Here is a 136,635-nt window from a genome sequence, read left to right as displayed (position 1 = left end):
TGTCTGCAGGAGGGGCCCATACTCTGTATTTGTCTGATTATTTCCTGGTGGTCTCATTTAACTTGTCCTTTAATCCTCGGTAATTCCTACAAACTGTAGGTTAGGTTAATTAAATTCAGCTTAAACATCTTTGTTATGTCTTAGATAATGTTATTGCATCACCCAGGAGAAACACAACATCAGGTTGTCCCATGGAGACTGAGGCCATGACTGGTTCCCTGGGAGAAGGTGACCACTTCTTAATGACCTCATTAATATTATTTCATCTGGGTAGATATTTGAGGACAGAAGAATCACCAAGTGTGATTGGCCTCAGATACTGTACTTCCCAGAGAGAGAGAGAGAGAGAGAGAGAAAGCAAATCTTGGGGCAAAAAATGAAATCCTTGTCCAGGCTTCCTGTAAACCCTCCTGATGAGGGAGATATGATACCATGTGTTTGTGCTGGATTCCAGGTAATAGGACAAGTTCAAAGCTGAGATTTTCCTAGGCCCGAGTCTCTAATGCTTTCAAAACCCAAATAACTCATGGGCCCAGCCCTCATTGAATTCTGTTTCTCTTTTCAGGTCCAAATTCAGAGGCCCCAGGTGGTAATGACAGCCTTGTAAAGCCAAGCAGTTTTGTGTGGCGCCATGGGATCTGGGAGTGAGGGGACCCCAGTTCGGCTAAGCTTGGTGGAACATTTCCCCATGGAGAGCGCGCCCCAGGAGTTGTTGGGAAACAGCCACTGCACATACCAAAGAGGAAGAGGAGAGAGAAACAACAAACTCAGCTTCTGCTTGTAAAGTCGTGTAGAAGCACCGGGGAGGCTCCAGAGGGCTTGTGGTGATGCCAGGCGAGGCCTTCTTGCCCATTTCCTGGGAGGTTCTTCTGAGCGCGCCCACGTTCAGCACCAAGGACAGCGCCCGGCCTACAGGCTTGCTGCTGGGACCGCTTCCACCCGGGGACTGCGCTTTGGAACCTACAAAACGCTCATCTAAGGACCCCTGCATCCCATCTTCGTAAAAGGCGTCTATTTTTAAATAATGTAAATATTTACAGGATAAATACATAGTATATATCTTTGGGTTTCTAAGATTATGAATAAAGTTCTTATTTTTATGGGTTGGGATTTTTCGGGAATAAATATTAATAACATATATTTATAATAACTCAAAACAACAAAAGCAATTTTGTTAGAATTTTTCATGGTTCCCAGACCTTTCTCCGGTTGCCAGCAGTCTTCTACAGTGTCACCCGCCAGGCCCTTTTTCTTCCTCCTTCCATAATGTAGGTTTGATGAGATGGGGAGTCTAGAGGTGGCGAGGGGGTAGCTCTGCACTCCGTAAAGATACCATCCCAAGTCTTCTCCAGCGTCACCTCTGGTCCCAGAGAATGCCATGAGCAAGACCACACCCACCCACCTCACAAGAGACAGGGACTCACTCCCCCTGGGGAGAACCATTCTCCTGGAACAGTCACATTTCTTTCCATAGCTCTAGAGCGAAGGAGTCCTGGGTTCTATTTCCAGTTTTCTCATCCAGCCCCTGGGTTAAACTGGGGGACCAAAAGCAGGATCATGTGAATACTTGGATTCAGTCTGGTCTTCCACTGAATAAGGACTAGGTCATTTCTAAAGTCTGCCTCTTCACTGTCACTTAACATTTTGGAGAGGCTTTGTGAAGATTCCCCGTATGCAGCTCAGGATACATTTTGTACTGGACACCTCTCCCCCAGGGCCACTGCACAGCCCCATCTAAGACAGAGCCTAGACTCTGCTGCCCCCTCGTGGATGCCTCCAGAATCTGCAGGCACCATTCAGTTTTTCAGTCATTTCCTCCTGGGCTTCAGCCATGAGAAAATTTTAACCTACCCTTGGTTTGTTCCCATATTTGCTATCCAAATCTTCAGCTCCTCAAACGTGTATGGAGGCAGAATTCTTCACTTTAAGACCTGCATCCTGCCTCTACGGGTCTGGGCATCCGTGGTCATGGGAGGGGATATTTATTAGGGCTGCAGACCCCTGCTCCCATCTGGAAGGACATTATCCGCCTTCACACCTTCCTGTTCTCTCCTCCCATCTACTCAGTGGAGAAGCAGAAGAGACGAGCCAAACTCAGAGGCTGCCCAGGTCCGATTCTTGGCAAGCCATTCACTACCTGGGTGAGTGTGAGAAAGTAACTTCTTCTCTCTGGACCCCTGTTGTCTCATCTGCAAAAAGTCAGGGACCAGTTACCAAGTGCCAAGCACTGTTCACCATCCTCCGTGTGCAAATGGAGGGCAACGGAGGCAAAGAGATACCCAGTAACTTGCCCGGGATCATGCCGTCAGTGGATGGGAAGCTGCGATTACAAATCAACAAGGCCAGCGGTCAAGTCCATGTCCTTGACCATCAGTCACGTGTCGTGGGACATGGGATTAACTGGACAAATACCTGTAAGGTGCCTGGTATGTAATAGTTCTAAAAAGAGAAAGAGGGAGAGAGAGACAGGTAGGGAAAGAAGGAAGGAAGGAGTGAATGGGAGAGAGAGACAGCATGGAGGGAGAGAACAACAGGAGAGAGGGATGGAGAAGAAAAGAAGAAAGGAAACGTCAGCTTCCTCCTTCATTATTCTCTCTCCAGCATCCCTCCTCTCTTCTTGAGCTTCCTCCTGCAACCACAGAAAAGTGATGGATTGGGTTGGGGCAAGATGGCAGGAAGACCTTGTGGCTTTGCAGAAACATGGAAATGCAAATGCACGGAGATGTGCAAAACCTCTGGAGGCAGACACACCAAGGCACACAGAGGAGGTTCTGGTGGGGGCCTGAGGGCAGGGGAAGTGGGGCTCACCTGCGCCCCTTGGCTATGTGCACAGCCTGCCTGCCCTTTGGTGCATTAGCTCAGACCCAGCTGGTAGCATCCAACAGCCTCACAGCTGCCCTCCCCCATCCCCATAGCCTGACCTATTGCAGGTTCGTCTCTCTGACAGCAGCCCATGGTTCCTTCCAATGAGGCCACTCACCTGCCCAAAGCACAGAAGCCTCACTCTCTTATTAAAGCAAATTTCACATTCCTCAGCATGGTTTTCAAGGTCCCTGGAACTGGGGCTCCAACTTTCCCTCCACCCCACATCCCCCAGTCACACAGACTACTGGAATGCTACCCTGTCCCTTCAGCAGATTCTCCACCCACAGCTTCCTCTCTAGAAACTGCAACTCCCGTTCTGCTTCCTCCAGGAAGCCCTCTTGGATAGGATCCCTCTCAATTAACCTCTCCCGTCTGCGTCTCCATGACATTGCTATGTACACTCGGAGCATCCCACTCTCCACCCTGTTCGAGGGTGAGGACGGGGTTTTGTTCCCCTCTGGACTCCAAGAGCCTAACAGTGCCTTGTGCATAGAAGAGGCTATTAATGCTCATTAAAGTTAATTGAGTCAAAACTCATCTCTGCCAGATTTTCGGCTTCCCTCCCACAGCCAAGCCTCCCCCTGTCTGGAAGGGATCAAGGCTAAAGGAAAAGCCTGCGTAGCTTTTTCTCTCCCTCCCAGGGGGCCCTGGTCTGAGAATAAACAGCATCCTGATCCTTCCTCTCCTTCTCAGGTTGATTCAGGTCACCCTTAGTCACCCAGAGACCTTGGGGAGTGGGACAAGTAGGAAATGGGGCTGGAAGTTCAAGGACCACCTCCTGACAAATCTCTGACCCCAATGCCACTTGCCTACCCTCAAAATGTGTGGAGGAGGAAAAATCATTTCCCAAAAGCATCTTGTCTGATCCAGACCTCCTGCGTCAGATTATATTGTGGTGTTTTAGAGAACAGGAGGGTCTTGGCATTTAGACCTCGGAGGACCTGATGGATCGTGCGATGTGACTCTGTAGATGGCGTTTAAATGACACCCCCACGTCGGGCGGGCCTGATTCACCGTGATGATACAGCAGGTGGGGGTGCTGGCGGCTTCCTAGGCTGGGCTGCCTGACAAGAGGCAGAGCTCACCGGGGAGCCAAGCAGCTAAGGAAATTTACTGTTGGAGCCAGGGAAAGTGGAATTGAACTTGGGCGATAATCAGCCTGATTAGCTTTGTGCCTCCTGGAGGGAGCTGAGGGCGGCGGGAGGCAGAGCTGGGGTGGGGGGGTGCGGGGGAGCCGGGTCAGCCAGCATCAAGGTGGAAGAGGCTCAGGAGCTGGGGTTTGCTGAGGTCAGGAATCACTGGGCCTCAGGAGAGCGTAGGAAGGGGCAAATCCAGAGGAGACCCACGGTGCTGGGAGCCAGGGTGGGTCCAGAGCAGCGACCAGGATAGAGTCTGGTGACAGGTAAATGCAGGTATAAACAGCGGGGCAGCCAGGAGCCAGGAGATTGACGAAGGGCAGAGTTCGGGGTCCATGCCGCCTCTTCTGGTGCCGGCCTCATGAAAATCTCAAGATCTGCTGCCAGCATCCCTGTCTTCAGGTCCCTCAGGGACTTGGCCTCTGCCAGGTGACACTGGGTAGGAGGCAGGAGTCCCCAGCCTTCATTCTGGGATAGGCCACTCTTCTCAGAGGGTGGCCACAGGAGCCCCTGACCTGAGATGCAGCCATAGCCCCTGGTTGTGTAAGGCACCGGCACCTGTTTATGTAAGATGAAATGGAGTCTGTGGGCAAAGAGGATCCACAGTGCCCCGTGAGGACCGAGAAACAGGCCACCCACAGGCCCCTTCAGGGTGGCATCTCCAGGCTTCCAAACTGTCCTAATTGCAGCAAGAGCCTTCCACTCATGAACCCACTGTGGATGCCAGGCCTGTGCCAAGCCATGCGCCTCTGTCAACCCCTAGCTCCCCACCCCAGGCACCCAACCTGCTGTGCAAAGGAAGGAAGGGAAGGAACCCCCCAGCCCTCAGGGCCCCCAGCAAGGCTGGTCGACAACTGTCACACTGCCCTGGGGTAACTCCTGGCCTCTGGCCTTTCTACTACCGTGACATTTCACATGTGCCTTGTGTTAGGAAGGGTGGAGACCTCAGCATCACTCCATTTGATCGACCCCATTGCTCTGGACCCACGGTGAGGCAGCCCACCAGCCCCTTTGCACCAGTGAGCACCCAGGAAGGAGGGAAGCAGCCTGCTGGGTAGAGCTTCACCAGGCGAGGACATACCAAGGCCTGTGGTGGGGACAGACTCGGGCAAGCACACAGCTTTCTCCCGTCCCAGGCTGGGCCCCAGGGCATCCATGGTTGGCAGAGCCAGCTTTCTCCTAACACATACAGGAGCAGGGAGGTTCTCTCCCCAGGATACAGAGGAGCCCTCTTTCAACAGCCTTGGAAGGATCTCTTTCTGCGCCACCAGGGTAGACCAGATGGTCGGAGGGGGGACCACTCGCCTACTCTTCCTGTGTCCCAGGCTGAGCTAAAAACCTTCCTGGGAGGCTGGTTTTCTCCACACCTTCCTCTTTTCCAGAATGGACTGTGCTTTGCAGAGACCTAGGTTGACTCTCTCCGGACCCAGGATGTGGTCTGATAAGTCAGGGATGCCCAGGAGTGTCACTGCCCTGATGCGCCCTGCAAGTCCCAGGGGTTTCCCTGCTTGAACCTCAAGGCAGGCTGATCCTGGGTGAGGCAGCCCACCATAGGGAAGGGCCCAGGGGAGGAGAGCTGCTCAGCTCTTGGTTGGGTCAGGAAGCACAGAGACAATGAAGGGAAGGGGACACAGCCTTTCAGGGCATGCCCAGTGACCCCCCTCCTCCAGCCACATCCCACCGGCCTGTGGTTACCACCCAGTCAGACCATTCAAACTGGATGGACTGATGAGGTCACAGCTCTCGTAATCCAACGATCTCGCTTCTGAGTGTTCCTGCGTTGACAGGTGCTTTTGGGGAGCACCTCATATAAATGACAACCCCCAGCTCACTTCTTCTAGAACAGTGACTCTCAAGATGGTGAGGATGGAACCACCTGAGCACTCACAGAGGACCCCAGGGCCCAAGCTTGTGCACACAGGGGATCGGGAGACCACCTGAGTGTTGGGACGACTCTCTAAGGGACTGTTGAAGGGAACTCGGGCTCTTAAAACATAGGCAGTCTCTGTTTCTTACCAGAAAAATACTCTCTACTAATTGTCCTTCGTCCATGTTCACCCATAGTTTTGTAGAGATTCCACTTCCTGATGATGCTGGAGAGAAAGGTGTCCCCCACATTATTGGTATTTGTAATGGAGCCCAGGGCTGCTCTACCACCAAGTTATGTCCCCAGGGTCTTGCTAAGTTGCCAAGACTGGCCTCAAGTTTGTAATCCTCTGCCTCTGCCGCCCGAAGAGCTGGGATTACAGGTGTGTGCCACCATATCCAGTCAAAAAAAACTTTTTGTCCTTATAAGTATACCTAGCTTTGGGTATTTTGTTATAGTAACACAAAATAGACTAATACATCATCCTATTAAAGAAAAATACAACATAATTGAAAGCCGCAGAACTGGATGAGATCACCCAGGGAGGAAGGATGGATAGACAGGAAGTCTGACCTCACTCTTATGTTTAGGGTCAGAATGTTAGGAGAACCCAGAAACAGAGAAGACAGGCAGGCAGGAAGAGGATCAAGAGAGACAGGAGGACAAGACGTTAAGAGAAAGGAATTCAAGATCTCTGTAAAACCCTAGAATCAAATGAGAGGAGCACAGAGAAGGGAGAGGTTGTTGTTGACCTTGGTCAGAGCGGCTTCCTTGGAATGCTGACAGAGGAGAGGGTGAGAGGTCAAGCAGGGGACCGGCTTTCTAGAGGAAGGATCCCAGGGGCAGAGGCAAGGGGATGTTGCAAGAGAGAGAGAAAAATACAGAAGAGAGGTCTTTCCGTGAGTGGCAGGGGGTGAAGCCCAGCTGTGCCCAGCCAGCCATGTTGAAGCCTGGGGCTAGAGGAAGAATCACTAATGGCCATCCTATCCTTACTTACAACTGAGAAATCATGTTAGTTATGGATTTGGGGCAGTCATTTAGATTTTTTAAATAGCACATTAAAGGCTTTTATTATTAAGCATATCCATTAACATTTATGTTAATGACTGATATTTTTGATGCTTCTATAGATTTTACATCCGAGGCCCTGGTGGGAAGAGCCTTAAAGGAGGAAATAGGATCTTTGAGGGAGATTTCCTAATGTAAAAGGGAGGTGGGGGCGGGGCCCTGGGTCTGGCATTACCGGAAAGGCCTCTGGTGATTGACAGGAGCAACCCACAGGCCAAAAGGACCCTCCGGGGCTCTGGCCTCCGGTCCTCTCCTAGGCTCTCTTGTGCTGCTGACATGCAGGGGCACGGGGTTGCCTTGAAATCTTTGAAGAGTCGCCATGGGCTCTACTGGAGAGAGTGACCATACAGAAGCCCCATACAGGAGAGTAATTCTAGAATTAGCCAATTCCAGAATGGACTAAGGAGGAAAAGGCAATGAAAGCGGCAGTTGTTATGGCAACGTTAGGGTTTGCTAGATGAAAGGCTGTAAATCCGGAGGAGGGGCAGAAATGAGGGCCGGTTGGAGATGAGGCAGAGGTAGGTTTTCTGCACGACGGGGTAATTCGCCGTTTCCCACTTGGCGGTCAGGTTTAGCAGGGAACCGAGCGCCCTCTGGTGGTCGTGGGTGGCAAAGACAGCTTGGAGAGGAGGAGTCCTGTGAGCAGGAGGAGAAGCTGCAGAGGGGAATGGTTAGAGGAGGAGGAAAGCGACGGCCTGGAGAGGAGCGAGGTTTGAGAAGGAAGTAATCAGAGTATCAACTGTCAAAGAGGCCCAGGGGTGTAAAAGCGGTCCACTGTCAGCTGGCCTGCAACTAGATTTGGGGGCCCTGGCACTGGGCCATGACAGCTGGCCACCGGTTATCCAGTGGATTTTTGAGGCCTCCAAAATCAGAGTGACTCAGAGAAACTGGTTACTCTAAGATGACGGAATTCCAGCTTCACACTAACGAGAATACTGAGACAGAGTCTGGCAGCCTCTTCACCCAAGGCTGAGCAAGGAGGGGGACCTGCTCCGGTCCATCTGGACAGCGGGAGGCGGGTCGGTTTCTGTGGAGCAAGAGATGAGGCAGAGTCCCATCAGAGCCATGGCCCCGACTGCTTCTCAACATAAGGGGCCACCTCTGGCCTGGAGCAAGTCCTGAGGAGGGCCACAGGCTGCGTCTAGGACTCTCATGTGCTTCTCTAAAGTTCAATTTATTTGAACTGATGCATAAAAACATTAAATTGTCCTATGAGTGGGGAGCCCTATGATGTTTCCAAGCACATACATGCTGAATAATGTTGCAATCGGGGTCAACGGACCTATCTCCTTTAAATCTTATCACTCCTTCGTGGTGAAAACGTTGAGACTCTCTTCCAACTTTTTGAAACATGCAGTTTTCATTGTCTATAGTCGCCCTACTGCACGACAGAACTCCACAGCTTCTTCCTACCCAGCTAAACTTAGAACCCATCCATCCATCTTTCCCCCTCCCCCGCCCTCCTGCATTTTCCCCAAAGGCCCCATGTGTGGAAGGTCTGGTCCCCAGCCTATGGGGTCCTCATGGGAGGAAGTGAGGTCACCTGGGGCCTGCCTTTGAAGGGATATTGGGACCACAGCCTCAGTGCCTCCATCTCTGTCTGTCTGTCTGGCCATCAGGAGGTGAGCAGCCTCCTCTGCCATGAGCTCCTGCCATGATGTCATAATATGCTCCCTCACTGTAGGCCCAAGAGCAATGCCCCAACTGACCATGATCTTGAATATTCAAAACTGTGAACCAAAGTAAACCTTTTCTTTTTTGGTAAGTTGTTTATCTCAGCTATTTTGTTACAATGATGAAAATCTGACCAATACACCCCCTACTCTCAATTGTACTTTTTTTTAATATTGGATATTGAACTGAGGGGAGCTTTACCACTGAGCTGCACCCCCAGCTCTTTTTTATTTATTTTTCAGACAGGGTTTAGGTAAGTTGCTGAGGTTAGCCTCAAACCTGAGGTCCTCCTGCCTCAGCCTCCAACTCACTGGGATTACAGGTGTACACCACTTCACCCTGTTCAATTGTACTCTACATAAACAAACATTATAAACTATTTTGTAGCATTGCTACCTTCAGAAAGTAATGATTCTTTTTTAACAATACTTGCCTGGAGTGCAAATATTGCTAAGTGTCCTATTATACCTATATGTGCAAAGAGACCCTAGGGCAACCAGGAGGAGAAGGGGGAGGAGAAGGAAGCAAGAGAGGAGAAATTCTATAGTTGGAGAATGCAATAACTGAATTGAAGAATTCATTGGAAGGGCTCAACAGCCAATTTAAGGTGGCAAAAGAATCAGTGAACTCAGACAGGTTAATACAAATTATACAATCCAAAAAACATGGAGGAAAATGATTGAAGAAAATGAACAGAGTGTCATAGACCTGTGGGTCAATGTTCAGTGCAAAGTATGTATAAAGGAGAATCCAGAGAATGAAGGAGTAGGGTGGGGAAGAGATGGGGCAGAAGAAATATCCTTCAAAAATAAAAATGACTTTGCTCACTCGTGTATGTACCCTTGGGGGGAGGAGTGATTCTGGAGCCTTTTTTGGTGACAGCAGCTAATGAGACTGTAGCACTTGCTATGATGAAAAATGCAAGGAAGGAGTCCTGATGAAGAATAATTATGTGAATTAGATGGTGGTGGGGCAGGATGGCTCTACAGTGCAATTTAAGATGAAGAGGCCTTTGAACTCATAGAAACAGAGGGTGGAATGGTGATTATCAATGTTAATTCATTTGATTTAGTCATTCCATATTGTACACACATATCCAACCCATCATGCTGTGTCCCATAAATATATGCAATCATTATTTGTCATTTAAAAATCGATAAAGCATAAAGTAAAAAAAAAAAAAAAAGATTAAGAGGCAAATACCTCATAGCAAACTAATGAAAGCCTGTTTTGGAAAGACAAGATTTGTCCATGAGGAAGGTCAGGTTCTGCTCTTGCTGGGCGGTCCATCGATGACACAGGCACACCTGTACAGGTAGAAGCAAAGGGCAAAGATGCAGCTGACATGTTCCTGTGGCCCACAGGAAGTGCCTACTAAACAGAGAAACTGCTGTTTTATCCCAGGACTTCATTTGCACAAACCAAGAATGACATTCTGAAGGAGAAAACTGTAATCTGGTTCCCCTTCCACCTTCCCATTCCTTTACTGTACCTGAACACACCGGTATCTACACCTGAGTTCCTTGCATTTTGGTTTTTTTTTAATGGTCAATGATATATTTTCCCCAACATCAAATGGAGATAGGAGCTGGGGATGTGGCTCAAGTGGTAGCGCGCTCACCTAGTATTCGTGAGGCACTGGGTTCAATTCCCAGCACCACATAAAAACAAAATAAAGATAGTGTGTCTACCTAAAACTAAAAAATAAATATTTAAATAAATGGAAATAGGGTAGGGAAAAATATTATTTTTACTAAAAAACAAAATAAAAACCTCTTTTTCCATTGGGAACATTCCTATTGAACTCTTATTTCAATAGTCCAATAAGTTGTTTATGTTAGCTGTTAACAAAAAGAACAATAAGAAGACTCCTATATACCGTGTCTACATAACTTCCATTTTTTTTCATTGTTTATGGTGAAGTCAAGGACAATTTCTGTAATTTTTTCTTTTTATGTAGCTGTTGCACGTAGAGCCATCTTGTCTTTAGTGATAAATCGCTTTAAAAAAAGAAGAAATGTATCCTAGGTAATGTTCTCTTCCTGTCAGGCATCCTGTGTAAGAAAATTTCTCATTTAAATTTTTTAACTAAAGGCAAAAATAAGGACATTCCGAGAAAAATACAAACCGAGGGAACTTGAGGCTGGAAAACCCATCCAACAAGAAGTGCCACAGGAAGTCCTCAGATTGCAAACAAAGGGTACCAGATGGCAGCTCCAAGTCTCAGGAAGGAATGAGCAGCAGGAGGAACGGTAAACATGTGGCAAGAGACAAAAGATGGCCCTAGATGTTGTCTTCCCTTCATTTGCTTTTTAAAATGGAATTATTTAAGTAATTATTATAATGCTGCATCATTGGTGTTACATTGGTATTATGTGTATTAAGTATATATTCCCATTTGCAAACGTAAAACAAAATAACAAAGGGAGAAAATAATGCTATGTGGGTATATTGAATGTAAGTCAGTATTTACCTGAAATCTGTGTTGATCAATTAAAGATACATGCTATAAAATTTAGGGAAACCTGAGAAATCATTTTTAAAATATAGCAATGGTGGAATTAAATGAATACACTGGGCTGAGGTTGTTGTTGCTCAGTGGTAGAGCACTTGCCTGGCATGTGTGAGGCACTAGGTTCAATTCTCAGCACCACATATAAATAAATTAATAAGATAAAGGTCTAACAACAACAAAATACTTTAAAAATAAATAAATCAAAGAATACACTAATAGCATTTTGAACACCAAGTAGGGCAATTTTTTTAAAGTAACACAGAAATCAAATATCAAAATGATAGACATTGGTTGGGGGTGTAGTTCAGTGGTAGATTGTATGTTTAGCATTTGAAAAGCCCTGGGTTCAATCCCCAGCATCAAAATAAAACAAACAAAAGCAGTTCAATCTTGTCAATAATTACATCAAATTTAAGTGGATTCAACACTCAAAAAGCAGAGATTATCTAACTGAATACAAAACCTAATATCCAACTATATCTGTCTATAAGAAGCACATTTTAGAGTCAAAGACACAAATAGGTTAATAGTAAAATTGTGGAAAAATATATACCATGCAAACAGTAATAAGAAAACTGGAGCCAGCTGTAGTGGCTCATGCCTGAAATCCAGCAATTTGGGAGGCTGAGACAGGAGGATTGCAAGTTTGAGACCAGCCTCGGCAATTTAGCAAGGTCCTAAGCAAGACCTTGTCTCAAAATAAAAAGTGAAAAAGGACTGAGGATGTGGCTCAATGGTAGAAGGCCCTGGGGTTCAAGTTCAATCCCTAGTATGGATACACACACACACACATACACACACATATGTATACACACACACACACACACACACACATATATGACAATATTTAAGATATTATTAGAGACAAAGTGGGACATTTCACAATGAAAAAGGAAGATATAAACATTATAAATGTGTAAGCATCTAACAACAGAGCCCCCAAATCCATGAAGTAAAAATAGGCAAAAATGAAATAACAGATGAACAGTTCAACCATTCATTATTATAGAATCATCAGTGCTGAATAGAACAGTTAGATAATCAATTAGAATATAGAATACTGGAACAACCGTAACCACTTGACCTAGCAGACATACAACACCGCTTAAAAACAGCAGGAGAAAAACAAGTACAGTGACTCATGCCTGCAAACCCAGCAGCTCAGGAGGGGGGACAGGAGGATCATGAGTTCAAGGGCAGCCTCAGCAATGGTGAGGCACTAAGCAGCTCAGTGAGACCCTGTCACTAAATAAAATACAAAATAGGGCTGGGGGTGTGGCTCAGGGGTGGAGGGCCCCTGAGTTCAATCCTCGGTGCAAACAACAACAACAAAAACGAGAAACAGCAAGCTACATTTTTTAAGCACACACAGAATATTGTCCAGGAGAGAGCATATGGTAGGACATAATGTGATGCTCAATAAATTAAAAATGTTTGAATCATTTGAAATGATTTCAAAATTAAATGACTACAAAATTAAATTATTAATCCGCAACAGAAAAAATATTTCCCAAATATTGGAAACTAAACAACACAGTTCTAAATAATTCATGAGTTAAAGAAGAAATCACAAAAGAAATTAGAAAATATCTCAACTTTAATGAAAATAAAAATACAAATATCAAGATTGATGGACTGAGTGTGGTGGTGCAGGCCTGTCATCCCAGAGGCTTGGGAAGCTGAGGCAGGAGGATCGAGAGTTCAAAGCCAGCCTCAGCAACTTAGTGAGGCCCTAAGCAATTTAATGAGACCCTGTCTCTAAAATATATATATATATTTAGAGAGAGAGAGAGAGAGAGACAGGCCTGTTGCAAGCATGAGCCACTGGGCCTGTTTTCTCCTGTCTTTATTCATAGGTGACATGACCTTGTGTGCAGAAAATCCTAAGGAACCTACAAAAAATAACATGTAAATAAAATAAAAACTACTAGAACAAATAAGTGTTTTTAGCAAGGTCATTGGCTACTAGATCAATATATAGAACTTTGTTGTATTTTCATATATTAGCAAGTAACAATCACAAAATGAGATTGAAAAAACTTCATTCACAATAAAGTAAAAATAAAAACAGTACAAAACAAATTTGGGGCTGGGGATGTGGCTCAAGCGGTGCGGCCCAGGTTCGATCCTCAGCACCACATACAAACAAAAGATGTTGTATCTGCCGAAAACTAAAAATAAATAAATAAACAAATATTAAAATTCTCAAAAAAAAAATTTAGCCAACGAAGTGCTAAAACTGGCACACTGAAAACTATAAAATATTGCTGATTTAAAGACTCAAAGCAATGAAAAGCTTTGCTGTGTTCATGAATTAGAAGGCTCAATAGTATTAAGATGGGCAATTCTTTTCAAATTGATCTGTAGATTCAATTAAATTCCAGGAAGTTTTTGTAAGTAATTAACAAGGTGATCCTAAAACATATGGAAATGCAAAGGACCTAGAATAGCCAAAGTCGTTTAGATATGGAAGAACAAGCTTTGAGGGCTGGATCCATCTGATTTCAAAGTTTACCAAGAGGCCACAGTAACCACAACAGTGTGGTATTGGCATCGGAAGAGCCACATAGACTGATAGAGTAGAATAAGACGTTCAGAAATAAACAAAGAAAGCCTGTTTTGGAAAGAATAATGGTCAGTTAATTTTTGACCAAGGTACTAAGAAAATCCAAAGTGGGAAGAATGGTTTTTTTCGATATGTAGCACTAAAATATTCATGTCCAATCAATAAAACCAAAGCCCCAGTCACAAAGTATATGCAAAACTAACTCAAAGTGGATTAGAGCCCATGTGTAAGTGCTAAAACTATGAATCTTCTAACCGAAACACACGAAAACATTATTGTGACCTTGAGTCATGCAAAGATTTGTTAGACATGACACCAAAAAATGAACTATAAAATTAAAAAAAATTGATAAAATGGACAGCATAAAATTAAAAACTCCATCCTATAAAGAGCATTGTTAACAGGATGGAAATAAAAGTTATAGGCTGGGAGAAAATACTTGAAAATCACCAACAAATTACTTGTATCCAAAATATGTGATTTTTTTTTTCAAAATCAACATTAACTTTTAAAATCCAATTGAATATTGGCAGAAAGAATAGCAGACACTTCACCAAAGAAGATATATGGCTGGGGAAGGGGGTAATATATGGATAAAAAATTTAAATAAATTAAAAATACTGACAATATTAAATTCTGGCAATGATGTGGAGAATCCAGATAGTATACGTTAGTGAGGGAATGGAAGAGAAGTTAGCAATTTCTGGGGTTGGGGATGTGGCTCAGCGGGAGAGCGCTCGCCTAACATGTGCAAGGCCCTGGGTTGGATCCTCAGCACCACATATAAATAAAGGTATTGGGTGCAGCTACAACTAAAAAATAATTATTAAAAAAAAGAAGTTAGCAATTTCTTATAAAACTAAAACACACAACTCAATAATCATGCTCTTGTATATTTATCCCAGGGAAATAAAAGCTTAGGCTCACACAAAAACCTGTGTATGAATATTCGTAGTAACTGTATTTGTAATAATCAAAAGCTGGAATCAATCCAAGCATCTTCCTACAGGTCAGTGGATAAACAAACTGCAGTACATCCAAATAATGGAATACCACTCAGCAAGTAAAAAGAAGGAACCCCTAACGTACATATAAAAACTTGGATGGATGCTACACTGAGTGACAAAAGCCAGTCTCCAAAGGTTTCATATTTTATAATTCCATTTATAAAAATTATTTTTAAGGTCTTTAATGTCATCTTTTATACCTCTACTTTATTTACTTATTTGTTTTAATGTGGTGCCAAGGATCGAACCCAGTGCCTCACACATTTTAGGCAAGTGCTCTACCAATGAGCACCCTGGTCCCATTTTTCTAAATTCTTTTTGTGGAGGGCGGTTTACCGGGGATTAAACTCAGGGACACTCGACCACTGAGCCACATCCCCAGCCCTATTTTATATTTTATTTAGAGACAGGGTCTCCCTGAGTTGCTTAGTGCCTCACAGTTGCTGAGGCTGGCTCTGAATTCAGGATCCTCCCGTCTCAGCCTCCTGAGCCACTGGGATTACAGACATGCGACATCATGCCCAGCCATTTATATAAATTCTTGAAATGACAAAACTAAAGAAATGGAGAGGGACTGGGGATGTGGCTCAAGCGGTAGCGGGCTCGCCTGGCATGCGAGTGGCCTGGGTTCGATCCTCAGCACCACATACAAACAAAGATGTTGTGTCCTCTGAAAACTAAAAAATAAAACATTAAAAAACTCTCTCTCTCTCTCTCTCTCTTTAAAAAAAAAATAAATAAAAGAAAGAAAGAAATGGAGAACTGTCAGGGCCTAGGGATGGGGGAAGGGGAGGTGTTATAAGGTATTGTTTAGGGAATCATGACAAGAAAAATATCTGCTTATGTTTAAGACAGAGACAATTTTTTTTTCTGAATACTTTCCACCAAAGATTGGTTGATTCCATGGACTCAACACCTGAGAATGTGGAATCCCAGGACACAGAAGATGGTGAGCTTGGCTTCCGGTTACCTTAAGGCGTGATAGCTTTCTCAACTGGGAACTTTAACGTTTGTTCTGGAAGCCCTCTCCCTTCTCCTACCACCTCCCCGCACCTATCCAATCCATCAGACCTGTGGTCCCTCTGCTGAAAAACATCCCCTGGGTCACCCCCAGGAACCCCAGAATCCAGCAACAACCTCTCCCCACCCCCACTTCCCAGCAGCACCACCCTCCCCTCCTCCCCTGGGCTTCTAGTGCTATCTCTGTGTATCCATGGTAACGCTTATCACCAGGCTGTAGGTGAGGACTTAGAATTCCCGTCTCTAGGGGAAACTGTCTCCCTGGGGCCTGACACCCACTGTAGGCGCTTTAAGCAATTGTTGGTGGGTGGCAGGGGGTGGGGGGCCATCCTGATGTTGCCCCTTCCACAAAGCCTTCCGGAATCCCATACCTGGCCCTATGTGGGAGAGGTCACTCCCTCTTCCGAGTTCCCCTAGCGTTTGTATGACTTTGGGGAACTTCCTTAGGTCTCCTCATCTGTTACTTGAGGCAATTATCATCCCAGATCTCACCAGGTCGTGGGGAGGATTCAGTTGGGTTGTGTTTACCACACCCCACACCAAGCGTCATCGGAAAACCTCCATCAAAGCATCGTGAAGACTATTTCGGAACAGAGAAGACAGTTGTCTTTCCACCTCATTTTGCAGCGTGTCCTTCACAGGACCTATGAGATTGCCACCTCTGACAGCTAGGGAATAGGTCTTATCTTCATGTATTCCACAGGACCCGCCCCACACTCTCGACCACAGGCAGCCTTCAACAAATCCTTCCTGAGTGTGCACAGACTAGCCCACAGGGAGGCCAGTGGCGTGTGCAAGTAGGTGTGTGCCTAGAATTATTGTTACCGCTGTTGACCGGTGACGAGTCCTTACTTCCCCGATGTTGAAGAATAACACCAAAGAAGCACGCCGAGGCAAGGTCAGAGTAGAAATTAGAAGTTTATTAAAGAACAGCAGAAAAGACTTCTCCCGGAGGAAGAAGGGGACCCAAGAGGTGGAATCCGTGGAAGTGCGGTTGTTTCCCCTTTTTATAGTTTTGGTGATGGAATGTAGGTTGGAAGGCCCCAGGGGTGGGACACAGGTGGGCTTAATTATCACCCTTTGGGATGGGATCATCACTTCTCTGGGATGGGCTATCTCCAAATCTGTTGGGGCTGTTTCCTGGGCTCCATTAACATTCCTTTGGGATGGACTTTGGCCTAGGGTCTTTTCAGGACTTCATTAACGTTCCATGAGTTGTCCTGCGTTTTCCCTGAGTCATTCCCAGCGTGGCCTCCATTTTAGATTTCACTCGATATTAGACCCGATTTACCTAACTACACTGACTACCTGACTTTAAATCTGGCTTCATTATGGACACACAAGCACCAACACAGATGTTCCTCCATTTACGATGGGGAATTATAATCCAGATAAGCCCATCATGAGTTTGTTATGTTCGAATTTGGGACCCCAAAAGACCACCAGAGACCAAGATCGATGTAAACAGCAAGGAGGTGTTTATTGCGAGCTAGCTTGGTCCTCCGAGCGCACACAGCAACTGGTGACGCTGAGAGGCCCCGAGCCCAGGGTTTGCAGCAGTTTTATACATTCTTTGGAGAAGGCAGGGACCCCCACATATGTCATAGCATCTCTTAGCAAATCATCACACACCGTGGAAAAATCAAATAACAACTCTAAAACATGATTAGCACATTCACTGGCGGGGAACAGGTTGGGTAGGGGTGATTGGTTACTACAAGAGGGGTATTCATTTGAACTGATTGGTTCAAGCCAAGAGGGGTATACGTGCTGAACTACATGGTTTCCCAACACGTTATCAACCACCATAAACTACTGGGAGGGTCATCTGGCATCCCAGGTATTTCCCTGTCTCATGCTGATCGGTGGCTGCTGGGGGATGCTATGGGTCCCCACCTAGCCTGACTGAGTCAGGAACACCTGGCGCAGCAGATCTCATTCATAGATAAACAACTTAGCAGGGTGGGAATGTGCCTAGGAATGCTCTGTGGGTCTTTCTAAGGACAAAGGTAATGTCCCTTCCTTGGACAGGCTTTGCTCTGAGGTAGAGGCTGGTTTTTCAAGTTGAAACTGTTATAAGTAAAAAATGCACTGCACACACCCAACCCACCCAAAGGTTCTAGCCTAGCACACTAGGGAATGCTGGTTATTGGTCCCTGTGGTCCCAGCATCTCAAGAGAATATCACACCACCAGCTGCTAGCCTAGGGCAAGATGGTAGGTACCAGAAAGGGCATGGATCACATTTCTGCCCATCATCAAGGGTCATGGCCAACACCCCAGCTTCCAGAAGACAGCTTAACAAGAGAAAAATATAACAAATGTATTTGACCATAGTCTTACATGGCACTTCAGACTGAAGACCCAAAGCTCCAGGGTACACTGCCCATCTTTCCACTTAGGTTCGATGAAGCATGGACAACCCTGTAGGACATCATGGAGCAAAAACATACGATCTAATGCAAAAAGATGGCCTGGGGAAGCCCAGCAGGGCCTGGCTGCTCAGATTCTCCTTGGCCTCTGGGCAGCATTCTTTAGTTCTAGGTATGGAGCAGGGCCCCTCCAGAATGAGGGTCTTATGGTTGGGGGTCAGAGAAGGCATGGCAAAGAATTTCTTTATGGCCAGATCCAAGATAAAAATGAGGAGGGAAGATTACATAAAGTAGGCTTTATGGCTAAGTTGGAGAAAAGGAATTCTAATTTCTGTGCTCTCCTTGGGGAAGAGGAATTTCCAGTTTCCGTAGCTTGCCTGGGGGGCGGGGAAGGAGAACAGGACACAGAGGGCAGGGAGGATTGGTGTTTCTGCTGACATCACTTCTCAGCCCTTCGCTTTAGGATACTGTTTTCTGATCTTCAACAAGATCACGATTCAGAATACAAAGTTTGGCTTCTCTTGAAGGTGTGTTGCTGACCTGCCTTTATCAAGCAGGGAAGTGGAACCGTCCTAAGTTGGGGGCCACCTGTGTTCTTCAGACCTCATCCTGTTTGACTGTCTGGTCTGTGGCATCCAATGCGCAGGCTACCTCCTCCTTCCTGCTTTCCCACATGGCTGCTGTGACCCTCACTCCTGGGTTTCTACTTCCCGCTCTGGCTACTATATCTCACAGCCCCCACCCCACCCCACTATTCACCTCCCTCAATCTTTTGTTATTGATAGAGTGCGTTCTCATTAGTCCAGTTTCTTACTTAAATTCTGCCATTGGGGCACAGGGAGGGGTGCTAACATGGACGAATCCATGAGGACCCAGCTGTCAACTGACAATTATAGAGTCACGTGTAGTGGGTCTGTGAGTGTTCACTGTGGGTCTGTGAGTGTTTGATGCCCCCTCCTTCCAACCTCTTTGTGCTGCAAATTTTTCTTAAGATGTTGGGGAAACTATCCTTCAATGATTCTTTTGGCTTTTTCTATACAACATGGTGAACTGGAGGCCTCTTGATCCGACTGCTTCCTCCCTCTATTCTGCCATCCACCATGGCTCACGTATCCCCTTCCCACAAACCATCCTAAATGACCTGGAGCCTCTCAGGAGTGTGGGATATTTCATTCACCATAGCTTCCAATTCCCAGAATGCTCATTGATTGACTCCCTGAACCCCAAACCTGTGTGTCCTCCATAAATGCACCTCTGCTGATGCCTCCTCTAGGAAGCTTTGGCTGGCCCCTAGGAGAGGTCCTCCTCTGGTCTGCGCTGCTCTCCTGTCCCTGGGCAAAGGTCTATGTGGTCAAGGGTCTAGGCGGGGGAGGCTGGGGCGTCCACAACGCTGTGGATCTGGCCCGGGGAACTGGCTTCTAGCTGCCCCGTCTCTGCATCACCGATGATCTCTCATTTATTTCCACAAATAAACCTTCTGACCCTGTGCACCAGCACTCCGGAGAGCAGGTCCCCAGGCAATGCCTTGTTTACGACACACACGCTCAGCTGGCAGCGCGAGGCTGGGACTGACAGGCGGACGGAGCCCGGGGCCTGCAGCCGGAGGGGCGGCCCTGCTGGGCCGGGGGCCTGGAGAGCGAGGTCCGGGCCGGGGAGGGGAGGAGGGCGGGGCCTGCGCCCGTGCGAGCCGGTGTCCCGGGCCGGGGACGGAAGTTGCACCACAAGTCCAATTAGTTTCAGTTTTGTTTCTCTTTCAGGCCCCAGAAACAGCGCTGTGCGGGCCTCGGCCCCCTGCCATTCCTGGAGCCTGAGGTCCCCTCTGGCTGGGTAAGGAGGGGTGCAGGGGCTGAGCCAGCAGGGTGGGGGGCAGCGGTGGGGGACAGAGGGAGGGAGAGAGAGAAGGCTCCAGAGGGAGAGGAAGGGAGGGGAGAGAGGGAAAGAGGGACCCGGAAGGCCGCAGGAGGGGGTAGCTGGGAGGCAGCACTGTCCCCACACCCCCTCTCCATGGCCAGAGGGCTCAGGATCCCCAAGAAAGACCCCCTCCCACTCTCTGAGCTCCCTTCCCACCCACCAGTAGGCAAGGGGGAAAGGCCACCAAGTCCCAGCATGAAGGGCCTCTCTGTCACTGTGCTGGGAGCTCACCAGTCCCACCCTTCAGAGGTTTCTAGAATGCAGGACCCTAGGAGAGGAGGTCAAGACTGGGGAGATCCCAAGGTCCAGCAGGCGGAGATCTGTCCCAGAATGGATTTCAGGAAAAAGGGCAGGAAGTGGGACCTCTTTCCCTGGGGGATGGTCCTGGGGGCAGTTGGGGCCCTTGTCCCACTGCAAGTCCCTACCCCAGCTGCCAGCACCCAGGTGCCTGTGCTCACCCGACTCTCCTGTGTCCTCACTGCCTGCCCCTCCCGCCCAGCACCCAGTCCAGGCAGACCCCTGACTGAGTCACCGGAGAGGGCTTGGACCACACCTGCCCCAGGCCTGGAGCCTGGAACACTGATGATTCGATTTTTGCTCTGAGAGGCCTCTCCTGGCTTGTCACCACCCCCAGTACTGACTTGTTTACATTTGCTGAATGTATCTAGGGAGGAAGAGGAGGAGGAAAGGGAAGAGGAAGAGGGAGGCTCCCAAGCTCCACCACTGGCCAAGGCCCCAGGAAGCCAGAAGAAAATTGCTGACCATCAGGTGAGACCCCCAGGCCAGGGAATTTTTGTGGGGCTGGAGGGTGGGAAGAAAGGGGGGACTGGGCTGGAGGCCCTGTTGAGAGGCCACTCATCCCTGACCCTGCCCCTGCCTGCAGCATGTTTTCCCAGGGCTCCTCGCCCTCCCTGCTGGAGGCCCTGAGCAGCGACTTCCTGGCCTGCAAAATCTGCCTGGAGCAGCTGCACACACCCAAGACGCTGCCCTGCCTGCACACCTACTGCCAGGACTGTCTGGCCCAGCTGGCCGACGGCGGCCACGTCCGCTGCCCCGAGTGTCGCGAGACAGTGCCCGTGCCACCCGCCGGGGTGGCTGCCTTCAAGACCAACTTCTTCGTCAATGGGCTCCTGGACCTGGTGAAGGCCCGGGCCTGCGGAGACCTGCGTGCAGGGAAGCCGGCCTGTGCCCTGTGTCCCCTGGTAGGGGGCACCAGTGCTGGGGGACCGGCCACAGCCCGGTGCCTGGACTGTGCCGACGACTTGTGTCAGGCCTGTGCCGACGGGCACCGCTGCACCCGCCAGACCCACAGCCATCGCGTGGTGGACCTGGTGGGCTACAGGGCCGGGTGGTACGACGAGGAGGCCCGGGAGCGCCAAGCAGCCCAGTGTCCCCAGCACCCAGGGGAGGCCCTGCGCTTCCTGTGCCAGCCCTGCTCCCAGCTGCTGTGCCGAGAGTGCCGCCTGGACCCCCACCTGGACCACCCCTGCCTGCCCCTGGCTGAGGCAGTGCGGGCCCGGAGGCCGGGCCTCGAGGAGCTTCTGGCCGGCGTGGACAGCAGCCTGGTTGAGCTGGAAGCCACTCGGGTGGCCGAAAAGGAAGCGCTGACCCGGCTGCGGGAGCAGGCTGCCAGGGTGGGGACTCAGGTGGAGGAGGCAGCCGAGGGCGTCCTCAGGGCCCTCCTGGCCCAGAAGCAGGAGGTGCTGGGGCAGCTTCGGGCCCACGTGGAGGCTGCCGAAGAGGCTGCCCGGGAGAGGCTGGCCAAGCTAGAAGGCCGGGAGCAGGTGGCCAGGGCGGCAGCTGCTTTTGCTCGGCGGGTGCTCAGCCTGGGTCGGGAGGCTGAGATCCTTTCCCTGGAGGGGGCCATTGCCCAGAGGCTCCGACAGCTGCAGAGCAGCCCCTGGACCCCGGGGCCAGTGCCCTGCCTGCTGCCCCAGCTGGAACTCTACCCTGGGCTGCTGGACAAAAACTGCCACCTGCTCCAGCTCTCTTTTGAGGAGGAGCAGCCCCCGCAGGAGGATGGGAGAGGTGCAGCAGGACCCCAGGGGGAGGAAGAAACCCAGAGCCAGAGGGAGCATGGAGCCAAGGCCGATCGGCAGGGTGGAGGCCAGCCCCAGAGTAAGGATGGAGCTCCGACCCCCAAAGAGGACAAAGCCAAGACACCCCAAGAAGATGGAGCCCAAGCCCCCAAAGGAGACAGTACCCAGACAGGCCAAGAAGAAGGAGGAGTCCAGGTCGAGAGGGGCTGCAGGTCCAACAAGAAGAGGAAGTTCAAAGGCAGGGGCAAGTCCATGTCCCGGGAGCCCAGCCCCGCCCTGGGGCCAAACCTGGAAGGCTCCGGCCTCCTCCCCAGACCCATCTTTTTCTGCAGCTTCCCCACGCGCATGCCTGGGGACAGGCGGTCTCCCCGCATCACTGGGCTCTGTCCCTTTGGTCCCCGGGAAATCCTGGTGGCAGATGAGCAGAACAGGGCTCTGAAACGCTTCTCGCTCAACGGCGACTATAAGGGTACCGTGCCGGTCCCCGAGGGCTGCTCCCCGTGCAGTGTGGCCGCTCTGCAGAGCACAGTGGCCTTCTCGGCTGGCGCAAGGCTCTATCTCATCAGCCCTGATGGTGAGGTGCAGTGGCGCCGGGCCCTGAGCCTCACTCAGGCCAGCCATGCCGTGGCCGCGCTGCCCAGTGGGGACCGGGTGGCTGTGAGTGTGGCAGGCCACGTGGAGGTGTATAACATGGAAGGCAGCCTGGCCACCCGGTTCATCCCCGGGGGCAAGGCCAGCCGGGGCCAGCGGGCACTGGTGTTCCTGACCACCAGCCCTCAGGGCAATTTTGTGGGGTCGGATTGGCAGCAGAACAGCGTGGTGGTCTGCGATGGGCTGGGCCAGGTGATTGGGGAATACAAGGGGCCGGGCTTGCATGGCTGCCAGCCGGGCTCCCTGTCTGTGGATAAGAAGGGCTACATCTTTCTGACCCTTCGAGAAGTCAACAAGGTGGTGATCCTGGATCCTAAGGGGTCACTTCTTGGTGACTTCCTGACAGCCTACCACGGTCTGGAAAAGCCCCGGGTGACCACCATGGTGGATGGCAGGTACCTGGTGGTGTCCCTCAGTAATGGGACCATCCATGTCTTTCGGGTTCGTTCTCCTGACAATTAAAGGGGCTGAGATGGGGGTGGGGGGCCGTGGGGGGGCAGGTGGGAAGTAGAGCCACGTGGGGTATGGTGGCCAAGGACATTTCCCCAGAGGGCAGTGGTTGGCAGCTTTTCAGCACGAATGCCAAACTGCCAACCCCTCCTCTGATGTGCAGGGACCAAGGGTAGTGGTGCGTGCATAGCTCTCAGAAGCAGTGGGGCGGGGAAGGTTCTAGAAGCCAATAGAACCTCTTCCTTTCATGGGTGACTGCTGCTGCTGTAGCTGCTACCGTGTGGTTGAGGTTTCTGAGATTTGTTAGAGGTGTCCTGATTTGTATTCTTCAAAACCATTCCTGGCGGAGAGGCCGGGGGAGAGTCCTGGGGAGGTGGAGGTCACGTCGTCGCTGTCTGAGTCGAGAAGGAGCCAGACTAGGCCAGACGTGGGCATTATGAAATAGAGTCACGAACGGGCTGCGGTCAGCTGGACACAGGAGGAGCTGGGGTCAGAAGAGGCCTGAGATCTTGAAGTAAATGACAGTGACATGCTTTGCCAGACACAGACAGACATGGGAAGTGAAGGCTGTCTCAGAAGAGTACGGTACGGGCTTCCTGTGGGCCCAGATGCAGACATAAGCAGAGGCCATAGGTGTTAGTCTCGAAGCCTGTAGAGGAAATAGGCTCCCAGGAAAGCGTCCCTGACAGAGTTGTTTGGAAAAAGTGTTTGGGTATCAGAGAAGGGGAGCCCTCCACGCCCCCCACCAGAGCCATTCTGAGGCAAGGCCTTGGTGGGGTTATAAGATCTCCACAAGGCAACGTTTCTGTTAGGTTTTCTTTATATTTCCCGGGGTCTGTTTTTTGGTTTCCCCTCCATTATTCAGCAACATTCCCTTTAGGAGACGTCAGCCTTCGCTAGGCTGCACACACAGGTAAAGGAATTTGTCCTTTTCCATAGGCCAATATGGCGGCCAAGTGTGGTACTGGGGTGGGTGCCAAGCCAGCTTAGGAACCTGAGAATTCAGCAACGGGGATGGGAGGGAGGTGCGAAAACCGAGGGAAGGACCCAGTCAGAGGTGAGCCGTGACCACTGGTCCTTTTTATGTGTGGTGGCAGTGGTAGAGCTGAGGTAGTTGAGTTGGCTGCGAATGTGTTTAGCCAGGGCTGTGGAGAGGTGGACGGAGAAGGGAATTGTCGTGTAGGGATCACAGACAGTAGAATGTGCATGAAAACTAGAGGAATTTGGAACAAATTCAGGTGGAAAGTGGATTGTATTAGTGTCAGGGAAAAGAAAATCCTTTTCCAGAGAGAACAGTTCTTATTGAAACGGTGGGGGGAATCATCAATGTCCAGGTGGACAACTTTGGTGATTAAAATTAAAAATGTGCTCACAGCAAAGAATAACAGAGATTCAAAGAAAACCAATATGATAAGAAAACTATATAGGATTGATTTGATGAGGAGAAGCTCAGTATATGAAATGACTAAGAGAACAATTTGGACAAAGAACCAGATAGACCATGCACCCAGCAAGTAATACAAACCACTTGTATTTGTCAATAATAAATTTCAAAAATACATTCCGGAGAAATATGTAGACTCTTGGCACTATAAATATTACTTCCTGTAGAACAATTTGGCAATATTTGACCCAAGTGAGAAAAAAAAAAAAAAAAAAAAAGCAAAAATGATTGTAAGAATACTTTACCTCACTTTGGGGAATATATTCTGGAAAAAAAATTCGATAGAAAAAAATATTAGCGCCAAGACATTTTTGGCTGCCTTCAGTGTTAGAGTCATTAACTGGAAGCTTCTCGGCTGGAGGGTGACAGCTCAGGAGATTGTGGTCTGTTAAGGGAATGAGCTACTGCCTTCACATATGGCAACTATGAAGACTATGTGGAAGAAATAGTTATGTGATGCAATCACAAGCCAATAAAAAAGAGAGAGAGAGAGAGAGGAGAATTTGGAATTGGGATCACATAGTCATAGCATCAAGGTAAAGATATGTCTGAAAAATGACCGAGTGGAAATAGGGCCAACTTTGTAAATAGTCAGTGATCTGGGAGACCGAGTTCTCTTTGAGTTATTTGTGCTATCATCCGCATATGCACATTTCTACTTCAGTTAACGTCATCCATGACATAACATATGCTTGAACATTTACTTCGAGAAAATAACGCCTTTTTCTGTGATATTCCAAGGTAACTACTGAATTCCAGAATGAATGTGTCAGTTAGAACAAATGAGATTATCCTTAAAGAGAGAAGCCAGGGAGGGGAATCCCAGCTGGCCAGCAGCGAGGAAGGTCCACCAGAGCTGGGCCTGTCTGGGCATGGGGATGGACTAAGGTACCACCCTGGGAAGGTTCGCAGAGTTCAGGCAATCCCCGCGGGTGATGGGATGATTGTGGAATGTCCAGAATGCAGAAGTCTTGTCGGGTTCCCCCACTTACTCAGACCATCTGGGAACCAAGGGACAGATCTACAGACCCCACTGTATGAGATGGGTCTTATGAAGGCCGAGACGGTGTCTGTCCTGGTTGTGGCTCTGTCTGCAGAACTCACCCAGTGATTGCTCATTGCAGGTGCTCAATAACATCTGTGAAATGAATTAATGTTTATAAAGGATTAAGACAGTGGTCTGACTCCAGAGGTCTCCCACCTCAAAATGCTATAGCCCTAGTCAGTCAAGCTGTGCAAACACCGCCACTGGCGGGAAATCTCCAGTAGGGGGCACTGTGGACACAGTCCACCATTTGCTTCCCAAGACTGGATTCTGTGTCAAAAAACAGATAAGATTGGGAGATCTTGCTTCTATGTTTGTAGAATGGGGGGCTAATGTCCTCTCCCCTGATTGGAACAGAAGCTCTCCAGAAATGCAGAGAGACACTGGGCAGACAGTCTGACTGGTGAGATGGCAAATGTCCCCCAGAAAAGTCCCAGAAAAATTCAAGAGATCAAAGTGCCACATGGCTTCCCATGGAAAACGGAGGAAAATCCTGAATTTTCCTCATAAGAGATAGGGTAGGAAGGCACAGAACCCTGGCAAAATATTAAAGATGAATAGGATGGGCAGCATCAAGCTTAATTTGCAAGTCAAATCCTTGGCACCTTAGCTGTGGCCTGGGAAGCCCAGTGAAAGGCATCATCCAGTACTGAGGGGAGCGTTCTTTGGTATCCACAAAAATCCCCACTCCATCCCACTTTGGACTGTGACAATTAGTTTCATCAGTTGTCCTTTTCCCCCAAGAGGGACTGTCCAGGCTGTGCATGGACTGAATGCCATTTGGGTCTGGAGGAGAAGACTAGAAACCTCTTTCACAATGTTTGTGCAGAAAAAAAGGGGGAGAATTGGGCAGCAGATATCTGGATCGAGTGAGTGCTGGTTCTTTTGCTTGATAGATGTGTCAACTTGTTCTGGTTCCCTAACCTCTCGGAACCTCAGTTTGTCCATGGGTAAAATGAGAATTGAATGCCCATCTCCAGGTTGCAGTGAGGATCGGAGTGAGACATGTAGGGAAGTATTTTGTACACCATGAAGCTCAGCTCCGTGATATTGGTTAGAAAGAAGTTCAGCGGACTTGTTCTCCATCGGTGTTAGTGTGAATGGGGGTTTGACGTGCACATATTGACATAAAAGCTCGAGAATTTCTGGGTAGGGCTGCTACCTACAAACTGTCCTCTCCTTTGGAGGAGGCTGTCTTGTTTTGCATTCCAGCTGTTCTGTACAGAAACCACATGAAAGACACAGCGGTGACTGCAGAAGAAGGGACCAATGACCAGCTTGCTAAGATTCCATGCCATTCCCAAAAGCCAGCTAAGAATCAGACTATGCTAATTAAGGACTGATTACCTAGACGTTGAGAGAAAGATAAAAAAATGGCAAGAGTGATAATTTAGAGATAATTTAGATAAAATTTTTGATAATTTAGAGAAAATATAATTTGGGAAGGAATAGCCTTCCTGTAACTGTAGTCTTACTATATCTATAAAGTGATGTCATTTTCTGAATATACAGAGATAAAATTCCAAAGGAGAAGAAGACCAAGAGAGAAGTGTGAGAATCTTTCAGAGGAAATCGATGATGTTGGGGACCTGAGATGGGCAGGGTTTGATCCACAGGTGGCAAGGTCAAGGTGTTTGACCACTCTTCTTGGCAGGAAAGCTGAGAACTTGAGCTGTTCTGTGAAATAAGTGGGTGATGGGAGAGGGGTGCAGACTTCTGTATTGGGGAGCACACAGTCTTGCACCAGCAGAGAGAGCACCCAAGAAGTTGTTCGTAGCAGGAGAGAAACCAAGTTCAGATGCAAGCTTGGGATGATAGGTAATTAAGATCCAAGGGAGCAGAACCAGCCCACCCAGCTGGCTCACAAACAGTTTAATTACATGCGTCATGACAGGAGGAAAAATAGATCATCTGGGGATCACAGACTCCTAGGATTGGAAGGGTGAAGAAAGCACAGAGAGGTCAGGTAAGGCCTCACCTAAGGTGCTGGGTGAGGAATCTTGGGACCAGGTGTGGAAAGGCAGTTTAGGAAGTGGGATTGGGGGGCTGGGGAGAGGCAGCCCAAGGTGTCTCCAGAGAAAGTGTAAGCTGGTTGATTTAGTGACCAAGAAAGGCTGAGTTGAGAACAAGGAAACAGGACCCTAGTCCCCTACATAGTGTCAGCCCAGCCCGTTTCTCTGGGTGGCCGGGGGGATCTAGTGTCTGTGCTGTGAATTCTTTGGGTGGTTTATTTTGTATCTTCCTCTGTTTCTTAATAAAGTTGTTTTGAAAAATTGGAAGCCTTTCTGGGATGGGTTTGTGGGTATGGGGCACCTTCAACACCTAGGCTCCCAAAGCAGAGGGAATCAGATGACTGTCGCCACCTGGTGGCAGCACCCGGGATGGCCAGGCAGATTCCTCGGGTGACATTGCAGAAACTGGCACAGTCACCATCTGTGATCCCATCTTGTCCCAGCTTGCTCCCTTCTGCAGGACAGATGGGTCCTCTAGGGAGAGATGTGTACCTGTACACTACGCCTGGGAGGAAGCCAGCAGGGACCCAGTCCATTCAGGACCACGTGCATGGAACAAGGTCAGAGTCTGACACGTTGGAGGTGGCCCAGGGGGGCCCCGGGGGACCATGGTTGCACCCATACATTGGTCTTTACCTATTTTATGGTTTGGGGGAACCAAGCAAGTACTTCTGGATACTTTGGAGCCAGCACATTCATTTGTGATCCTCCCTGCAGGGTTGAAGGGTATCAGGGTTCTAGGAATATCTGCCCGTCAGCCAAACCCACATCCCTAGCCTAATCTCCAGGATCCCCTCCAGCCTCCTCCTCCCTCTCCCTTCTGAGTTTTCCTGAGCAAGAAGAGGAAAGACCTCGGCTCTCGGCCTCCCTGTCCAACACAGGAGGCCACAGAGCAGTGGCGGGGCTGCCTAGTGCACTTTGCTGCCTGCGCCTCCGAGACCCCTGGATCCCCCAGTGTAGGCATCACTCAGTTGTTCTATAGATAAGGAAACCGGGCTTGCCGAAGCTCGCTCAGGACATAAACTCAGACCAAGGTTCCTCTGATTCCAAAGCTGTCCTTCCCAGTATTCGTCACGGGGTCCCCTGCTTTCCTAAGCATCTCTGTCACTTGAGCCCAGCTGTGTTCCCATCTCCATTACAAAATGAGAGAGTGAAAGAAAGGAGACCAGAGGTCCCTGAGCTGACAGATCAGGCCTGTCCCTGTCACCGGTCTGGAATCTAAGCATGAAAAGGAGCTGCAGTGGCCCCAGGCCCCCCTTGCGGTCTTGATCTCACGGCCAGGGCCCCCAAGCCGGAGAAGGAAGGACAGCCAAGGAGGGAGTGCTCTGAGCGGCTTGGCGAGGGAGCTGGGCCTCGCTGCCGAGCTGACAGGCCTGCCCAAGAATCCCGCAATTCATCCCGGATGACTCAGCCCGCTCTGGACCAGGCGCCCCGGTGAACCCCGGGGAGTGTGACTCAGCTGCCGAGGGGGCTGGTGGCAGGAGACGCTGCTGCCTGCTGCGGCCCATGTGAGCCTAGCGGTGACTGTGGGCAGAACAGCCTGTTCCCAGCCCAAACCCCAAGGCGGAGCGTCTGCCTCTGTGGTCAGACCCACACGGGCCTCATGCTCCCGGCCATGTGGCCGTGCCCCCTCCCTCTGACCTGGTCTGTCTGTCCTCCTGTGCATGCGAGAGGCCCAGGCACCTCTGCTGCTCACAGCCCTGGTGAGCAGCCATAGCTGTAGCCAGAGGCTATGGACGCAGCCCCCTGGTCTCTGCCTGGGCCAGGCAGGCGCCTCTCGGGCTGGGCACACACTGGACAGGTGGATCTATACCAAAAACAGTTCACTTTCCGAAATTGCTGCCCTTAGTGGCCCACCGAGTCACTTCATTCAAGTTGGATCTGACCAGGGAGGAGTGGGCAGCCCCATGCCTGGGGCGAGGCCCTGAGGCCAAAGAGATGGACTCCTTTTCCTTAAAAGAAAATCCTGAATAAGAGTGACACTATCCAAAGTCTGGGAGAAAAGATAAAAATCTTATTCTGAGGAGCTTCCCGCCCCTCCCACCCCCCACGGCACTTTAAGGATCCACTCTGACTATCTCATCTGAAATAAAGAAATGGTTTATTTCTTGCCTCCCGCTGACACTTCTTGCCCCTGAAGATGCAAGGCCCCTGCGTCCAGGGGACTTTGTCTGTTTTGTGCACGGATCCTAACCCTTAGAACCGTGCTAGAGCTACAGTAGACACGAATGAATGAAAGCAGCCCAGTGCTGTGGCTCTAAGCAGCTTAGTGAGACCCCGTCTCAAAACATAAAAAGGGCTGGGAATGTAGCTCAGCGGTTAAGCGCCCCTGGGCTTCATCCCCAGTACCAAAAGAAAGAGAGAGAGAGAGGAAAGAAAGAAAGAAAGAAAGAAGGAAGGAAGGAAGGAAGGAAGGAAGGAAGGAAGGAAGGATAAGCGAAGGGCCCTGCGAGTGCTCACACAGAGTCAGGCCCCGTTCTACCTACTGTGGGTGCTGCCCAAGTTCTTCCTTCTAGTCGTCCCCACCTCTCCAGGAAGCAGGTGTTGCTCTGGTGCCTGCTCCAGAGCTCAGGAAGGTGCGGTTAGAGGGCTTATGTAACACGTGAAAGACGGCCAAGAGCCATGCAGGGAGCAGGGCAGAGGCCAAAGCTTCCCTGGGCCTACCTGCGCCAACTCTTCCTGCCCTGGTGAAGACACTCCCCAGGAATCACTTTAATCCTCACTGACCTTCCCATGACCCCATCCCACCTCCCAAAATAACTCTGTGATGTGCTCTCAACTGGGAGGAAATCAGAGTGGACAGAAGCACAGGTAGGAGGGAGACTGGTGGATGTGATGGAAGAGTGGACCTGAGGCTCCGGGACCTGGCTTTCCTGCCCTCCACCTGAAGAACTGGTCTTGAGAGGAGATGGCATCTTGGAGCACTGGTGTTTCAGGGACTTCCCTGGGCTCAAGCTCAGCCTCAGGCAGCAAGAAACCCACAGGAAAGTGATCTGGACCCAGCCCTGGGAGCTTCCCACACAGTCTGTGGAGGGCAGGGATGAGTGTTAGGGAGTGAGCCGCCGGAACAGTACATCTCGCCCCAGTTTTGCAGATCAAGGACAAAGAAATCATCAGGCCCAGGAGCCAACTTACATATAGGCCCGTACTCCTTCTACCTCACCTACCAGTTCCCCTTTCTGCCCTTGTATTAGTCTGTCTTCTGTTGCTATAACAAAACACCGGAGACTGAGTCATTTACACATAATAGAGGTTGATTGGGCTTACAGTTCTGGAGACCTGGATGTTCAAGAACGTGGTGCCCATATCAGGTGAGGGCCTTCTCGCAATGTCCTAACATGGCAGAAGGTATCGCATGGTGAGACAGAAAGCTTCTGTCAGCTCTGCTGTCTCTTCTTCCAAAGCCACTAGTCCCTTCATGATGGGGGGGACCCTAATTACCACCTCACTTCCAAATGCCATCAGCGTATGAGTTTGGAGGTTGTTTCCCACATATGACATTTGGCGACACATTCAAAGCATCGCAACCCCCATGCCCTCTATCAACTTCTATTTTCCTGCCAGGAAGAAAATCAGACCAGCTAAAAAGTTGCCCTGCAGGGAAGAGAGGTGTTTTAAGTGGTGGGTTGGGGTCACATGGGAAGCTGGTGGGCTTTGGCCTCTCTTGCTCCTACGTGATCCCTGGAAAAAAGAACAGGAAATGCAAGGAGATCAGCAATGGCGGGGCAAGGTGAGGCCTGGAGGGTGCACGCCCTGGCTCAGGGAGGCACAGTGCCACATGCCATTCTAGGGACAGCTGGGTTCTGGGTGCTGGAGAAAGCGGGGCACTGCTTCACGTAGGGGCTCCTTCACGTGGCTGGGGAGGGGCATCCTCATCAGGGTTCAGAGGGGAAAAGGGGTGTACCCCTGGTCCATCAAGGTTCCCAGGAAGGGCACCATGATCTCACCTCTTCAAAGAATCCAGACTGGAAATTCCCAAGGCTCATTTCCTACCATTTAATCCTCACTTGGGGATCACAGTTGCCAAGTCTGGCTATCAAGGGCAAATGCTGGGTGTGGGTGACAAGCACAGCCCTCCATGCCCTGTCCAGTCCTCCATCCAGAAGGTACATCCTCACCACCTTGTGTCCCTCCTCCTTCCTACCCAAGAAGGGTGGTCAGGGCAAGGAGACCTGTGTTGAATTCCAGCTCCACCCCACAGTAGCTGAGGGACCTCTGCGTGGGTTACTAACTTCTCTGAACCTCTGTTCTTCTTATACAAAATGAACACGGTTAAATATCCCATGAGCTCTGGGGATAAATAAATGAGATTAAAAAGGTAAACATAAGCCAGGTGAGTGTCACACACCTATAATCCCAGTGGCTCAGGAGACTGAGGCAGGAGGATCGTGAGTTCAAAGCCAGCCTCAGCAACTTAGCGAGGCCCTAAGCAACTCAGTGAGACCCTATCTCTAAATAAAATATAAAAAAGGGCCGGGGATGTGGCTTATTGGCTAAGCATTCCTGGGTTCAATCCCTGGACCAAAAAAAGAGAGGGAGAGAGGAAGAGGGGGAAGATAAACATACTCAGCCAGTGCCTGGCACATCAAAGATGTGTTATTCGTTCTTCCTCTGCCCCTTGGAACCTTGTGCCCTCCCCTCCCCTTTTGGAGATAAACACATGGTCTGAGCTACTTTCCATCTGCTCATGCACCAGACAGTCCACCATGCTGCAGGATCTATAGGGCCCTGCCTCTAAGGAACCAATGCAAACAGCAAGTGCAGAATTGCGGAGGGAAGACACGGCTAGCCGAGGAAGGTGGGTGGTGGCCCAGATGAGATCACTTGATTGTGGTGACTTTATCATAGTCCAGCAGCTGGTCCTTGGCTGACGTGTGAACTCTGCCATGAACCAAACCCAGGAGCCAGTCAACGTGGACGGACCCACGAAAGAGGGAGCCAGAGGGCCAGTTGTGCCAGTGCAGACAGAGCCCCGATCCCCAGGGGCCCAGACACACGCATCTCTCCGGGGGCCTCAGGAGAGTTACTGAGCCTGGGACTCAAAGGAGGCCAGGATGCTGGATGGTCTCCATGGCTGCTGTCATCAAATGACAGCCTGTGACATCCACACACCTATGCTGTGGCCCGGCCACCAATGTTTGCAAGACCGGGCAACAACTCCCCTGGACAGCCTGGTGATCCAGCACCATATCTGGTCTCTCAGTGTGCAGAACCCGCCTCTGGCCCCAGCGCTACCCTCTGACAGAGGACAGGGATGCCGGCAGCTTCTTGTTGCTGCTCTGAGGTTTCGCCCAGGTCTCCCTAATTGGATTTGGGATGTCCGCAGACAGACTGTCTCCTAGGTAATTTCCAGCAAGGGCTAATGTCCTCTCCTAAACTGTTTCTTCCTGATTGAATTCTCAGAAGGCGCTGTGAGCTTGCAGGTGCATGGCTGCCAGGCCCAAGCACGGCCACATTGCGCAGCACCGAGGGGCACGGGAGGAAGGCTGTCGCCCAATGGTTCCTCCCCCTGGTGGCCTACCATCCAGCAGGAAAATAAGATGAATACATTCGGTGCCATTGAAAACCAGCCAGCGTGCGACCATGTGCACACCTGGTTGTAAGATCCTCCAAGTTCAAAGAGGGACAGACTCGGGGAGGGTGGCCAGGCCTTAAGAGGCACTGTGGACAGCAGGTTTAGGAAAAGCAGAGGAGGCGGAACATCTGGAGGGGCGGGTGTCGGGGGAGGGGCTGAAATGACCCCCAAGTGTAAGAAGTGGCAGGAAGAGGCCAGCGAGCCCTCTGGCCTAAATGTGGGAGATGGATGATGGGGAAATGGAAATCAGATGTGGGGGGAGGGGGAGGGCACAGAGGTGGCAGGTGATGTCCCCTATTCATGAATGCGTGCCTAGCTTCCGGCTTTCACCCACACAGATCCTGCAGACCTTCCCTGGTCAATGCACTGGGTTTGTCAACAAACTCAGAAAGTCCAAGGGAAGCCCCGCAATTATCAGAGCCCCAGCAGATGCCAATCACACACACACACTTCCGTCCATCCAGACGCTGGGACTAGCGGGACACCAGGCAGGAAAGCCCTGTCTGAGAGGGAGGGCAGGGGAACCCCGCCCAGGCCAGGAGGGATGTCCCCACGGCTCTGCACCTGGTGTGAGGCCATTGCCATGGCCCTGAATCAGTCCGGAAAACCAGCCTCGCACTCCAGACACAACACGACCTCTCACCTACAAGCCCCTCGGGATTCTCAGAAATAACAGGAATAACTGGGGCTTTCCATCCGGGCTCAGTCCCTGTCTTCCACCATCACCTCCCTTTCCCTGAGCAAACAAGTTACCACCCAAGGCACACAAGAGCAATATGGAGTCTGTCACGCCATTTCTTAGGGAAAAAAATGAGCCCAGTTCCAGGAGTCTCAATTGAGGGACAGAATAGGCACTTGATAGACCCAAAGTGGAATGGTTTCTATGAGTATGAACCTAAACCAGGGCTCAGGAGGAGAAGTGGGTCCCCTCTGAAGGAGGTAGGCCTTACAAACGTGATGGTTGCCTCTCTGCTTCCTGAGACAGCCTGATCCCTCCATGAAACTGGCCAGTCCAGGGCTTAGGGGCTCTGGAGGAGGGAGAGTTGTCCCCTGCAGGGCCCCAGACTTCTTTTTGTGGGCGGGTAGGGGTCCCAGAGATTGTATCAGGGGCACTCAACCACTGAGCCACACTCCCAGCCCTATTTTTTTAATTTTATTTAGAGACAGGGTCTCACCAAGTTGCTTAGCACCTCACTTTTGCTGAGGCTGGCTTTGAACTCTCCAGCCTCCTGCCTCAGCCTCCCCAGCTGCTGGGACTTCAGACGTGGGCCACCACGCCCAGCGGGGCCCTAGGCTTCCACTGACTACGGTTGTCTGGGTCTGGAGCTAGCCCCAGGGGTGGTGAGCTGGCAGGCTGTGGGGGCTGGGAGGGTGCCCAAGGGAGTCAGCTGTCATTCAGGCTGTGAATAACGGGGGCCTCATCACACCCCAGAGCTGGGGGGAGACAGAGCACCTGGCACAGGTGCTGACTCAGAGAGCAGGTCCAGGCAGGAGGAAGAGCGGGAACAGGGAGGCTCTTCCAGGCCCTTGCACATGAGCAGAGCCTCCCACTGGGGCTCTGCACTTCCAGGCCCTTCTACCAGGATCCCGGCGCTCCACATGAAATTGTCTCAATTGAGACTCCTGGAAATGGTCTCATTTTTTTTTTTTTTTTCTTCAAGAAATGGCGTGACAAACTCCATATTGCTCCTCTTCCCCCACACTCCCTGCTCTCTGCCGTAGGTCCGGTCCCCGGATTCCTGTCTGCCTTCCCCAAGCCCCAGACATCCCCTCGCTGGTTTCCTCACCTGGCCTCCCTCAAGGGGCATCTGGCATGACTCCCTGGAAGCCTCTGGTCTTTATAAATGCCTGCCTTTCTCCCCAGCAGATCCCTCCATCTTTTTATGTTCCAGGGCAGAAGAAAGCAGTGCCCCAGAAATGCTTCTGGGTGACAATTATGGTAGTGACCCTCTCTCTTCAAGGGCTGCCTCACAGGCCATTTCCCACAGGGCCCTTCCCAGGCATTTCACTAGTAGCTCTTTCCAGGCACTTGAGGGACCCACTGGCCTTCCACCCTGAGGGTGAAGGTCCCCCAACCCCCTGGACCAGCTCCTTGTCTTCTCTCTCCCTTCTCTTCTCACCTCAAGGTGAGAAGAGAAGGTCTGGTCTAGAGTCCATAAAACCATCCCACAAACATGAACGGGGCAAAGGACGGGGCTGGGGGGGGACCTGCTCCTTGAGCAAATGGGTCAAAGGACAAGGTGACATGCCCATCGTCCCTGCCCCTTTCATTGGCTGTGGCTCCTTGTTACCCAGCCGCAGGGCCTCTGGAAAGACTGGCCAACCCTCAGCCAGCTGGCAGCTCCTTGCAGGGTAATGAGATGACCCCTACCTCCAACATCTGTCCCGCCACTCCCTCATCTGGGCTAAGGCCACTATCTCTATCCCAGAGACAGCTGGGCAGCTGATAAACAGAAAAAAATAACAACAGAACAGAAACACCCAAACACCAAGATTCCAGGATTCCCAGATTCTAGGATTCAGGTTCCAACCATCAGAGGTGGCCCAGATTCAGGAGATTTGCAAAGCTCCTGGGTGTGTGTGACGTGCTGATGGGGTTGGGAACAAGGCACAGAATGACAATTCAAAAGCGATTGACTCTGGGACACCTGAGTTGCAATCAGTCCTCGGTTCTGTAGCTCTAGGGGTAGGGACGCAGGGAGCCCAGTGACACAGTGTAGGGGGAGGAGTTTCGGGGGACAGACAGGCAAGGGACAGGTAGGGAGCCACCGAGGCACTGAGAACCAGGCTGGGGCTGGGGGAGCTGGAGCCAGCCCCTCTCCTCAGCTTACGTCAGCTGCCCCCTCCTTTGCTTGTTTAGGGCCTGGCTAAGTTGCTGAGGCTGGCTTCAAACTCGCAATCCTCCTGCCTCAGCCCAGCCTCCGGGGCTGACTGGGATTCCAGGCATGCGCTCCACCGGGCTATCGCACACAGTTTTGAGTTTCATGAAAATGAAATAAAATAATGAGCAAGCAAAAAGCCCTGGCAAACAGCAACCGCAACACGTATTTTAGCTGTCATCATTGCTGCATTTTGGGGACAGGAACTTCTAAAACTCGGAAGAAAAGGCAAGCAGAGCTCTGAATCCTAAAAATGAATCAATACGCAGATTGGAAAGTTCCCTAAATAGATGAACAGGGGCAACCACGAATCCAGACTTTGCCAGGCTGGAGTCCTTGGACTTGGCATCAATCCTTCTTCTAGTCTTGGGGGCTTGGGAGGCTGGGTTGGGGACCTAGGGGCACTCTAGCCTGCTGGGGGCGTTTCTTCTATTCCTTAGAGATGTGGGCTTCTCCTCCAGCCTTGAGCTTTGCCTCCTGTCCCTCTGATGTCACTCTGGCTTCCTAACGTTCAGGGGGCTGCTTCTCCCAGGTGTGCAGGGGCCCTGCCCAGCCCTCCTGCCTGGACGCTGGCACTGACACTGGGAAGAGAAGGAGAGCAGAGGCCGCCCAGCCTGGGTTGTTTACCCCGCCGGAGCAGGAAGGGCCTGTCCCGCTCCTTGCCCCCTGATCTCTAGAGGGTGAGTCTCCCCTGTGCATTGTCTGCTTTCCGGTGGAATTTCTGGTCTTGAGGACTCAGTGTTCTCTTCCTTACCTCTTGGTTTCCTCCTGTCCAGACAGGGCTGGCTGCCAGCCAGAAGCTTGACCATTCGTGGAGAACCCAAGGGCCACGAAGAGCAAAGGACTGGAGCAGGAAGAAGCAGGAAGTGGAAGTTCTTCCTTGGTTGGGGCCTCCTCTTCAGTGGTCTGTGGGGTCCCCCATGGATAGCAAGCTGTCCCTTATGCACAGGGCAGTGTAAGCCCAGGGAGAAAGCCCGGGTGGACAGATGAGGAGGTTCCACCCAGATGGAGGACATATTCTCAAATCTGCATGGACTTCATATCCTCAACTCTGGATCTGGATTTGGTACAAGACACTCCTGGTGTAACAGGGGTTCACTTGATGCTCTGACTAATCCCTTGTCACCATGAAACGTGTGTTTTTCTTTTTCCCTAACCTTCTCCTTCCTGATTTTCTCCTCCCTGATCTTCTTTTCCCTGATCTCTCCTCCCTAACCTCATTTTCTCTGAATCACCTCTTTAAAAAGACCGCTATTCCTGCCGGGGGACAGAATCATATCCTTTGGGACATGAGTCCCCTGTGTTTCTCCTTTGTTAGCAAAGCAATAAACCATCTTTTTCCCTTTTTCTCAAAACTGTACCTTCACAGGGCATGATGGCGCACGCCTGTAATTCCAGGCGTGTGGGATTATGTGGGATTACAAGTGTGGGCTTCTTCTCCAGCCTCAAGCTTTGCCTCATGTCCCTCTGCTGTCACCCTGGCTTCCTAATGCCTGGCTGGGTCTGGGCCCTGAAGGATGGAGAAGCTGTCCCCGCTGGACCCTCAGAAGGAAGCCCTTGGCTGGAGGATCTCTAGTTCAAAGCCAGCCTTGGCAATAGAGAGGTGTTAAGCAACTCAGTGAGACCCTGCTGTGGCTCAGTGGTCCAGGGCCCCGAGGCCCCTGAGTTCAATCCCCAGTACCAAAAAAAAAAAAAAAATACCCATGTTCTCATTATTGGATTGGCATTAGGGACGAGGCCAAGCTTTTGGCAACACTGGCTCAAGAGGAAGCCCGTGAACTCGGGGTAAGACAGACCAGCCTCCAAAGACACCACCAAGCAGCGGGTGGGTCTGCCCAACACCTACCAACTCCCCTGCCCATGGCACTTCCTGTGGGATTCTGCAAGGCTGGAGAGAAGTGGGAGAGGCAGGGGAATGGCCCAGGTCTCTCTCCTGGCTTCCTGGGCCTTGCCCGCATGCCGGTTCCAGAAGACAGCCCAAGTCTGACTCCTGTGCTGTTGGAGGCGCCCAGACCAGCCCGCCCTTCCAGCCGTGGAGCAGCAGGCCCTGGGGCCCTTTGTGGGTTTGAGCTGCCTCATATCTGCCACCTCACCTCCTCTACCTGGCAGCCCCCTCCCCTCTCCCACGGCCCCAGGAAGGCCACGCTGCCATCTGAATGACAGATACTGTCTGGGCCATATCAGCCTTACTCATGAGCCCTGCCAGTTCCTGACAGAGGCGGGGGCCAGCAGGGATGCAGCAGAGCCCCGGACAAGGGGCCTCGGAGGAGAGCGTGCCGTTATTCCCAGGTTGGCCTCGAGTCCTAGGAATAAGGGGCGCAGCCGGGATAACAATCTGGAGGGTCTGCTTTGGACCTGTTGGAGCAGAGAAGCCTTTGACGCCCAGCTTGCTCTGGGGTAGAGGATACTGCTCAGGACAGAGGCAAGAGAATCAGCTCCTGTGGACGAGAACGCACTCACCCTGTCTGTGTGGGGGGCCCCAAAGCCCATCTCAGGGAAGATCCTGAGGATCCCGCTGGGCCCCCAAATCAGCTGTGTCGGAGAAAAAGGAAGACAGTCATGCTGGGGTCTCTGTCCTTCCCCTCGCACAGCAGCTGCCATCCCAGCACTTAGAACTGAAAAACTGCACCAGGGGCTCGGGGAAGGGCTCTGGGCCCAGGCTCAAGCCAAGCCAAGCAGCTACAGTCCCGCCACGTTCCGATGACAGGGACAGCTTGAGGGGGTCTAGGGTGACTCAGATGAAGAGACATGCGGGAGTCTTATCTGGCAAGAAAGCCGGGAAGAAAGGACTGGTCAGTGACTCGGTGTGTCCCTGGAGCCCCATGGCAAATTCCATCTGTGCTATATCACCTCAGGAGCCGCTTCGTCCCTGGGAACTCCGCCACCCACAAAGACCCCACTGACCCCATCACTGTCTCCATGGGCATCTGTCCAGCTCAGTGGGAGCTCAGGACAAGACTCATGTTCACAGCCAGGATCCAGACATCCACCTCAACCAGATGGGTAGAAGAGTCCAGAAAGAGACCCACCGCATGAAAGCCCACCAAGAAGACAAGACAGACTGGGGACAGGTTGGCCCCTAGAGAAGAAGACTTGTGGAGGAGGAACGTTCTGTACGTTGTGCCTCCCCAACCCACCCCATCCATATTGGCCTCTCTGCTCTTCTGCTGAGGTCATCTGGGCCTCCCTCCCAGCCCAGCATCAGCCTCACTTCCTCCATGAAGCGTCCCCTCCATATTCCACAGCCTCCACGTCTCCACCCTTAACTCCCCAAGTCTTAACATTTAAAATTCCTTCAGACGGTTTTATGCTCTTTTTCTGATCCTGTCATGCACGTTGGTCTTTGTCTCCCGTGTGTCTATGATGCCCTTTCAGGGAAGGGAGAAGTTCACATTTCTGAGTTTCACACCGTCAAGGAATAGTTGGCCACGTCGGGGAAGCCAAGATTCCTACATAACCAGGGTCTAGTAAAAACAGGATGTGTCCACAGAATGATGTAAAGGGAGACTTAGGCATGCAGGGAATGCGGAACCAGGCTGGTCAGGATGAAGGAGTGAATCAGAGCTGGGTGATCCAGAGATGTGATTAGAGAAGTGGACAAGGGGGACGGAATCTAGCCAGGAAGGCCCCGAGGTGCCCTGCAGTCTATCTTGCTGACATGGGCTGGCTCTGTGGTCACATCTACATGCACCACCCCACCCTTCCCTGTCCATCAGACTTCCTCTTGGTGGCCACACTGGGCCTGAGGAACCTCCTTCTTGCCTGAGGTCCAAGAAGATCCTTTGCTCCCATTGCACATTGACGGTACTAACTGCCCTCAGGAAATTAGGTACCTAAGACACGTGGAGGGCCACGTTGAATTCCAGTGCAGAAATGACTCCCAGACAAGGGAGGGTGCCAAGGGATAAGAGTGAACTAACACGCTGGGGTAGTGTGGTGGCAAAGGATGGCTCCAAAGGCCCAGTCAAACCCAACTCCAGTTTTACCTGTTGGTGAAACAAGGCGCCCTCATCCCTGGAATGTTCAAGAAATCAGAATGTGCCAGGAACGTGAGCAGCATCCGTACAGGATCTTGAAGCCCAGAGAAGAAGTGAAAGCCAGCAAATTGGGCCAGCGTGAGTGACAGGGCTGGAGTGGAAGCAGGCAGATCTGGCCTGAAAGGGATGAGTGGGGCTGGCAGCCACCCTCTTGGCAACCTGCCAATCCCCTGCCCGGGCACTTCATGCCAACACTCTGCCAAACCACTGAGGGAAGCTAAAGAGAAGGCCCAAGCATTCCTCCCTCAGGGAGCTTGCTTTATATCAAAATTAACGGCTCAGGCTGTCTGGGCTCCCGTCCTGGTGCTGCCACCCACCGAGAGTGGCGGACACTTGGTGAGAGCCTAAGAATTCCCAATTTAGGACAGATGCTGTTTCAAGCAAACCTCACAACAACCCCGAAGGATGGGAATCCTGATCTGTTTTACTGAGGTCTGATACAGTGCCTGCCTAGCAGGCCCGAGACCCTGGGTTGAGGCATAGAATAAAGAAACAAAGAGAAAACTGAGGCACGAAAAGCTAAGTTTTGCCTTGAGATACAGAGTCACTGAGGGTCACATCCCTGCCTGTAGGCTGGGTCCAATTCCATGGTCACCATTCTTCCATTTGTGGTATTGTCACTGTGCGGCCTCTCTGAACCCCAGGACTGGGTAAGATGGCTCCTCCTGGGTTAGATGGAACTTTATGAATTGGAGGAAAAGGTGACAAGCAAGGGCTACACAGAGGAACAGCGCGGGTTTGAGTGCTGTAAGAGTTTAAGGAGCTGGGCGCGGTGGCGCATGCCCAGAATCCCAGCAGCTCTGGAGGCTGAGGCAGGAGGATCGCAAGTTCAAAGCCAGCCTCAGCAACTTAGCCAGGCCCTAAACAACTCAGTGAGACCCTGTCTCTAAATAAAATATAAAAAAGGGCTGGGGATGTGGCTCAGTGGTCAAGCACCCCTGGATTCAATCCGGGGTGCCAAAGAAAGGAAAAAAGAAAGAAAGAATTTAGGGAGTGAGGTTGGACAGAGGCTGGAGAGGGCAGAAAGAATGGGTGCTACTGAGACGGGCAAGTCAGGAACTAGTTTGGGGAGGGGGCATGGGACAAGCCAACACTGCTGCATGCTGGGCTCTTCCAGCCAGGATCCTCAATGAACAGAAGTGGAGACTTAGGATGTTAGGCTCGGCTCACTCCTAGAGAGGGACAGAGGGAGCCAAGCCCAAACACAGGCTATTTTGGGAGTTGTGTTGTTTGGAGAGCCACCAGTCCAGAAATAGCGCCATGAGTTAGCAGGACCTTGCCCTTCTCCCACCCCCAGCTCTCCCACTGAAATCAGCAGCCATCAGGGCCCGGGCCCAGCATTCCAGGGAGTCTGTGTAACTGGGGGAGGCAGAGCTCCCTTCCCACAGGAAGGGCTCCTGAGAGCAGAGTTTGCCTGTAAAAGGGATTCTGGAAGGTGGAGGAGAGGGAAAGAGAGATTGAGTCAGAGAGCAGAAAGGAGGAGGTGGGAGCCTGGGAGAGATCACATGCAGGGAGAGGAGAGGAGACAGGGACAAAGGGAAAGTGAGAGAGAGGGAGTGAGTGGGAGGCTGGTGTGAGAGAGCAAGAGAGCAGAAAAGAGGGCAAGAGGGCAGCGGTGAAGGGGTGAAGGGGTGAAGGGGCGCCAGGAGGATGGCGATCTGGGCCCAGAGGAGTCAGGGCCTACGTGAGGGTGGGAGATGGTGGTGGAAAATGTGACACTGGCCTGGTCACAAACCACCTGCTGTGGGTCAGATAGCGCTCTCTTTCCCAATTAGTTCTGGAACTCCCCCAGAAATTCACGGCCCTGTCATTGAGTCTCTTATCTCCAACCCTCCGGAAATCAGAGATCCACTTATTTCAACAGCAGGGACTTTTCTGTCTCTCTCTGTCCATTTGACCCCTTACAAAACAGCCAGAGCTTGAGAGATTGGGTCAGAGTTGTTTGGGGTTCAGGATAAAAAGCAAAAGTGACAACACAGCGAGTCGGGCTAGATTCCCAGAAGGGTGTTGTGGGGAGGCTTTGGGGCAGCAGCCCCCCAGCAGCCTGCAGGAAGCTGTACCCTGCGCACGGAAGGCCAGCTCTTCTACCTCACCAAGGGTTGACAAGGCCATGTGCGTGCAGAGGACAGGCAGGGACCAAGGTCAAGTCTGGGTTCTGGACCATCAGCCCAGCTGACCAGGGTCAAAGGAGAAGTCAGCAAACCAGCATGGCGCCCCGCCCGCCCGGTCTCGCCTTAGTTCCTAACATCCACCTACAGATGCCTACAGATTCCCTCCAGTTTGGGAAAAGTCTCCCTGTGAGTCAATCCTTTTTCCAAAGGACGATGTACACCCCCCACCCCTCCCCAATCAGGACATAGAGCTGCTCCCCGACTCTCTTGTGCCACAGAACAGAGTGTCTTTTCTGGAATGGCATGGGGTCCATGACGGGGGTGGAACTGGCCTCTGCCTGGCCAGGCCCAGGCCATCCACAGATCACAGCAGAGGCCTTCATGGTCGAGCCAGGCAGGTTGTGGCAATGACTCAGGGGAAGGGAAGGAGTCTCCACTAAGGTGATCAAGAGGCTGGACCAGGGCACCTGGAGGGTCCACTTCTAAAAATGACCACATTCACTGTTTTCTGAATCCTTGGGGCTTGGCACTCCCAACCCAGACTCTCGGGATTCCCCTCGGATCCCTAAGGATGGCGGGTAGGAGGTAGGGCTGGAGAGGGGCTTCGGTCTCCTCCCTTGGAGAGGTCAAGGGCACTGCCTCTCCCTCACCACTAACCACCCTCTGAGGTCCTTCAACCCACAACTGAGAAAAGGAAAAAGACATAAACAAGAGACAGATGCACAGGAACAGTTCTCTCTTGTGTCTGTGATCCTAACTTTCCGACGGAGGTTTCCCTCATTCCCTGCCCCCACCCCCACCCGACTCCAAGAACCAACGGAGGAAACAAAAGTGGAGGCAAAGTCAAGATGGGAAAGCCACTCAGCTGCGGTTGCCCTTGGCATCTGTTTACAGAAAAATCCATAACAAATATCCTGATGCTACCACCCACTTAAACTTCCTGTGACTCTGCCATCAGCTGTCTCTATGGAGACCGCCTGTTGAAACCCATCCCCTACAAGGAGCATGACAGCGCATGGACCCTGAAGGAGACAGCTCCATTTTTCTCCCTGCAGGAAGCCTCCGGCCTTCCCCTGTGGCCCCTCCACCCTCAGCATCCAGGCTACATGGCTTAGGGCTCCTGATCCGCCAAACTCCCCCAACGCCCTCCCCTGGTCCTACAGGCTCACACTAGCCAACGCAAACCCTTGAAGAACTAGTGTCACTCTTCCTCCTTTAAGCCCAAGACCCTAAAAGCACACCCCGCAAACCCACCATGAACTGACACTCTGCTTTCTCCTGTCCCTCCTCCTGTGGCTCCAGCCTTCAGTGTCATGGGTGAAGGAGGAGAAGGCGCTGCCCCTTTCAGCCACCAAAGGCAGCTCGAAGAAATGAAAGGTCCATTCTTGTCAAAGCTTGACCCTGGTAACCCCTGGTTACCACCTCTACCCACCTCTACCCCACCCAGCACTCCTCAAACTCCAGTCAGAGTGCTGTTGGCACAAGGAGAGTTCTTGAGGGCACCAAGGGAGTCTGGACACGTGGAGGGACTCAACTGTGCATCATCAGGAGCTGGGCGGGCACATGGTGGGGACGAGACAGGGACCCGCAGTCCTCTGTGGAGGCCCAGTACAGAACAGTCAGAACCCAGACAACCTCCTGGCACACCACATGCCTGCGGCCACTGGGCTGAGACCCCGAGGAGGGAGGAGCTTAGCCAGGAGCTTAGCCAGGGTGCTGGGTAGAGCGCGCTGGCAGAGAGAAGTGCACAAAGTCCATTGGGTTCTTGGATCCTCCACAGCTACCTGTTTCTCCAGCAGGAAGGGAGTACATGGGCTGCTTCTGCCCAAGCTGAGCGCCAGGGAAGGTGATCCTGAACCCTGGTCATCATGGACCATCCAGCACAGCCAGGGGTCAAGCTGACCAAAGAGAGAGGAACACAGGCATCATGGTGGTCAGATCAAGGGAGGCCCTGGGACTCGGGCAATCAGGACTTGCTCAATTGTTCCCAAGCCCTCTCTTACCCACGTACACACACAGTGACACGCACACACGCCTCAGCAAGCCCTGGAGAGGGAGGTGCAAGGGGGGCCCGGCTGGCGGTTCAGACGAACTTCCAGAGCCAGAAAGTGGGTGGGGCTGGAACATGAGTTCATCTATTTCCTGCCGGCATCTGGTATAAAGGGAAGCAGCGGCCCAGGAGGAGCACAGCTGTGGCTGGTTGCAAGGCCAAGAGCACTGTCAAGAAGGAAGGCCACACCCCCTCCTCCAGCAGCCGCTAGACAGCTGCAGCTCCTGCAGGACAAACGGCCAGTCACAAGGCTCCTCTGAGAACTTCAGGTAGGAGAAAAGCAAATTCCCTCACCTCTCACCTGGGGGCTTCCTCCATCCTCGATCCCCACTTTTCCTCTGTATTCTTTCCCCAGACCCCTGTAGCTCTGAGCCAATCCTGCCTTGGCACCTTGGCTTGGCAGCAGGAGAGTGCTGAGGGTAGTCAGGCCCCACCAACAACCCTGTCACCCAGAAACAAGGACCTTACTCTGTCCCTCTCCTGCAAGGTGCTCGCTGCTTCCTTAACTAAGGAGAGGGGGGTTTTCATGCTGCTAACTCGAATGAAGCTGTAGTTGGGGACATGTGATAAGAGAACTGGAAAATGTTGCACAGTTCAAAGATGTCATTGATGTCAAGGGGCTGAAAGGCCCAAGGGGTTGGGAGACCCACTGGGTAATTTGCAAGATTCTTACTGGTAAAAAATGGGATTAAGCCAGGGGCAGTGATGCACGCCTGTAATCCCGGTGGCTTGAGAGGCTGAGGCAGGAGGATCGAGAGTTCAAGTCCAGTCTCAGCATTTTATTAAGGCCCTAAGTAACTCAGCGAGACCCTGTCTCTAAATTTAAAAAATATATAAAGGAATGTGGCTCATTGGTTTAGTGTCAGTTCCCGATATTAAAAAAAAAAAAAAAAAAAAAAATTGCTTAAGTCTCCCTGGGGCTGACCAGTGAAAAGAATCAGATGGAGGCCAAGTTTGACAGGCTCAGCACTGTTTGTGATCCTTTAATGAATCAGAAGCTGTCCTGTTCATCTATCCCCAGGTGGCAGCAAGAAAGAGGAGGCTGGCCCATGGCTGTCCACTCAGCCATGCTCTAGAACATTCCCTCATGTGACCCTCTTCCATTTGCTCTAGGATGCAGCTGTCTCCAGTCTTTGCCTGCCTGGCACTGGGCCTGGGCCTCCTCTTTGTTGAAGGGTCCACCCTGCACCGGCATGAGTACCAGGCCGCCCATCTGGCCACAGACTTCGGAGTGAAGGTGTTTCAGCAGGTGGCCCAGGCCTCCAAGGACCGCAATGTGGTCTTCTCGCCCTACGGGGTGGCCTCAGTGCTGGCCATGCTGCAGGCAACCACTGGAGGAGAGACCCAGAAGCAGATTCAAGCAGCGATGGGATTCAACATTAATGGTGAGAAACAGGACAGAGTGGGAGGCGGGGAGTCAGGTGGGCTTCATAGAGTAGAGGCCAAACCTAGCAGAAGCTGGGGACAGGCTGGCTCCAGCCCAGCCAGGTCCACCCTTGTGCAATAGATGGACTGCCCGGTCTTCTTCCCACATACCTTATACCACTGGGCCCTTGACTTGCCCAGGGTGTACAGACCAGTGGAACTGACCCTTATTAACTGTGGCTCCTTAACTCCTCTAAACCATGAATTCCTCCTCTACAGAATGAGGATACTAAAAAGGCCCACTACACAGGGCTATGTCAATATTAAACAGAATCATCTGAAATATTTAGCATAAACATTATTATAAAAATTAGGGTTTGTAACTTAAGAAAAGAGAAAAATATTCTAAACCAAAGAAAGGAATAGGACCTAAGACTTATAAGAAAAGAAAGGAGATGTCAAGATTATGGTTTGGAATGAAATCTCCCTCCAGAGACCTCGGAGGGGGCAGAAGAACCATGTGCATCCAAGCAGGGTCTGGCCTTCCTAGGGAAGGCTGGCCATCTGGGAGTCCTTGGCCCAACGTGAATGTAACATGCCCTGTCCTTGCCTCGGCACAGAGAAGGGCATGGCCCTGGCCCTCCGTCAGCTGTACAAGGAGCTCATAGGACCATGGAACAAGGATGAGATCAGCAGCACAGACGCCATCTTTGTCCAGCGGGATGTGAAGCTGGTCCAGGGCTTCATGCCCCACTTCTTCAGGCTGTTCCGGAGCATAGTCAAGCAGGTGGACTTCTCAGAGGTGGACAGAGCCAGATTCATCATCAATGACTGGGTGAAGAGACACACGAAAGGTGAGCAGGCAGGGAAAGGGAGCCATGACACCAGGGGCCTCCCCTCAGCACGCTCTTCCCTGGAGACACAGGTGCTTTAGAACAGAGCGCAGTAGCTAATATTTTCCTTAATTAGACTTTCTCAAGAACCAACAGCAAAGGCATCCCTCTAAAGTATGAGATTTAGTAAGAGCAGCAGTAACATTGGTACACACAATGACCAGATGTTAGTATTGGGGCAATGGACAGGGTCAAGTTTCCAACCCTGATCCTGAACAGGATCCTAGCATCAGGAAAGCGTGGTGAGAAAAGACTTCCTGGGACTCAGGAAGATGGGACAAATTGGAAGCAGTTAGGATGATCCACTCACCCCATTCCACCCCACCCTCTAACTGAATCCCCTCAATGGACATCCCTTTGACAACTGGCTGTCCACAGGTATGATCAGTGACTTACTTGGCAAGGAGGCTGTGGACCAGCTGACACGCCTGGTGCTGGTGAACGCCCTCTACTTCAATGGCCAGTGGAAGACGCCCTTCCCAGAGTTGGCCACCCACCGCCGCCTCTTCCACAAGTCTGACGGCAGCACTGTCTTCGTGCCCATGATGTCTCAGACCAATAAGTTTAACTACAGTAAGTGCAAGACCCCCTTCTCAATCTCACAACGAGGGCCCCTCTTCCCCAAGTCCTCCCAGAGAACATCCAAAATGTTGCCTTCTTGGGGAGAAGGATCATAGGGAGCGTTTCCGTTTAACCTTAGTATTCACCCCAATTTTGACAAATATTCCCACTTGGATAATGAGAGCAGAAGAAAGGAATTTTTTTTCTCATGCCAGATGAAGCCAAAATCTAGAAATTCCCTCAGGCCCCCATCTGATCAACCACCTGACCCCCATCTCTCCACTTCAGGGTGTGTGGCATGATTATATAGGGCGATTATATAGGGCTAGGAGGAGGGCTGCATGGGATTTGGGATTAAAAGGATGAGGATTGGAATGAAATAGTGACTGGGTGTTGGGAGGAGGCCAGAGAAGGTCAAGAAGGTCAAGAAAGTCAAAAAGGAGAGAAACCAGATTACATTGAATTGGCAGAAGAGTAGGGAAATGGAAATCAAACCATTGAATAGGGGCTGGGGCTCTGTACCAAGGGCCCGAGAGTGGTGGCCTAGTGTGCAGGAGGCCCTGGGTTCCCTCCCCAGTGCTGCAAAAACAAGCAAAGGCCACTCAAAACATGGACTGTGGACTGGGATGTAGCTCGGTGGTAGAGCACTCACCAAACCTGTGTGAGGCCCTGGGTTCAATACCCCAGCATCAGGGGCCAGGGGGACAACAAATAAACAAACACTGAATGGGGACAGTGGGAAGGGAAGCCTCAAAAGTGGAAATGGAAGCTGAGCATGGCAGGCCATACCTATAATCCTAGCAATTCAGCCGAGGCAATTTAGTGAGACCCTGTCTTAAAATTTAAAAAAGCAAAAAAGGGCCAGGAATGTGGCTCAGTGGTAGAAAGACTCTAATACCAAACAAACAATCTGGAATGGCGCTTGGCTTCCAGAAAGAGTGGAGAAGACAGGAGAAATAGCTGAAAACCTAGGGCTGGGATATTTTAATAAGGTCTGGAGCCATTTCCAACCCGCCATCTTGGTTATCTTCACAGCTGAGTTTACCACGCCTGATGGCCACTACTATGACATCTTGGAATTGCCCTACCATGGGGAGACCCTCAGCATGTTCATCGCAGCTCCCTATGAGAAAGATGTGCCCCTCTCTGCCCTCACCAATATTCTGGATGCCGAGCTCATCAGCCAGTGGAAAGGCAACATGACCAGGCTGCCCCGCCTCCTGGTTCTGCCCAAGTAAGCTATTCTAGGCTCTCGCCATGCTTGCCAACGTCTTGATCTTCCCTGTCTCCCAGTTCCCTGAAATTACTGCCCCCGTGTTGAGTTTCCCATATCTCTGATGCCTGCCAAGTGGGGGCATGTGTGGGAGGCTGGAGGGAAGTGCTCTGGCCTGGGCTCCATTATGATCCCTTGAATCATCCCTCTGTTTGTCTCCTCTGGAGGGAAATTTCCAGACTATGCCCCCATACTGACCACCCCCAGAAATACCCAGTGACAGCCAGCCAAAGGGAGAGCTGGAAAAACGATGTGGGGGAGGGATGCTGAATGGGTTTACATGCACGAGAGCAGGAAGGACCAGTACTCCCACCCCACCTCCTTGAATCAACATCCTAACAGTGGAACAAAAGGAATCATTTCAAGATGGGACAGCCTGAGCTATGGCTTCTGGCTGGAGTTTCAGGAGAGCAGATTTTCTCCATCCTTCTACAAAGCAAAGGGGGTGGAGACGGCTGAGGCTGGGTAATTCCAGAATTACCGGGACACTCCTACAGCTTATTCCCAACTTCCAGATGCTAAAATGACAGCCTTGGGGAAAGAGGAGAATTTAGCTGGGTAGCTGGTTCTGTTTCTCTCACACAAAAAAATCGAGTTGATTAGTTGTGCCCTGGTGGGAAGCAGAGTGCCCCCAAACCTCACTGCTTGAGTCCTCTTCAGGGTTAGCTCTCTGAAACACAATCTACAGACCAGATTTTTATTCAAACATCCTGGCAGGAGAATTTGCCCTTGGCCCCCTAGTCAGATTGAATAAAATTATGCTTAAAATACTGCCTTATTTGAGGAAAGTAATTAGTCACAGATTCAAGGGGGTGAGAAGATTGAAGAAGAATGTTCATTAATATTAGAAACCTCCAGCAAACAGATTTGAAAAAAAAAAAAAAAAAAAGAAAGAAAAAACAGTCCTCTTCCATGTTCCCATGACTTCCTACCCTGTTGCTCTGCCCCCGGGGACACCTGATAGGGGACAGGGAGGGGCAGATGCTGCCAGTAACAGGAAGCAGGGCTTGAGCTGTCTCCCCTCTCCCTGCCGCCTGCAGGTTCTCCCTGGAAACTGAAGTTGACCTCAGGAAGCCCCTGGAGAACTTGGGGATGACCGACATGTTTAGCCCCGTCCAGGCGGACTTCACGAGTCTTTCAGGTGAGAGGTTTTCCTGCTTCCTTATCCCATATGGGTCATGGGCCCCTGAAGAGGACAAAGGAGCTGCTCTGAGACCAGTGGCTGATCCACCCTGTATTCCTCTCTGTTTCAGTCCAAGAGCTTCTCTACGTATCACAAGCGCTGCAAAAAGTCAAAATTGAGGTGAACGAGAGTGGCACGGTAGCATCCTCCTCCACAGGTGAGTCTGGCAGGAGAGGCTCCATCAGTCTCAGCCCAAGGCTACGAGGAGGGGCACCAGCCAATGCCTCACTCACCCTGCAGAATAACTAGTGACCCCAAATGGACCCCCCTGCCCAATTCTATGTGGGCCTCTCTGCTCAGAGCACACTTCCTGTGCTGGGGACAGTGGCCCTGTCATGACACTCCCCCACACGTTTCTCAACCTGGAAAGGGGCCCACTTTCCCTGGGACTCCTAAGGCCTCTGAATGTGGAAAAGTCCTCCAAATGAAAGCCCAGGTCGGTCTCACAGTGTGACCTAAATGTAAGGAGCTTGCTGATCAGTAAGCCCTAAAAGTGTTTGAAAGAACACTTGAGAGGTGTCAACCCAACCTCTGGAGGAAACCAGTTCTCCAAAGACATCCACCAACCCCCAAGACCCTTATTCAGAGAGGCAAAGCCACCTCCCCGAGCTGCTGTCAGATGGAAGGCTGGTGACACCGGGATCCATCCAGGCACTGGTACAGAGGTCCCTCTGTCCTAAGACATTGTCCCTTCTCTCCTAGCCATCCTGGTCTCAGCTCGAATGGCACCTGAGGAGATTATCATGGACCGACCCTTTCTCTTTGTGGTTCGACACAACCCCACAGGTGAGCACGGAACCCCACAGTGTCCCCTGTCCTCCCAACATCCTTGCCTGGGGTACACCAGCCCATGCAGAGGTAGATGCCCCTCCACCGCCCCCCCCACCAAGGACTCTGGGCAAAGAATATAGAACTTGGTTCCACTCCCCACCTTGGTGGAGATGGTGCTCCGGGGTAGACCACGCAGTCCTAACTCAGTCATCTAAGCACCTGTGACCCCAGACACTCACCCACCTGCTCAGGTCTCAGTTGATCTGTAAATTTCAGGCTTCCTGTTCTCAACTTCCACTTCCTGTTCTTCCCCCTCAGGGGCAGTGCTTTTCATGGGCCAAGTGATGGAGCCCTAACCAGAGGAAAAGAAGCTCTCATCAGGGACCAAAACTGGAGATGTGTCGTGAAGGGAAGAAGCAAACTCTGGAGAAAGGAATTTTTGTTGTGATGACTCTTTCTGGGGAGAGAGAAGGCATTTGTCTCTTTTTCCCCAATGGTAAATTCTTTCCAGTCGACTCTATGACCTCAGCCTCTTTCGGAGGTGGGAGGATCTTGCAGGGTAACTGCCCAGCTAGAGAGCCCAGCCCAGGAGAGACCCCTGAGCACAAAGATCTCCAAGCCAGACCTGAAAACCCGCAGAAGGAATGGCGGGCACAGCTGCCTCTGCCCATCTCCCTGCCCGCTCGGCCTTTGGACCTGCTTCCCACGGAGGCCCTGGCAGAATGGAACCACGGGGCCTGCAGGAGCTTCTGTGTGCTTGCTAGAGACCATTTGTGTTCCAGTCACGCTGCTGTCACTCTTGTGCTGTCTGCCACCCCTGCCGAGGCTGGCGACAGGCCAGAGAAGGCCATGGAAGAAACGCTCTTTCATCTCAAAGTCCACTCTGGCTGCAGATGGGCGGACCCAATGCCCACCCCGTGCCCAGTCTCCCCGCCCCCGCCCGCCCCAGAAGCATCCCACATATATTATTTTGGAGTGTAGGTGACTTGTTTACTTATAGAAGCAGATTTTTGCTTCCCATAAACTTTATTTTTGTAGGAATCCAGGAAGAAAGGTCAGATGTGTGCCTGGCCCCCCCCACCCCAGATCTCCTGGTGGGGAGGGGGAGGCCAGGGGTGTGTTTGAGTATTTATCTCAGTCTTGCCCTGTGTGCGTGTTAGAGAGGGTGAGGGCTGTTAAGGGGAAAGTGTTATTTAAACTTGCTCAGAATGTTCCTTCGTGGGCTGTGTCATGCACCTCAGAGCCTGGCACTCCACCCTCATCCCACCATGGGCTAAGCGAGGTGGTGCGCACACTGCCACCTTGTGGCTGCTTGACCCCACAGCACCTCTCTTTCCACTTGATGGATTTAGGGCCCCTGCCAAGGTGGTCAAATTGCAGCCCTCATTAGACACCAAAAGGATGGGGTGGGTGAGAGAGGCCTGAGGGAGGACAGGATGGTTTCAGATTTTTCCAATATATTTAGGAGCAGAAATGCAAGGGGCTGAATGACCTACCAGGACAGAACTTTCCCCAATTACAGGGTGACTCACAGCCGCAGTGGTGACTCACTTCAATGTGTCATTTCCGGCTGCTGTGTGTGAGCAGTGGACACGTGAGGGGGGGCGGATGGAGGAGACAGCTAGCTGGGACTCAACCACCCCACTTAATTCATCTTTTTGAAAACCGACCAGCTGGGGTACTGCACCAAGACCCGCTTACTGCAGAACTGCGCGTGGATGCAAAACGAGTGTCATCTCATGGAAGCTGAGTCACCCTGACACCCTCTCTCCCGAAATAGCCTCATTCACTGTTTTTTGTTTGTTTGTTTGTTTCTGAATTCATTATGCACTGGACAGTGACAGCCACACATGGTTACCATAGGAGTCCCCAAATGTGGGGCTGAATGTTCTCGAAGTTGTGTTGACTTATATGCTTTTTCACTTTTGATATATAAATGAGAAAAAAAATTATTTAAAAAATAAAATAAGTACAAGAATATGCCAAGACAGTCCCTGCTCTTAGCTTCTATGTTTCGCATGGTGCAAGGAATTGGGACCCTGCTGGCTGGAAGACTTCTCAGGTGGCAGGGATCTCGGTGAGATACATATTACAGGCACAGGCTTGTTGACCTGCCGTGGGTGGGTCTCCAAGATGGGTCACCCAGGTCTGCAGCAAGGCAAGACTCCAAAAGTGTGTGTGTGTGTGTGTGTGTGTGTGTGTGTGAGAGAGAGAGAGAGAGAGAGAGAGAGAGAGAGAGAGAGAGAGAGAAAGAGAAAGAAAGAGAGAGAGAGAGAGAGAGAGAGAGAGAGAGAGAGAGAGAGAGAGATTGATTCTCCCCTGGGAAACATCCTCAAAAAGGAAAGAAGGGACTGGGGCTGTAGTCAGTGACAAGCACATGCTTAGCACGTACAAGGCCCTGAGTTCAATCCCTAGCATATTCACAAAATTGCTAAAAGTCTTGGGCTGGTGGTGTAGCTCAGTGGTAGAGCACTTGCCTAGCACCCTGAAGCCCAGGGTTCAAACCCCGGCATCAAGAGAAAGAAAAGTGAAAGGTTCCCCAGACATTTCCCACCAGCCCAGGCAGGTTCTCAAGTGTATTTCCTTCCACCACCAAAGGCTCCCCAGCCACCTGCCCCTGCTCCTCATCTCTCCAGCCCAGATCAAGTCACCCTTATTTTGCCACACCACCCTGGATCCGACACTCTCTAGACAGCCTTCCTGCTGAGAACCAAAGCTCTACTCCCAGGTGATGATGCTTCCTACTCCCCAGCTGCATCTAGAAATCAGGTTCTTTGAAAACAAAGCTCTTTTGTTAGCATATTCTTAATAACCTCCTTAAAACATCTTCCCAAGAGTCTCTTATTCTTTTCCTCCAGGGTTGTGTGTGTGTGTGTGTGTGTGTGTTTTCCAATGTTGGAGATGGAACCCAGGAACCCAGGGCCTCACTGCATGCTAAGAAGGGGCTCTATCACTGAGCTATGCTCCCAGCCCTCCTGGTAGTTGGAAGCCTCTTGGCAGAGGACACACTTCCTCCAATTAGTTTTTGCTCACATATTCAAAACTATTTTTTTAACTAAAAAAAAAAGGAACAACAAAAAACATTAACTATCAACATTGTGTGACACCCAACTCCAGAACTCTAAAGATAGGATTGATAGGTCCAGCCCTCTGGATGCCCAACTCATTTCTAAATAGGAACTAAGCACCTATGCGTTCTTCGTCAACGCACTGTCTTGTGGTTAAGAGGTAGTGAGTTCTCTGTCCCTGGCAGGATTCAAGGACAGCCAGATGACTGTTTGATGGAGATGTGTCAGTGGTCAAGGTGCAGATTAAGTGATTTTTTTTAAGAGAGAGTGAGAGAGGGGAGAGAGAGAGAGAATTTTTTAATATTTATTTTTTATTTAGTTATCGGCGGATACAACATCTTTGTTTGTACGTGGTGCTGAGAATCGAACCTGGGCCACACGCATGCCAGGCGAGCGCGCTACCACTTGAGCCACATCCCCAGCCCCCAGATTAAGTGACTTTTTCAAATTACAAAAACAAAAACCCAACATGCTTATAGGAAGATATACAAACGGTTTAAAAGATAGAAGTAGAAATGTAAGAGTCCCCCAGTTTGGGGTAGTCTTTTAGAGCTCTGCTAAGCATTTAGAAGCATATTTAAAATTCATTTCTTTCACTCAAATAAAATCATGGTACACACAGATACACGGCTTCATCACCTGATGATCGCTGCTAGAGGCCTCTCCTGGGTTCGCTCTTCCAGCTGCCTATGTAGATGCACCATAGATGTCCTAACTCGCCAAGAGTGGCTGTTGCCTGGTTTTGTCACTGGTGGTGTTGTTACCAACAGTGCTGTGGGAGACACCCTGTCACGTTTACCAGGGACTCGTGTATCTGCAGAGTGACTTCTCATGATGTGACTGTCTCCTTTAGGAAATTTCCATTTCTAAAATTGTGTGATTCTGGTGATATAAACATTCTCAAATGATGCAAAACAATCAAAAGTGGCCATTTTGCCCAATGAGAGTGTTACCTTTTCTGAAGCTTGAATAAGACTTCACAACTCCCACATAAACCTACTGCTGTGAATAAAGAGAGATTTTATTCTGTGAACAAAAAGAACCCTCACGTTATCTTTATTTCCTGTCTCTCTTAAATGCTGTCGGGCTTCCTTGGGGCAAATTCTGATCATGATGTGTTTGAGAGTAAACCTGGCAAGGTACTCAGTCATTGACTCCTCAATCATTTCAACAGCATCAAAGGCCTCTGCCTGGCCCCACCCCTCTGAAGGGCCAGTGGGGGCATTCTTGGGCACCTCCAGCGTGGTGTGCTCAGATGTTCTAAGGCTATCTGGTTGGTGGGCACCCCTTCCTTATGGGTTCCTCCCTTTCAATTCACTTTTTTCTTTTCCCATGAGACTAATGCAGTGAGAGGGTCCCCAAAGTCTAACCAAGCTTGAAAGGAAAGGTCTTCTCCCCTAGAAAGCCAGAGGAAACCAAGGCAAGAGACAAGATGGGTGGCTCATGAAAGTTCTCCCCACTTTAGAGAGAAGGCTGTCATTTATTTATTTATATTTTTTATTTTTATATACATGACACTAGAATGTATTTTGACATATTATACATAGATGGAGTATAACTTATTCTAATTAATTCTTGGGGTTGTACATGATGAACGCACTGGTTGTGTATTCATATATGAACATCGGAAACTGATGGCTGATTCATTCTACTGTCTTTCCTATTCCCATGCCCCTCCCTTTCCTTCATTTTCTTTTGTCTAATCCACTGAATTTCTATTCTTCTTTCCCCTGCCATTTATTGTGTGTTAGAATCCTCAAATCAGAGAGAACATTTAGCCTTTGGTTTTTTGGGGGTTGTCTTATTTCACTTAGCGTGACAGTCGCCAATTTCATCTATTTACTGGCAAAGTCCATAATTTCACTCTTCTTTATGGCTGAGCAATATTCCATTGTGTATATATACCACATTTTTTAATCCATTCATCTGTTAAAGGGCACCTTGGTTGGTTCCATAGCTTAGCAATTGTGAATTGAGCTGCTATAAACATTGATGTGACTGTTTCACTATTGTATGATTATAAGTCCTTTGGGTATATGTCAAGGAGTAGGATAACTGGGTCAACTGAGTGGTTCCATTCCAAATTTTCTGAAGAATCAGAGAGGCTGTCTTTGAATCTCACAAGTCTACATCTTTCCTGTGCTGTCCTCACTGTGCAATTGGCAAGCTTTCTAGGGAAAAAATATAGTTATGGACCAGAGAATCAAAGAGCCGAGAGGCACTGGGCCTACTTTGGGCTAGCTTAACCCAGAGACACAAACACTGGCCCCATCCGATTCACAAGAGAGCTCCACTTGGGATTTCTGACCATAACTTCAGCTGGTAGCAAGTATCCCTCTTCCTGCCTTCCTCTCTTCACAGATCCCACTTTGAGCTCACAGGGGTAGCTAGGGTCCCGAAGGTGACAGTCTAAGAACTCAGGGACACTGAAACCCAGGTATATCCTTTGACCTCTTTATAACCTGAAAATATGACCAATTCCAGGGCTTGGGCTGGGGACCGAAGAGGAACCCATTTGTAACATATTTTCTTAGAATTCTAAGAAAATCTTTTTGCACAAAATGCTTCAAAAACCAGGACAAGTTAGCTCTAATTCTGTAGTATACAGTTCAAAAACCGTCCATACATGCTGAGAAGGTTCAAGAGACAAGAATTCTTCAAAAGGCCCCCTTATCAACAGGGGAAGTTTGCACTGGGAACTGCCCCATTTAACAGCGTGCTCAGCTTCTCTGATACTGGGAGGATAAAGAAGAGCACGCGGTGTCACAGCACGAGGCCTGACACCCTGTTTGACTTTGCCCTGGCCCCCTTCCTTGGCTGTTCAAAGTTTTTCTTCCTTTCTCTATTTCTTTACGGATGAAAAACTAACAAGACCTGCCTCCAGCCACCATTTCTGCAGATTTCTTATCAATCTCACCCAGGGAGATGATGAACCTGACCATGGAGGGCAATGGACATGAATGTCAGAAGTCCCTTGATGTAAAAATATTCTATCAGAATAAAATTGATCCAGGAGATACTACCTGTTTTCCAAACCCTGTTTTGAAATGGCTCCTGAAGTAAGTTTTGTTGTAATAATAGTGGCAAACTTCTGTGTAGAGATGAGGAGACCTAAGACACAGAGAGGTTAAGAAACTTGCTGCTGCTGCTGCTACTACTACTACTACTACTATTACTATTATATTTTTTGAGATAGGCTCTTGCTATGTTGCCTAGGCTGGCCTCCAACTCCTGGGTTCAAGAGATCCTTTTGCCTCAGGTTTCTGAGCAACTGGGACTACAGGTGCCACTGTGCCTAGCTCCTGCCATTACTACCATTATTACTTAACAGCCCCAGGTAGTGAGCATCTCTGTGCTTGTCGTGGCATTGGATTGCTTCTCTCTGTGGCATCTATCAGCAGCAACAAGTCTCCCTGGAAACAAAGAAGGACTCAGAGAGTGCCACAGTGCTGCCCTCGCATGCCAGTCACCAGGACCTTGTGCACTTACACATGCTACCGCATCAGCCACAATACCAGCTTCCTGAACATGGTCTTTTGTCCCCCAGCCACCAGATGTCGCTTTGACTCTAATGGAAAATTCTCCAAAACAGCAGCTGTGGCTTCAACCAAAATCTTGCCAAGTCTGAACTCCACCCAATCGAACAAAAATTTATTTGAAAGCCAAACTTCACATTAGGTACTAAGAAGCATTGAGAAAAAGAATAAGTGATGCTTCTTAACATCAGGTTCCCAAGAAGAGACACCAGAAAGCTGAAAAACAATGCATGCCATTGAAAGATTGATCAAAGGAACATTCTAGATACAATCCCTCTAGTCCAGACTAGAACATAAGTCCATCAGAGGGCAGATGTTTGGTTGAAATCTTAAAGGCTGAATATGATCGATTTGGATCAGGGGAGTAGAACATTCTAGAAGACAGTGTCAGCAAAATCACAAAGGAAAAATCATGGCAAAAAAACAGGTTCCAAGGACACAGGATGAAGTCCCGAGTAGCTGGGTTAGCTCCTGCTGCTCTCTCTCTCCTCTGATAACCCAGTCGGTGTTCCCTGTCTCTGTCATGTGTCCTTTCTTATTACCCTTTGCGTTCCAGGCTTATAACTTTTGAGTGTAGGGTCACTCAGTGACAGTAGTCACATGGGAAATCAAAAGATGGGGTGGCTTCACAGGAAGGCGGAAGGAGGTAGCAACTTGTTTGCAGCAAGGGAAGTTTGAGGTGACAGCAGGTCCTTTACATGGGGATGCGTATCAGTCTAAACAGCAGGTGACTGAGCTGTGTCTGCTCTGTACTGGAACAGCTGGAGAAGGCCATCTATCATGCAGCAGGAACAGCAGATATAAAACGTACAGTGTTAAATAAGAAATTAGAATTTAGACTATTTTGGGTAAGAAGTAAGATTTAAATATTTATATTTGATGACTTAGTCCATTCTCTGTTGCTACCATGAAATACCTAAGACTGGGTAATTTATACAGAATAGAGGTTTATTTGAACTCACAGTTCTGGCAGCTGGGACGTCCAGGAGCATGGCTCTGGCATCTGCGTGGCTTCTGGTGAGGGCCTTGGGCTGCTCTGACTCATGGAGGAAAACCAAAGGGCAGAAGCAAGGAAGCAGGAAGGTGAACTTGGTTTCTGACAAGCCTCTCTAGATAGAATGAGAAAGCCATCGATCCCCTTGAACGACCTGATCACCTCTTCAAGGTGCCACCTCCCAACACAGTGAGGAATTAGGGTGCCAGCACATGAACGTTGGGGGTATCCTCAAACCACAGCAAAAATCTATACAGACCACAGCTGAAGCCAACTAACAAACTGTGCCGGGTGATGGGAAGAAATTAAGGATGTGTATGATACCATCCCACAGGAGCTTGCAGTTGAGCTGAAGAGATGAGGCTACTCACAGAGGAGGTCAGTGGATGACACGGCCTGATAAGGAGGTTTGCCAGTCAGTTCTCAGGTGCAACAGAAACAGGCTCTTTTTTTTTTTTTTTTCTTTTTTTGTTGGTATTAGAGATTGAACCCAGGGACGTTTAACCAGTGAGCCACATTCCCAGCCTTTTTTTTTTTTTTTTTGAGATAGGATCTTGCTAAGTTGCTTAGGGTCTCGCTTATTTGCTGATACTGGCTTTGAACTTGTGATACTCCTACCCCAGCCTCCCAAGTCACTGGGATTACAGGTGTGCACCACCAAGCCCAGCACCACCAAGCCCAGATATAAACCAACTCTTTCTAACTGAAGTTCAAAAGGAGATTAGGGAGCTTAGGGAACTTCCAGGGACCCAAGTCTCCAAGTCTCACACTAGAAACAAACCCCAAATCTCAGCTGAGCCCCCCACAACACACCCATCCCCTCACTAGACCCAGGGCAGTCCTCAACAAGACTGCACTGCCATCCCAGGAACTTTACCCTCTGCCCCTTCACAGAGTCTAACCTACCCTCCATCCCCTCATCCACTCCTAGACCAAAGTCCAGGTAGGTGCACAGTTGGGAAGAGGCCACCAGACACAGCCATGCTGTGCCCACAAAAGAGGTTGCAAAATAGCATATCTGGAAATTTCGAATGCTATAGTGGGATGGTTGGTCTATGTCTCTGGAGACTCAAGATAGGGTAGTACCAAACTGTAAGAAGGGGGTCTAGAGTCTAGGAGACAAAAAAGAATGACAAAACTACCACAGAAAGTATACATATGTTCAGGACTGAGGGTAAGAGCATGTAAGGTTCCGTATGAATTATCACTAAAAAGAGTTTAAAGAAAAACTGCAAATGACATCATCAGAAAATTATGAACTATTGCTGTTATATTTTGCATAGGATTAGGTATCCTTATAAGAGAGCTTGAGGGGCTGGGGATTTGGCTCAAGGTAGAGCACTTGCCTAGCATGCGTGAGGCACTGGGTTAATTCTCAGCACCACATAGAAACAAAATATATTGTGTCCACCTAAAACTAAAAAAATAAATAAATATTAAAAAAAAGAGAGAGAGAGAGAGAGCTTGAGGGATTCCATTCTCTTAATTTTTTATTTATTTATTTTTGTTTTGCAGTATTGGGAGATTGAATCCAGGGGTGGTTTACCACTAAGCTACATCCCCAAACCTTTTTCTTTACGGGCTCATTTCTATTTTGAGACACGCTCTCACTAAGTTGCCCAGGATGGCCTCGAACTTGCCATGCTCCTGCCTCATCCTCCGGAATTGCTAATCACACCACCATCGTGCCCAAGATGGTTTGAATAATGGAGTCAGTCTGCTTTAAAGTTCAAGTTGAGACTTAATCCCCAATGCAACAGTATTAAGCAGGTGGCCTCTGGGAGGTGATTGAGCAATCCTCATTCAGAGGATTAGGTGTCCTTATAAAAGAGCTTGAGGGATTCCATCCTCTTAATTATATTTATTTATTTAGCCTGTTGGGAGCATGCTGTCACTAACATAGACCAAGCATGTCTGTGTCTTTCCACAATGTCAGAATTCAACAAATGACAGTAAATTCACGTGCTTTCCCATTTTCATAAGTGGCAGTTTACTGAATATTCATGGGTTATCTGGTATCAAAAGTTGGGCAAATGCAAGTTCCAATCTTAATTTCTAATAGTGTTACACTCATGTCACACATCACACTCTGTGTGTGTGTGTGTGTGTGTGTGTGTGTCACAGAAAGACTAAAAAAGGGTTAAGACAGCCACAGGGATTCAGTACTGAGAGGGAAGGCAGAGGGCAGATTCTAACACAGGGTCCCTGTAGGTGATCAAATAAGATTAGGAACCAACCAAGAGCTTGTTCAACACGCAAGAACTTATTCTAGGCCAAGGTCCAGACGGATAGCAGTTCCAGAATGTCAGCTTGAGATGTCAGCTTGGAGTGGGCCATACAGGGTCGTCACAGGCAGAAGGAACCATGTTCTGCTGAAGCCCAACGGGACAGGAAATCAGAAGTTCATCACTGTGGCAATTTTCCTGGGCAAAGCTCACAACCAGTGACCAGGTGATGGGGTCAGGATGCCACCATGTCCAGTCTGAGGGTGCCCCTCCTTTTACGGGCCTCAGGTGCATGGGCTGCATCATTCAGTGGTCTGGTTTTTCTGAGATGAATTTGATACACCTGCACTTCCGTGTGCTTCCGATTAATTCCATCAGTCCACAGGTGGTTACTCTTATTAGCATGGTTAATTCATTTGTCAGTTTGTGCCTTATGGTTGTGCCAGGCAGATGGTGTCATTACTTGTACAAACAAGGTGCACAGTCATTCTGCTTGGGCACTGAAAAGGAAGAAGCTTATGGCAAACTACCTTTTGTAAAACGATTGCTTTACAACATGGAGCAATTCAGGTTTAGGCACAGCCTGAAACTGCTTTTCGACACGTCATGAAGTGACTCAGAGCAGAGCACAGTCTGCCCTCCACATAGCCCCTTCGGTTTCCTTCAACATGTGAGGACACAGGAAGAAGCCACCATCTCGGAAAACAGAGAGCAACTCTTATACATCAAACCAGCTGATCTTGGACTTTCCAGCCCCCAGAATTTTGAGAAATAAATTGCTATTCTTTATAAACCACTCAGTTGGAGGCATTTTATTAGAGTAGCACACATTGACTCAGGTAATGACTTAAAGAATGGACCCAAAGTGGGTTCAAAGGGCATCAAAAGAGGGGAAAATGCAGATCCTAGGCTCAAAGGATGCCGGGCTTCTGAAACCAGCTGAGCCATCCTTCCAAACACTGCAGGAACCATTCTACAGCCACATGAGGAACGGCAAGGGGAGCTGTCAGTGTGGTTTGGAGGGTGCAGTACAAACACCCTCCTGAGCTATGAAGGAGAATCTCACCTCTTCCAGGTATTCCAAGGGAGTCACCAAGCCTCCAGGCTCATCCCGGAGTCCTCTCCCTGTTTCCCCACTTGGATGCTGGTGGGCCCATCACAGACATCTCTCTTGATTTGCCCCTCCCCGTTTCATCCTTGCACCTGGGTTCCCAAAATGGCCTCTTCAATGATCTTCTAGCCTTCCATTTTGTCCTTTCAAATTGTCCCACACATTACTATGTGATTAATGTCCTTAACACTGCTTTCACCAAGTGATTCACCAGCTCAGACACCATAATGACTCTGCACCCATCTGCCCACTGCAGCAAGTCAACTCATCTCCACGCACCAGCTCTATTAACTCATAGGTTCACTAACAATGAAGAAACTCAGTCCACCATTTTCTAACTCGTCTCAGCCACTTGAATTTTGTTATTCCACATGAGCAAAATCTTCTAACAGTTCCCTCATTAATTTTATCTTTTCTGTAATTAGGCATATCACACTGAGACGAGGAACTCTAGAAAGTGTCAGCTATCCAAGGAGTATGAGCTGACGTTGCTAGGGTTTCCCAATGTGGGCAGGTGCTGCCTCTTCACCTCACTCCCTATATGTAGCCGCCTTCTCTGTCTCAGGGACACACTTCTGTTCATTTGTTTTGCCTTCTGTCCTTTTCCTTGTTTTAACTCCATCATGATTCACCCTTTCTGATTCTAACAACTTGCTTTATTCATCTTATGCTTTACCTAATAAGTAATGCCAGGATCATTCAGTCAACTTTCTGGGCCATCACCAAGATCTCCTTGGTATACACCACCTGCCTTAGATTAGGCCACTAGCAAGCAATAAGGGATAGACAGAGGAGGAAGGGAAATGAAAAAGAAAGGAATAAAAAATGAAACAAGTTGAGAGGGGGGAATAATAGCTACTATTATCAAGTATTTACAATGTGGCAAATATTTTCTATATCTTATCTTTATCCTCAAAATCACCTTCCAAGATTTCCCACCACTTTCTTAGTTTTCAAAACAAGAAGATAGAGGGTTCAATGACTCCCTTGAGGCCATATGTTTTAGTAGGGGTTAGAGACAAGCTTCCACACCAGATGAACTAGGCCTTCCCTCTAGTCACCAGAACATCTGACCTCTGGTTACTTCTAGTGCACAGATTCTCTATATACATCATTCACCAACAATGTAGTTATGGCCTCAATTATCAGGTAGACTGTGACAGTACTGCCTTGTGTTCAAGTAACCTGTATTTTTTTAATAACTGCTCTAAAGTGCAAAAGTAGCAATTTTATTACAGTATGCTCTTATACCCACTTTATTAGTAACAATTGTTGTTAACAAAGAACAAGAAAAATGAAGACATAAGATTTTACCAAAAAGTGCTTCAAAGGCTATTCAAAAAATAATAACATTGGCCAGGCACGGAGGCACATGCCTATAATCCCAGCAGCTCGAGAGGTAAAGGCAGGCGGATCATGAGTTCAAAGCCAGCCTCAGCAACTTAGCGAGATCCTAAGCAACTCAGCGAGACCCTGTCTCTAAATAAAATATTTAAAAGGGTTGGGGATGTGACTCGGTGGTTAAGCGCCCTTGGGTTCAATCCCCAGTACCAAAAGATAAAAATAAAGTAATAATAATAATAAAACATCATTTGTTGCTAACAAGAAGCTAGAGATAGATATAGTAGTTCCCTTTATCCACAGTTTCTGTGGTTTCAATTTCCTGCAATCAACTATAGTCCAAAATTATTAATATATATTTTCTAGAAATAAGCAATTTATAAATTCTTAAAATTGCACACCATTCAGATGTAATCTAGCTCCATCCCAAATCTATCTCTTTGTCCAGTGTATTCACACTGAACAAGCTACCCACCCATCAGCCACTTAATAGCTGATAGACTGTGGCAGTACTGCAAAGCTTGGGTTCAAGTAACCTATATCTTATTTGAATAACTGCTCCAAAGCATAAGCATAGTGGCAATTTTATTACAGTATATTGTTATAATTGCCCCCCCTTTTTGTATAAGGGGTGCTTTACCACTGAGCTACATCCCCAGTCCTTTTTATTTTTTTGAGACAGAGTCTTGCTAAGTTACTTAGGGTCTCACCAAGTTGCTGAGGCTGACCTCAAATCTGGGATACTCCTGCCTCAGCCTCCAGGATTGCTGGGATTACAGGAGTATGCCACCATACCCAGCTGTTCCCCTTTCTGTTATTATTATTAATCGTTTACTGTGCCTAATTTGTAAACTGAACTTTATCATAGGTAGGTATGTATGTATGTGTAGGAAAAAAACATACTTTATATAAGGTCTGGAATTGTCTAAGGTTTCAGTAATCCACTGGGGTCTTGAAATGCAACCCCCTGAGAATAATGGGGACTATAGTTATTAATTTTTCAACCTAACAAAATATAAGTTTTCTCTTAAATCCATACTCCTTCACTTTACTACACACACACACACACACACACACACACACACACCACTGAAGGCTTACATGACAATTTACATTATCTTCATCTTTACACTTACTTGTTTAGTTTTGACCCATGCTATCCTTTTAAGATTCTTTTTCTCTCCCCCTTTTCCTTACATCCCTTTTATACCAGCCCTTCCCTTTTCTTTTCTCACTCCTCTGGCTTCCTATATATTTATCTTTAATAGACTATTGTTCTAGTAGATTCTCAATACATACTTGAGCTCCATACTTTCCTCATGCCCCTCACTACCCCTTTGTCTTCCTCTTTTCCATATAATTTCTCCTCTCCTCATCTAATTCCCTCTTAACTGCCTGCCTCCCTCCCATTAGCTCTCCCTGCTTCCTCAAAAACCCCAAAGACATCTCTCACCCCTTTTCCCGCCTTTTTCCCCCAAGGCTCCAAAGCTCGAGGACCTCATTGTCCTCTTCCCCCATCCTCCAACCCACCCACAAGATAGCCTTGTTACCATGACGACTGAGCTTCTCAAAGCTGAAGTCAAGGACCTGGTTACCATGGCTTCCGCTTCTCCGCCTCCAGCCCCGCCCGCGCGCCCCGCAGCGTTGGCGCCTGCGCAGTGCGCCGTGAGATGGGTCTCCGCGTTGGGGCGGGACGGGGCGGGGCTTTGGCGGAGAGGGAGGGAGGGAAGGAAGAGAAAGGATAGAAAGGGAGTGGAGCTGGCACCTACGGTGGCCGAAGAGGGACGCGCCGAGCCGGAGGCTGCAGGATGGTAGGCTGTGCGAAGAGGGAGGGGAGGGGGGAACCGAGGGGCGTGGGCTGCACCTGCGGGGGTCCTTGGGGGCCGCCCTCGTTGGGAACCGCTCTTTCCTCCCTCTGGTCCTCCGAGGACCCACTTCTCTGAGCGGGTGGGCGACCCGGCCTGGGGAGGAAGAGCTGGAAATGGCACTCGGGAGAGGGGCGGGGAGGGGGCGCGTTTGTGCGACGAGAGGGGACAATCTAGGGGCGGCGGCACCGTCCCAAGCCGGCAGAAGCTCTCAGGGCTCGGAGTTCGGTCCAGGGAGCCCCGATCCCGGCCGCAGGGAAGCACCCGAAGGCGAGGGGCGAGGGGTCTGTTCGCGGAGGGAGCGAGCGGGGGTCGCGGGTCACCTGAACGCTCTCCCCCTGAGGCCCAGACAGGATGGGACCCGCGGGAAAGCGGGCTGTGGGAGGGCGTTGTTTCCGGGTCCCGGCGTGTACGTCCCGCCTCGGTTCCCGGCCATGCGCGCCCAGGCTGGGCTGGGGTGGGGAGGCGAGTGGGCTGGAGGGTTGGCGCTGGGGACCCAGGTTTGGGGATCCCCGGCTCCAGTGCCTCTGGTTCTCCGCCCCCCATTCTGTTCTCTTTCCGGAACCCAGGCCTTCCGTCTTCCTGCTGGCTCCCCACCCCCTGTTTTGGCTGCACGGGAGCTTCGTGGGGCCCCTCGGTTCTCCCCCTTCCCCATCCCACCCCCCCCCCCCAAAAAAAAAACACAGTTATCCAAATCCTGATTTTTTAACCTACTAAACTAGTACTGTTGTACACACCCGGGGATTCCAGCTCTGCTCATGTCCACGGAGAAGGTAGTTGCTGGGAGCAAATGAGTCCAGGAAGGGACACCTGAAATTGGGAAGCTGGGGTGCACGAGGTATTGAGGGCTCTGCACTCCATCCCACTTCACCCAGCTTGCTCTTTGTTCCACAGACATTCCCTAAGGAAGCCATCCTGTATGACCCTGTCCTAAGCAAGGGACTGAAAGGGAGATTGGTCATCTGATGTCTGGGGAAGTGTGGGTCTTAGTGGGAGACACCCTAAAAGGAAGAGAAGAGCTAGGGATCAGATGATTGGAGGATGGAGTTTGATCATCCTGACACCAAGTCCAGTGTTGGACACATGTATACATCCGGAGAAGGATACCCCTGAGCATACGAGTGTCCATGGAAGACACTTAGGGACATCAACAAGGGCTTATGAACAGGATGGGGTGGAAAACTGAGGTAGCTTGAGACAAGTACCCCACTTCAGCATGGTGGATACAGGAGGATGGAAGGGAACTGATATCTCTTTGCATTAACTATGTACCGCTTGTCACTGTGTTAGGCATTTTACTTCCTTTAGAAAGCAGGGTTAGGAAACGGACTTCAGGGAATAAAAATAATACCTAACATATTATAATGCCTCCTATGAGCTAGGCACTGTTACATATATCAACTCATTTAATCCTTCTAACAGCTCTGAAAGGGAAGTTGTTTGATCATCTTCATCTTACAAACAGGGAAACTGAGATCCAGAGACATAAATCAAGTTACTGAAGGCCATAGACTAGAATCAGAACTTGAACCCAAATGACAGACACACCAAAGCAATAGCTTCTGCCAGAAGGAAAGTCACCTGCTGGTGGGAACACCTAGAGTTGACAACCAGCAGATAGATTTTTTTAAGAAAGTAGCAGGCAGCCGTAATTAGAGAAGCGAGGGGCTGAATTTGGGCCTGTGTGTATGGAGGAAAGAGGTTCAGAACAAAATCTCGGACCCTCCGCTCTGTCCATGTCCTTCAGATGCGATTCATGCTGCTGTTCAGCCGTCAGGGAAAGCTGCGGCTGCAAAAATGGTACCTGGCCACGTCAGATAAGGAACGGAAGAAGATGGTTCGGGAGCTTATGCAGGTTGTTCTGGCTCGAAAACCCAAGATGTGCAGCTTCCTGGAGTGGAGGGACCTCAAAGTTGTCTATAAGAGGTGACTCCCCACCTGCTTTCAGACCCGCCTGCATCCTGCTGGATTGAAGTTTGTCAAAGAATTGAAGTGGCAGAGAAATAGGTGCCTCCTAGGTCAGGGAGAACCACGAGCCCAGGACAGCAATGAACACCAGCCTCCTGTACTTTCCAAACTCCCCGTGAAGAAATTCTTGTTCCCTGCTTAGTGTTGCTCAAGCCTGGCACTTGCCACACACATACTTCTGTCCCTATAGGCTCTATCTTGTCCACTGTACGTGTCCCTTACTGTCTCTCACCATTTGGAGGCCTTGCCCCACTTTTCCCAGCATATAGGTGCGCACACCCCCACACACCCTTTCCAGTTCCTTCTCTGAGCAGGTCAGTTAGTTGGCTTGGGCTTTTGCTGAGTCAAAACTGAGCAGATCAGAGGTCAAGAAAGAAAGAGCACGCATCCTTACTTATTTCTGAGAGGCAGTTACTCCGTGTACCCAAGGGCCACTTGCCTGTGTCCAGCTGGGGCGCAGATCTTGGACTGATGGGAGATTTAAGCTCAGAATACCTGGGTTCCAAAGCCAGTTCCAAGCTGTCTCTTGTGTCCCCTCCACAGATATGCCAGCCTCTATTTCTGCTGCGCCATTGAGGGCCAAGACAATGAGCTCATTACGCTGGAGCTGATCCACCGGTATGTGGAGCTCCTGGACAAATACTTCGGCAGCGTAAGTCTCCCCTCTCACCCCGGTTCTATACTCAGAAATCCCCCTTTCTCCTCAACTCCAAGGTCCATCTAAGTCATCTCTACTCTTCCAGTCTCAGGGGAGAGATGCAGTTGGAGCAATGAGAACAGTAATTAATCTCCCTTTTTAAGCTTTAAGCCTATTAGCTGTGCCCCTTAATAAGCCCAGGGCTAAGGTGGGGTGGGGAAGGGACAGAATCTGGCACTTAATCTCCTCAGCTCAGACTTCTTGTGCTAGGACAGAAACAAGTTCACATTTCCTCAGTGGTTCTGACCTTGGCTTTGTATTGGAATCCTGTAGAGAGTTTTAAAAATAGTAATGCCCAGGGCCCCACCCCCAGAGATCCAAGTCACTTATCTGTGGGGGGAGCCTGAGTCTTGTGCCAGACAATTCTGTATCTCACTCCACAAAGCCCTTTGGGGTTCTCTTGTTCGCTCCTCATTCTATCCTATAAAGAGGTGTCGATATCCCCATTTTCAGATGAGAAAACTGAGGCTGAGACACTCCATGATACATACAGCTAGCTGGGTCTTGACAGAGCCCTGCTTGGGACTCAAGTCTTCTACCCCATGGGCCAGTGTCTCTGTCCACTGTGCCACAGAGGGAGGCTCACACAGCCTCTGGTGGGAACAGTGTCACAGATATTAGAGGCAGTGCAACAGGAACCACGGACAAGGATAGACAAAGGCAGTTCGTATTTCCTGGTTGGAGGGCAAGAGTCAAGAAGAAGGGAAGAAGAAGCAAAACCCAAGTCCTGAGGCTCAGGGTGGAAGAACTGAGACCCAGAGCAAGAACCCACCATGAGGGGAGTGGTCATGGGGAAATAGGGACTGGGTGCACCTTGATGGGCCACTCTGCCTTCTCCTCCCCCTCCCAGGTGTGCGAACTGGACATCATCTTCAACTTTGAGAAGGCCTACTTCATCCTGGATGAGTTTTTGATGGGAGGGGACGTCCAGGACACCTCTAAGAAGAGTGTGCTGAAGGCTATTGAGCAGGCAGACCTGCTGCAGGAGGTACGGGCCAGGGACAGTGAGGAGGAGGAAGAGCATCACAGCAGAAGGGACCCTTCCTTCCCTGGACACCCTGCCCGCCACCAAGGGGGCCCCCTTCCCTGTGGTGTCTGGCCTCCATCACGCCCATCTGTCCAGCTTTCCTTCAAGCCCTGACCCCATGCGGGGGGAGGCGGAAGGGCCCATCACACATCTATGCCAATTGTCCCCTCGTTGCAAGCTCTTTCCCCACCTAGTGCTTCTCTTGCTGTCAAGGGTTTCTCAGAATTGGAGAGGGGCACCCAGAGATCAGTCTTCTCTTCCCTGGTTTTTTGAAACACACACATTCAGAAGCCTTTGCTTCTCAGGAGCAGACGCCCATGGGGATTGGGGCTGGGGTGGAGGGTGCCTGGATGTTGGTTCCCTGCTATCCAGCACCCCCGCCCTCACCCCATTGCTGCCTGCCCCCTCTCTGCTGTGCCACTGCTGAGCTTTGGTGCAGGGAGATGAGTCACCGGAATCTGCAGTGACGAGCAAGCCGACCTGAGCTGGCTCTGAGGAGGGGGAGAAAAGGGGCAGAGGGGGGTTCATCCCTACACAAGGAAAAAGGGTAAAACTGAGCTCACCACGTCATGGTCCAGTGTGTGTCTGTGTGTGTCTGTGTCTCTCTCACACACACACCATACACACAGGCCCTGGTGCACCCCTACCCTGATTACTAGTGCTCTGCTGAGACCCTAGTGACTCATCTCTCTGCAGTCTAGTTTACCTTCCCTCAGGGACTTGGTGACAACCTTTTACTACCTCCCCCAACCCCCCAAAATAGGACCCTACTCTCTATACCCAGCCCCAGGAAAGCACGTTTCCAGCTCTGGTCCCTGGTTCCCTGAAGCCAAGCTTCCTGCTCACCCAGCTCCTGGCTGTGGGTTTTCTGGGTGGTGATGGGCCCAGCCTGGTCCCCTCCATGCCACTGTGGGTGCTGGGGTGGTGCTGGGAGGCTAGTGAGCACCCTGAGTGCTCACAGCCACCCCAGCCTTGGGCTCATGATGGTTTCTCTCCCCCTCCCCGTGTCTCTCTGTGCTCCCCAACTCTGCCACCTTCCTTGTGGTTGCCGGTTGTCTTACCCACCCTGCTCTCCTGGTGTCTGCGTCACCCTGTCTGTCTCTGCCTCAGGAGGATGAGTCGCCACGCAGTGTGCTGGAGGAGATGGGTCTGGCATAGCCCCTGCCGGCCGGGCCCCGTGGAGCTAGGGGAGCTGGTGGAGAGGCAGGGCATGGTGGCTCTTCTCCCGTGTCCCTCAGAGCCCTTCTCTTGGTGGGACCCAGTTGCCCCTCCTCTGCCGCCTCACCTTCTTTGGAGGGAGCCGTGGGCTCCGGCCCTTCAAACATTCCCTTCCTCCACCCTCCCTTTCCCACTGAAGGCTTTCGGAGCTAGGAGGCAGGAAAATGTGACCAAGATGGGGTGCTATTTGGCTGTTATTCCCTGCCTTTGAAGAACCAATGTCACCCAGAAATCCTCCCCCACTTACCACTGTAAATATATAAATATGTCAGGTTAAAGGGAAAAGGTTTTCAGGGCTCTTCTCTCCCCTCTGCCCCAAAACCTACCTCCACCCTCCCCCTAGCCAGCCAGGGCAGCTTCTCTGCCTGGGAGGGGGCCTTTTCCCTCACCTGCCCCCACTTCCTCCTTGGCTTTAGTGGGGCCCCTGTCCAGCCCAGGGCAGGAACTACTTAGTTAATCTTTTTCTAACCTTGCCACTTTGAGGGAAGGAAGGGCTGGGGGAAGGGCAAGCTTTCTGGGACACTGGCCCTGTGCCTCCTCCATTCTGTTCTGGGTGAGGCAAGAGCTAAGGGGGAGGGGTGGGCAAGTGTCCACCTTTATTTCCTTTCTTCTGAAATAAAAGGAAAAAGTGTTTCTGGACTTGGTTTGCCTGTGCTCTGTGAGGAAAGGCAGGGCTGCTGCATTCATTGGAAGACCAAGAGTACACTACCTGTTAGCCTTTTTCAGAATGGGTGTTGCCAGACTTAAGAAAAAATACAGGATACCCAACTAAGTTCTAATGTCAGACAGTCAGCACATATTTAGAAATGTAACCCACGCAGTCATTGGGGACACAGTTGTTCTAAAAACATGCTCATTGTTTATCTGGAATTGAAATTTAGCTAGGAATTCCATGCTTCATCTGACAGCCTTGCGCAAACAGTTTTGGGTGCTCAGCGCCTGACCACTGTCTCCACTCAGGCAGAAGCAACTCCTAGGGACAAATGTCCACTCAGCTACAATTTTCTTATGAAAGATTTCGTTTTCCCGGTTTAGTTTCATTTGGCAAGGAATCAGGAGTTCAAGGATATCTGTGCTTAGGAAGGATTGAGAAACAGCTAACAGCAGGGTGTCTCTGCGCTGCCAACCCTTTTCCCCCACATTTCCTGTGAAGTAAATAGGACCAGGGAATTCATGGGGCAGTTAAGGGAGAGGTGGGGTACCACCCAGGACCACGGAGAGTTTCCCAGGTACCCACAGTGGCTGCTGTGGTGTCTTGGACTGGAAGCTTGTGGCTTCATACTTGATGACTTTAACCTGCCCTATCCCCAAGCTTGAAGCGGGAAACATTTACCCTCCAAATATGATTTCACCTGTTCTCCCACTCGACCCTCGCTTTGATCTAGGGATAGCAGAAAGTGATGGGTTTCGTAGCCGGCGCTTCCCTCACCGCCCCTTGGGAAGGACCTCACAGGCCCAAGGGGACGGGTGAATAATGGAGAACAAAGTCCTAATAAAATAGTCACTTTTATTTCTTAGCAAAACTATTTCCTCCGTGGGGGGTATTTACAACAGTGAGAGGAAAGGAGAGGTAAATTCAGAGCGATTTGGAGAGAGCGGACAGGCTCTAGGGACGCCCAAAGGGCGAGAGACGGACACGTTTTCACACAATTAATTGGAACTGCTTTTTCCGGTTTCGGACGGGGACGTCCCTAGAGAGACTCGTTAGGGACAGGGCCCCGCCGAGGGGAGGGAACTCGCACAAACCACGCGCCCACCTGGGCGGGCCCCGGGTAACCCGAGAGTTTTGGGAGTTCGGGCTTCGGTCCGGAGGAGAGGTCTGGCAGGTCCCGGAACAGCCCGGAGACACGGCGGCCCGCGGGCGGGGGCGGGGCCAGGAGGCGACCGAGGGGCGGGGCCGGGGCGCATGCAAACACCGAGAGGGCAGAGGAGCGACACGGAGGGGGAGTGGCGGCGCGCGCGGCGGGGACGCGCGGGGGCGGGGCCGGGGCGGGTCACGGGCGCCGGAGCAGCACGTGCTCGATGTAATTCTCCAGCTCCTCCTGCTCCTGCAGCCGGCGCTCCTCTGCCTCCGCCGCCTCCTGCGCGCGCTGCGCCTGGGCCTCCTGGTCTGGATAGTGGCGCGAAGGCGGCAGGGCGTGGTGATAGTGGCGGCGGCGCGAGGCCGCAGGCGGCTGCAGTGTCCGCGGCCGAATGTAGTTGGGAAAAGGGTGGTAGGGCCCAGGGGGAAACACCTCGTCCTCCTCCCGATCCCAGGGCGGGAGCACTTCGTTCCAGTCCGGCAGCTCGTCCCGAGCGGGGGCGGGGGCGGGAGGCGGGGGCTGCGGGGAGCGGACGTGGGTGGGGGCGGGGGCGGGGGCGGCCCGGGGGGGCGGCACTGGCTCTGGAGGGGCGTTCTTCTTCCGCTTCCGCTTCTCCTCCACCTCCTCGATGATGCTGACCACATCGTCGGCTGGCAGGTGGAGTTTAGTGGACAGCTCAATGAGGCTATCGATCGTCTGCGGGTCCATCTCCTCGTCGTCGTCCTCCTCCTCCCCGCCCTCCTCTGCCCCCTCAGCCTCCTTCCGCCGGTGGCCTGGTGTCTCCTCCTGGGAACGCTTGTCCTCTGCTCCGGCTTCCCCGTCCTCCTCCTCGGCAAACAGTAGCGCGTTCTGCCGCGCCCTCTCTGCCTCCTCCGCCTCGGCCTCCGCCTCCGCCGCCTCCTCATCCTCTTCCCCCACCCTCTCCTCCCCACCGCGTCTCTCCTGCTCCGCCTCCTCCCTCTCGCTCTCTCGCTGCTCCTGCGTCTCCTGCAGCCCCCGACCCCCCAGGCCGCGCTGCCGTGCCCCGCCCTGCAGCAAATACTGGAGCAGCAGGTCCGAGGCGAGGTCGGCCAGCCGCTCTTCCTGCGCCGCGGCCTGCCTTGTAGCTTCTGCCTGCCGCCGCCCGGCCTCTACCTGCGCCAGCCCTTGCTGTAGTAGGCGCTCCCCCGCCTCGGAGCCGCCCAAGAGTGAGCTCTCCGGCCGGCGCGCCTTGGGGAAGGGGGCGCCCAGGCCTTGGTACGCCTTGGATAAGGGTGCCAAAGCCTCTCCCAGGTGTGTTTTGGGGGAGGACACTCCTTCCCCGAACTGGTGGGCTTCGGGAAGGGGCCCGTTCTCAGGCATACGCGCCTGGAATTGCGAAGGAGCTGGGGGCGGCAGAGGCGCGCGCTCTGGGACGCGGGCCTGGAATTCTCCCCAGGAAGCGCGCCAGACGCGCTCTGGCCCAGGGCTCTCCAGATTGACTCGGGTCAGCGTGTGCGTGCGGGTTTCGGTCTCTGCTGCCGCCGTCTCTTGCTGGCGCTTGGCACTGCTCGGACTGAAATCTCGAAGTTCTTGGAGCAGTGACGCTAGCGCCTCGAGCTCCTCAGAGGGGTCTCCCGCTTCCAGACCGTTCTCCTGCGTCTGAGGGCGAGGCGGGACCGCGGGTGCCTGGCTCTCTGGGGCCGGTAGGCTGTGGGTCTGGCTGCGCACGGTCTCGGTGAGCAGAGCTTCTGCTGTGTCTTCAGCTGGCCCCTGCTGGGAGCCACCCGACGCCGGGGACGACGCCGGGCGGTCCAGTGCCTGCAGCAGCACCGCGGCCAGCGCCCGGGGATCCACGCCCTGGAAAAGCTCTCCCTCGTCCTGCGGCTCAGAATTTCGAGCGGCTCGGACGTCTGGGGCGCTGTCATCCTTTTGCCCGGGCGTTGCGACCCCAGCTACTGGCTCTTTATGGTCAGAGCTGAGGGGAGGAGGCTGCGCCTCGGGGCGCCCCGGGGGCGCTGCTCCTAACCCCTTGATCAGTAGAAGGAAGCAGAAGAGGGCGGAAGCCGGCAACCTGAGGGATTTCATGACCAAGGGGCTGCCGGAGACTGAAAAATAGAAGAAACCAAATAAAGAGGGGATTTCTGTAAGAATTCCCCGCTCTCTAGTTCTACGTTCCCTTCCCCCACCTTTAAGCAGGAAATCCGGGGCTTCCCTCATTCCCCTAACCTTACCCAGAAGAGGGACGTTAAGAAGCAAAGGAGGAAGATGTGCTGATCTCTGAAGTCGTGAAAATGGGAAAAGGATGCCTGCAACCCTCTCTCCCAGTACTCCTCGCCCCCTTCCCTGAGCCATCTCACTGCCAGCGCCCACGTACTAAGCAGCAAGGATAAGGGGGAAAAATCTCTGCTCCCTCCCCACAGGACTCCCCGGATGGTGCGTGGGCGACTTCAGCAGCAAGAGAAAAGCTGCGACTCCCCCATTTACCAGGGACCCTTACCAAGGGCTCCCCGCTGTGTTTTCTACACCCCCATCCGGGAGGAGAGAGAATCCTCCCTCACACCCACGGTTGCTAAGGGTTTGGGGGGCGGACAGCGGAGTATTTACCAGCCGGTGTCACGATGAGGGAGGTGGAGAGGAGGGTCGGGGCAGGGTAGGGACAAGGGAAGATCGGGACCCGTCCGCCTTGGCTTCGAGTGGTGGCTGGGCTTTGAGCGACGGTCGAGGTCTGACGTCCAGTGGGCTGGGCTCAGCAGGATCGGCACAGCTCCGGACTGCTCGCTCTCTAGGGCTTCAGCACGCTGGACAGCGCCCGCGCCTCCGCCGCCTTATAAAGGGGAGCGCGCGGGGTCACGTGGGTGCGCCCCGCCCCATTGACGTCAATGTTCATTCATGGGGAAGCGGGCGGGCGCCTGGTGGAGGGAGGACGCCCAGCGATTGGAGAGTGCGTGACTCTCCCGGCCTGCGCCTGCGCACTGAGGTCCTCAGCTGGAGGGGCGTGCGCTAGCCAAGCTCCGGGAAATGAATGAATGAATGAATGAATGAATGAATGCTGAGAAGGGCGGGGCAAGGGGCTATGAATGAATGAAGGAGGGACGAGGAGAAAAGGATGAATGAATGAATGGGAGAATGAATGGAAGGGTGGATGCAGAGGCGCTAGAAGGCGGGAGGGTGGGTTACAAAACAGCTTGCAGCTGCCAAGCTTGCGTTGCTGAGCTGAATAGGAAGGGGGCACCCCCAGCGTCTGACTGGGCATCAGTAGGAGATTAATACTGGGGAAGGGGAGAATAAGGATTTGAAAGCTACGAAGGGGTCTGGACTCCCTACCCCTCGACCTCACGGTCCTTGGGGAACACGCCCAAGGACGGCGTGAACCTGAGAAGAGGGGCGGATCTGCTCTCCTGCGGGCGCTGTCCACGGATCTGCGGTGCGGGGTGCTGGCTCAGGTCCCCCGCAGATGGGTGGATCTTGCGGTTTTTGTACACATTGGAAAGGGTCCGAGTCGAGTCAGAAGAGAAAAGGGAAAGACTGAGGATGTGTGCCTCTGAGTCGTGTCTGTTCACGACCGGCTCTTGTCTGGAGAAAAAGGTGTGTCTGTCCTTCTGTCCGGCTGACTACTGTGCTTGTCAAGCCCCCCCCGCCTCCCGCTGTGCCTCTTCTCAGTCCACTTCCCACCCTCCTCCAGCTTCTTTCCCTCCCTCGGCTCCCCCTACCCAAGGACGTTTGGAGGGCGAGACCAGACCAGGTGGGGAGGGGGTTGCGCAGGTAGGGGGGTGACTCAACTCCTTCTCTCTCCACCACTTAAAGGGAAGGTTTGAACGCAATGGGGGTGGGGGGCTGCAACGTCAGAGTTAGACCCTCTCTGCCACCAGACCCTTGAACCGTATCTCCTGCCAGAGGGGTTGGGGCTGGGGGCTTGGATAGTTAGAGGTTCCGGGAGTGGGGGGCGATGACGCACGGATTGCGCAGAGAGAATCCATCAGCAAGCTGGGTCCGGTGAAGGGAGACCAGGCGTGGGCGGGGGTGGGGGGAGGACGGAAATGGGGAGGGGATTGGGGAGAGGGAAAGGTGGCCAGGGGAGCAGCCACTGCAGGAATGAAGGAGAGGGAGGGAGACTGGAGGGGGCTGCGGTGCAGGCAGAGAGGAGCAGTGCGGGGGCGTGGGCAGGGAAAGGGGGGAGTGACAATGACACACACCAGACACACAAGAACTGCGGACACAGGGGTGTTCGTGGGCACACGCAAGGCATCCCGAGACTCTGGAAAACAGGATCCGAGCTGTCTGTGGGGGCTCATAGCCTCTTTCGGAGCAGTCCGAGCCCCCCTCCTCATCTGTTCCTAGTACTGACCTTCATTCTATGTCCCCCCAACACACACATTCGCACACTTGCACACTCACGTGCTTTCCCTCTATAGCCAGCAGAGGCTTCTCGCTTCCATCAGTGGCTCGACTTTCCCAGAAGAGAGCCCATCAGCTCTGCGGGGAAAGAGGTGGGGAGGAGTGGAGAGAGAAAAGAGATGGGGGCAGGGAGAGGGAAAGAAGGAAGGAACCTGGAGCAGGTGGAAGAAGCAGGCTGAAGGAGAAGAGGAAAAAAAACAAAAAACAAACTACTGAGAACCAAGGTGACTGGAGAACCCAAAGGAAGGAAGGAAAAGGGATCAAGAGACCCTCTTGGCAGTGCTTCACATACCCCCTCCCACAACTCTCCAGGGCCTCCCCTGGCCCTCTGGATTCCCCTCAGATCCCTTGCCTTCATCTTCTCAGACTGTTGCATTACAGGCAGTAGTGGGATGGGGAAGGGGGTCACGTCACCTTGAATGAATCAGAGAGATGTGTCAGATATCTGGGAGGGGGGGGCAAGAGGGCTGACTGACGGGAATAAGAATTTAAATGCAAGAAGAGGGGAGACAAACACCTAGACACATTCTGTAAACCCCTGGGTTTGTATATGTGTGTACATGGCACCTATGTGTGTGTGTGTGTGTATGTGTATACATATGTGTCAAGGCTCCTGATATGCCTCTCAGCTTCTTTCTGTATATGTGTACAGAAATTAGAAAGACCCATAGTGGGGAAGAAAAAGAAAGAGCATGAGGAAACAAATTGTGTGTTGCATCAGATTGAGAGTGGATGGTCATGGCACTGTTTTCCATTTAAATAGGGGCTCTTCTCTTCCAAGGCATGTGACTGTTTCTGCCTGTTTCCAGGTATGTGCGTAGGTTCTGATTTCTTTGGGATGTCTGTCCACCCGGGCAACTTTGAATCTTTGCACCCAATTCTGGGTACCTGTTGGTGTCTGAAAGGTATGCCTGGCTTGGTGGTGCCCCAGAATGTGTATATATGTATGTGTGTCTTTGTGCATTTATCTGGGTTCTTTCATGCCTACTGGTATATGCTGGTGATTATGTGGACTTCCATGTGCCTTGTTCTTTCTTGCCCCTCTCCCTATTTTTTTCTAGATCTCTATGCCAAAAAGCTTCAGAATCCAAGTTACTTATCTGTTGTCCCCAAGTTGTGGGTCCTTGTCCCTGGTTTTCAGAGCATTCCCCACTCCTCCATTTTACCCAACCCCACACCCCTCCATGCCTCCACTTACTCCCAGGGCTCTCAACAGGAACTCTCTCAGATATCAGTATCCCAGAGTCTCAGCCATCATGGGGTAAGGTATGGAGGAGACAAGGTGGAAACTCAGGGCACCAAAGGCAATAGGCTTGGTGATTCCATTATCTGAATCTTGATGGTTGGGTCTATGGACTGTGGGTCTGCCTCTCTCCCCCAGGTTTCCTACCTGGCTCACCTTATTCACACATCTTCACCTCCCTGGAATGAGCTCCCTCTAGGAGCTTCTGGAAGAGATATGGATTAGGGACAGGTTCCTGGGATCAGGGAGAGGAGAAGATGGCAGGAAAGAAAGAGAAATGGAGAGAAAGCTAGAAAGGGCAGAGCTGAGATGGGGATGGATGTCTGGTGTTTGCTCTGAGTGGTTTGTATGAATCCATCTCTCTTTATCTTTGTTTCTGATTCTGTCATACTCCCCAGGAGGGTAGAAGGAGAAGATAGGGTTCAGCAAAGTAGTGATCCAAAGCTGAAGGTTTGGAAAACCAGGGGGTTGGGGCAGAGCATTGAGTCTTTTCCCTGAAAAATCTGGGAGAGAAAGAAAGGGCAGGGGCTCAGGGCCCCGCAGTTCATCATCCCCTTCTTCCCCTCCCCCTCCCCCAACCGGTGACTCACCTCTGCAGCCTTTCATTGCGTCAGCCATATGGGGGGACAGGCAGAGAGGGGGCATTTATGAGAGGGCAGGGGTCTCCACTTTGAAGTGAAAGGAGGTGCTGAAGACCCCTGATAATGGCCCCATTTAGAATACATACATTATTGCCCTACTCCCTAGTCACTCCAGGGGTGGGAAGTCCAGGGAAGGGGCTGGGGGCCACTGGAGGGTCTGGAATGATGAGCAATGGGAAGGGGATGATTTTTAATCCCAGGGTCTCATTGCCTCAGACCCCCACCCACTTCTGAATGGGGGAGGGGAGACCCTGCAAACCGGGGGAGGCAACGCCGCAGAGATGAGTCACCAAGAAAAGGAAAAAGAGAAAGAGACAGAGATGGGGAGAGACACAAAGAGAGACAACTCCTAGAGAGAATGAGAAAAGGACACACACACACACACACACACACTAACACACATACACAAACATCACCAAGGTGGCATCCACAAACTAACAAGAGAAAAGAAATTGTGCACGTCCATATTCATGATCCAGCCCCCTCCAAAGTCCACCTGTCACACACACAACACACTGTCATATAGAGTTACACTAAAATTCTGAGACACACCCACTTAACAAACACAATGTCACACCTAGCTTAGCACAGTCACTCAGACTTAATGCTGAGGGTTTGTCCAGAGCAATTGAGAGCCCTCATTCCTCTTACAGAGTGGCAAGAAGGGAATCAAAACCCTCAAGAAATGTGACTTCAAAAATCGAAGACGCATTTTCAGGGACTTACAGTCTGCACCGTACACACGCGACAATATACACAAGTCGCCTGCCTCCCCGTCTACACATACATAGTAACATATCAAGCATTGTCTACATCAAGAAGCCACCTGGGGTACCTGTTTCTGGGGGTACACCAGGTATGTTGTTCCGAATGCATCCACCCAGACACCCCCTGACTTGTATACATAGGTACAGAAACGCAGACACACAAAGACGCCCATGGACACACTCACACGGACGGAAACCACCTTGCGATGCCTCGCCCGCGTCCGCACTCGTCCTGGCGCCCCCGTGTGTTACTTTTCGGGATCGCAGTCTCCGCCGCTCTGGAGCTCCGCTCCCTCCCGGGGGAGTGGGGGCGGTACCCAGGCTCCTTCCACCTCCTCCCCCAACCACGCGTTGCCCACCCAGAAATGGGGAAAGCGAGCACGGCTGGAAAACGAGTCGAGGGATGGGAGTTAGGCGCTTGGATCCTGGTGTTGAGAGAGGCCGTTCCTGGATGCCAAGATGAACTTGGGAGACGATCCCACAGAATTTGGGTAGCAGCCGACTTCCAGGTCTAGGGGAAAGCGAAGCCCCGGCTTAGTCCGGGCGCCGCGTCGCAGCCCGCCTGGGTTCTGAGCAACCGCTTCTTTCCTCCGCTTGGTGGAGGTGGGGGCGCACAATGGCCAGCAGCCCTCCCCAGCTCCCCCCACACACACCAGGAAGTCATTAGCCCCATTGCCACGGGGCTTAGAGATCCTCTCTAATACAGGCTGCTGGGGAAGGGGGGAAGATAATATGTTACATCCCTCCCCACTAAGAAGAAGTGAAACACACACAAGGGGTGGGCAAAAGGTCCATTTTATTGCCATATGGCCGTGGTGGAAATGGCAAGGAAGAGGCAGGAGGCAGCCAAGGCAAAGCAGCGTAGCCACAGAGCTGGAGCTGTGAATAGTGACAGTAGCTGTTCCCTTTGCCCACCTTTTCCCACCCACTGGCGCCCTCCTCTGCCCACATCTTGGATTCCATCCCCAGCAAACCCCGAGCTGGTCCACACTTCCCTAGCAACTGTCCACTGTCCAACAAGAAGTCCAAAGCTAATACCAACACACAGAGGTTCTGGGAATGCTGTGGCCTTGGCACACCTGGTTCTAGGTCCAGCTATTGACAAGGACTTCAAAGAAGTCACTTGGATCCTTCTAAGCCTGTTTCCTTCTTTTGACTTTGGTGTGGGATCTAGTATAGGTACAGCACTGTACAAATGCAGTGGTTAATACTTGCATTTATATAGAAGACTCTCAAAGTCTAAATAGCATACATAATCCAGAGGAACAGTGTGCAGAAGTACAGGGAGGTGGGGGTTCCAGTTCTCCTAGAAGGTAGACTGGTTGGAACCTGAAAAACTCTATGCCAGGTTGAGGGACAGCCCCTAGGCCAGGTTTGGTTGCATCCGTTTCTGGCTGGATCCTCTAGTTAGTTGGGGACCTTAGGAAAGAACCCTCGAGAAATAACAACATCATTCCAGTTTGGAGCAAAACCCAGCCAGTGTGGCAAGCTGAGGAAAGCACACCACCAAAAGTAAACAGGATCCCAAGTGGGGGATCATTATAAATATATTTTATTTACAACCTCTCTCTCTGGTAATGGGGAAGGGAACAGAAGAAAAAGTGGGGAGGAGCAGAAAAACTGGTGTTTAGGAGCTAAGTGACAGGAATGTCCAGGGAGGAAGAAAATGGGGGTGAATAAGAAGCAGGAAAAGGACACTAATCTAGAAGACTGAGGGGCCAGTGAGGAAGAGCACCCTGGGCCACTTCTGAAGCTTCAGAAGGGGAAGAGGAAGAGAAAGAACATTGATTGGTTGGCTGTGTCCCCTGCTGGGACCTGGGCATCACACACAATGCTGCCATTTCCATCTGATGGGTACAGAAGGGAGAAGCCAGGAATCATGGGAAGATGGACAGGGCTCTGAAGGGATCCATCATTCTTGGAAGAGAAGGGAGTGAGTAATAGGGAGCAAAGGGGCTCCCCCATCTTCAGAGGTTCAAGTCTGAAGTGGGAAAGGGCATTTGGGGGAACTAGGAGATGGCCCAGTTGAGAAAAGGGAAAGGGGGGGACCTTCACGCCTTAAGGTAGGGGGCCAGAGCCAACTTCTGAGAGGGGCGGAGCTTGGAAATGGTAGGCAAGGGCTGGCTGGGGATTTGAGGAACTAGCAACACTGAGTGCTTCTCTGCTTTTCTCTGGGAAGAGAAGCCTCATGTGTCGGCCTCCAGCTGGTATTGTTCCATATAACTCTGGACCAGCCCACGCCCCAGGCCTGGCAGAAATAAGCCAGCTGTGACCACAGCTGGGGCGTCAGGAAGAGTTGGCACAAGACGTAGAGGCCGGTGAGACAAGGCGCTGCAGGTGCCCCAGCAGCTGGCTCTGCACCTGTGCAATGTGGTTGCCAAATAGCAGATGTTGAGGGAGCGCCACCGGCGGTCGCCACCTTGCGGGGTAGGGAAGGGGCTCGCCACCTTGCGGGGTAGGGAAGGGGCTCGTGCACAGCGTGAGCACGCACGGGCACGGGCGCGCGAGGCTGTCCACGCGCCACTCCAGGCCTTTGGCCGCCAGAAGGCGCAGGTTGCTTCTTTTGGGATGGTAGGGCTGCGGGTCCAGTCCCTCCTGAAGCACGTCGCGTTGCACGGAAGGCGACAGCAGAAGACGTGCCACTTCACCGCCTGCCTCGGACACAGCCTCCGTGGCAGTGGCGACAAGGTGCCAGAGGCCTGCTGAACTGCCAGCCGGGCGCCCAGGCCGACCAGCAGCGCCAATGCGTTGAACCAAAGCAAAAGGATCCCCTGTGGGGTCACGAGTGAGCGCCTGGCGGAGGCGGGGCGGGCCGGAGTCGCTGGAGAGTCAGGCTTCTCTGCATCTTCACTCCACACTCACGCCTACGGGCTCCCAGCTGGGCCCTTTGGGAGGTCCGACTGGGTCCAGGCAGGTAGCAGGGATGGCCAGAGGCAATGGCTCTGAATACCTGGATCCCCAACGAGAGGCGGGATCAGTACGGAGTAGCCCTGAGACCTGGGGTGTGGGTCTTTGGATACCCGAGGGGAGTGAAACCAAGGAAAGCAAATCAATAAGTAAAATGCGAGCGGCCGAGAGGGAGGGAAAGGGCTCGAATTGGGATGTTTGGGCCCGTGAAGGGTGTCAGGATCCACGTAGGGGAGGCCAGCCACGAAAGTCGGGAAGTAAGGACTAACGGTTTGGGGCTGGGAGTGGGAAGTGGACTGGAAACGCACCCCAGCGGAGTCCCTGCGCTCCGTGCTCCTCTCACCTGCTTGGTAATTAGCGGTATTCCTTCAGCTCCTGGGCCCGAGCTGGTAGTTTCGAGTGAGTCGTGCCACCTTGACCCTCCGCTGCTGTAGTTTGACCAGCTATGAGCAGAAGCGCTGCAGAAGCCGGGCCACGCTCTTGCTGCTCTCCCAGGGCGCCAAGCGCAGCCCCTCCACCAGCATCGATCAAGTTCACCGACTCCAGCCGGGTCTGCGGACTAAGGTCATCAGGGGGTACCCCACTCTCGTCTCCGCCAGGCCCCTCGGCTACAGGACTCTCACACTCATTCTTCCTTTATCACCGTCCCAGTACCAGGCCAGACCCGGGAGGCCCTGGGAACTCTCTTGAGCACTTAGGTCTCAGATTCCTGAGGGGGCAGAACAATCGGGGGCTCTTCCACTGCTCAAGACGCTCCAGCTCCGCTTGCAAAACGTCCCAGACGGCTCGCCGCCACTCCCTTTTCTTGGCTCCATCCCCAAGAGCTTGTCACACCCCTTAGCCCTTAGCGCGAATACTGCTTCCCCAACTCAGTTGGTGCTGCCCTGAGCTTCCAGGTAGATCCTTTGGGCCAGATTCTGTCTATTCACAGGTCCTGGTCCCAGTCTAGCTGCTTCCACCTGTAGGCTACTTTCTCTTGTTTACCCCCTTCTTTTTGTGTTCCTGTCCCCAGCAAGTCTCAATGGGATCCTCAAACTCTGAAACTGTTATGGGTCCCTTTGGTTCCTTTGCTGTATGGACTTCTTCCCCCATGGTACCCTCACTGACCTAGCCCCTAGACCCGCATGTCCTAGGCCTTGGTCCCCAAACTGGCTATATTTTCTCAGTAAATGGATGAGGGACGAGGAAAAGCTGGCCTAAGATCCAAATCCCAAAACCTGGCTTCACCTCTTTTCACCCAGGCCCTGCCCCTTTCATCACACCCCCTTTTCCCTTGGCTTGCACCTCCAGGAGAGATAGATCTTGGAGCCAGCTGTGATAGCCATTCAGGAGGTAGTTCAAGCCCCCGGAGATGTACCCCCTTACTCGCCCGGCCTCCCGCCCAGATGGGCGGCACCTCCTCAAACTCCCGTTCTGTAGCTACCTGAAGTCCAACCAGTCAGCCTCTGCCTCAGGTCATGATCTGGTCCTGGGCTCCACCCGCAAGAACTTGGCCTGGGCTTCATGCCCTGGATCAGCCCTTGGAGGCTTGGTCTCAGCCTCAAGCCCTAATCCGGACCTGGAGTTGGCCTGCATCTCCTGTGGCTGGACTTTGGAGATCATCTTCACATCTGAAGCAGAATCTTTTTCTGGGTTAAGGACCTCCAATGTGCCTATGGCCCAGTTGGCTTCCAGCTTCATGGTACTACAGGAGAGAACCCAGCACAGGATCAGAGACCCATGTTTCCCATATCAGATTCCCTACACAATGTCCCAATAACCCCTTCCTACATACATACTCATTTTTTTTTTCTGCTCCCTGCATTGACCCTGGTCATGGAGGACTTTCAAATCCTTCCCTCCTCCCACTAGCTCCCAGTCTCAGTTCTACCTGATCCACTCTTACCAGGATGTCCTTAATAGTCACAAACTCAGGAATCCCTAGTGAGTTCCCCAGAGACTAGCCCCAGATCCCCTCTGTGCCCAGTCAGCTCCTAGGGAGACCTGGGCAAAAGGTCAGGAGGTTGGAGACCCCAGATCTCCTTCACAGTACTGCTCCAGTGAACTACCCTAGTCCCCTGACATACACATGGGAACCTGGCAACCGAAGTGTACAGACCGACAGCTGCTTTAGAATCAATGCCGTTTCTCTCAGGCCAATCAACCCTGCCACCTTTACTTTTTCCTGTTTGAAATTATTCCGCCTTCCCATGGTGTGACTTTGGCTCCAGTCCAGGGCTCAATGGTGATTTTGAAATAGGCAGTATAGGTCCAGCAAACAAAACACTCACCATGATCAGGCCCTCTGCCTATTCACTTCCCCTCCAAAGACAGAAGGGCAGAGCCCCATCCCCCCTTTTTTAAAAATCCCTGGCATCATCTCCCACCCAGGAATTTCTTTGCCCTTTCCATTCCTCAAAGTCCTTCATTTGGGTCAACCCCTTGTGGATCCAACACTCTCTTATATTTTCCCTGCCTGGAGACAGAGCGAAAGAGAAAAACCCCTGCCCATGTCCTGATGACTCTTGATTCCAGATCTGTCTCCTCCAAATCAAGCCAACCAATCAAATCCTCCCTCCTCTCACTTTCAGCCAATTATAACACTCTCTCATATAACCTAAATTAAAGCTCCATTAACCAACCTACCAGGGGACACAGACCAGCTACTCTGTTGGCAATAATGATGGCTTGGCTGGATTTTTTTAAAACAAAGCATAGTCAACCAAGTGTGGTGGCTCATGCATGCTGTAATCCCAGTGAACTGGGAGGCTGAGGCAGAAGGATGGTAAGTTCAAGGCCATCTTCATCTATTTGGCGAGACCCTCAGCAACTTAGGGAGGCTCTGTCTCAAAATTAAAAAATAGAAAGGACTGGGGATATACCTTAATGGCAAAGGGCCCTTGGTTCAATTTTTAGTACTAAAAATAAAACAACAACAACAACAAAAAAAAAAACATGTTTGGGAAACTATGGGGTAATTGGGGGGTGGCTTTAAGCTCCTATGTCATAGATACAGCCTATGTAAACACTTGCTATACACACAGAGCTAAAAAGGGAGATCTGTGTCTTCCTCTTTCTTTTCCAGTTCTTTCTAATCTGATTTCAGTGCTTAAGGCTCTCCCGAAACATCAGGCCAGCAATCAGAGGGAAGGGGAATCCAGATTCAGAGGTTTTAAAGCACCTGCAAGGGCCATTACTGACCAGGAGGCTCAACACTTTCCTTTCCTTAGTAAGCAAACTGAGGCTTGCCCAAGGTGACTTGGCTTGGGTAAAACCACACTAAAAGTTAAAATTTCCAGGCTCCAAAGCCAGCCGAGGAGACCTCCTTTGGTGTAACTGGGTCACAAAAACTATCCAGAGAGTGAGCAAATACCAGGAGTCAGAGGTCCCAAGTGGTCTAAACTGATCTAGAACCAGAGATGGGATTGTGGGGGCAGGGGGCAACACTTGCTGCCCTACCCACTGCCAGCAACTCTATACCAGCACACAGACCTACACACCCAGGAACCACCTAAGTGCCAGGCTCTGGGGACACAGGTCCTGGAGATGCACAGGTTAGTTCCTGGCTCCTATTTGCATCTCCAGACAACCTGAGCTAGTCATTCCTGGGTCCTTGGGAAGTACAAGCTGCTGATTCGATGGTGACTCCAGCAATACTCCACTGTCCACTAGGGGGAAAAGCTTGAGCAACCTGTACCTGCCTAATTCAAGACATTAGGCTCCATTCCCTCCCTTGCTTTCAGAATGGAGAGACTCCAGGGGCGGAAGAGCCTCCTGTAAATGACTGTTCTACATCTCAAATCAGGCGGTTTGGGTGAGGGTGGGAAAGTGAGAAGGGGGGGGCTCCTGAGGTCACAGGGAACAAGGAAGACTTTCCAATTCTTCCGTCTTCTTTCTTTCCAGACCCTCCCTCTACCCTTGTTCCTTTGTGGGGGACATAAACAAAGGTTTCAAGATCCCTAGACCTTGAGGTGAATACTGAGAGCAAGGTAGATCAGGGGTTTCAGGACAAACCAAACTCTGGGCTGGCCCCATAATTCTTTTTTTTTTTTTTTTTTTTTTAACTGGGAATTAAACTCAGGGGCACTTAACCACTGAGTTCAAAATATTTTTTAAAATATTTTCTGTTAATACAGGGTCTGGCTGACTTGCTTAGGGCCTCACTAAATTGCTGAGACTGGCCTTGAACTCACAATCCTCCTGCCTGAGCCTTCTAAGCCATTAGGATTATAGGTGTGCACCACCACACACAGCTGGTCCCATAAATCTTGCTCCCTTCTCTTTCCACCCCCTAGCACAGCACCCCCATAACCTGGCACTCTGAAACTAACTTCCATAAGGTGTCCAGGCAGAGGCAGAGGCAATTCCATGCCCCCAAGGCACTGTGGGAAATGTAGTTCAGGAAAGTCCTGAACCAAACTCCAGGAAAGGGGGCATCCTCCCTCATCCCACCTCCTTGGGGGCATTCTTTTAATCTCAAAAATATAAATGATTGCTCCAAGGAAGTGGGTGATGGGAGTCAGTACTGGGCATGCTGAGAGCTCACCCTCCACTCCACTTTCACTGCCCCCTCCCCACCTGAAATATTGGTGCCCTTGAAGCTGATGGCTTTTCAGAACTATGGGAGGAAGGTGTCCGAGGGAAGGGAGGAAAGATGCAGCAAGGCGGAGACAAAGAAGGCAGCTACACAAAGAGCCCAAAGATGAGAGCAAAGGGACAGGAAGGGAAGCAGATAGGAGACAAAGGGCGCCAGGAGATGCGGGGCTGGAGAGAGGGAGCCCGAGGAGGTTCCCGCCGGGAATCAAACGTGACACCTGATTCCCGGTAAGGAGAAAAGAAAAAACTCTTAGCAGGGCACTGCCTTCCCAGGGAGACCATAAATAGAAATCGTGACACACCCACTTCTTCCCAGGGTGTCTGGTGGGTGGGGAGGGTATGAGTCAAGAGGAGGATAAAGTCAGAAGAGGCTGGGAGAGAACACGCGGAAAACCGAGAAGGGGGGACAGCACGAAGCGGGGAGGGCTGGAAAGTGCCGGGGGCAGAGGCAGGGGACCAGAACGACAGCTCTGCGAGTGGGGGAGGGGTTTGTCCCAGGGGGCGGCAATCGGGAGGAGGGGGCCGGGCTGGAGAGTCTTCTCGGGTGAGGGTCTGGCCTCCTCCCCTTTCTGGGAGGGAGAACTTGAAGTGGAGCAGGCGGGAGGGAGATTCCGAGGGAAGCGGTCTACTTGGCAGGGGTCCCCCTGGCATCGGACCCTAAGGACAGGTGGGAGCGGAAGGGCGACGGAGGACAGTGGGGAGGGATGGGGGAACAGAGCCTTGGGACACCTGAGGCGAAGTCTTCCTCTAGTTATCTAGGTCACCTGACAGGGAGGGGTTGGGCCGCAGGGGCCGCGGTCGCTTTGTCCCCTGGAGGGCGGTGGCCTTCTGCCGGCTCTATTCAGCGGTGGAGGAGCAGGCTAGCCCCCTGGCCCCGGCGCAGTGCTGCCCTACCTGCGGGAGCCCGGGGCGCGGTGCTGAGAAGCGCAGGTGGCCCGCGGCGCGGAGTGGGGGCCACTAGGCGCCCCGAGAGTCAAGGACGGAGGACGCGCCAGGACTGGGCCGCGCCGTCGGATCCCGACTGGGACTTCGAGTGCAGACGCCAGGTCTGGGCCGCAGTTCAGCGCCGGACGGCGGATCAGGGTTCAGGCGTCTCCCGGGGCGACGCTCCGCCGCTGCCGCCGCGGCCCGGCGGCTCCGAGGGGCGGAGATCCCAGCGCCGCGGAGGAAACCCGGGACGGATCTGGAGCGGACTCCAGCCCAGCCGGGGATTCGCGGAGCGGGGAGACCAGGGGCAGTGTGGTCGTGCAGAGTGCCCACCAGACCCCGCCTCAGGTCCGCCTGAGGAACCTGACAGGGGGCGTCGGGTGACTTGGGTTTGCGCGGAGAATTGGTTTCTGACTTAGTGGTCACCCCGCCCCACAGCATCTCTATGTGGGTCCAGGAGTCCCCAAGAGCCCCAAAGTCGCGCTCCTCCAGGGGCCACCCTCTCTACAGAAAGGCTGCAAAGGGATCAGAAAAAGCTGAAAAGTCCTGAAACAAGAGACCTGAAGAGGCAGAAGTTGTGAGGCTGATCACAGCTGAGCAGGGCCAAGACTTCTGGATCCTCTCAGCACTGCCGGTGGCGGTGGGGAGCAGCCCTGTCCCCCTAGGTGCATAGGGCCCTAGCAGACCCTGTCCCCATCTCTCCTCTCCCTAGCTCAGGCCTAGGCCCTCTTAGGGCAGCACCATAAAGACTTCCAGGTGCACCGTGGAAACTAGACCAAGCGCACCCACCAGGCCTCACCCCCAGCGACCTGGGTGGATGGGAAGTAGCGTGGGAGGAAATATGAAGCATGGACCTGTGCGTCCAGGAGCTAGTGCAGCCTGAGCCCCTGACTCATAACCTGGGGACCCGGCTCCTAACTCCTGAGAGGCTCAGTATCTCATCTATAAAGTGAGATTAGCATGTCTGCAGTTCCATCCTAGAAGGAGCCAGGAAAGTGAAGGACAAGACCCTCCTCGGTACAAAGATGTGGGGGACGTGGAAGAATCCCCAGGCCTGCTGAAGGTGGTCCCTCTGCCAGGCCCAGCCCTCAAGCTCCACCCCCTCTCCCCAGGCTCAGCTCTCAAGCTCCACCCCCTCTCCCCAGGCTCAGCTCTCAAGCTCCACCCCCTCTCCCCAGGTCCAGCTCTCAAGCTCCACCCACTCTTCCCAGGCCCAGCTCTCAAGCTCCACCCCCTCTCCCCAGGCTCAGCTCTTAAGCTCCACCCCCTCTCCCCAGGCCCAGCTTCCAAGCTCCACCCCCTCTCCCCAGGCCCAGCTCCCAAGCTCCCCACCCCCCTCTCCCCAGGCCCAGCTTCCAAGCTCCATCCCCTCTCCCCAGGCCCAGCTCTCAAGCTCCACCCCCTCTTCCCACCAAGGTTTATGGCTCACCCACTCATTCCATTTTTGTACTTTACAAGGGATAACTCCATAACCTGGCGACCCGATTCCATTGGCTATGCTCATGTGATAAGGTGGAGGCTTGTGGTCCTAGAGGCACACACAACCCCACCAAGGGCTAAAGGGATGAGGATGGGGTGGAAATGGAGCTTGCATGGGCCACAAAGTAATTGATAAGTCATTCAACATAGAACATCCCCCATTTCTGTTTTCTGTACTGCTACCACTTGGTGTGCCACAAAGGTATGTTAAGATGGCCTTGGGGCTGGGCTTGTGGGTATGTGGTCGAGCGCTTGCCTTCCACTTGTGGGGTATTGGGTTCTATCCTCAGCACCACATAAAAAAATAAATAAAATGAAGGTACGTGTACATCTACAACTTAAATTAAAAAAAAAAAAAAAAAAAAAAGATGGCCTATGCCCCATTACAGAAAACCATTATAATAGTTAAGTTTCCAGGAAAAAGGGCACTAGTGGCAACAGGGGGAGACCAATCACACTCTAATCTCACCCATTTCATTGGGAGCCTCACCCTTGGCCACTTGGATTGGTGTAACACTCACCCATTTCTGGTCTCCACAGATGATCAGAACTGAAAGTTTCCCAAAGTTCCAACTCCTCCTTATGTCCAAACCACGGAGAAGCAAGGTGTCAGCATAAGTCCCACCTCCAGGCTACTCACAAGGCCAGTCGACTGGTTCCAGTCTCCATTCTGAGACTTCCAGGGTAGATTCTGGCATCTAGATCTCCCTGGAGGATGAGGGGGCGTGAAGAGTTAAAAGATGACTTTACTCCTGGATGTCCCTGCCAGGTAGAGAAAACCAGTGGTTTTCAGCATCCTTAAATGTCCAGAGGATGCAGCCAAGTGGCTGCTGCATTTTGTGGATTGGCCACGGTGGAGTGTGGGATGGGAACAGGATCCGGCTGGGGAGATGAGGGTAGGTGTGAGTATTTAGGCACTTTACAGGGGAAAGTAAATTCTGAGAGGTTCCTGGACTTGGGCCAGATCCCTGCCCTATCTGAAATGTCCCCCAAAGGCATTGCTGAAGGTCGTCCCTCTGCCCCGCCCAGCTCTCAAGCTCCACCCCCTCTCCCCAGGCTCAGCTCTCAAGCTCCACCCCCCTCTCCCCAGGCTCAGCTCTCAAGCTCCACCCCCTCTCCCCAGGCCCAGCTCTCAAGCTCCACCCCCTCTCCTCAGGCCCAGCTCTCAAGCTCCACCCCCTCTCCCCAGGCCCAGCTCTCAAGCTCCACCCCCTCTCCCCAGGCTCAGCTCTCAAGCTCCACCCCTTCTCCCCAGGCCCAGCTCCCAAGCTCCACCCCCTTGGTCTCCAGCCTGGGGTGCTACTGGGAGATGGTAGAACCTTTAGAAGGTGGAGCCCATTGAAAAGAAATAATGTCATTAGGGACACACCTTTGAAGGGGGATATGGGGACCCCACTTTCTTCCTCTTTTCCTTTGCTTCCAGTCACCATAGGAGAGCATGTGCTCCTGCCATGTTATATGGTGCTGCCACAGACCCAAAGCAACAGGGCCAAGCAACCATAGAGAGAAAGCTTTGAAACTGTGAGCACAAACAAACCTTTTTTAACCTCTTTTTAAGTTGTTTATCTTGGGTATTTTGTTACAGCCATGGAAATCTGAGGAGCACAATCCTGAAGCTGGTAAGGGGCATGATCAGGTCCTCTGACTGCATATTCAGATCTCACTGCCTTCTCACCCATTAGAGGTCCCATGGGACAAGCGATGGGAAAGTACTTTGAAACCATCAAGTGAGCATTGGTGCTATTAATACTGGAAATGTCCTTTGGCTTCCCTGGGTTTTGTAAATGCTCTTTGCTCTTTACCGTTGGGTCCTGCATGTGGATTTTACCCTTGGTGCTGGTTTATTTCAGTCTTTTATTTGGGAGAGCTAATGGTTTGTCCCCTTTCTTGATCAGATGTGCTTTATCATCAGTAGATGGAACAGTTGATCCCTGTCACCTCCCTGCTCCTCTTCTCTTTCTCTCCACCCCTCCCCAAGACTGAGGGTCAAACCCAGGGCCTCATGCATGCTAGGTGAGTGCTCCCATCACCGAGCTGCACCTCCAGCCCCAGCCCTGTCATTTGAATTTGGCCTGCCCTCTGTACATGCCCTCTTCATCCCCACTTTGACTCCCATTGTCCCCTCCCTCCATTAGACCAAGCCCAGCTCTCAAGCTTGAATTGTCCTCCCTAGTCTCCTGAAGACCCCTGCATCCTGAGATTCTGGGGACCAGGGTTTTCTTACTTTCTTTCTTTCTTTTTTTTTTTTAAAGAGAGAGTGGTGGGGAGAGAGAGGGAGAATTTTTTAATATTTATTTTTTAGTTCTCGGCGGACACAACATCTTTGTTTGTATGTGGTGCTGAGGATCGAACCCCGGCCGCACGCATGCCAGGCAAGCGCGCTACCGCTTGAGCCACATCCCCAGCCTGGGACCAGGGTTTTCTTCTCCAGATATTTGGTTCTCCTTCCACTCTCTGTGACACCTATGCTCTCTTCATCAAGTGATCCCTCTGGGTGGGCTATTCCCCCGCCCCTGAGTCAAATCCTGACCTCCCAGGCTGTCTTCAGCTCTCCACGGCACATGCGCACTTAGAAAAAGTAACAAAATAAAAGACGAGGATGCTTTACAGGAACTGAGCCAGACAGTTCATCTCCTTAAGATCTTCACAAGCATTTGATTTTGCAGCTAACACAGGGGACCAAAGTTCAAAGGGTGAACACAGGGGACCAAAGTTCAAAGGGTGAACACAGGGGACCAAAGTTCAAAGGGTGAACACAGGGGACCAAAGTTCAAAGGGTTAAATAGCTGGCCCCAAGACAGAGCTGGTGGGCGAGTGGCTAGAAGTCTGACTCAGAGTTATAGCATTTAAAGGGATCATCCAGATCATCCCAGAAAGCAGGGTGTCACAGATGCTACACACTGGCCAGTGAGTCACGGGGACACCTTTTCTTTCCTTAGCTGTAAAGAGGACGTGGCACCTAACTTCCAGTAGCGACTGAATAAGATATGTATGTGAAGTGCTTGGTGTAGCGTTTCTGGCACAGAAATTCAGTTAATGGTAGGAATTATCGTCTAGCCAACTGGAGCTGTAATTCTCCAGGGGGATACCTTGCAGCTTGTGCTTTGGAAGAGTAGATGCCTCTCTCTTCTTTATTCTGCAGTCGGGACTCAGGTGTGAGGATCACCTCCACATGGTACCTGGGTTGGTCTGCGTGACTGGCAGCATCAGGCAGATGGGATTCTAGATTGAAAGGCTGCCGTTTCGTGTTGGCCTCTGCCTTGGTTTGCATGTGGCTTGTCTCCTGAAGGTCCCTGTGTGGGAAGCCTGGTCCCCAGTGTGTTCCTCTAGAGCAGCTAGGCTTTTAAGAGGTGGGACCTCATGGAAGGTCATTGGGTCATTGGCTCTTCATGAATGGGCTAATGCTGTCTTAAGGGAGTAGGTTGTTCTCCTGGGTCTGCTTTAGAACCCTGGAGAATGAGGAGTTAAGTATCCCCAACACCTCCCCTGAATTTTCTGCACATGCTCCCACCACCTATTCTCCACATGACCCTCATCAGAGTGGATAAGTTGTTGGCACCATGATCTTAAATCTCCAGAACTATGAGCTAAATAAACTTTTTTTTTCTTTACAAAGTAGCCAGCCTCCTATATTTTGTCATAGCAACACAAAATAAGACAGCATCCCTCTCTGTCTCTGACTGTGTGTCTCTTTCTATCTCTGCCTCTCTGTCTCTGTCTATTTGGCTCTGGCGGGGGGGGGGGGGGGAACCATCTTCTTTGTCTTGAGAAACCGCCTGTGGGGAGGCCCCTCTGTCAAGGAACTGAGGTCTCAGTCCAATTGTAAGAACTCAGCTTGGCAGCAGCTACATCATAAGTGAACTTGGAAGTGGAGCCTTTAGCCCTGGTTGAACTTGGAGATCCTGCAGACCATCACAGCTTTCTGCCATCTCATGACTAGTGTCAGAACTCAGGGTGAAGCCCCTCCCAATTCCTGACCCTCAGAAACTGCAGCAATATATGTTTATTGCTGTGAGCTTTTAGATTGTCAGTTGTTACAAATTAACAGGCAATTGACACAGTTGATATTTATTCTCTCTCTCTCTCTCTCTCTCTCTCTCTCTCTCACACACACACACACACACACACACACACACATATTCTGGGGCATTAAACCCACAGCTAATCATATACTGTACCACTGAGCTCCACCCCCATTCCCTGTCTCTCTTTTTGCAATTTATTTGTTGAAGAAATAAGATTAGTTGTCCTCCTATACAATTTTCCTCCATCTGGATCGATTTTTCTTTTTTCGTAGCGCTGGGGCTACACTAGGTGAGCACTCAGCTACACCCCAGCCCCCCACCAAGGGCGCTGTACTGGCCACAGCCTCAGGGTGTTGCTAGCACATTCCTCTGTCCTGCTTGTCCTGTAGACTGCCCTGTCCATTAAGGTGGCCATTAGCCACACATGACTACTGAGTCTCTGAAATGTGTGGTACAACCAACGGACTGAATCTTTAAGCTAACTTTAGTTAATATACATTTTTTTTAAGTCATTGATTTCAGTTATTGGAAAACTTAGGAATATTCAGGATAACTTCCTCAATTGTGAATCTTTTTTTTTTTTTTAAAGAGAGAGAGAGAGAATTTTAATATTTATTTTTTAGTTATCGGCGGACACAACATCTTTGTTTTTTTGTATGTGGTGCTGAGGATCGAACCCGGGCCACACGCATGCCAGGCAAGCGTGCTACCGCTTGAGCCACATCCCCAGCCCATGAATCTTTTTTTTTTAATTGAGAATTTGACATATTCTGTGTACATATTAAAGTGGTCTGAATGTTTATGCCCTCCCCAGATTCACACAGAAATCCTCACTCTGGAGAGGATGTCGGGAGAGGGCTTTGAGGTGACCCGGTGCTGTGGATGGAGCCCCTCCATGGGATTAGTGCCCTGATTAAAAAGACCCAAGAGACACGCTTGTCCCTCCCACTACTGAAGGTTAAGTGAGAAGGTGTTTGGACCCTCACCAGACACTGAATCTGGTGTCCCTTGATCTTCAACTTCCAGACTCCAGAACCATAAGAAGTCAAGTTCTGTTGTTCATGAACTGTCTATAGTGTGGTATTTTGTTGTAGAAGCCCAAGTAAACTGAGACACGGAAGGATCAAGTGTTTCCAATGGAAGTTTAGCATCCACACAGAAATACATTTGGCAGTGTAAGTAACATACCAGATTTCAAAAGCCTGGTTTAAAAAGAATGTAAAAGATGGATGTAGTGGCACACACCTGTAATTCCAGAAACTGAGGCTGGGGCAAGAGGATCTCAAGTTTGAGGCCAGCCTCAGCAGCTTAGCAAGACCCTGTCTCAAACTAAAAAAATTAAAAGGACAGGGGATAAAAAAAATTTAAAGGAACATAAAATATCTCTATTATTATTTTTATATTTATAACATATTGAAATATATTTTAGATATATTAGGCTAAACAAAACATTTTATTAAAATCAATTCTACCTGTTTTTTTTTTCTTTTTTTTTTATACCAGGGATTGAACTCAGGGGTACTCGGCCACTGAGCCACATTCTGGCCCTATTTTGTATTTTATTTAGAGACAGGGTCTCATTGAGTTGCTCAGTGCCTCCCTGTTACTGAGGCTCACAATCCTCCTGCCTCAGCCTCCAGAGCTACTGAGATTACAGGCATGTGCCACCACACTCTGCCCACCTGTTTGTTTTTGTTCTTTTTAAGTGGTGACTATCGGAAAAGTTTAAATTATACATGGGCTCACGTTACATTGTTTGCTGAGTTGGGCTTCACATTGTGGGGGAAAAAATGTGAGGTGGTATTGCACTTTTTTTTTTTTTTTTTTTTAATCAGGGGCTAATTATCTTGATGGAATCTTATCAGACATGGATTCTCAAGACCTAACTCCAGGGGCTGGGGATGTGGCTCAAGCGGTAGCGCACTCGCCTGGCATGCATACGGGACCAGGTTCGATCCTCAGCACCACATACAAGAAACAAAGATGTTGTGTCCGCCGAAAACTAAAAAAAATATTTAAAAAAAAATCTCTCTCTAAAAAAAAAAAAAGACTTAACTCCAATCATATATATATACATATATATGCTGTATATGTATGTGTAGCATTTTTGGCACAGAAATCTATAAGTATACCACATTATTTATATTAGACTTTTTTCAGTATTAGGGATCAAAAGCAGAGGTACTGTACCACTGAGCTCCATCCCCAGCCCCCCTTTTTTTGGGGGGGGGCAGGAACAGGTACTTACTAAGTTGCTGGAGCTGGCCTTGAACTGTGATCCTCCTGCCTCAGCCTCCAGAGTCCCTAATGCTGAGAGCCATTAGCCAAGTAGGTATGACAATTTCCTTGCCAGCGTACCCCATGTTGCTTAGAGGAAGGACTCGTGGAAATGGACTTGCCCAGGTCATCTGCAGTGACATTGCATGTAAGGTGACTTGCTCAAAGACCAGGGCGGATCGGGGTTTAGGGCGGTTCCAGGTTTAAGGTGTACCCTGCTGGGAATAGGGCGTATCCTGCTGCCTCAGGTGTGCCTTCTCCTGTAGTTCCCGTTGAGTTCTCCCGGGATTCAGAGAGTATTTTGGAATTTTCCCCCAGAACGTATTTGCCTCAGAACATGTTTCTAGAGGGTCGGTGTGAGTTCGGGAATAAAGAATTGCTGTTTGAATCTACAAGGCTGTGAGTGGCTCGTGATTTTGTGCCCAGCCAGACTGCGGGCAGCTAGGATTACAGGTGTGTGCCACCAACCCCAGCCCCAACAATTTATCAGTGCTTGAAAAGTGGTAATATTCTTATTCTATCATTATGCTTTCTTTTATTTATTACTAGCTGTGATATTTCCAGAAAGAAAACTTGTCCTCCTTTTCTATAACTACCTTGAGACATAGTTGAGAAGGAAAAACAAAATAAATACTTAAAGTAAATACCTAAATGCTTCCTTTTGTTAGTTTTCGGAGTCATGTGTATGCTGCTTGGCGCTCCCGGGGAGATCAGTTGTCCTTTTTTTTTTTTTTTTTAATAGTAAACAATTTCTTTTAATATTTATTTATTTTTTTAGTTTTTTCGGTGGACACAACATCTTTGTTTGTATGTGGTGCTGAGGATCGAACCTGGGCCGCATGCACGCCAGGCGAGCGCGCTACCGCTTGAGCCACATCCCCAGCCCAATCAGTTGTTCTTTTTAGCAGCATTCCAAAGTCCTGGATTGAACCGTGTTTAATGCACTGCGATCCACGGCGGGTCCTGTTGTTAAGGCCCAAGTTATCCAACTTTTGGTTAGGGTTTGAAAGCAGCACAGAAGCACCACAAGAGAGCTTTAGGAAGAGCTGTGAAGATGCAGCAGAGGCCTTGACCCACCCGGCATGTTGGCAGGTCAGGGAAGAGGTGTGTGTGGTGGGGGGCAGGGTGGCAGATGAATTGAACCTAGATGCAGAGGGGCAGGAAGAACAGCCTGAGCAATGCCCAGGGCTGAGCAGTAGCCTGCTCCGCAAGAACAAGCAGTGGTGGCTGCCTGCCGGGGCCTGGGGCTGCACCCTGAACCCCTCCTGGGACCGAGTTGCCTTGTGCATAGAGAGCGCCCTCTGGTGGCCACGTGGAGGATGGCAGGAGAGAACAAGCCCTGAGGAAGGGGGAAGAGGGAAGGGGGCGAGTGGGGAGCGGACCAGCCGAGCTCCTAAGGCTTCTTTCCTGGTACTCAAGTTAGACTCTTCGGGATTGCAAGGAGGAATCACAGTCCTGGGAGGTACTGTCCGTCTCCATGGGAGGAGAGCCGTACAGGGAAGCTCCTTAATAGTCCTGAACTGTGGGGCCCAGGCCTTCTCAGTGCCCTTGGGGCAATCTGGACTCCAGCCTGGCCTCCTCTCTGCACCTCCCCAGGGGGGAGAGCCCACAGGGGATGTTTGCCACCACCCAGCGCGGTGTTCATGTTCTTCCCTTTCTTTCTTTTCTTTTTTGGTACCAGGGATTGAACCCCGGGGCAGTTGACCACTGAACCACATCCTCAGCCCTTTAAGAATTTTTTTTTTTTTTTGATTTAGAGACAGGGTCTCACATGGGGCTCAGTGATTGAGTGCCCCTGGATTCAAACCGGCCTGAGTTCCAAGGGCCTCCAGACCAAGAGCACTGAAGCCCCGAGCTGGTTCTCCCCATCCCTCCTAGTTTAGAGGAATAACGGGATTCCCATGTAGGTGGAAGACCAGGGAGAGGGGATGTGGCCCAGGAAGCCCCAGAGCCACCAGAGGGAGCATAAAGGGACACCTTTGAAGAATGTCCCATGCAAGTCCCCAGGAAGGGGCTGGGAGCACGGCTCAGAGATAGAGGGCTTGCCTGGGATGTCTGAGGCCCTGGGTTCAACCCCCAGGACCACACCCAAAAGAGGAGGAAAAAGAAAAGAAAGGACCCACAAAGAAAAGCAATCATCCTTCAAGATCTGGAGGCTTGGAGCAGACCAGCGATCTCGTTGGTGTTTGCTAAGAACTTTCCAGCTAACTTTCTCCATCTCCCCCCACATGCCCACCCCAGCGGGCTGGGTAGCGGCAGTTTGCGAGGGAAGGGAGGAAAGAGGTCAAGAGGTCAGCTCCACCCCTTTCCACTCTACCCTCCCCAGCTGTCCCTCCTGGTAGCCAGCCCTAGTGAGCCAGGGGACAATTCCTGGGGTGAAGATCAGCATGCGGGGCTGGGGGTGTGGCTCAAGCAGTAGGGGGCTCGCCTGGCATGCGTGAGGCCCAGGTTCGTCCTCAGTACCACATACAAAGATGTTGTGTCCTCCGAAAATTACAAAAATAAATATTTAAAAAAATTCTCTCTCTCTCTCTTTAAAAAAAAAAAAAAAAAAAAGATCAGTGTGCGGGTGACCATATCCACTGACCATTTCTTTGCACCAACTTAAAGTCCAAGTAGAACTTGGTATCTGAGGCTGAGCAGATGAGTCATGGAACTGCTAGATCCTCCTCCAGGGACAAGGGGAAGTTCTTCCACGAGTTATGGGACAATGGAAGGCAAGCGAAGGTACAGTTCCAATTACATCCTGACAAGTTTATTCTTGTTCTAGACCTGGCTACAGACACAAAGCCAGTCGGCATATAAGAATGGTACAAGTTGGAGAGTAGCCAGGGTGATGGGCTCACACCTATAATCCCAGCAATGTGGGAGTCTGGAGGCAGGAGGATTGCAAGTTGAGGCCAGTCAAGGCAATTTAGGAAGACCTTCAGCAATTTACTGAGACTCTGTTTCAAAATTAACCACTGAGCTGGGAAGGTGGCTCAGTGGTTAAGCACCCCTACATTAAATCCCTAGTAAAAGGAAAAAAAAAAAAAATAGCAGATGCTGAGGCCACACAGCATCTTAAACCCTGAAGGTTTTTTGTTTGCTTGTTTGTTTTTGTGTCTCTGGGGACTGAACCCAGGGGCACTTTACCACTGAGCTGCATCCCAGGCTGCTTTTTTATTTGGAGTCAGGATTTCACTAAATTGCCCAGGTTGACTTTGAACTTGTGGTCCTCCTGCCCCAGTCTCCGGTGTTGCTGGGGTACAGACGTGACCCACCATGCCTGGCTAGGCCATAAAGTCTTAATGAGGACAGTCAGGAGGAGGAGAACTGGCTCCTCCTGTAGGCCCCTCTCTGCTCCAGGTCCTTAAACCTTAATTGGTATAATCTTCACAGTCCAGAAATTGCTGAGCCCCAGGCTCTGCAGGAAACGGAAGCACCCTGGAAATTAAATCCTGTCTCCACTTGATCCTTGGCCCCCCCAGGAAATCTAAAAGCCGAGGGGGAGGGGCAGAAGCCAGCTTCGTATTTAATTCTATCTCTTCAACCCCGAGGATCATTCCATCCCTCCATCTTCCAAGCGTCCTTGATCACGCTCTGTTTTGCCCAGGGGGTCCCACCACCTACCCTAACTTCTCCCTCTCCCTAAATCCTGCTCACTCTTTGAAGATAGCTCTCCAACTCTGTCCTGATGCCTGGCAGCTCTTAGCTGAGCCATTGTCTTTATTTACAGAGGGACTCAGCAAAGTTGAGAGACCTATCCAAGGTCACAAAGCAGTATCGGGAGGCCGAGGGGTCAACAAAGCTAGATAAGCTTGCTTCTAGAACTGGCATTTATTGGAGGATAGAGCGGCAGGAAGTAGAGGTGTTTGCACCCTGGGCTCAGGGCTCAGCTGGGAGTCCAAGGCCAGGTCTAGAGGAAGGTGAGGCGGGTAGACGCAGGGACACCGTAGCTCTCCTTGTGGTCCTCAAACAGTTGCTCCAGAGCCCTCATGTAGAGCGCGTGGTAGTGGTCAACCTGTTCCTCCGTGGGGCTGAGGCACCGGGGCACAGGGATGGGGTGGCCCACTACAGGAAAAGGGGAGTCTGGTGAGCAAGAGGCCTCCGCTGCCCACACGGCCACAGGTGACTCTCTTCCCAGGACATGGCACTCACCCACCGTGGTGATGGGCATGGCGAATGGCAGCAGACCCCAGGAGTTGGCCGAGAAGAGGCCTCGGCCCCAGAAGATGCAAGGAGAAAAGCCCATGAGCTTCTTGAAGGTGACCTGGCACAGATGCTGCCAGGAGTCCTCGGCAAAGGTCTTCAATTTGAAGATGTCATTCTCCCCAAAGGAATACACGGGGACCAGGGAGGCCCTGGGAAGGTGGGCAAGAGAGGAAAGGTGTCTCCAAGGGCCCATGTGTGGCAGGCTCCATCCCCAGAGTGTGCTATTGAGTGGCAGGGGAGCCTTCAGGAGGTGGGGCCTGGGGGGAAGTCTTGGGTCTTGGGGCAATGGCCTTGAAGGAGATAGACTCTAAACTAACTCTTCCTCTTCCTTCCTCTTTTTCGTGTCTGGCCATAAGGCAAGTGGTTTGTTCCTCCACATATTTCTGCCATGATGTGATACCTTGCCAGTGGCCCCCAGCAATGGAGTCAACCAATACTGGGCTGAAAACCCCAAAACTGTGAGCCAAATTAACCTTTTCTCTTAATAAATTGATTATCTCAGTGATAATTTGTCATAGCAACGGATAGCTGACTGATACAGCGTGGGTGACTGAGCTCCTGGACAGCCGCCACACCAGCACCCTGAGGGGCAGCAAGGCCCTCCCCAGGCCTCTTGATGCCACATTCCAGGGCCTTTCGAAGCACATGAGTTAGAAGAAAGGGCTCGCATTTCTTGGCATGTGGCCGTGTGGCATGTGGCCTTCCCATATTCCTTCTCTCATTTGGTCTTTATATTGACAACCTACAGTAAGAGAATGTCCCTGCTCAGTCCTAGGTCTGACCTTTGAGAGAGGGTCAGGGCTTCTGAGCTGCAGGGCCCTGCCACTTGCACTCTGACCCAGCCTGACTCGCAGCAGGGGGGCTTGGGGGAATCAGGACAGCGCTGGTCAGAGAGAAAGATACTCCAGGGCCGACAGGAGCTTCCAGATGTGGGACACGACTCCCAGCTACAGGGACCCCGATATCAGGGGCTGAGGAAGCACAGGTCCCTCAGCCAGCCACCCGCTCCTGCTCGTCCACTCACCCATGCCTCAGGGCCAGGCGTACGAAGCCTTTGCGTCTTCTGAGTACGACACAGTGCTCCCCTGGGACTGCATACAGGGCCTCCTGGGCACCCCCAATCAGGATGACCACCGCCTGCCCAAGCTGGGGCTGTGAAAGGATGAAGTCCAGGCTCTGGCGGCTCACGGAACACAATCCTGTGGACGTGAGCAGCGGGGGGCAGTCACCACCACCCCCAAGACTCCCCAGCCCCTCAGCCCCACCCTTTAGTACCGGAAGAGTGAGCCCCACATTCCGTTCCTTCAAACCCCCGCCTCCCCCGTCCCCGCACCAGCGTCCCCAACTGGGGCCCACTGTGACCCCATGCCGATGCTCAGGCCGGGTCCCTGTCCTGAGTGGGGTTCCTGGTGTGGGGGGGAGTTCTGGGGCCGGGGAGAGCCCTCTGGCCTCTGTGTGTCTCCTCCCGTTGAGCTTCAAGCTCACCATGGAACAAGATGTATTCTCGGAAGATTGGGAGGCAGAAGAGGCCAGCCAGCGTGGCCAGCTGGGGCCGAAGCCCAGGAAAGAGCTGGGAGAAGTTGTTGCTGTCGGTGCAGAAATTACAGAAGATGCCGTTGGCCATGATCCCATGTGGGTGGGAGCTCAGCACGTAGTTCCGGTCGGGGGGCAGCTCTGCCGTTTTTACTAGCTGCAGGGTATTGGGCAAGATGAGGAGGGGGCACAGCGGGTAAGTCACCAGCTAAGAAGAGGTGTCCTCTGCCCCAACAGGCTTCAGAGGTCAGGGTCCTAGGATGGAGTCAAGGACTCGGAAAGCCCACTCTCTTAGCCACTGCCTGAGCTTTGGCAGCAGGGTACAGGATCCAGGATGGGGAGGGGTGAGGAGGCATGTGGCGGGGGAAGGTGACCCTCCCCCTGGGTGGTGACCCATCACCTTGATTGGAAAATAATCTCTATGGTGTTTCCAAATCGTCCAGTTCCTCATCCACATGCAGCGCCTTCCACCTGCAGGGCAGAGAGAGGGGTGGAAGGGTCCCTGGAAGCACCTGCTTACCTTCTGTTACCACCGGGGACCCTGTCCAGAGCTCACCTCGGTTAGGTGTGTCCCAGTCCAGGTAGAGCCACACCAAGTAGAGGACAGAGAAGGCCCAGAGAGATGTGAAGAGGAGGTAGACCATGAGAAGGGTGAAGAACAGGCCTGGGGGGAGGTGACCCAGAAAACCAGACTGGCTTCTGCAATTCTGTCATTAAGTCCAGCATCTCCCCTCCCCACCCCCCCACCCCCCCCCACAGTCCCAGCTTCCAACACCAAGCCCTGGCCTTCTCCTCTGGCCCTGGCCTTCTCCTCTGGCCCCGGGGCATCCAGGCCTGGCCCTAGCCATCCACCCTCAATGCCCTTGTGCCCTGGTTCCCTGCAGCCATGCCCGACCCTGCCCACTCACCCATGAAGATGACGGTCAGCACAAATTGGTAGGCACCCGCTACTTCTAGCGCCTGCTTCTGCAGGGTTTTCCCCTGGAGGGAGGGTGAGGACTGAAGGACCTGGGAGCCGCCCATCCCAGCAGGACCGATGATGAAGGTTGGGCACTCTGGCTGCTGGCAGGTTCCCCCTCCGGGTGTGGGGAGATCTCTGGACCTGGAGCCTCAGCAGTCTCTAGGCTTTTTGGTCTAATCTTTGAACTTCTTCGGGTCAGTTGGTCTGGGCAGGCCTCTGGGCGGGGCTCGGAATCGGGGAAGTGGGTGTGCAGGGGAGGAGCAGCACCCGGTGCCTGAGGAGGTGAGGTGGGCAGGGGGCAGGTAGGAGCTGGCCAGCGCCCTCACTGGGTCCCAGTGGGGAGCCTGGATCCCAGCTGAGACTTTGATCTCCACTGCAGCCGAGCAGGGGCCTCTGGCAAGACTTGTTTGCAGGTCCCTGGGGAGTCAAGGCTTCCCAGGAGAGCTGGCGCGCGCTGGACCTCCCCACCGGGCACAAACACACAAACGCGCGGGTCTGTTCCGATCTTTAATTCCACTCCCCCACCTGCGGTCACCGAGGGGAAAGGGCAGGGCCAGCAGGGCGCGCCTAAGTGAGGACGAGGTGCCTGTCTGCGGGGACTCCGTAGCGCTCCTTGTGCTCCTCGAACAACTGCGTGAGGCGCTCCACGTAGAGCGCGTGCAGCGCGTCCACCTGCGCCCGGCTGGGCCGCGGGCTTCGCTGCACTGGGATCGCTGCGCCCACTGCGGGAGGAACCCGAGGCGACAGGGCCAGTCACTAGGATGCTCGGCCCGCCGCCCCCGCCTCCCCACCGCTGGCCACAGGGATCGGCCAGGACAGAGTTCAGGCCTCGGGCGATTGCAAAAGGCCGGCCCGGCCCGGAGGACAAGGTCGACGTGCCGGGACACCAGGGGCTAACCAGGGCGCGGCGGCCAGGGAGCAAGGAGCAGGGAGCCGGGAAGCAGGGGAGCCGGGGAGCAGGGAGCAGGCGCCGGGTTACTGGGGAGAAGGGGAGCAGGGAGCAGGAGCTGGGCCGGGAGCGCAGGGGCCGGGCTCACCGACGGTGTGGATGGGCGAGCGGAAGGGCATCAGGAGGCCCAGGCGGCCGTGGAACAGCGGCAGGGCCACGCTCAGCAGTGACTGCAGAGCTTCCTGCGCCCTCCGCACCCACGAGCCCCGGGGGTTCGGGAACTGCCGGAAGAGCTCGTTCTCCCCAAACGAGAAGACAGGCACCAGCGAGGCCCTGGAAGGGCAGGCGCACCGCTGACCCTGGCCGCCGGGCGCGCGGTGCTCCGCCCCGTGGGCAGCCCGGGTGGACCCCCCAGCCACCCGACGCTCCTCACCCGTGTTCCAGGGCCACCTTGACGAATCCCTTCTGATTCCGGATCCGCAAGCTCAAGGCTCCGGGTTTTGCCTCCAGCGCCTCCAGGGGCCCTCCCACGGCCAGGACGGCCACCTGGCCTCCCCCAGGATGGGACAACAGATAGGAAACACTGGCCTTGTCAGAGGAGACCAATCCTGGAGGAGGGCAGAGGTTAGGGGACCCGACGCCTAGGTTTTCAGGGGAAGACACTGGGAAGGCGGAGCTGGGCCTAGGAGCCCGTAGAGGAGGGGAGAAACTGGTAAATGACAGCAGGGGCTTGGGGTCAGGCTCCTGAGCCTGGACTTCCTCCTCCTTACCGCTGGTCATGATGTAGTCCCGGAAGATAGGGATTTGGAACCAGCAGGGCAGCATGAGCAGGTGTGGCCTGAGGCCAGGGAAGAGGCGGGAGAAACCGGTGGCCTCCGTGCAGAAGTTGCCGAAGGCCCCCACCACCAGGACGCCGTGAGGGTGGAAGCCAAAGAGGTAGTTCCGGGAGGGATCCAACTCTGCGGTTTTGACTAGCTGGGGAGCAGAGGGCACCCCATCCAGCAGGTGAGACTGGGCTTTGGGGATGACTGTCCCAAGAGTGTCCTGAAGCCCCATCCCCAGTACACCTTCCCAGGCCTCACCGATATGGGGAAGTAGTCACGGAAATGTCTCCAGATGGCCCAGTTGCGGACCCAGGCAGAGCGCCGGCCGCCAGCCCTGGGTGTGCTTCTGTCTCCATAGAGCCAGATCAGGTAAAGGACAACCAGGACCCAGGCCCGGCCTAGGAGAGCCAGGAGCAGGGCCACCAGGCACACAGAGCCTGGAGAACAAGGGAGCACACTCAGGGCTCAGGTGTTCAAGCCCAGCCTCCCCTCAGCCCTTTCCTAGTTCCGCTGCATTCAGACTCCCCTCAGGAGCCCAAAGAGCCCTACATTGTCTTCCTCTGGAGAAGGGGGAAGCAGAGCCCACGTGCCAGGTTTGCCTGGATCCTCAGGCTCTGGGGACTCACCCAGTCCCAAGAAGGAGAAGACCCACTGCAGGACCGCGAATGCTTGGAGACTCCGGCAAAGGAGGCTGGGAGAGGCCTCCATTCTGCAGAGGGGAGTCACTTAGGGACAATCTACAAACGCTTACGGACCTCCTTTTTGGCTCAATCCACTGACCTTGCCCCTGGCCCTGGTTCCGCCCCAGGTTCCGCCCTTGTTGCTGACCTGCCCCCTGAGCCTCTGGAGCCTGAATGAGAGGGAATATCAGTCCCTGAGCCCACAGGCTATGACCAATAGGACCACACCTAAATGACTGGGGGTGTGGCCAGGAGCCTGGAGAAAGGCCTTGAGTGTTCTGGTGGTCAGAGCCCAGGCCTCTGCAGGAGCCAGGCCGGTAGAGATCCCGGCATGCTGCGAAGGGCAGGGCTCTGGACACCAGGGAGAACAACTTGAAAATCTTATAGTCACCAGACCTGATCCTGGGGGCAGGGCTGTGGAAGGCCTATTCCTTAAGGAGCAGCTCAGGCCTCTGGGGCAGTTGGGGGAGTCACTCCAGAGAGGAGGGCTTTGTGGGAATGGCTAAAGATTGGTGAACCCCTGGAGACAGGGCCTTCTAAACAGTGGGACATGCTCATCACCATGAGAGTATTGCCCTATCCCCAATATTGATCAGAGGCCTGTGGAGATGAGTGAGGGAATGTCACTTTAATTTTTTGGACTGGACTGAGCCTGGCTTTGACCTTGCAATCCTCCTGCCTCAGCCTCCTGAGCTGTTAGTATGAATGTCACTTCTCTTTTCTCTCTCTCTCTCTCTCTTTTTTTTTTTTTTTGGTACTGGGGATTGAACTCAGGGCGCTCGACCAGTGAGTCACATCCCCAGCTCTATTTTGTATGTTATTTAGAGTCAGGGTCTCACTGAATTGCTTAGTGCCTCGCCATTGCTGAGGCTGCCCTTCAACTCACAATCCTCCTGTCTCAGCCCCCAAGCTGCTGGGATGTACCAGGCATCCTGCGGAATGTCATTTCTTTAGGAATGGCTGATCATCCCCACCCCCACAGGTGCCTTTGTTACATGCTCTTTACCATAAAATACTTTCCCATCACTGGGGCAATTCTCTGATTAAGGTCATCTCCTCCAGACTGTTAAGTGAGGAGAGGACAGGACAGCTATCATGCCCATCATGTGACTCACTCAGCACCTAGAGTTCAGGTGTCAATAAATGAATGGAGAAGACCAACACAGCCAGCTTCCGGTGATCAGGCCCTGTCACAAAGCCTGGGTGTACTCCTTCTGTCCCTGTCCCTGCCTGCCTCACTCTCCTGCAGACCTCCCCATCCAGGGACCCTTCCAAGAGTGTTTTCTCCTGTCCCTGCCCAGCCCACTTTCACCCACAGGACACAGCATGAGGGTGGTGGCAGATGAAGTGAGAGGGACTTGGAAGTCTGGCCAGAAAGATGCTCACCCCTGGGGCGTGGTGACCAGCCCCCCTACCAGTAAGGAAGGTGTCAGTAGTGAGGTTTTCAGGGAGGCTGGGCAGGGGGAGGGAGGGGAGGATCCTAGCTTTGGGTGGGGAGAGGTCCAGAGGCAGGAATGTCCCAGAATAGGTAAACAAGCCTGTTGAGTTTGAAAAGGCTTCAAAGGGAGATAAGTCTAGAGGATTTAGAGTTCGGCTGGCTGTGAGGATTAAGGACCCTGCTCTCAGGAGTCTCCCCTCCCCGAGCGTGCTCCAAGTTCCCCTATTCCAGGAAGCTTCCTGGGGCTCCCTCCAGAGGGCTCTCCAGATCTTGTCCCAGTAAAAGCATAGGTCCCAGCTGTTGGCAGGTGGCAGGTAGGGTTCCACCCTGTCCTTCCTTATTGGAGACCAGCTTCCAGAGGGATCTGCTTCCCCAGCATTGTCCCTGGAGCCTGGCTCAGTGCTCGCCACCCCTCCCTCTTCAGGGCTCCCATCTGCGCCTGACCCTGAGTCTGACCCTGTGTCCTCTGGTGCTGCACCCTTCTCAAGCACTCTCCAGCTCAGGCAGCAAAGGGGATAGAGGATGTGGGCCCCCAGGAAGCTGTCAGGCTCCTCCACAGGCCCCTGCACAGGTGGAACACCCGCTTCTCTTCCTCCCTCTGGAGGAAATCAGGATTTCCCCTCTCCTCTGGGTGTCAGGAAGGGGGACGAGGTCAACAGGTAGATGAAAGATGACGCATGGACCCGAGAGTTACAAATCCTCCTTTACTGGGAGGGGGCTGAGAAACCTTAATAATTTATCACATGGGGACCCCAGGAACCCTTTCCCATGAGCCCCGGGGGCTGCAGAGTGGAGTGGGGGCTCCAGGGGCTTCCTGAGAGGGCCTTGGGTGGGGTGAGGTGACACATTCCGTCCCAGGCGCACGGGACATACTCAGGAAGAGAGGAGATGGGCAGAGCCACCTCTCCAAGGATGGGAGGGCAGGTCCCCCAAGGCACGGTGGCAGGGAAGGCTTGGCAGAGTGGCTGAGCATCAGGGGTCGACGAAGGACACCATGATGTAGCGAGTGCCGCGCGTCGTGGGCAGCCCCTCGTGGTAGTGGGTGAGGCGGCCAGGGTGCAGGAGCCCCCAGCCCTTTCTTGGGGATGAGATCACACAGTCATAGCGCAGGAAGCGGCAGCCACCTCCCTGGGGAGGGAAGGGGACAGAGAAGGAGCGGTGAGCAGCCATGGGGGATGGAGGGGTGAGCAGGTCCAAGGGGGCCTGGCAGGCAGGGCTGTGGTGCAGGCCAGAGGGACAGAGGGAGGCGCCCCCGGAAGGGATCCAGGAGACAACACTCACAAAACACCTGGGGAACTGCCCAAAGGCCCAGGCAGGGGCAGGAGGCCCAGGGTGAAGTGCGGGTGTGTGTGGGGCTGGCTGTGGCTCACCTCATAGTCCAGGCCCTTGTGGTTGAGGGCGACATTGAGGGTGAAAGTGGACGAGTCGTGGTGTGGCCGCAGAGAGGGCTGCTCATCTGGCCGGTAGCGGACCACGAAGTTCATTACTGCCCGGGTCTGTGGGGACACGAGGGAGAGGCTGCAGGGAGGGCTGGGGGTCCACGGACTCTTCTGACAGGATGACAACAAGCTCCTGTCCAGGAGGGGCCAGGAAGGGCCCGATGCTGACCAGTATCAAGGCCAGCCCTGGGGTTCGCCTGGCCGCTCCCTGCCCTGGGCTGCCTCTTGTAGCAGCTCCTTGCTGGGACCCAAGTCCATGGGATTCCAGGGGCTACAGGGGCTGAGTGCCCTGCCTGGAGACCCCCAGCTGGGGGAGACGGCGGGGCCCACCTTGGTGTGGTAGCCGGGGAACAGGCTCTCAGTCATGGGTCCCACGTACGTCCTCAGCAGCTGCAGCCACTGGTCCTCGTAGCCCACCTGCTTCATGTGGATGTCCACGGTGGGGACGTTCTCATAGCCCCCAGCCAGCCTTGAATCCTGTGGGTGGTGGGCACTGAGCACTTGGGGCAGCACAGGCCTCCTTCCTTCCCTTGTCCCTAGGCCTTAACACTCATGTCCCCTCCATCTGAACAGTTTTCTCGTCTCTCTCTCAGCTTGACTCGCTGATGTCTGGAGTCTCAGGAAGCTGTGGCCTCTGCAGTGAAGGCCCCAGATTCCTCCCACGGCTGGCCAAGGGCCCCTGCTTGGCTCCGGCCTGTGGGCTTGGCCCCTGCACTGTGCCACTCGGGCCAGCAGCTCACTGAATATGCCTTGAGTGGACGCTGCGGTGCCTCTGGGCCTCCCTCCCAGTTGGGCCCCTCACTGCACCCACTCCTGATTTCACGGTCTCTCTGCCAGACCCAGTGTCCACCTGCAGGAGCCCGGCCTCTCTCCCCTCACCTCGTGCCGGCCTCCCGACCACTGGCCATAGCTCTCCATCTCCTCCACCAGCTCGTCACACATTTGCTCTGATAGCAGCGGGAACCAGTAGACATCTGGGCATGGCTGCAGAGGGGGACAGGGCTGGGAGATGCGCATGGGGGACACGCAGCACACAGGAGAGCAAAGGCAGAGGGGCAGGGAGGGCCACCTGAGCGGGGGCCAGGCCAGAAGAAAGGTCAGCAGAGAGGGAGGAGGAGCAGGGCACAGATGGCAAGAGGGACCAGCCCCCCACCGGCACTGGCACAGTGGTTCCCAGCAGCAGGTCCCCTCCTCTTTCTTTGGTACTGGGGTCATACCCAGGGTACTTCACCACTGAGCTCCCCAGCCTTCACAGGCATGTTTATTTATTAATTTTTTTTTTTTTTGCTTAGTTGTTGATGGATGGACCTTTATTTTTCATACATTTATTTATATGAGGTGCTGAGAATCGAACCCAGGGCTTCACACATGCCAGGCAAGCACTCCACCACTGAGCTACAAGCCCAGCCCTTATTTATAGATTTTTATCTTGAGACAGGGTCTCACTAATTTTCTTAGGACCTCACCAAGTTGCTGAGGCTGGCTTTGAACCCGCAATCCTCCTGCCTCAGCCTTCCGAGTCGCTGGGAGTACAGGCTTGTGCCACTGTGCCCAGCAGTGCAGCCCTCTCTAAAGGTATAATTACACCAACATGGAGGGTCCTCAACTCATGACGAAGGACTTTACAATGGGCTTAAGGGAACGCAGCCCCATCCTAAGTTGAGAAACATCTATGTATTTAAAAGATGAAAGGAGAATCACTGTGATTGACACCCGGATTGAGGCTAGAGCCCCACCTGCTCAGCCTTTGCCTCCCTCCTGCCTGAGCAGAGCACCCCCAGGTCCCTGGGAACTCAGTTTGAGAACTGCCAGTCCTAGTGGAGGACCCAGGAGCAGGGCCTCCAGGTGGGCAGTCCCGAGCAGCTCACCTGTTCCACCAGCCCCTCCCCGTCCAGCGCCCGGCTGTAGTTCTCGTGAATGTACTGCTCCCTCCAGTCCTGGGGGAATGTTGGGGTACCTGAGAGGAGCCTTCCTCCCACCCTCCCTGGGCCACCCCCCCACCCCGGCAACATGGGACCCTCCCGGGAGCCCCCGTGTGTTGGTGATCTCCTTAGCCAAGGGCAGGGAAGGAGCATTCCCCGAGGGAGAGCCACTCACAACGGGGTTGTCGAAAATCTGCCAGAGATCAGGATGCAGGTGGTCTGTGTCGTAGCGGGAGGTGGCCAGGAGCCGGCCGAACTCGTGCTGATTGCTGAGGTGGAGGAAGATGCCCTGGTGCAGGGTGGGTGGGTGTGAGAGGGGCAGAGGTGACGCTAGGTGGCTGCCCCTCGGCCTCCCAGCGCCCAGCCCCAGGCCCTGCACCCCAGGCCCTGCACCCCAGGCCCTGCTTGTTCACCTTGTCTCGCAGGCTCTTACAGAAGGCCATGTCCGGGTCAGTGTCACTGCCCGAAAACACCTCCCTCTGGGGCAGCTCTGTCCTCAGGGTTTCCCCACGGATCACATATGCCTGTGATATGTAGGGCACGTTCCACACGCCCCTGCAGGTGGCGATACCAGGGTCAGCGAGGTGGGAGACCCCCAAATTCTGCCCAGTCCATCCCAGAGGCTCCTTCCTCGGGACACCCTAGCCCTGGAGCCTGCCAAGCACTGCTGGCCTCAGCCACCTGATCTACAGCTGGGACCTACCCCGCAGCCACGACACAGCTGCCTAGTAGCCACAATGGACCTGAGAGTGGGGGTCAGGGCGAGGGTCCGATCTCTGCCCATGGGAGGAGGGACCCCACCCCAGAAGACTCACACGCGCTTCCGCTGCACAAGCTCCACGTAGTCCTCGGAGCGGGCGTAGTACTCATCGGGGCTCAGGGCCCCCCAGAAGTTGGACCACAGCTTGCCATGGCGGGACAGCATGGGGGCGATCACCTTCCTGTGGATGGGTGGGGTGAGGGCTGGGCAGAGGCCTGGGGAGCCTTGAGGGGGAAGGGGTGGGGTGGCTGGGGGTGCCAGGGCATGTGGGGTGCCCAGCCGGGCAGGACCACCTGTTCTGCTCAATGAGGATGTGCAGGGTTTGCATGTTGGTGAGGACAGCATCGGCATCCAGACTGAAGTAGAATTCACACTCAGGGTCCTGCCGACAAGTGTCCCTGGAGGAGACACACCCACACAGATGAGCCCAACAGGGAGCAGAGAGGGGAGGGGAATAGGGGGTGTGTGGGACCCCTCTTTACCCCCAAGGGGAAGAAAAGGGATGGTCCTGCCCCCACCCAGGGTCTCTGCTGTCTGTGGAGGTGGCCATGGAGTGGTCCAAGATGGCAGCCCACACCCTCCCCACCAGGTCTCACTCACATGGCCATGTCCCTGGCCTCGCCTGGGCTCAGGGCCTCTTCTGGCCCCACCAGCTTCACAGCTGAGAAGTGGTCCTGGAGCTGATGCCAGGAGTCTGCGATGTGCGGCTCATGGTATACCTCCTGCAGCGGGCGGAGAGGCGGGCTGAGCGCTTGTCGGGTGGGCGAGGAGGGAAGGGGAGCGGGCTGCAGGCAGGGTAGGGCCCGGGGAGAGGCTGGGGCTCTCACATTGTTGTGCAGAAAGAGGGTGACCCTGTCGGGGGGGTAGTCCAGGAGCAGTAGCCGCTGCAGGAAGCGGGGCAGGAACGGGGTTGGCTGTTCCACGAACACGGCCAGCAGCACCCGGGGGGGAGGCTGGGGGGCGTAAACAGCGGAGCTCAGAGGAGAGCCCAGGCCCCTCTGCCCCTCAGCCCTTGCCGGCCAGTGGGTTCCCAAGAGCTCCCCTGCCTGACACACTTCAGGGTGCTCTGGGACCCCAACCTGGTACCCTTCCTCACCTGCCCCCCCGGGAGTGTCCTCCGGTTCCGGTTGCAGAATCCACAGCCTCCCTGGGGAGTCCAGCCATTGGGGACATAGTTTCCCAGGTAGTTCAGCTGCAGCTGTGAGGGAGAGACGCGGAGCGGCTGGGGTGGAGGAGTGCAGGGGCGATGTGAGGGAGGTCAGCCCAGAGGACGGGGAAGCAGGGTATGGAAGCTCTCCCGGCACTTCTGCTGCTCAGGGACTTGGAGGGGGCTGGGGGTGCCCAGGGCATGGGGCAGACAAGGGCACCTTAGTGGGACCATTTCCATGGACCACGACGGGGAGCGTGTCGTAGGCCACGTTCCGGATGCGCACACGATTCCGATCGAACTTCAGAACCACCTCGTCTGGGGAGGAAGGCCAGGTTTCACACACCTTTTCTCTGGGAGTTGCCAAGCAATGGCTTCTTCTAAATGTGGAGTCCCAATTCTCCAGGGGATGAGGGTGCCTGGGCAGCAAGGCCCCCAGACAGTGGCTCCACTGGGACAGGAACCTCTGCTCTCCCCAGAGGTCTGACCAGGCGCTGCCACCCTGGAACTCCACCTGCTCCCTGTGTGACCTGGGGTGAGCCACTAGCCCTCAGGATCCAGTGTCCACATGGCCAGGGATTGGTACAGGGTGGACAGCCAGGCACCTTCCCCTGTGGGATCTTGGAGGCTGGCACCTCGGCACAAGCCCCACTGCTGCTTCGTTACTGAGGCTGGCCCAGTGCGGTTTACTCAGGGGAGCCACAGGCCACCAGGAGCCCCCCCCAATCAGGACCCTGAGCAGTAGGCCCCTCGCTGCCCACCGTCCAGTGCCTTCCTCCTTACCTAAAGCCCCATTGAGGTTCTGGAAGATCCGGGACTTATGATCCAGATTAAGGCTGAGTTTCTCCTGGATGGGATGAGCAGGGAAATGAATGGGAGGTGGGACGACATCATTTCCCACCCTCTTCTCTTTACACCTCCAAACTCCCTTCCGTCTGCCTCCCCCATGCAGAGGCCTCCCACAGGCACAAGGCTGAGTGCCCCTCTCCGGCCCCACCTACCCTCAGCCCGGGGTCCAGATAGAGTCTCGTGTAGAAGAGCTGATCATCATCATCGTCCTTGTACTTCCACTGGCGGACGATTTGGTGGATGGTGGGGGCGAAGCCAATGAATCCTGGTGGAGGGGGCAGGGGAAGTGGTGATTTCAAAATCCAAAGTCCCTATAGGCCTGGCCCCACTGTCCCTTTAGCCCCCAGGCACCTGGAACACTCTTAGCCCCTCTATCTCAGGCACTCTGCCACTCACCACCAGAGTTGAGGAAGCGCTTGCCAGTGCCCACCTCAGGATACTGCTCTGCCAGCCCCCACTCAGGCCAGCAGAAGCCTTCTGCCGAGAACAGCAATCGGCTGCCACTCTGGATGAACTTCTTTAGCAGCTCTGAGGGGCTGCCAGCCAGAATCACATCATAGCTGAGCAAGGAAGGGGAGGATGAACAGGAGGCCGCTGAGAACCTCAGCATCTTTATCCCTCCTCATGTTCACCCTCTCCTTTCTCCCCGTCCCTGGCTCTTTTACCTGTCTACAAACATGATGACCATGTCTTCCTGGTCTGCATACTTTTCCATTTCTTTCTTTAGCCATCTGACCTTCTGTCCTCCACCAACTGTTCGAGCCACATCACCCCCTCTCCAGTCCTCTCCCAGGCCCAGGGTCTGTGGGAGATCCACATACCAGGGAGGAATCCAATCAACAAGGACTGAGGGCTGCCCAGGCTCACCGTGGGGGGCCGGCACCAGTTCTCAGCCCACTCCTCACCCAGGGTCCCCTCCTCACCCGCACAGTATAGTTGAAGTACTCCGCAGACTGCAAGAAACGCCGGTATCCCTCTGTTTCTGCGGTGGCCACGGTGATCACCAGCAGCTTCTCTAAGGTCAGCCAGGAATGGGTAGTTGAGACTTCCCAGCCACGTGCCTGGCTCTCTGCAGGACCCCATCTATCCCTTTCCCTAACTCCACTTCGGTCCTTTTCCTCTTCTTTCCAGTTCCCTCTAAATTCTTCCCACCCAGGTACATTTTTGACCCCAGTGAGAGCCAGGTGGGAGTGACATCCAGGAATTCGGGGTCAGTTTGCCTGGAGAGGCTGAAAACTCCAGTTCAGGGTGGAGAGTGGGCGAGGGGCCACGTGATACCGCCCCCAGGCGCGTGCGGGGCTGGAGCCCCGACCCTCCCCGGCCAGGTTGGTAGACACTGTCCTTCCAGCGCCCGCTCCGCCCGCTGGCGCTCCGGGGTCCTCACCTGGGTTGACCGGCTTGCTGCCCCGAGGCCGGTCGGAGGCGGAGGCCGCAGGAGGCGGCGGCAGCAGCAGGAGCAGCAGCAGCAGGAGCCGGGGGCCCGGGCCGGTCGAGGCCATGGCGGGGAGCAGGCCGGGGCCGCACGCGGGCCCGCACCAGGCTGGGCTGCGCGTCTGGATCCCAACTTGGGAGAAGGTTCTGGGAACGGGGAACCCGGGCTGCTGAGCCGCCCGCTTCGAGGAGGAGCGGGGCTGGGGCTCCGCCCTGGAAAAAAGGCGTAACCCGAGGCCCCAGAGAACTGGAGATGCAGGCGCCGAGACAAGGCGAGGATTGTCCGGGGCGCGGGGCGCGGGGCGCGGGGCGAGCGGGGCGCGCGCAGGGGGCGGCTGGCCGCGGGGAGGGGGCGAGGCTGCGGCCCGAGCCCGCCGCGCCCTGCGCCAGCCCGACAGCCCGGGGAGCCGAAACCGCGGAGGGGAAGTGACCCGGCGCTGAGGGTCCGGCGGGACGCGGGCGCGGCCGTCGGGCGGAAGACGGGGGCAGCGAGGCGCAGGGGCGGCAAGGAGGGAGAAGGCCGGGGAGCCCGCGGCGGGACTGCGGCCCTGGGAAGCTGGAGGCTGATTTGGGGTAGACGGTCAGCAAGGACCTCTCAGTCGGCGCACTCAAGCCAGGCCGCTTTCCTCCGCAGTCCAGGCCGCCCCATCTACTGACCCGGGGAAATACTTCTGGGGATGTCCTTGGGATGGTAGCATCTTCTAAAGGACCCAAGGACAATAATATTTCTCGAAAGACTCCCATTTCGGGTCTTTCACCAAATTTGCACTAGTACACTGAGACCGGAAGTAGCTTTGCCCCTATAAAACATGGCGGAAAGCTTTCTTGTCTCCAAGGGAACACCACGTAAAGACTACAAGCGGTGGGGGCTGGTTCTGCGCACGCGCACAAACGCACGCTGCCGGAAGTGGTAGGATTTTCTTTTTTAAACCACTGCTGCCTATTTAGTACGCGTGCGCAGTAGGCTCATCCGGCTGCTGTGTTGCGCAAATGGTGGAGAAAAAAACTTCGGGTATGTGAGCCCCCGGCGGTTAGACCCCTTGGCCTCCCAAGTCCAAACCCGACCTGGGACTTTCTCAGTTATTTGTTTCAAATCTCTTCACCGACTCTCAGGTCTTTCGGGCAGCCCCCTAAACCGTTCATTCAGTTTTATTGATGCCTGCCCTAAACCTGGCGCTGAGGATGGAGAGGAGAAAGAGCCCTGGGCCCAGGGACCCGCCCCAGCTCCTAGGAAAGGGAGACCTGGAAGGCTTGGAAGGAAACAGAAACGCTTGAATTGAGCCTTGAAAGGCGGGTTAAGGTTTCACATCGCAGAGGTGCGGGGCACTCCGCGAGCAAAGGCAGAGGAGCAAGAAAAAGCAAGTCGCTTAGGAAGCCTGTTCAAAGTTTGGAGCTTACAAGCAAACAGTGGCCAGAGGAATGGGAAAAGGTGAAGTTTTGAAAAGCATTCCATACACCACCGAGGAAGTTGAACTCCATGGAGAGGCAGTGGAGAGCCATCAAAAGCTTTTAAGGCAGGGGCGTGACCAAGCAGGTTTATCTTTTAGAAAGGCAGTTCTGGCTTCAGCGAGGCAGATGGATTGCAATAGTGTCCAGTAGGACTTTATGTGTTGATGAGAATGTTCTTAATCTGTGCTGTTGAGTGTGGGGTGTTCCACCAAGCTTGGTGGTGGCCTGCCTGTAAGCCCAGGGACTCAGGAGGCTGAGGCAGGAGAATTGCAAGCTCGAGGGCAGCCTCAGCAATTTAGTAAGGCCCTAAGCAACTTACTGAGACTGTCTCAAAATAAAAAGAGCTGGGGATGTAGCTCAGTGGCAAAGTGTCTCTGGAGTTCAATCCACAGTAGGACTTTCACTACATGTGGCTACTGGCCACATGAAATGTGGCTAGTACAACCAAGGAACTGAATTTTAAATTTTTATTTTCTCATAATTAGATTAAATATAAGTAACCACATGTGATCAGTGGTTACCTTATTGTTGAAAGCAGGTCTAGAGACTGGAAGGTCACTTAAAGAGATGCTGAGGAGTCCAGAGGAAAGGAAGTAACCATCAACACTGCTAAATTAACTTGCACCTCCCCACTGGCTTTCCATTGTTCTCACCTGTAAAATCCCCAAATTCAAATTCCTTTAAATATCTAGAGGTAGAACTCTGAGGACCTGGCATGCCTTCATCTCAGCTTCTGCCCCACTTGCTTTACATGCTGGTCTTGCTGAACTTCCCTCGGTTTGTTAAAGGCACCCAGCTTTCTTGGTTCCCCCAACCAGGCTACCAATGACTTGGGCCTCAAGCTCGACTTACCTTCCCTAACCACCCCAGGGCCGCAGTGGGGGCTTCAAAGCCTTTAGTACTTTCCTAACCAAATGTGCTTGTTCTTTAAAATCCTTTGTGCTCCTGCAAGACTGTATGCTCTTGCTCAGGTGCTGCCCGGCATTCGGCATTCGGCACCCCCGGAGGGGAGCAGCATCATGCAGTGATCAAGACCATGTGTTTTTGAACTCAGGGGCACTTGACCACTGAGCCACATCCCCAGCCGTGTGTTTTGTATTTTATTTAGAGACGGAGTCTCACTGAGTTGCTTAGCACCTTGCTTTTGCTGAGGCTGGCTTTGATCTTGTGATCCTCCTGCCTCAGCCTCCGGAGCCACTGGGATTACAGATGTTCATCACCAGGCCCGGCAAGACCATGTTTTTTAAGCCAGGCATGATGACACACACCTGTAATCTCAGCTACTCAGGAGGCTGAAGCAGGAAGATTGCAAATTTCAGGTCAGTCTAGGCAATGTAATGAGACCCTATCTCTAAAATCAAAAGGTGGGGAGGAAGGTGTAGCTCAGTGTGAAGCACCCCTGGGTTTAGGCCTCAATACCACCAAATCCAAAACAAGACAAAAAAAAATGTGTGTTTTGATGTTGCTTGGTTCTGGGATTGAATTCTGACCTGGCCATTTACTAGTTGTGCAAACTCTGGAAATATTTCTTTATATTTTTCTAGTTGTTATAATATATATATATATATATATATATATATATATATATATATATATATATATATATATTTTTTTTTTTTTTCTGCTTTTCAATGGATCTTTATTTTGTCTATTTAAATAATATGCAGTGCTGAGAATCGAACCCAGTGCCTCACACATGCTAGGCAAGTGCTCTACCACTGAGCCACAACCCTAGCCCTGGAAACATTTTAACTTCCAAACATCAGTAAGTTGAGATGAACTGATACCTATCTCAAAGGGTTGTTGTAAGGATTAAATGATTCAGTTTATGCTAATTGTTTAGTAAGTCTATGGGGGATTGGTTCCAGGACACCCCCTCTGTCTGGATACCAAAATCCATAGATGCTAAAGTCTCACATATAAAATGGTGTAATGATTTCACATAACCTGTGTGTATCTTCTCCTTTACTTTGAATCATCTCTATCTACTTTAATACCTTATACAATGTAAATGCTACTGAACTAGTTGTTACACTGTGTTGCTTAGGGAATAAGTCTGTACCTGTTGAGTGCAGGTGCATTTTGAATAAATATTGTCAATCTGGGGGTTGGATGAATCCATGGATGTGGGACTGTGGACAGTTAGGACCAACTGTATGGTGCCTAGCTCAGAGTATGTGCCTGGCAAGTGGTGGCTGCTGGCGCTGCTGCTATTGTCATGGTGAACACACGCTCGGTACTTGTCTGATAAACAAAGATATTTTGTGTAGAATTATCAGACCTGGCGAGTAGCTGATGGGGTGACAAAGAGGATGAGCGGACTGCTAAGGCTCTGTGTGGATGTACGCAGTGCGTCCGTTCACTCTGGCCACAGGGAGAGGCAGACTTGGATGGAAGATGTTCCTTATTGAGGTGCAATAATCAGAGGGTCAGTGCTGATATCCTGGAGCCAATTCTGGAGCTCAGGAGAGGATTCTGGGCCAAGACGATCATGTTTGGAGTTATTTGCATGTGGGTGATAGGCAGAGCCCTGTGCATGGGTTAGAGATGGTGGAAGAGGGTGTAGACTGAGAGGGAGGAGGGGTGGGCAGAGAAGGCTCAGGGGCAGGGATGGCAGCCAAGATGGGAGACTGAGAGTCCAGAGAGGGAGGAGGAGGAAAGCTGGAGCCACGCCAAGGAAATAGGGATTCTTTACCCCCAGGAGGGTGGGCAGCACAGTCACAGGGCAAAGACATGCGAGAGGAAGAACTGAGCTAGATATGCACTCTGGAGTGGCCCCAGGCGGTCACCCATGGCCAGCACTGAAGTCAGGCAGGAGTCAGGTTGCTAGAGGTTGAGGAGTAGGTGGGAGGTAAGGACATCACTCAGACCCTCTCGAAGGGAAAAGATTAGGCCATTGGAGGCGTAGACACGCTGGCAGCAATTTATTCTCCTGAAGGGAAAGTCCAGCTGAGGCCGGTGGAGGGTGCTGAGGTTAGGGATGGACTCAAGCTGGAGGAGAAGGGCTGGGTTCAGTCGCAGGCCCCTGGAGAGTGGAGAGGGTGGGCCCAGCAGGAGTGTTTGTGGGTGGTCTGAAGGGGGAGTGTGTGTTCCTTGCTTCTTTAGGGGTGGGGAGGGACGCTGGTCAAGGGCACATCCCAGTGGAGCTGGGGATCCCTGGTGCTCCGTGCCTCCACATGGGCACAGTTGTGTGGCTTCGGCACAATGAGAGGCTTCACTGGCTGGAAGCAGCGTGAGGAATTAAAGGAGTCTTGCTGGCTGGGGAGGAAGCAGAGCCAGAGGTCTGACACAGTGGGAAACAGGGACACAGGCCTGGGGCCTGGGATGAGATCAGAGGACCGTGGCTACCACCTGTGTCCATCTTCCACCCACTGCCCATAGTTAAGTTACCCCGCAGTGTCTGGGGGGGATTGGTCGTCTTGCCTCCTGTCCACACTCGCTGCCTCCCTGTGTCCCTCTTCTCTGGCCATAACTCTTGCCCTGCCCCATCTAGTTCGCTCCCAGGACCCTGGACAGCGCCGGGTGCTGGACCGGGCCGCCCGGCAGCGCCGCATCAACAGGCAGCTTGAGGCCTTGGAGAATGACAACTTCCAGGACGACCCCCACGCAGGCCTCCCCCAGCTCGGCAAGAGGCTGCCTCAGTTTGACGATGATGCAGACACTGGTAAGGTGGACGAGGAGGAAAGGAGGGACAGGCCCAGGTCAGGACTGTGGAAGGACACTGGGCCGTGAGGCCCCTGGCCTGGGCGTCTGCTGGCCCTCGTGGCCATGAGCCACTGCGTCTCGGTTTCTCTTGTAAACAGAGTAAGGACAGAGTGGATGAGCTGACGTGGGCCTCAGAGTCGGGGTACCTGGAGCTGGTGGGGCCTCACTGGGGGAGTGGGGTAAAGGGCAAAGGCTGGTAGGGCGGGACAGACAGACTGCACCCGTATGGCAAGCCAGAGAGAGCTGCTCCTTCTCTGCAATTGTCAAGTGACTCATCTCTCTGGACTCCTAGGAAAGAAAAAAAAGAAAACTCGAGGTGATCATTTTAAACTTCGCTTCCGAAAAAACTTCCAGGCCTTGCTGGAGGAGCAGGTGAGAGGGGCACTGCCAGGGGACCGTGGGAAGGGGGAGCCCCTGGAGATCCTGCCTGGCAGGTGTTGGCTGCTTGGGGCTCACAGAGCCCGCCCGCCTTGTCTCTGCAGAACCTGAGCGTGGCGGAGGGCCCCAACTACCTGACGGCCTGCGCAGGGCCCCCGTCCCGCCCCCAGCGCCCCTTCTGTGCTGTGTGCGGCTTCCCTTCCCCCTACACCTGCGTCAGCTGCGGAGCACGGTACTGCACGGTGCGCTGTCTGGGCACCCACCAGGAGACCAGGTGAGCTGTGGCCTCCCTGTCCACACTCACTGCCCCTCTGTGGCCCCCTAGACCTCTTCCTTGCCTTCCTGTTTGCCTGCAGGTGTCTGAAGTGGACTGTCTGAGCCTGGGGTCTCCAGAGAGGAAGGACCTCCATGCACCACCAAGGAAGCACCCTGAACTGAGGGAGGAGCCATGCGCTCCCCTAGCACAGCTCTGTTGTCCCTGCAGGGATGGGCCAGTCTTGCTCCTGGGGTCATCCAGCAGGGTGGGCCCAGCCTGCAGAGTGCTGTGGTAATAAAAGGCCTGGTGCCCGGAGCCTCCCTGCTTGATCGTGGGGTGTTTGGGGGTGAGGGTCATGGGCCACCTGTCATTCCTACTTCTCTTTTCCTCTGACCTGCCACTTGCCGCTGCCCTTCTGTTTCTGACCATGGGGAATTTTGTCCCATTCTCCGGCCACTCCGTCATCTTGCCTCTGCCTTTCTTAACTGATCCTTGTATCTTCACAGTCCATAGGAAATCCAGCTACCTTGAAGCAGAAGCCACCATTCTGTGAGAAAGCCCAGGTGACACCGAGGCTGTGAGCAGGTGCCCTCTCTTGCAGACCCAGGGGGCCCAGGCCTTCCTTCTTCAGCATTGATTTAGTTTGGTTTTGCTTTTGATTTCTCTGGTTCCTCTTACTATTTTTGAAGTACATGTAGGTTCCAGGGCTGGGTAACAGAAAGTGGGCGAGGGCTAGAGCCTGGGTACAGGATGCTACTGTGAAGGTGCCAGTCCTGACTTTATCTGGAGCTTAGCCAAGTGGGAATGGCCAGTGAACCTTTATCCCTGCTGCCCCTGTCTGAGGAAGCAGTTGTCTTCTTTTTTTTTTTTTTTTAAAGAGAGCGAGAGAGAGAGGGGGAGAGAGAATTTTAATATTTATTTTTTAGTTATCGGCGGACACAACATCTTTGTTTTGTATGTGGTGCTGAGGATTGAACCCGGGCCGCATGCATGCCAGGCGAGCGCGCCACTGCTTGAGCCACATCCCCAGCCCGGAAGCAGTTGTCTTTAGAAACCCCTGTTGTCTGTGACAACAATTGTGTCAAATTATTGGCAGCCCTGACTCCAGAAGTTCCTGGAAGACGTAGGGATTGCAGCGTAGTGCTTCCTGGCCTGGTGGCACTGTATGCTGGGGTGCCAGGCCTTCTCTGCGCCTCATCTTGAGGATTGCAAACCCTAATCCCATAAGCTCCTTGGAGTCGCATTGTTAAGCCACAGCAAGGCAGGGGCTTTGGGAGTATTTGTTGAGCAAATGACCTTAATAAGATGTTAATGAGATGGCAACCAGGACAATGCCAGGCACTGCCTCAGGCTCTTCACTGCTTTTTGGGACAGTGTTTTCTGGGGACCTGCTTTCCCTTTCTCTGAAAACTTGTGGCAGGCCAGATGGTATTAATGACAGCTTCACAGGAGTTGGTAGTGACCACAGGGTTTGGAGAGAATTCAGGTGTGGTGATCGTAGAAATGAGGTGAGGTTTTTTTTTCCTTGAATCAAAAGGTGGGGTGTTCCCCTAGAATCTAGGCCGGCTAGTGACTCCCCCAACATGATACCCACAGTCCTGCCCTGTGGCTAGGACACTTGCTTTTGGGTCCCCAAGACAGTCCATAGGAAATCTAGCTACCCTGAAGCAGAAGCCACCATTCTGTGAGGAAGCCCAGGTGACACCAAGGCTGTGGGCAGGTGCCCTCACTTGCAGACCCAGGAGGGCCAGGCCTTCAAATCATTCCAGCCCAGCCTCAGTCACAGGTGATTGTGCCCCTGGCATCAGTTCACCTTCAGCTTTCAGTCTCACATCCAGAGAGAGAGAAGCCGCCTCGCTGTGTCGTGCCTGTTCAGATTCCTGAGCTACAGAATCTGTGTGCAGAATAAAATAGTGGAATTATGCTGCTGAGTCTTGAGATGGTTTGTTAGTAGTAGTGACAAGGAGTCTCAGTTTGCTGGCAGCAACTCCTGTCTGGGCCTCTTGTCTCTCCCAGGAAATGAAACTCTGGGGTCCAAAACCTTTCATTCATCTTTCCTCTTCACCAAGAAGTACACAGGCCAGAAAAGGGAAGTAGAAAAGCCCTTTTTGTGTGTGTGTGTGTGTGGTGCTGGGGATTGAACCTAAGGCCTTGTTCATGCAAGACAAGTGCTCTACCATAACCTGAGCTATGTCCCGAGCCCAGAAAAGCCCTTCTTGGTGGAGAAACACTGCGTCAGACTCAATGTGTCAGCGCGGCCTGCTCTTTGGTTCATTACCACCCTCAAGGGCCTTGCTTCATGTTTTGTTATTATAAATGGAGTCTTGTAGGTTCTGCTTGGTGTAAGCTCTCTCCTCCCAGCACCTTCCCAAGTGACCTTGTGAGGGTGGTTCCTAACCCCAGTGGCGTCTTGGTGCTCTGATGCCGATTGGCTCCTCTGGTCATCCAAGAACATTCTCTAAGAAGCGTGGATCCCTATTTTAAACCAGAACTCCCCAAGGAAAGACCTGAACAAGATTTGCCAGTTTTTTGTTTTTTTTTTTTTAAACGGGAAACTTGTTTGCTGACTTGGGAGACCCCTGGTCTTTGGGAAATCAACACTATTCCAACAGTTTTTAGAAGTTAAACCTAGTGTCATGATGGAGTAGCACCACCCTTCCCCTGGGAACACAGGAAGAAGAGGTTGGTGCCACCTTCTGGAAGGCTGGAGACTGGGGACTTATTCCTAAAGAGCTCAGTGAGCACTGCTGCTAGTTGCGTTAGGAGAGCTGAGGATTCCAGGAGGCAGGGCTGTCACCTCAGTCTTGGAGAAATCCCAGCCCCACTGCTTCCTGCTTGTGCAGCTGGGCAGGTGCCTCTGCCTCTGCTTTTGGTGCAGCCACCTCCCAGGTATTGCAAGGACTGGGAGAACTCTTACCCAGTGCCCCCAGCTTGTGAGCACCCAGGATTGACAGCTATTGCTACACTGCCCCAGAACCAGAGTGGTTTGTCGTTCGACATCAGATGGCAGCTTCTGGTTGACATTCCTCTTTGCTCCAAGTTTGAGTTCTTTGGGGGCAAAGTCCATGTTTTGGTGCCCACCCCAGCTTCTAGTGAGAAGAAACTCAGCAAATATAGTGAAAAGGGGAATATGTCCCTAACTCCTTTAATCATGTGACCATGTGATGGCCAGAGAAATGGAAACTTAGCCTAGCACTGGATTAAGGCACATGATACTTAGTGCTCAGTTGTAGAACTTGGTTTGGGCGCATCTCCCTGAAAGGAAGGGGTGCGAAGAGGCCTACAGGAAAGAGCCCGTGCAGGTGAGTGGATAAGGTTGAAGAGAAAGGGAGGGGACTGCTGAGGGGACCCAGGCATCACCAGGTCCTGTGGCAGGGGATACATGTTGGGCTGGGCCCCTATTCTGTGCTGTCACTGGATGCCAGGCTTCTGTCCTATGGCCTCATTTTCCTGTCTTGAATGGGTACCAAGTAGAGCTGGGCCTGTGCCATGCCTGCCCCCAACCTATGCTGAGGGGGACACCGTCTAGCCTTGCACATTCCTGCAGAAACTTCTGGAACCTCCCCCCAGAGAAATGTACAGGCACCACACCCAGCTAACTTGATCCAGAGCTCCAAAGGGGCTGCCCATTCCTGATGTCCCTGCTCAAGCCCAGGTAAGAAACTGCTCCAAATCAACTGTCCTCTTAAGGCAGCTCTGAGAAATCATCAGAAGGAGTGGCTTGTTATCATTGCCAGCTGACCCTGGGAATCTCTGATATTTCCAAGAACCTGGAGGTGGGGCTTCCCATATCTGGTCCAAGATGACTCTTGGTAGTAATTATGTACCACCCTATGGAAATCACTAGCAACGCCTCTGTTTTGCTGGACAAGACAGCCCAGAAGTGGTAGAACGACAGGGGTCTAAGAACTCACTCCCTGGCCCCACCTCTCCCCCTTGCTTGGCCCCCACTTCCTGACACCTTCAACCCTGAACAGTCACAAAACACATTTATTTATGCATGTATTTATATAGAATGCACAAACGGGGCGCGGGGGGGGGGGCGGGGGGCACCTCCGTCCCCTTATGCCCAGCCTCCAAGAAGAGGCGAGGCCTTAGGAGAGTCCAGGATGGGGTGTGGCCTCCAGGCAAGGGGTGTAACCTGGAGTGTGGCCTGCTGCAGACTTTTAAAGGGAAGATGGGTGCCCCAGGGTCCTAAAGATCCCTCTCCACTGGGCAGTGGGAAGGGAGGTGGGTTCCACTGGCCCAAACTCCTACACATAAGCATTTTTGCCGTATTTGCCAAAGCTGCTGTCACCTTCATCTGAGGTGGCAGTGGGCATCACGACTGTGGAAGTCTTGTAGGGAAGCTGGGCCCTGTGGGGAGAAGGGGGCCGTCAGAGGGAGGTGCCACCCTTGCTCCCTACCCTCCACCCTGTCCTTCCCCTCTCTCACCTTGCCGTGGGGTCCTCCTGGGAGGCACAGCAGCAGCTGGAACAGAGGCAGATGCCACCGAGGATGCAGAGCAGGGAGGCGCTCCAGCCCAGGTAGAGGGCGGGGCCTAGCTCATACCTGGACGCAAGGGCGACGCGGGGGTGGGGGCCAGGAGGTGAGCGCGGGCCAGAGGGACAGGGCGAGTTCCACCCGAGCTGTCCCAGAGGGCGTAGTTCCTCACTCACTTGGTTCCAACGTAGAGGGGGTTGAAGAAATCCTGGGTGATGTTGATGGCATACCAGGAGATGGCCACCATCCCGCAGGCCCCTGGGGAGGCAGGAGAACCGCACTAGTGCCCTGGGTCAGCATGGCCCAGGCAGGAGGTTGGTGTGGGGGCTTAAGAAGGGTCAGGCAATGGTCTTCCTGAGTAGGATGGAGGGCATCAAGTCCAAGGGTAACCATTTCATTTCAATTCCTTTCTCCCGCCCCCAGCCTATAAACCTTCCCATCCTGGCAGTCAACTGTAAAGGTCTCAATCCAGCACTTCTGACCTCCCTTCCTGGCATTCTCCATCCAATCCCGGCCCCGCTTGGCCTCAGAGTTGCCTTGTTCATCCCAACCTGAGGGCCCCAGCACTCCTGGCCTCACCCGGAATCTGTTCTACCCAGCCTGCAAAGCCCAGTTGTCCAAGTCTCCCCACCCACTGCCCTGATGGCCCTTTCCTTTGGAATCCCAAATCCCACCAAGCCCTGGGCTGTCACCACTCCACTTGCTGGGGGCCTGTCTTCCAGGAAACCATCTGACCTTTCAGAGCTTTTCACATCTGGAACAGGACAATGCCCACCCTACCTTGCAGACTTATCATGAAATGACAGGTGTGAAAATGTACAAATGAAACACTAGTGGCGAGTCTCGGCATTGTTACTCTACACTGTATGGGTTCGTGTGTTGGTGGAGGACTGAACAGTAGATGGGACTGGAGGTTCAGATGAGTGTGGGATGGCAGGGAGCCAAGGAAGAGCCCAGCAGGTGTCAAGGAAGGAGCTGCATGTGCCAGGAGTGGGGAGCTGAACATGGGGCAGGAAGCCTGTAGTCTGTGGCCAAGGGCTACCCCAAGCTCACCCAACACTTTCCCCCAATTACCAGCCAGCATGTCAAGGGCTCCCGCAATGGCCGCCACCTTGGCTTTCCTGGAGAGCTCCATGCTCCCGATTTTGGTGCAGCGCAGCCCCAGGATGCCTAGAAAGAGGCCGAGGAAGCCCAGGAGGATGGCGGTGATCATGAGCGCACGGCAGCCCTGGACGTACCCTGGGGAGGGACACAGGCATCAGTCTTTCCCCTATCTCTCCCACCTCCATGGCCCACAGCAGCCCCTGTGGCCCTTGCTCAGACACAGGCCTTGCTGTCCCTCGAAGTCCTCCAGCCTCCTTCCCTGTGCATCCACGCCCCTCCCACCCATGCCCTCCTCCTCCCAGCCAGGTGCACTTTGTTGGTACCTTTTCCATGGGTTTCACTACTGACTCTGGGCTGGGGACCTAGTTCCCATGGAATGTCCTATGCATCATGGAGCATTTTGCAGCACCCTGGACCTCTGCCTATAGGATGCTGTAGCAACCCCCACTCCTCCCAAGCTGAGGCAAAGTGCAGACCCAGGCTGGCTGAGACTTGCCACTCCATCAGATCAGGCCCATGTTCTAGTGTGCATTATAGAAACTTCATCTTCCCCATCCCCGCCGGCATCCAAGGGCTCTCCAAGTCCCACCCAGAGCTCAAGCACAATGCCTGACACCTCCAACAGAGTTTCTTCCCAGAGTAACCTGAAGGGGGCAGCAGTGGCCTATGGCAGAGGGTCAAGGGCAGTTTCTGACCTGGAAGGTGGGACACCTGGGCCCAGGATCATCCGAGTTTGTCTAGCTCATATTGATGCCTCAGTTTCCCCTTTTGCAAAAATGAGGGAAGCTGCCAGCCCCTCCTCCCCTCTCTGTCTTCCATAATTGCTAAGTGCTCCTGAGGACCTTGCTCCCCTTTCCTGGGTGGGGCAGCAGCATGGGTACTGAAGGAGAAAGGCTGGGTCCCTGCCAGGAAGAGGTAAGTGGCCTGAAGTTGGGGAGCAGGGAGGAGGGACAAAGTTCTCTGAGAGGACATTCTGACTCCCAGCCACTCCCTCCCCACCCCAACTCTCAATCCTCAGGGAGCTCTGGTGGCCAAGTGGAAGTTGGGGTGCACAGCTGGCGGGTGGCTGAATGAGGGCCAGGATCCCTCTCTGGACCACAATGGGCCATGGAGGAATCAACTGGGCCCTGGGCTCGGGCGCTATAAGTTGGAGTCTCAGCTGCCCTCACCTCCTGTGGCTCTAGGCTGTTACACCCTACAGAATTTCCTCAGCTTTGTGAAATGAGGTCAATGTCCCACCCAGCAGCAGGTGACTACAGACCACTGCAACAGCACAGCTGGACAGGGAAGCACAGGCCGGAGCTCCAAGGCCCTCTGCTCTCCCCTCCAGACGCTCCTGCACATTGTTGCACTGGGAGCTCTTGCAGGCCAAGAGCAGCAGTGCCCCATGGGCCCCTCTCGGGGCTCATTGCACCAGGCATGGATGCAGTAGGCTGGCTGGGTTGCCGGGCCAGTTGCCCCCACTGTCACTTCTGGCCACTCAGCACCCTGGGCTTTTGGTCCAGATTGCACTCAGCTTTTAGGAATCTTTGGGGGATAACTGTCCTGCACATAGGTCCTGGGGAGATGGCTGAAAAGCATGAAGCCCCTACAGCTGCCTCAAGAGTCTGGGAAGAGCGGGCCCAAGAGACCCAGCCAGGCCCAGCTGAGGCTCTCCAGCACTCCTGGGGCAGTCTCACCACCTGTTTCCTGCCCAGTGCTGGCCTCAGTTCCTCTCTGCCCACCCATCACTTGCCATGCAGAGCCAGGAAGGTCAAGAAGACTCCCAAGGACCCAGTGTGTGTGGGGGTGCCCACAGAGGGTTCACTCTCAGTCTCTGGCACAGGGGCAGACTGAGAGGAGGCTCTGTGGGAAGATGGCCAGTCAAGGGTGAGCAGGCAGCAGGAGGAGCTGTGGTCATCGGAAAGAACTGGTTAGGCCTACCTTGGAGCTGCAGGCTTAGCCTTCTAAGAACCTCAGAACACATGGCATGGAGAACCCCAGACACGTGCCCGGGCGTGCCCACCACCTCCATTCAGACTGCCCGGCCGCTCGTCCACTGCAACCTGGCCTTGCTGGGGGCTCTGTACAGCTCAGCACAGTAGGGAGACCAGCGGCCCAGCATGGATGCTTGGTTGTTCACTGAGACCTGCTGCCTATCAACTGCCCAGAGGCCAAGATGGGGCCTCCTCACCCTGCCAACCCAGCAATCCCACCCAGAATAAAATGTACCAAGTGCACATGTGACAACAGGGAGCCAGGGTCTGCAGGTTTTGCTGCATGTGATCCTCACCAGCACCCGAGGGCTGGTGCTGTTATGGTCCCAGCCTGCAGGTGGCCGATACCAAGCCCACTGTCTCTTCACCTGAGGCACAGAGCTAGCCAGGGCAGGAGTTGCACATAGCAGCTTGATGACTCTGCTGCCTGCTCTTACAACAACTGGTGGAGGATTCCACTAGACCAGGGGCCAAATATAACAAGGTCTCACTCCAGAGCCAGGCTGGAGTGCCCAGCGCTCTTGGCTATAGCAGCCCAGGACCCAGAGCTTGACCCGTCTTCCTGCATCCTTATGGCACCCAAGATCAGACCAAAGACAGCCACCCCTTCCCTTGGGGTCTCTCCAAGCCTGCCCCCCTCCCTCTGCTCCCTGAAGTTCTCCTCACCCCGTACCAGAGAGGGCCAGCATGGACGGGAACTCCCAGCAGTTGGAGACTCCCAGGGAATCGGTGGCACAGCTGTACCAGAGGTTCTCGAAGATGGTGTTGGTGGTGATAACGTTCCCGTGCACGGTGGACACTCGCCAGTAGCTGTTTGGCAGGGTCACCCCCAGCATCAGCAGCCCCAGGGCTGCCATGAAGAAGCCAAGGCTCTCCACAGCTATCGACATCCTGGGACACAGGCCCCTGAGGGGCTTGGGCCCCAGAGAGGGGCAGGGGTGGAGCCCCCGGGGAAGTGGAAGGGGCTTGGCTAAGGAGGAGCGTTAAGGCAGGCAGAGGGGAATCCAGCCGTGGCCTCTGCCCGCTTCTCCTCGGGCTCAGGTCCTTCCTTCCGTCTCCAGGTTTCTCACTCCCTCCTTTCTGGGTCTCCTGCTTCCTGACAGGTCAGAGGAATGAGCCAAGCCTGTGTGGCAGCAGCTGTTGACGATGGAGGGAATAAACAGGCCAAAAGTCCACCCCCTCCCCCAGCCTCTAGGCTGGCCTGGACTCCCCGCCCCTCGAGGGTGGGGGGAGAGGACTTAGAAGACTAACGGATCCGGCCAAGGAGGGGCCTGGGAGGACTCAGGAGCCAAGGGGGAAGCGGCTGTCTCTGACTCAGCTTTCATCTGGGGCCAGAGAATGGAATAGAGGGGCAAGGAGAGAAAAGGGGACTGAGATACAGGAGCGTGACAAGAGGTGGAGTGAACCCTGACAGACATGCCTTCCATGGAGGACTGGGGGCAGGGCCATTCCCTCTGCATGGGAAGAACCACACCTCTAGGACCCCCGGGTCTCCAAAGATGACGTGAAGGCAGTGGGAGACACCAGCGCTCTGGGGTCCGGCAACCTTGATTCAAATTAGACTCCATCGGTTACCAAAGTGGCCAGGCTCGTTTATTTAGCTCCACTTTTTTTCTGCTAGCCATGTGGAGCCCTGGTACCAGCTTTGCAGGTCATAAGAACGGGGACCAGAGATCACAGCTCCCCACACACTCCAACTGCTCCATGCTTGGGGACCATCTCAGATCTGAGGGCCGCAGGACTGAGGTGAGGCCAGCAGTAACTTTCCTCCAAACTTCCTGAACTTGAATTTCCCCCTTTGAGCTGACCTTTGACTCTCGGCATCAAGTTTGATCCTGCTGCCAAGGGGCCCCAGGAGCAGATCACAGGTCTGGGACATGAGCCTGTGGCTAATCTCTCCTAGCACTTCAGAGTTACCAGAAGCTGTTACCTACTCAATTAATCATGATGGATCAAAACCTCCGAGTCCCCCCCCAACCTGGGATAAGCACCTGCTCCAAGGCCAAGGTTGGGACAGCTCTAGTTCACTCCTGGGGGTGTCCGCCCTGTTCCCCACCACTGCGCCAGGTCCTCATGCTCCCCCAGGTGCCTCCTCCCACCCTGCTGGCCTGGCGGGGGCTGAAGAACGAGAGGTATGCAGCAAGCGGTGCAGGCCCACGCGGAGCCTGGCACGAGGGGGTGTGGGGCAGACCCGGTGGGGCGGAGCCCATCTCCTCTTCCATAAGCTGGAACCCGGACACTCTCTGCCCCTAGCCTCCCCTCAAACCCCTGCCTCCCCCATACCAAAAGAACTTCCTTCTCCACTGGGGCCCCCCTTTCCCTAAGAAGAAGGATGGGGCAGGAGGAAGGGGAGGCGCAGGAAGACAAAGGGAGGGAAGGGCGGAGGTTGTGGAGGAAGCCCAAGGGCCGCAGTGGAAAAGTCCACGTGCTGCGAAGCAGCTGAGTGGGTCAGAGGAGACGGAGCCGTAAATCCCAGCCTCGCCTTGGATGCCCTTCCCACTGGTGGCTGCTTTCTCCCAGGATTCTGGGCCATGGAAAGGCCATGTCCTGTTCTGTCTGCTGCTGCTCAAGGACATGGTTTTAGGGGAGGGGAGGAAGGAAGGGTGTGGACTGGGCTGCTCCGTGGACAAAGGAGACCCCCACATTGGCCTGGAGGGCAGGAACAAGAGGGCACAGGGCAGGAAAGGGCCAGGGGTGAGCCCACCTATGCACAGTGCCACCCCCCGACACAGGCAAGGAGGTTCCCAAGCCACAGCCCAGCTTTATTTACACTCACACATGGCACATGACTTGGGGCTACACAACAGGTCTGGGGAGACAGAGGTTGAAGGCCGCAGAGGACAATGATGAGGATGTGAGGGAAGAACAGGGAAGGCCCTTGAGGATGGCGGGGTCCTGCTCTGAGTGTCCACCACAGCTCCCGAGTGCCCTGGGCAGAGGAGCAGGCGTGCTCTCCTTCAGGATTTGGACTTGGACACGGCCAGCCCGATGAGTCCAGCCAGTCCTGCCACGCCCAGGGCCATGCCTCCAACGATGGCCATGCCCACTAGTCCATCTAGGGAATGGAGAAGGAGAAGGGAGGCCGTCAGAGCTTGGCAGCCCACAGGGACCCTGGCCAGGACTGCCCTGGCCCCGCTGCTCCACAGAAGACGCGTGCCTCCCGACAGAGTCAAAGGCTACGAGCTCCAGGGCAGGAGACAGGGGCCTTCTCGGGAGTGACTGCTTGGAGGGGCTCCTTTATGGACACTCCATGGGGCCCTGGGAAGGACGAGGACTTAACCCGGGGCAAGGCGTTCACCTTTCTTCATGGCCTTGTCGATGAGCCGCTCCAGCTCCCTGGCCTGGCTGTTCTGGGGCTCTGTCTGCAGCAGCCCGCGCACGTACTTCAGGGCCTTCTCATACTCCTGCACTCAGGGGAAATGCACCGCAAGTCACCTGCACCCTGGGGCTCCGGGACCCCTCCTGCCAGGAAGGGTCTTCCTTTCTCTCACCCCCAGCCCTGCCTGAACCTCCCCCATCCTCCCTCCAGCCCCACCTGATGGAGTAGAGTCCACAAACAACCCCAACTGTGTTGGGGTGATAAGCCAGGGGAGATAACAGCCCAAGCCTGAGGCTACACCCCAATCTTGACGTCACCTTGTCCCCACACCCTTGGCACCCTGATCCTCTCTCACCTTCCCTCTGAAACAGTCCTGGTATCAACTTGCACCAGTGATCTCACACCACCCCCTGCCTACGGCCTTTTTCAGCCTCTCTGAGGCCCAGGGCTCTACCCTGGGGCAGAAAGGCGGCTCACCTTGAGCCGGTAGTTCCCCACAGCCAAGTAGAAGACATAATCCCGTTGCTCCTCTTTGCTCCCTTTGGGCAGTAGTTCTGGGAAAGGGAGAAAAAAGAGGGTGAAAAAACGGCTTCTTTCTTTTCCTAATACCGCATCCCACAGACCCTGCCACACTCCAGATCCCTCTAAGGTCCCAGGAAGGTCTCTGTCCTGGGTCTCCATGTCAGCTGCTGTCACTCTCAGCTTCCCAGTCAGAGCTCTGGGGCACCATGAGCAGAGGCTGCCACAACACCCCAATGACGGACATCCTGGAATCAATATTATAGTCACTATGGTCCACTGGAGTGAACCACAGGAACCTAAGGACAGGAAGTCAAAAGAAAACTCTACTTAGCTCAGGCACCCGTTGTTTTCAATGCCATTACCTGCTGCCCAATTATTGTTAAAAACAAATGTTTGCACAGATGGGTGTGGAGGCAACACCTGTGATCTCAAGGACTCCGAGGCTGAGGGGTGAGGATCACAAATTCAAGGCCAGCCTCAGCAACTTAGCAAGGCCCTAAGCAATTTAGTGAGACCCTGCCTCAAAATAAAAATAAAATAAAGCTGGGTGTGGTGACACACACCTGTAATCCCAGCAATTTAGGAGGCAAAGTCAGCTTCAGCAACTTAGTGAGGCCCTAAGCAACTTAGCCAGATCCCGTCTTAAAATGAAAAATAAAAAGGGCTAGGGATGCAGCTCAGTGGTAAAGTGCTCCTGAATTCAATTCCCCGTGTGTATTCCCTCCTCCTTAACTCACTTCCCTGGAAAAACCCCCTGATTACTTCCCAATTCAGTGACTTCCCAGAGGACCGAGCGTGGCTGTTCTCAAGCATCAGGATCTGTCACTAATTAGTTCTGCAGGTGCTTAAAATTTCAAGTGCCTAATGTCTCCTCAACTACATGAGCAATGGCCAGAGACCACTTCTACCTTTGTGCCCTAGTGTGGGGTGAACCTGAAAAATCTGAATTGCGAAACAGACAATGTAGAATGATGGTATTTGCATTAAAACTCTTAGTTTTACAGATCTACAACAAGCATCCTTTTCTGGTAGAGCTGTCCCTTGTTATTCTTGGCAGATTGGTTCAAGGAGCCCCATCAGATTCCCAAACCCACAGATGCTGAAGTTTCTTAAGTAAATTGTAATATTTGCATAAAACCTACACATCCTCCCGCGTGCTTTAAATGATCTCTAGGTTACTTATGATATTTAATACAATACAAATGCTACATTAGCAATTGGTATACTGTTTTGTTTTGGGAATAACAGCAAGTAAAAAAAAGTCTGTACACTTTAGTAAATATTTTTGTTGTTGTTTTGTTTTATATCAAATGTTTGATCTGAATGAATCCATGATGTGGAACCTGCAGATATGGAGGGCCAACTGTGCAGCCCTTTGCTACAGCGAGTCTGCTGGGAATTACTATGAAGTGACTGTATTGTGAGGTAAGGGTCCCCTGATGGAAAGGATCCCAGTGTTTGGACAAAGGAGGCGAATGAGGCCGATGGCAGCAGATAAGGCTGGCCCCGATGCAGCAGAGAACAGCGACAGCGGCCCAGAGCCTCACCCTCAAGTAGTGCAATGCCTTTCCGGATGTCCTCATTGTACTTGCTCCGCACCAGGCACCAGGCATACTCAAACTGCGTGCTTTTGGACACTGAGCCTGCCGCCTTCTCAGACTGAAATTTCTTTTCAAACTTCTGCAGTAGGAGAGGAGAGGAATCGTTTAAAAACCAAGGGTGCAAGCACACTCTATCTGGACCTGCTGTCCATGTCCCAGTCACACTCCATTCCTGTCTTTGCCCTAGCAGGTCTTGGTACCCAGCACCCCAGCTTCTGCCACCCCCAACCCATGATCCAAGTACTGTGCTCTCTGGGCTGGTGGACGACCTCCTTGGATGAGGGGCCCCTTCCTCCGCCCTCCCCCTACTGGTTTCTAGTGGAAATGCCACCTGGTGGCAGATCCAGGCACCGCTCCAGGAGCAGCTGACCCCAAGTGGCTGAACAGTAAACACACTGTCCCAACTGCTCAACAACAGCCTACGCGGTCTTAGCCCGAGGCTGCTGGCCTCACTGCCCCACCCTGCCGGGTCTGGACCTTATCCTATTTGCAAGACACGGTTAAAACCGGCGCTTATCTCCTAGAGCTACGAAGAGTGAGACCTGGCACGCTGTGAACTTAGCACCATGCGGGATTCAAGGTTAAAAGTTGTATCCTCTGGCAACGGAAGGAGCATCCTGAGCTACAACTCCGCACGAACCCAGAACCCGTCACCCTTTCCATCGTCAAGACTCCAGGCCCTACGTCTGAGGTGAGGAGACCCAAGAACTACCACTCCCATCAGCCTCCGGGACAAAGAGCGCTTTGGGGTAGGAGCCGGGCGCCGCAGAGGCTGCCGGGAGCCGTAGTTCGTTTCCTTCGGCGACGCGGAGGCTGGGGAGAGGGTTTATCCCCTGCCCTATTCTCCTCAGGACCCGCCCTCCGACTTTCCCCTTTGCCATCCTGGGGTCCAGGCCTCACCATTAGATCATCCACAGACACCAGCTCGTTCAGCACGGCCTCCATGGCCACTGCCCCCACAATCCTCACACCGGACTCTACTGTGCCACAGTCTCCATGGTCTAGTCGCAGGGGCGGAGAGGCACTTCCGGCGTCCGGCGGATGCGGCCCCCGACAGGGGGAGGCCCCGCCCCTCCGGCCCCACCTCGCGCAGTCGGGCGGAGGCGGGCCGCCAGAGGCAGGATTGCAAGTACGAGGCCAGCCTCGGCAAATCAGCTAGTACCTCAGAGCGAGACCGTCTCAAATTAAAAAAATAAAAAGGACTGGGGCTGGAACTCAGTGGTAGGGCCCCCGGGTTATATGTACATATGCACATACATGTATACATGTATGTATAACTAAATCTAGGACTCTGGAGGTAGGTGACTTCACCACCCGCAACAGAGTCACAACTAGGACTAGGGTCCTAGGGCCTCTGCTGGTTCTTATAACGCAAGAGGACCGAGACCTGAATCTGCAATCTATGCCCAGCGGCTGGGACCATAGTTACAGCAAACACTACCAATGGGAACTTAAAGAAAAGCTATTGTCCCATTCCTTGCAGGGTCCAACTTTCAAATATTATTTGGGTAAACCATCCTCTGGGTGTGCCTGAGGCGGAAAGCCTGCCACATGGGGTCACAGGCAGTAAGAAGTTTAGCAGAGGAGCAAGACCAAATGCTGCTAAGTCCTCAGGCTGTCGTGTTCTGTACACTGATGGGTAGTTAGAGACTTCCCATTCTTCTCATCTGACCCACAGGGCTCTAGAACACGGTGGAATAATTCCATGAGGGCAGAGACTCTATCTTCTTTCCAGTACCTAGCACAGGCCCACAAGGGAACATGCGATAAATATGTGCTGGATAACTAGAAAATAAAGCAAACAACAGTGAAGAGGCAGTGCAAGCACAGTGGGGTACTGTCCGCATACCTTGCATGTTTGCAAAGTCCCTTTACTATTTTTTCTTTTAATTCTTATGGTAGTCTTTTGAGTCAAGTAGGTAAGAGATGTTCTTCTCTTCTTTCCTACTTAGCTAGGACGCCACAGAGATATCCACGATTTTGACACCATGAGCTCAAATAAACTTAGGGGAAAACCTCAGGTTTGGAAATTGGCTCCCTGAGGACCACTAGCATAATACTTGAGAAAAATTCAGCACCTGACCTTGGCTGGGCATTGGGGCAAGTGGAGAGGACACCAAGATACACTTGAGATGGAGCAGAAGAGCCAAAACAGGACTGAAGACAGGAGGCCACCACTGACAAGGCAGGGCTGGAAAGGCCCGGGAGCTGTTTCCTTTACTCATCTCTGTATTTGCTGCACCCTTGGCATAGGGGGAAAAAGAATGCCTTAGTTGGTTGGTTCAATTTGTGCCCCTGAAGAGATCCGAAGTGAGTTTGCGTCGTTTCAGTGTAGTTAGCGGAGCTAGCTACTTTTGATCATGGGGAGAGGAAGCAGTCCCAGTTTGTTTTACATCCAATTATGTCTCTCCATCTTCTTCAACCAGCTCCCTGGATGACTCCCTCTTCTGCCTGGATGACTCCAACAACTACCTCACTGGCCCCCTCCTGTCATCTGCCCATTGCCATCAATTCACCACCCACTAATCAGAGGATCATAACAGTTCTCAATCTACATGAAACCTTTTAATGGCTTCTCTTTGCCCTTAGAAGAAAGGCCAAAATTTTGTAACACCCTACAAGACCCTTTTGGCTGGTCACCATCTTCTGCCTCATCCATCATGACCACTCCCTGGCTATACTCTGCCCCACAGGCCTTCTTTCAGTTCTGAAACTCCCAATGGCTGCAGGCCTTCCACACGAAGAGCCTGCTATCAAAAATGTCTGTCCCCTTCCTTCCTTATATGGCTCACTTATTAATCAACACTGAGCCCCCTCCTATGTGCCACACACAGTTTAATTATATAGAGCAGTACCGATAAAATTCCTGTTTGATCTCATATTTTTGTGGGGAAAACAGAAAAGTTAAAGAGTAAATAAATAGAACACTGTGACAAAATGAGAAAAAAAAAATATATACACACACACACATACACACACACACACACTTGGTCTCTGCCCCAATTCTTGAGGCAGCTCCAAGTCCCTGTGATTTCCTGTGTTCTCCTGAGGTAATAAGAGCATCTCACCCAGAGCTCCTAAGTGCCATGGAGCTTCCTGAGTAACTGGAACATCTTTTGTTCTAAGGAGATGATTCCTGGATTAGTCCTGGGTAGCTCTAGTGAGGGGGCTGGTCACTGAAAGAGCAAGGCAGGATTAAAAGTTTGGAACAATCCGTCCCACAAACCTCTAGGGGAGGAGGGCGCCTGGAGACTGAGTTAATAATTCATCACACCTACAAGATGACACCTCCACAAAAATCCCTCCACTCCAGGGTTCAGAGAGTCTCTGGGCTGGGGATGACATGGACATGCTAGAGGCACGGTGGCCTCACACACCACACTGTACCCCAACCTCTGACTCTGTGCGTCTCTCCCATTTAGCTGCTAACTAAACTATGTCTTTTATAATAATCTGGAAATAGTAAGTAAAGTGTGTCCCTGAGTTTTGAGAGCCATTATAGCAAATTATCAACCCTGTGGAAGAGGTTACGGGAACTCCAGCTAATAGCTACCTACAGTCACAACTCACAGGTAGCAAACCTGGGACTCGCTACTGGCATGTGAAGGGGTGACAGTTTTCTGGGACTGAACTCTTTGTAAATGGGAGGCGAACGCCAGGTAGACAGTGTGGGGACTGAATTGTAGGGTACCCAGATGGTGTCTTCGGACAACTGGAGAACTGCTGGGGCTCAGAAATGTTTTGAGAGCAGAGACACTTTTTTTCATTTAAACCTAGCGATGGCGAGAACTGAATGTGCTACAAGAACAAGGTGGGGGAGGAGCGCCAGGTAAGGAGCGCCAGGTAAGGAGCGCCCAGTAGAGCCTGCTGTGGGGCGGGATGGAGCAGAGTCCTGACATGAATGAGTGAGCCACGCAGGTAAATGGAAGAACATTCCACGCAGCCGACAGCGAGGGCAAGAGCCGTGAGGTAGAAGCACCCAAGAGTTGTTTGAGGCCAACCAGGGAGCCAGCTTGACGGGGAGGGGTGAGCAGAGGAAAGGGTGGCAGAGAAGCAGCATGGGGGATGGTGGGAGGCCTGTGGGCCCTGCTTAGGAACTGGCATGAAATTTTCCATCCGATAGGAAAGCACAGAGCGTTTGAAGGGAGGGAGTCCAATGAGCCATCATAAAAGAAAGGCTCCTGCTGGTAGGCGTGGCAAAAAGGCTGCAGGGGCCAGAATGAGAGCAGGCCATGAACAGGACCCTCCCTGAGTGGCCCAGGCAAGAACTTGGTCATAGCAAAAGTCACAGGGGTGAGGAAGTCTATTCAGGAGGGAGAGAAGGATCTGCTTATGAATTGATGCAGGGGGCTCACAAAGAGGTGGTGCCCCAAGTGGGTGACTTGGTGAACTTCTGCTCTATACCACATTCTCAGCTCAGTGGCCCCTCCTGGGGGAGGCCTGCACTGGCATCGCCGACAGGAGAGGTCTCCTGTGAGACCACAGTGTGGCCAGGCCTACCTTTTCACTCACTGTAGTGGGCACAGTCCTTGATTGGCCAGCATTGTGTCTGTGAGCCGTCTGGTACTGGCTAGGGTGTGGGTGCCAGAGACTCTATTTTGCTGTGTATTTTTTCCCACATAATGGAATGCCCACACATGACTTGTGACCAAAATCCACACCCAGGAAGGCACTATTCTTGACCCATTAGGAAACTAAGACTAAGCTCTGTCATCTGCTGTCACTGAGCCAGAAGTGCAGGGACTGGAATTTGACCCTCAGTCCCTTTGTGTATTAGACTCCTGCTGCCTTTTCAGTTAAGAGAAAGAGATGGGGCTGTGTACTCAGAGAGAAAGATCATTAAAGAAAAAGTACTTGGGTGCAATGGTGTATGCCTATATTCCCAGTGGCTCAGAAGGCTAAGCCTAAGCAACTCAGTGAGAGCCTGTCTCTAAATAAAATACAAAAAAGGGCTGAGGATGTGGCTCAGTGGTTAAAGCGCCCCTGGTTCAATCCCTGGTACCTAAAATAAAATAAAATGAAGAAAGAAAAGAAAAAGTAGGAGGAAAGGTCAGGATAAGTTCTTGAGTATATTCTAGTTATTCATCTGTAAAAAATTTAGGTCTACATTTGCAATTTCTGCAGACTTACACTAGGGCTATCACCCGGAACTCCTACTACCACTAGTTCTGCTGAAATTGTTACAAGACAGATTTCAACCTCTTAGAAGAAGGCCTGTATTTTTCCTTCCCACTCTTTCTCAGTGTGTAACTATGTACTAGTGTGAGAAGGAGAGTAAAGCTGGTCTCCTGCCCCAGAACGGAAGCCACCTGAGGGCAGCTCCATGTCCACAGCCCAGCTCAGTTCCTACTAGAACCAGGAAATACTCAACTCGTAATTGTTGGGTAT

At 52.6% G+C, this 136,635-nt stretch overlaps 11 protein-coding genes across 15 annotated transcripts; 4 read left to right on the top strand and 7 right to left on the bottom strand.

Moving 5' to 3' along the window:
* Positions 1-19,653: 19,653 nt before the first annotated feature.
* Trim56 (tripartite motif containing 56) lies at positions 19,654-27,908 on the top strand. Its single transcript, XM_077105987.1, has 4 exons — positions 19,654-19,730; positions 19,847-19,916; positions 20,669-20,768; positions 20,884-27,908. Exon 4 carries the CDS (start codon positions 20,885-20,887, stop codon positions 23,150-23,152), a length of 2,268 nt encoding a protein of 755 aa, XP_076962102.1. The 5' UTR covers positions 19,654-19,730; positions 19,847-19,916; positions 20,669-20,768; position 20,884; the 3' UTR covers positions 23,153-27,908.
* Positions 27,909-44,442: 16,534 nt separating this feature from the next.
* Serpine1 (serpin family E member 1) lies at positions 44,443-50,953 on the top strand. 2 transcript variants are annotated; one of them, XM_077105951.1, is made up of 9 exons: positions 44,443-44,562; positions 45,407-45,678; positions 46,279-46,512; positions 46,930-47,124; positions 48,148-48,346; positions 49,426-49,526; positions 49,639-49,725; positions 50,271-50,354; positions 50,658-50,953. In XM_077105951.1, exons 2-9 carry the CDS (start codon positions 45,408-45,410, stop codon positions 50,693-50,695), a joined length of 1,209 nt encoding a protein of 402 aa, XP_076962066.1. In that variant the 5' UTR covers positions 44,443-44,562; position 45,407; the 3' UTR covers positions 50,696-50,953. The 2 variants fall into 2 exon arrangements, with proteins under 2 accessions (XP_076962066.1, XP_076962067.1); XM_077105952.1 differs by lacking the exon at positions 44,443-44,562 and adding an exon at positions 44,628-44,780.
* A 13,381-nt stretch (positions 50,954-64,334) lies between these two features.
* On the top strand, positions 64,335-70,028 carry Ap1s1 (adaptor related protein complex 1 subunit sigma 1). Its single transcript, XM_077106030.1, has 5 exons — positions 64,335-64,425; positions 66,227-66,405; positions 66,991-67,099; positions 67,995-68,132; positions 69,282-70,028. Exons 1-5 carry the CDS (start codon positions 64,423-64,425, stop codon positions 69,327-69,329), a joined length of 477 nt encoding a protein of 158 aa, XP_076962145.1. The 5' UTR covers positions 64,335-64,422; the 3' UTR covers positions 69,330-70,028.
* Positions 70,029-71,383: 1,355 nt separating this feature from the next.
* Positions 71,384-73,237, bottom strand: Vgf (VGF nerve growth factor inducible). Its single transcript, XM_077105934.1, has one exon. The coding sequence runs from the start codon at positions 73,235-73,237 to the stop codon at positions 71,384-71,386; it is 1,854 nt and encodes a 617-aa protein (XP_076962049.1).
* Positions 73,238-80,384: 7,147 nt separating this feature from the next.
* Nat16 (N-acetyltransferase 16 (putative)) lies at positions 80,385-82,785 on the bottom strand. Its single transcript, XM_077105993.1, is given in 8 exon segments — positions 80,385-80,449; positions 80,452-80,529; positions 80,532-80,870; positions 80,873-80,983; positions 81,461-81,621; positions 81,623-81,655; positions 82,361-82,524; positions 82,585-82,785. Coding segments are annotated over 8 exon segments (1,152 nt in total).
* Positions 82,786-98,286: 15,501 nt separating this feature from the next.
* Mogat3 (monoacylglycerol O-acyltransferase 3) lies at positions 98,287-101,138 on the bottom strand. The gene is made up of 7 exons (XM_077105992.1): positions 101,024-101,138; positions 100,672-100,779; positions 100,516-100,586; positions 100,068-100,272; positions 99,607-99,781; positions 98,529-98,731; positions 98,287-98,441 (listed from the first exon to the last, which is right to left on the bottom strand). Exons 1-7 carry the CDS (start codon positions 101,136-101,138, stop codon positions 98,287-98,289), a joined length of 1,032 nt encoding a protein of 343 aa, XP_076962107.1.
* Positions 101,139-101,643: 505 nt separating this feature from the next.
* LOC143638259 (2-acylglycerol O-acyltransferase 2-B-like) lies at positions 101,644-103,497 on the bottom strand. Its single transcript, XM_077105991.1, has 6 exons — positions 103,416-103,497; positions 103,048-103,226; positions 102,736-102,940; positions 102,399-102,573; positions 102,114-102,298; positions 101,644-101,798 (listed from the first exon to the last, which is right to left on the bottom strand). Exons 1-6 carry the CDS (start codon positions 103,495-103,497, stop codon positions 101,644-101,646), a joined length of 981 nt encoding a protein of 326 aa, XP_076962106.1.
* A 2,100-nt stretch (positions 103,498-105,597) lies between these two features.
* Plod3 (procollagen-lysine,2-oxoglutarate 5-dioxygenase 3) lies at positions 105,598-112,908 on the bottom strand. The gene is made up of 19 exons (XM_077106039.1): positions 112,409-112,908; positions 111,948-112,039; positions 111,690-111,826; positions 111,421-111,584; positions 111,177-111,289; positions 110,959-111,022; positions 110,396-110,493; positions 110,125-110,226; positions 109,856-109,981; positions 109,629-109,750; positions 109,322-109,426; positions 109,084-109,209; positions 108,682-108,823; positions 108,444-108,557; positions 108,215-108,283; positions 107,226-107,330; positions 106,677-106,823; positions 106,278-106,403; positions 105,598-106,035 (listed from the first exon to the last, which is right to left on the bottom strand). Exons 1-19 carry the CDS (start codon positions 112,521-112,523, stop codon positions 105,880-105,882), a joined length of 2,223 nt encoding a protein of 740 aa, XP_076962154.1. The 5' UTR covers positions 112,524-112,908; the 3' UTR covers positions 105,598-105,879.
* Positions 112,531-118,558, top strand: Znhit1 (zinc finger HIT-type containing 1). Of its 2 annotated transcripts, none has more exons than XM_077106043.1 (5): positions 112,531-112,727; positions 117,398-117,568; positions 117,902-117,981; positions 118,092-118,261; positions 118,344-118,558. In XM_077106043.1, the coding sequence occupies exons 1-5, from the start codon at positions 112,709-112,711 to the stop codon at positions 118,363-118,365; spliced, it is 462 nt and encodes a 153-aa protein (XP_076962158.1). In that variant the 5' UTR covers positions 112,531-112,708; the 3' UTR covers positions 118,366-118,558. The 2 variants fall into 2 exon arrangements, with proteins under 2 accessions (XP_076962158.1, XP_076962157.1); XM_077106042.1 differs by lacking the exon at positions 112,531-112,727 and adding an exon at positions 113,401-113,467.
* Positions 116,927-128,045, bottom strand: Cldn15 (claudin 15). Of its 3 annotated transcripts, XR_013154583.1 has the most exons (6): positions 126,479-128,045; positions 123,800-123,964; positions 122,902-122,983; positions 122,678-122,794; positions 117,756-117,897; positions 116,936-117,162 (listed from the first exon to the last, which is right to left on the bottom strand). XR_013154583.1 is itself a non-coding variant. In XM_077106041.1 (5 exons), the coding sequence occupies exons 1-5, from the start codon at positions 126,693-126,695 to the stop codon at positions 117,882-117,884; spliced, it is 597 nt and encodes a 198-aa protein (XP_076962156.1). In that variant the 5' UTR covers positions 126,696-128,045; the 3' UTR covers positions 116,927-117,881. The 3 variants fall into 3 exon arrangements, 2 of the variants coding, with proteins under 2 accessions (XP_076962156.1, XP_076962155.1); XM_077106041.1 differs by having other exon boundaries at positions 116,927-117,897; XM_077106040.1 differs by lacking the exons at positions 116,936-117,162; positions 117,756-117,897 and adding an exon at positions 122,216-122,599.
* Positions 128,046-128,542: 497 nt separating this feature from the next.
* On the bottom strand, positions 128,543-132,291 carry Fis1 (fission, mitochondrial 1). Its single transcript, XM_077106044.1, has 5 exons — positions 132,148-132,291; positions 131,194-131,326; positions 129,602-129,678; positions 129,104-129,209; positions 128,543-128,860 (listed from the first exon to the last, which is right to left on the bottom strand). The coding sequence occupies exons 1-5, from the start codon at positions 132,190-132,192 to the stop codon at positions 128,763-128,765; spliced, it is 459 nt and encodes a 152-aa protein (XP_076962159.1). The 5' UTR covers positions 132,193-132,291; the 3' UTR covers positions 128,543-128,762.
* Positions 132,292-136,635: the final 4,344 nt, after the last annotated feature.

Source organism: Callospermophilus lateralis, chromosome 19, assembly GCF_048772815.1.
Source record: "Callospermophilus lateralis isolate mCalLat2 chromosome 19, mCalLat2.hap1, whole genome shotgun sequence".
Lineage (NCBI taxonomy): Eukaryota > Metazoa > Chordata > Mammalia > Rodentia > Sciuridae > Callospermophilus > Callospermophilus lateralis.
The sequence above is the reverse complement of the archived record's forward strand: the minus strand, read 5'-3'. Positions and strand labels throughout refer to the sequence as shown.

Bases quoted from the DNA above. Each gene is read 5' to 3' on its own strand.
- Trim56 (XM_077105987.1), top strand. From the start codon at position 20,885: ATGTTTTCCCAGGGCTCCTCGCCCTCCCTGCTGGAGGCCCTGAGCAGC.
- Serpine1 (XM_077105951.1), top strand. From the start codon at position 45,408: ATGCAGCTGTCTCCAGTCTTTGCCTGCCTGGCACTGGGCCTGGGCCTC. The intron at 47,125-48,147 runs GTAAGTGCAAGA...TTATCTTCACAG, and splicing joins GACCAATAAGTTTAACTACA to CTGAGTTTACCACGCCTGAT. The intron at 49,527-49,638 runs GTGAGAGGTTTT...TCTCTGTTTCAG, and splicing joins GGACTTCACGAGTCTTTCAG to TCCAAGAGCTTCTCTACGTA.
- Ap1s1 (XM_077106030.1), top strand. The intron at 66,406-66,990 runs GTGACTCCCCAC...TCCCCTCCACAG, and splicing joins CTCAAAGTTGTCTATAAGAG to ATATGCCAGCCTCTATTTCT. The intron at 68,133-69,281 runs GTACGGGCCAGG...TCTCTGCCTCAG, and splicing joins AGGCAGACCTGCTGCAGGAG to GAGGATGAGTCGCCACGCAG.
- Vgf (XM_077105934.1), bottom strand. From the start codon at position 73,237: ATGAAATCCCTCAGGTTGCCGGCTTCCGCCCTCTTCTGCTTCCTTCTA.
- Mogat3 (XM_077105992.1), bottom strand. From the start codon at position 101,138: ATGGGCGGCTCCCAGGTCCTTCAGTCCTCACCCTCCCTCCAGGGGAAA. The intron at 100,780-101,023 runs GTGAGTGGGCAG...ACCTCCCCCCAG, and splicing joins GCTGACCGTCATCTTCATGG to GCCTGTTCTTCACCCTTCTC. The intron at 100,587-100,671 runs GTGAGCTCTGGA...TCTGCCCTGCAG, and splicing joins CTGGGACACACCTAACCGAG to GTGGAAGGCGCTGCATGTGG.
- LOC143638259 (XM_077105991.1), bottom strand. From the start codon at position 103,497: ATGGAGGCCTCTCCCAGCCTCCTTTGCCGGAGTCTCCAAGCATTCGCG. The intron at 103,227-103,415 runs GTGAGTCCCCAG...CTTGTTCTCCAG, and splicing joins CTTCTCCTTCTTGGGACTGG to GCTCTGTGTGCCTGGTGGCC. The intron at 101,799-102,113 runs GTGAGCCCGGCC...TTCCTCCCGCAG, and splicing joins CTCGCCCATCCACACCGTCG to TGGGCGCAGCGATCCCAGTG.
- Plod3 (XM_077106039.1), bottom strand. From the start codon at position 112,523: ATGGCCTCGACCGGCCCGGGCCCCCGGCTCCTGCTGCTGCTGCTCCTG. The intron at 111,023-111,176 runs GTAGGTGGGGCC...CATCCCATCCAG, and splicing joins ATCTGGACCCCGGGCTGAGG to GAGAAACTCAGCCTTAATCT. The intron at 110,494-110,958 runs GTAAGGAGGAAG...CTTCCTCCCCAG, and splicing joins GAACCTCAATGGGGCTTTAG to ACGAGGTGGTTCTGAAGTTC.
- Znhit1 (XM_077106042.1), top strand. From the start codon at position 113,446: ATGGTGGAGAAAAAAACTTCGG. The intron at 113,468-117,397 runs GTATGTGAGCCC...TGCCCCATCTAG, and splicing joins GGTGGAGAAAAAAACTTCGG to TTCGCTCCCAGGACCCTGGA. The intron at 117,569-117,901 runs GTAAGGTGGACG...CTGGACTCCTAG, and splicing joins TGACGATGATGCAGACACTG to GAAAGAAAAAAAAGAAAACT.
- Cldn15 (XM_077106040.1), bottom strand. From the start codon at position 126,695: ATGTCGATAGCTGTGGAGAGCCTTGGCTTCTTCATGGCAGCCCTGGGG. The intron at 123,965-126,478 runs GTACGGGGTGAG...GTCCCTCCCCAG, and splicing joins GTCCATGCTGGCCCTCTCTG to GGTACGTCCAGGGCTGCCGT. The intron at 122,600-122,677 runs GTGAGAGAGGGG...TTCTCCCCACAG, and splicing joins CAGGAGGACCCCACGGCAAG to GGCCCAGCTTCCCTACAAGA.
- Fis1 (XM_077106044.1), bottom strand. From the start codon at position 132,192: ATGGAGGCCGTGCTGAACGAGCTGGTGTCTGTGGATGATCTAATG. The intron at 129,210-129,601 runs GTGAGCCGCCTT...CCCTGAGTGCAG, and splicing joins TGGGGAACTACCGGCTCAAG to GAGTATGAGAAGGCCCTGAA. The intron at 128,861-129,103 runs GTGAACGCCTTG...TCCATTCCCTAG, and splicing joins CGACAAGGCCATGAAGAAAG to ATGGACTAGTGGGCATGGCC.